At 55.8% G+C, this 118,350-nt stretch overlaps 1 protein-coding gene and 2 long non-coding RNA genes across 15 annotated transcripts; 2 read left to right on the plus strand and 1 right to left on the minus strand.

The window, feature by feature from the left end:
* Window positions 1-10,686: 10,686 nt before the first annotated feature.
* On the plus strand, window positions 10,687-14,666 carry LOC309640821. The gene is made up of 2 exons (XR_014252413.1): window positions 10,687-13,069; window positions 14,147-14,666. It is a non-coding gene; the product is annotated as an uncharacterized lncRNA (long non-coding RNA).
* A 4,762-nt stretch (window positions 14,667-19,428) lies between these two features.
* Window positions 19,429-75,900, plus strand: ELFN2 (extracellular leucine rich repeat and fibronectin type III domain containing 2). 11 transcript variants are annotated; one of them, XM_082420015.1, is made up of 4 exons: window positions 19,429-19,510; window positions 28,220-28,360; window positions 56,577-61,344; window positions 69,635-75,900. In XM_082420015.1, the coding sequence occupies exon 4, from the start codon at window positions 70,098-70,100 to the stop codon at window positions 72,555-72,557; it is 2,460 nt and encodes an 819-aa protein (XP_082276141.1). In that variant the 5' UTR covers window positions 19,429-19,510; window positions 28,220-28,360; window positions 56,577-61,344; window positions 69,635-70,097; the 3' UTR covers window positions 72,558-75,900. The 11 variants fall into 11 exon arrangements, with proteins under 11 accessions (XP_082276141.1, XP_082276140.1, XP_082276143.1 ...); XM_082420017.1 differs by lacking the exon at window positions 19,429-19,510 and adding an exon at window positions 19,870-19,941; XM_082420012.1 differs by lacking the exon at window positions 19,429-19,510 and adding an exon at window positions 26,435-26,503.
* LOC309640817 lies at window positions 52,895-68,549 on the minus strand. 3 transcript variants are annotated; one of them, XR_014252406.1, is made up of 4 exons: window positions 68,470-68,549; window positions 64,791-65,163; window positions 64,435-64,519; window positions 63,137-63,373 (listed from the first exon to the last, which is right to left on the minus strand). It is a non-coding gene; the product is annotated as an uncharacterized lncRNA (long non-coding RNA). The 3 variants fall into 3 exon arrangements; XR_014252405.1 differs by lacking the exon at window positions 63,137-63,373 and adding an exon at window positions 52,895-55,492 and having other exon boundaries at window positions 64,435-65,163; XR_014252407.1 differs by having other exon boundaries at window positions 64,435-65,163.
* Window positions 75,901-118,350: the final 42,450 nt, after the last annotated feature.

The following is a 118,350-nucleotide window of genomic DNA, read 5'->3' on the forward strand; positions in this document are numbered from 1 at the left end:
GCTGCTTGCCCAAGGTCACACAGCTACTGAATGGCTGAGCCTGGACTCGAACTCAAGGAGGCTGGCTCCAGAGGCCAAGCCACTAACCACTGCTCTAAACTGTTTCAAATTCCCAGTGCTGTGCATCCTGGCCTTTTCAGAAGCCCCCGGCTTTTGTCAGCTGCTCTAGGGGGTGGTGGCTCCAAAAGGCTGACCTCCTAGGGGCCCCTGGCTTGCAAGTTCCTTTCCCAGCTTCCCCCAGGGCCCGCTGACCACAAAGGGCACCTTCCTGCTTCCTCTTCCTGCTGGGAGCCCCCTCGGCTGAGGCTGAGGGAAGCGGGTGCTGAGAGCTGACCTCAGCTGCACAGTAAGCCAGACCCACAGCCACGGACCCACGGCTCCACATCTCAGAAATTGATTCGTGTCTCAATTCATTCCCTCAATCAATGTTTATAAAGGGATCCCGACCAGAGTGAAGTAGAGGCCAGCAGAAAGCCGGAGGCAGAGAGAAGGAAGAGGGGAAGAGGAAACCTGGCCGTTAATTTTTTTTTTTTTAATAGAAATATTAGTCCTTTGGTAAATGTTGTAAATATCTTCTTCCAGTTTACTGGGAGAGAACATCTTTTTTTTTTTTTTTTTTAAAGATTTATTTATTTATTGATTGATTGATTGCTATGTTGGATCTTCGTTTCTGTGCTAGGGCTTTCTCTAGTTGCATCAAGCGGGGGCCACTCTTCATCGCGGTGTGCGTCCCTCTCACTATCGTGACCTCTTTTGTTGCGGAGCACGGGCTCCAGACGCACAGGCTCAGTACTTGTGGCTCACGGGCCTAGTTGCTCCGCGGCATGTGGGATCTTCCCAGACCAGGGGTGGGATCTTCCCAGACCAGGGCTCGAACCCGTGTCCCCTGCATTAGCAGGCAGATTCTCAACCACTGCGCCACCAGGGAAGCCCCTTGCCTGTTAATTTTATGATTCTCCCTGCGAGTCCCCTCCTGCCACTAGGGATGGTGCAAAAGCCCAACCCTGGATGAGGGAAAGTGATCAAGGAACGGCCAAGGCTGAGATTTACCCTGGGCAGCGCTGGGGAGCGGGAGTGAGGGCACCAGCTGCAGGAGAGAGCAATTCATCACAGCTCCCTAGGAGAGCAGCGAGCCTCCACTGCCTGGACCCCCACTGGCCTGGCCCCCACTGGGCTGCCCAGCCTGCCCTGCTTCAGTGGGAGAGGACATATCTTTGGGGCTCCCAGTACCCCCCCATTTCTCTTCCCCAGTTCTCTTGGGTCTGTAACCTCTCTGAACCTTTGATTGGGGCGAGGGATGGGGAGGAAAGACTTCTGGATACAGCCCTGGGCAAGTGCCTTCTCTGAGCCTCAGTTTCCCTATCTGTAAAACCAGGGCCTCAGCCCAGCTGGCCAGCCTCACAGGGCGGTTGTGGAGGAGAAAGGCCATGGCCATGAGCTGCAAAGCTCTGTCCCACCCAAGACATGACAAGTGTGAGGTGGGAATGAGGAACCTGCCTCCTACTGCTATGTTCCTGGGCATGTGCTGGGCTCTTTGTGGGGAGATGTGTGCCGGGCACACGGGGCTGCTGCAGCCGAGGGTCTGTGTGTGCAGGTGTATCCACCTGTGCATATACACGGTGCGTCCAAAGCTGCAGCTGCACGTACGGAGCATGCGCGAGTATGCATGTGTGTGTGCGGACACACGTGTGTATGTGCGTGCAGCTCCACTGACAGCTGTGAGCTGAAGCTCTCACGTACTCCCTCCACCCCCGCCAGCTTGAGAGGACCCCTCTGGAAGGGTGGTGGGGGATGGCTGGGTGCTTATTCACAGGCCCCATCCAGCTGGTTATTTACTGATTAATTCTGCTGCCAGCTGCTAGAGGCCAAGCCTGTGCCAGACGCAGGCCCTGGGCTGATTTACATAATTAAAAACCATCAGTAACAAGAGCCAGGCCTCACCCGCCAACTGCTTCCTCTAGCATGACAGGCCGGGCCTCCCTCCTCCACCCGCACCCTGCACCCTCAAGGCTCCCTCTCCTCCCAGACCCCCTCACTCTCCTGGCCTGCTCTGTGTCAGCCTGCTGGCCTGGGCCCCTCCATGACATCAGCCACTGCCCAGTCTGTGATGGAGAGACTGTAGTGCTCTGGGATTCTCCAGTCACTGACTCCAAGATTCTATTAGTCGACGGTTCTAAGGTTCTTTGGTGGAGAGCCTCAGATTATAAGATTCGGCTGTGATCCTCTGAGTATGTGATTTTTCAAGAGTCTGTTACTCTATGTGACAAAGGGGAAAAATGTTTGCTCTCAGCAGTCCTGCCTGCGCTCGGGGAGGTGGGGCTGCTATCTGCAGGGCCTGGCTTTCCGTGGAGGCCGCCATGGTGGAGTGGGTGTGTCACCCCTGCTTTCCAGAAGGAGAAGTGTGTCACCGCAGAGGGCTGGGGGTAGGCTGGGGCTGGGCACTGCAGGAATCTGGCAGAAGGGAGGAGGACCCAGGGACACCTAGAGGGCTGGAGGGAGAAATCCTTGGTGGCGTCCCAGCCTCCAAGAGGGACTTTGGAGAATATCGGATCCCGTGGAATGTGTGATGTTAACCCCCTTGCTGGTGTCTCCTTCAGCATCTTCAGAGAAGGCTGAAGAGAGAGGCAGTTTGGGAGAGGCAGTTTGGGGTGAGGCAGTTTGGGGTGAGGAGTGTGGGCTATTCTACTTCCCAGCTGTGTGATCCTGAGAAAGCTACTCAGCGTCTCTGAGCTGCAGTTATCGCCTCACTTGTGAGATGGGGATTGTTGTGAGGATTAAATATTAACTTCTGTAAAGTGCTTAGAATGCAGCTGGCGCCTGGTGAACCCCTAATGACTGGTTGCTATTATTGTGTGGGTCCTTTGGGGAGATGAGTAGCAGGTTGGGCAGACACGGTGAAAGTACAGACACAACGGGGGGGCTGGGTTTTCCCTTCTCCATAGGTCAGCTCGCGGTGGGGCCGGTGCTCGGAGGATGTTGGTTGAATGAATGAGTGATTCTCTCTTCTCTCAGCTCTTCCCAAACACGATGCCAGCCCCAGGCAGCCCTCAGCCAGCTTAGGGTATTTGGGACACATGGCTTCTCTCAGGTGGATCCCCAGGACTTTCTCTCTCCTCCTCCATCTGTCCCATCTCTGCCTCTTCCTCTCCATTTGCACAGCCCAGCTGCGATGCGCAGCAGGAATTTCTGTCCCTCCCCCAACCACCTCAAAGATTGGTCAACATTTAAAAAGTCGAAATAAAGTCAGTTTAAAATTCATCATAGAATGCAAGATGGTGCAGCCGCTGTGGAAAACAGTTTGGCAGTTCTTCAAAAAGTTAAACAGAGAATTACCATATGATCCAGCGATTCCACTCCTAGGTATATACCCAAAGGAGTTGGAAAGTACATCCTCTGATAAAGCAGAAGCTCAAACAGCTTGTACCCCAGTGTTCATAGCGACATTATTCACAACAGCCAAAAGGTGGAAACAACCCAAATGCTCATCTGCAGATGAATGGATAAACAAAATACATAACATATACAAAGGTATAAAGATACAACACAAATACATACAATGGAATATTAGCCTTAACAAAGGAATAAAAGTCTGATTTACATGCCACCACATGGATGAACCTTGAAGACATTATGCTAAGTGAAGAAAACCAGACACAAAATGACAGATTTGACTTCCATATTTTTTCCAATCAAATTTCCAAATTTGATTCCAGTCAAATTCGATTTTCCATATTATACACTCATGGAAGTGTATGATTCCACTTACAAGAGGTCCCCAGAATAGTCAAATTCATAGACACAGAGGGAGAATAGAGGTTGTCAGGGGCTGGCGGACGGAGGAATGGGGAGTTAGTGTTTAACGGGTATAGAGTTTCAATTTGGGAAGATAAAGAAGTTCTGGAGATGGATGGTGGTGACGGTTGTACCACAGTATGAACGTCCTTAATGCCACGGAACTGTACATTTAAAAATGGTCAATTTTGTGATGTATATTTTAGCACAGTTAAAGGTTTCATTGAGAGAGATGATTTTGTTTGTAATCCTTCTATCTTTTTTATTTTTATTTTTTAACGTCCACCACTGATCCTCCAGGCCCCCATGTCCCCGGCATATAACAGGCCCTCACTCACCCCTTGCTGAGCGGATGAACGAGCCAGGCTTCCCATCTGGCCCCGCGAGGCGCCAGCTTGACCAGCGGCTCAGGCTTCCTGGCCAGGCAGCTGCTTCTCTTTCCCTCTCGATTTCACCAAACCCTACAACCCATGAATCAGCCACAGGTGGTCGGGGATGGGGACAAGTGCCTGGTCGCGATTAGGTGGTTCTGGGCTTTGAGGATTAGACACGGCCCCGAAGTAACGAAGAAGCAATTTCTCACGGAGGCCTCTCTTTAGCACTCATCAGAGGAGAAGGCACCACCCTCGAGAGCTGGAAAACGTGGGGACAAACAGCCAGGCCCAGGCTTTTGTTGCATTTCACACTGGAGAGGATTCCTTCTTGTTCAGCTGGAGCTCTTCGATGTGGCTTTTAATATGTTTGTTGCTGTGTAATCGATTTCTCCCCCTGAGCAAGTGGAGAAAATCATCAAGTGCTGGGACAGAGTCAGGCTCTTGGGGATCAAGAAATGTGCCCCACATTCAGTCTTACAAAACCCTGGTATCTTTTATCAAATGTGAACATTGTGATGTAGCCCCCAGGTGACAGAGACAGATTATTCAAGGTGCTGACTGTATAGCCAGGTCATGTTTTTTAAAATCAAAGGAACGGTTTTCATTGGCGTCATTGTTTTGTAGAGAAAGACTTTCAATCTTGTCTTTCATTTCAGAAAAACTTGATGTGCACCTTTGTTCAACAGCGAGCGTTGCTCAGGTTGCACAGATTTTTGCTCGGCCCATCTCTTCTGACAGCTGCTGAAAAGACATCCACTCAGTGACCTTGGTTTGATTGTACTTGCTATTTTCTCCATTTCTCTCGGTGCTGAATGAAGATCGGGAGGTACATTGTTGCCTGCCAGCTTCTCGGTGAACAAGCGCTGAGCGCTGGCATGCCTGAGCTAGTGCCTCCATCCACGGAGCTGTGCCCTTCCCTGACGCCCACAGGGTGGCCGAGAGTCAGCCCTGATCCCCGTGTCACTTTCCAGTCCACATCGTGGCTCACAGTGTTACCATCAACTTAACCAAAAAAATTCTCTCCTGCAGCATCAATGTTGAGTGATGAACAGGACCCAAAGAAATCATGGAGCACATTTCCCTCATAGATGTACAAATCAGGCTGCAGGTGATGGAAAAAATCCATCTCTAAGTACTTTAATAAATAAAGGCGCATTCCTGAGAATATCGGCCTGTCTGCTATAACAAAAGCCCAATAACAGTGATTTCAATAAGTCTGCGTTTCCTTCTCTCTTGTATAACAGTCTGAGCATAATGGGACCAGTGCAGATAGGCTACAGCTTTTTATTTTATTACCTGCCTTCCTCAACCCGCAGGTGGCGCCACCATCTGGTTTAAGATGGCTGCTCCAGCTCCTGCCACTGCACCTGCATTCCAGCCTATTGGAAGTGCAGAAAAATAAATGGAGGTATGCATCTTTCCTTTTGAGGGCATGAGTAGGAAACTGCACAACTCCTCTCTACTCTCATTTCACTGGCCAGAATCCAGTCATAGGATCACACTTACCTGCCTGGTAAACTGGGAAATATAGTCTTTATCTGGGCAGCTATGTACGTATTCAGCAAAACTTCTATTAGTACTGTGGAAGAAGGGGAGCGTGGATATTGGGGGATAACTAGCAGTCTCTTCATTAACTCAGTGACTAAATAGCATTGACCCCCTGAGGGGGTGAGGATAGAACAGTGAACAAGACAGCAAATGTTCTGTTTCTCCCAGAGCTCACAGTCAGGTGGGAGAAGAGCAAGAGGGGAGAGTTTCAAGGTGGAGTCGTCAGCCGTGTCTAAGGTGGCTGACCAGACAAGTCAGAGCTGAGGTGAGAGCCTGGTGACCTTGACAAGGAGTGGAGAGGAGGGACAAAGACTGACTGCAGGGGCCTCCTGGAGAGGAACTGAGGTGAGTGAGTGAATAGAGACAGCTCTTTGGGTATTTTTTCTTTCTGTAAAAAAAAAAAAACAAACAAAAAAAAAAACGGAGAGAAATGGGGGTGTGAAGTCAAGACAGTTTTCTAAAAAATTTAATTTATTTTTATACAGCACGTTCTTATTAGTTATCTATTTTATATGTGTTAGTGTATATATGTCAATCCCCATCTCCCAATTCATCCCACCATCACCAACCCCCTCCTGCCGCTTTCCCCCCTTCATGTCCATACGTTTGTTCTCTTTTTTTTTTTTTTTTAAGATGGAGAAATAAGTACGTGTGTGGTGATGGGAATGATCTTAGAGAGGGAAAAATGAAAATGAAGATGAAGGAGAAAGAGGGGGAAATCCTGGAAGAGCATCCTTGAGGAGATGAGGGGGGTTGGGTCTAGGGCACCATGGAGGCTTGGTCTTAGAAAGAGGGATGTGGGCATTGGTGGAGTCTTGTCTGATTACTTCTGCTTCCTCAGTGAAATAGGAAACAAGGTCATTGGTAGCATGGGTGAAGATGGGGAGGAGAGACTGGAGGACTGGGGACATAGGAGAAGTTATGCACCTGCTGCCAAGGGGCTGCTCTCCTCACGTGACAAGAAGCCTCCAGGAGGGACAAGATGGCTGCCACCACTGGCTCCAGCATTATGCCAGCATTCCAGGTGGGAGGAAGGTGGAAGGAAGGTGGGGCCCCACCAGTAATGTCTCACTTCAAAGAAAAGAAAAAGCTTTCTCAGAAACCCACCAGCTGCTTTCTGCTTAGATCTCATTGGTCAGAACTGAGTCACATGGCTACCCCTAGCTGCAAGGGAGGCTGGAAAATCAGGAACAGGATTCTCAAGATTGGCTGAGAGGAGGGCACACCGCCTCATCAAATGCAGCCAGCGTTCAGCTAAGAGGAGGAAGGGGGATTGTCTGCCACGCCCTCCATACAGGTGCCAAGGTCTGCTATGCTCTGCCTGCCACTGGTTTTGTGCATCTGTAAAGAAAGGGAAGTATCAGCCACTATGCATGTGTGATCATTACAAGTCTTCTACATCGTTGGCCATTAATTTCATGGACCACCACCCCCAACTCCAATAGCGGTATTTGGTAAAAGATAAAATAATTTTGCCAATAGCTTAACCTGTTTGCTCTGACTTAGTCACCGTGTGGCCGGCTTTCTAATGGTCCTGGTAATAGAATGGTTTGTACCTGGCTTTTCTATGAGGCCAGCCACCTTGATTAATGCCTCTGTGTTTTTGGTCTCTTCTCTGCCGTTAGTGATGGAAGTCATCAATTTTGTACTGGAAAGCTTTATTTTGTGCTTGTTCTAGAAACACTCCAGTCGTTTCCCAGAGTGATGCCTGGATTGTTTTCTGGGGAAACAGATGTGAAAACTTCAGAGGCTCCTACCCACCACCGGACAACCTGACATGAGAGACCCCACACTGGTCACAGGTATGACACAGATCTACTGGCAGGTACGTAGGGTTGTACTTTCAATTTTTACTGTTTGTCTTTGCTGGTGCAAAATCATACCTCTCCAAACCAGCGCATTCCACAGGCATATCAAAATCCTAGTCACTATTGATGGTTATGCCTTATTCTGAATTACAGAATTTTTGTTAATATTTTCATCACTACTTTCATGTTTCAACAAACCATTTTGCATCATCAATCCATTTTATTTAGGGCTGTAATACAACACAAACATGTTTGAGGGCTTACTATGTGCCAGGCACTATTCTAAGTGCTTTATATATATTGTGTCAATTTTAAAGCATGCTCCCAATTTTTTGGACAATCCTCCTGTGAAGAGCTGGAATCTCCATCCCTTCCCTTTGAATCTGGGCTGGACTTATTGATTCGCTTATCACCAATAGAAGGCAGTGAAAGTGATGCTTTCTGATTTCCAAGTTCAGGTGCAAAAACGCCATGTAGTTTCTACCAGGTTCTCCTGGGACTCTTGTTCTGGAGGAAGCCAGCCACCACCTCCCCTGATTCTGCCATGCTGGATGTAGGCACCAGCTCCAGCAGAGCTGCCAAACTACAGCAGGCACCAGATGCCAGCCGTGTGAGTGAGCGATCTTGGACATCCAGTGCAGCCCAGATGATGCATCAGCTGATGGCATCCGCAGCCGGCATCTGACTGTGCCTGCGTGAGAACCCCCAGCGAGAACTGCCCAGCTGAGCCCTTCCAGAATTCCTGACCCACAAAATTGTGAGCAGAATAAAATGGTTGTGTGTGGGATTTTTTTTTCACCACTAGAATTTTTAGCAGCAATAGTAACTAGAAGATATAGAACTCATTTCATCTCGATTTTTCGGATAAAGCAATTGAGCCCCAGAGAGATTAAACAACTTGCACACGTTTTCATGGCAGAGATAAGAGATGAGTGCAGGCAGTCTGATTCTAATATTCTGCCTCTTAACAATGGGGGAAAGCAAAGTTAACCAACAAGCAGAAACGCACAGAATGTAAAAAGTGTGCCAGCAAGGCTACAGCACCTGCAAAAAATCACAATTAATATTCCATTTCAAATTTGCAAAATGGAAGTGAATGAAATTCTTCCAACCTTTCCTCTTTCATCTAAAAACTTCCAACTGCCCAGGGAGGTCAGGGTTTTGAGACCACATGAGGGAAGCCCACACCTCTCGACCCATAGTATCTTAGGCACGGGAGCTCTGAAGCTTCCTGGCAGAAAATATTAGAGCCATAAAATTAGAGGACATCAAATTTAACTGTTGGAAACACCTTGGAGTTCATCTCATCCAACCTTCCACCCAGGGCAAGACAAGGAAAAACCACAGGAGAGCAAAGCAACTGCTTGATACAGTGGCCTGAGCGACATCGGTAGGCAGCTTGTGGTTAATGTTCAAGGAGCTGTAGAGGAAATATGGCAGGGTCAGAGCACAGGGTCAGGATGGTCACTGAGGGCGGGGGACTGGGTCGGCCTCATGGGCATGTAACCTGTGCAGTCACCCAGGGCCTCCTGCCTTAAGGGACCCCACATTTCATTTAATGCTCTGCATCGCTGTCTGGAAATTCTTAATAATTTTTGAACAAGGGGTCCCGCATTTTCATTTTTTACTGGGTCTCACAAATTATGGAGCTGGTCCAGGCTGGGGAGGTCTGAGAGCTGGCTCAGGAATGAGTATTTCAGCAGGGAGAGCAGGACAGGCAAAGCCTGGAGGCTAGAAAGCCCCAGATCAGCTTGGGAAATGGTTACTTGCCCAAGACCGTCTAGGCAGGAAGAGGTAGCACAAGGAATTGAACCCAGTCTTGTCAGACTCCAAGGCTCGTGGTCGTAAACACTTTGCTCTCCTGTCTCCTGGGACAGACCTCACACCTTGAGCCAGCCTCCTGACTGTTCCTACAATTGCAGCCTTCTCTTCTAGGGAGGCTTCCTGGATTGCTCTGGCCCGTCCTGCTTGCCATTCCCTCCTTCCTTCAACCTTCTTACCTGGCTGAGCCTGTGCCAGCCTGTCTATTTTCCCTGCCCCTCCTGGCTAGAGTCTACTGTGGCTTCCAGGCCCCCGGGCCAATCCTTCCAGGGCCTTGTCTCCCAAGAAGAAGGCTTGGGCTCAGTCTTCTAGCTGCAAACCTCACATAGATTCCATGGTGCAGCCTTTCTTACCTTCCCATTCCTAGAGCTGGGCTGCAACTCCAAAGAACTGACAATGGGAGTCAGGCGTGGTTCGCATTCCTCCCACCACTGACTAGCATGAGTAGCTTAGCCTCTCCAAGCCTCAGTTTCCCGATTTGTTAGGTGGGCCTAGACCCCACATTAATCACCGGTCCTGTACATCCTGACATGCAGCCATGTCAACGACACCACACCTCTGTGCTCTTCTTCCCCACCCATGTCCCAGAGCAATCATGAGAAAACTTCAGACACACCCGAATTGAGGACCATGCTCCAAAATACCTGATCGGTACCCTTTAAAACTGTCAAGGTCAAGAAAAGCAAGGAAAGAATGGGATGCTGTCACAGACCAGAGGAGACTAAGGAGAAACATGACTAAATGCAATGTGGGATCCTGGATAGGATCCTGGAACAGAAAAAGAACATTAGTGGAAAATGGGTGAAACGGAATGAAATCTGGAGTTTAGTTAATTGTAATATACCCGTGCTCATTTCTTAATTTTGACAAATGCATTGTGGTGATGTGAGATGTTAACATCAGGGGAAGCTGGGTGAAGGGTACACAGCTACTCTCTGGGCTCTACTTGCATCTTTTTTTAAATAAATCTAAAATTATTCCAAAATAAGATGTTTATTAAAAAAACAACAAACCTGCACCACTGCTATTGCTTTTGTCTGCCGTGTCCCTCTCCCATTCTGCTGACGGGCCCTTCTCTGGCTACAAGGGTGGGGGTACCTGACCCAGCCTGGGCCATTAATCTGCCCTCATCACCCTGGCCCTTGGTCCAAGGGGTAAGCATGTGACCTACACTGGGCCAATCAGAGTCCTTCCCTAGAACTGTTCAGCTTGGAATTGGATGAAAATCTCTTCCCATTCTCGCCATGAATCTGTAGGACTGTAGACCTGGGGTCTCCTGGTTGCACTGAGTGGGGACGGTGACCCAAAAGAACTAAGCTGCCGAGAGAGAGAGAGAAAGAGAGAGAGAGAGAGAGAATGATGATGGTCTTCAAGGTGGCCTCGTCCTCCTTCCCAGTCTTCCGCGGGTAGACCCTTCCTGCCCTGCCCTGTTATGAGAGCCAGTATATCCTCTTTTGAGTTTAAATCAGTTAAAACTGGGCTCGAGTTGGGCTTCTGTCACTTGCAACCAACGAGTCCTAACATAACTTCCTCTCCAGTTGTGTGAAGATTCAATGGCGTTTGTATATAACCTGGCACGCGGCAGTCACCCTGCAAATGGTAAGGGATATGTTTTCTTCTCCAAGGAGTCTGGGTGGGGCCTGCCATGAACTTCAGCTTGTTTGGTTATGGCCCTGACACCTGCCTTGCTCCCCTCTTGGCTCCCACGTACCCTGTTGGGCATCCTGCTTCAAATGAGCCCATCTGGCTTCACACGCCTTCCCCCATCCAGGCCCTGCTCCCGGCCTCCTCCTCTTGGTGTTGGGAGCTGAGTTTGCAGCTGAGATTGGGGTTTGCTCTGGGAAAGGTATCAGGGAGGAAGAAATGGAACTCAGCCTCTGGCAGAAAATTTCCTGCTCAGAAGTGGGGGGCAAAATCCCAACACTGGCCTGGCCAGACCCAGTCAAATCAAGGTGTAGCTGAGTGTTTGAATGCCAAGGTTTGTCTAGTGCTTGTTCTGGAAATGAAATGATGGGGCTGTGGAGACTGGAGTTCCATGGGCCCCAAGTGTGAGGTGGCGGGGGGAGCAGGAGATGTGAGGGGAGGTTAGAGAAACCACAGGCAGAGCAATCAGAAGGATTTGAGTGAGAAAGGGCAGAAGTCGCTCTTTTATCTCACGTCTGGGCTGTGGGCCAGGAAGGCAGAGACACCACCAGGGAAATCCAGGGAGAGTACTGAGGGCACGCAGCCACCTTGCCCTGGAGCTGGGCTGGGAAGGACCTTGCTCAGCCTGAGGAGGGACGAGGCAGGTCCTGGGGTTGCCTTCCTGAGCCTCAGTTGCCCCGTGCTGTCCTGGCCACTTCGTGCCTCTGTGCCATGTCCCTTCCACCTGTATGCCTGCATGTCCCTCCCCACCTGTCAGGCTGACAGGTAGCTGGAGCATCTCTCTCTCTTCTTTTCTTTTGCAGTGATTTAATTTTTAAAAAAATTTTATACAATTAAAAAAGTTTACTTTCCATTTACAGTTATTACAAAATATTGGCTGTATTCCCCGTGTTGTACAACACGTCCTGGAGCCTATCTTACACCCAAGAGTTTTTACCTCTCACTCCCACACCTCTATATTGCCCACCGCCCCGCCTCCCGTAACCAGTAGTTTGTTCTCTATATCTGTGAGTCCGCTTCTTTTTCGTTGTATTCACTAGTTTGTTGTATTTTTTAGATTGGAGCATCTCTTCTTGTGTGAAGCGTTCCTTTTGCCCACCACACCCCTCCCCTACCCCGTCTGCAGGGCAGAACTGAATTCACTTGCCTTTCTGTTCCCATACGTTTTCTTTCCTCATCTGCTTTACTCTTCTTTCCTTCCTTCGTTTGTCCACTCAGGCATGAACTTGATCATTTTATTCAACAAATATTTTTGGAGTGCTGGCTGCATGCCAGATCCCGAGCAAACCGAGGTGAATAGGATGGACCCCGCCCTTGCCTTTGTGGCAGCGAGAGGGAGAGAAGGGCCTGGGTTTAGGGTACATTTTGGAGGCAGAGCGGGTAGGAGTTGTTGATGGGTCAGATCTGCGGGGAGCCCAGGAGGCATCAAGGAGGCACCTGGGTTTTGGGCCTGAGAAAGAAGCAGCCGCGTACACCTGCCTTTCCCCACAGGGCCTGGGGAGCACACAGTTACCCTAACCCTAACGCTAACCCTAACCCTAACCCTCACACTTGAGTTCTAGACTCAGAGAACATTATGTATAAAGGCAAGGTGCTGGGAATGACGAGCCAGATGGGGGTTAACAATGGGGCTACCTGCCTAAAATACCCCAAGAATTCCCGTGGCCACAGCACGGTTCCATCAGCAGGAAAAACTGGGTGAATTGTAGCGTTGCCTCTTTCTCGCTGTGTGATCTTGGTCAAATCACTCAGCATCTCTGAGCCACATCAATAAAACGGGAATACTAACAATAAGTACCTAGTAAGATTGCTGTCATTATTCACTGAGAGTTTAATTCATGGGGAACACTTGGCATCCAGCCTGAAAGAGACGGTAAATGCCTCCATTTTAAGTGATTATTATGATTCTAAGTAGAATGTGGCCAGGTTGCAGAAAAATCCAGATGCTGGTGTAAGGAGTTGGCGTTTTACCCTGTGGAGTCAGAGCCTGAACATTTCTGAGCAGAGGAAGAGCACAAGGAAAGCAGGCAGTCAGCGACTCTCCAGTCCCTGCAGCATCCGGAGCCTTGGAGCCGGCTACAGGTCAGCAGTGACAAGCCCGGCCGCAGGGCCAGTGACTTCCAGCTCCCAGAGCCCTCCAGCTGCCCCACCTCCGGACCCAGGCAGTGGAAGCCAGTCTACCCCCACCCCCAGCATCCCTCTGGGCAGAGCCTGGCTCACTGAGCCAGCTGAGACTCAAGCCCCCCCCCCGCGCCCCCGACGCTGTGGCCACAGGGCCCAGGCCTGAGACTCCAGCAGGATCCCCGCCCGACAGAATTCTGGAGCCCCACGTAAGGGTGCTTAGACCCAAATGGCAGACACCGCCACAGTGCAGGGCTCAGTGGCCTCCGGCTAGTGGGCAGCAGAAGTCAGATAGACGCACAGATCCCCAAGCATCCCCCCATCCCCTCCAGCTCTCCCTGGCGGGCGTCTCAGAGGAGACCCCTGGCTCAGAAAGCTGGGGGCAGGTGATCTGTCATAGGTCTTTAGTGCCTGCAGACCCCGTCTGTGCTGGAGCCGGCTCTCCTTGGTTTGACTTTTGCACCATTGGGTGGGGCTGCTTTTGTGCCCGGCGAGGGGCTGGGCACCCAGGGCACAGACTGGGTCAGGCACGGTGGGGTCTGGGAGTTGCTCACATTCTAGTGGAGGCACCAGGTGTATCAACAGGGGGACTCACGGTCCTTCCCTGTCCCAGGGTACGCTCCGGGCCTGCTCTACCAAGACTGGCAGGGAGGCATGCTGGCCAACCTCAGCCCCCAGGAATCTCAGCTCCGAGCCAGGCAAGCATGATGCTGTCGGCACCCCTAATGAGGTTCCCTGGGGCCCCTCCCAAAACTGGATCTCTGGACCAAAGGGTATCCACCTGGACATTTCAAAATATCCCCCAGGGTGTGGTCTTAGCCTCTGGCCCTCACAGACACCCTCTCATGGGCGTCAGACACGCAGCTACCCTTTACTCTTGTCTGGCCTCATCAGGAATTTTATATTCATTCTTCAAGCTCCGTTGGCCTTGAGCTGCCCTTGATTCATGGAGGATGATAGACTCTCAGAATCAGAGAATCCTATGGCTCCTCCAGCTCGTGTATCCGCACGCCTAGTTCTGTTTTTAACCTTTGCTAGTCTGGATGCAGAACACGGAACTTCCTCAGTTTTTCCAAATATAATTGATTGACCTCAAGCCCACTGGCCCCCAAGACGGCTCCTGATGATACCTTTCTCCTGGAATTCACACCTGTGTCGTCCCCTCCCACAGTGAACAGGGCAGATCTGTGCAACCAATAGGAAATTGCCTAAATGATAGTGTGTACCTCCTGAGGAGAGGTCATATGAGAATTGTGGCTTCCTTCCTGTTCTCACTCTGGGAGAAGCAGCCGCCATGCTGTGAGGACACTCAAGCAGTCCTGGTGAGAGGTCCATGCGACAAGGAACTGAGGCCTCTTGCCGACAGCCGGCACCAACTTGCCAGCCAGTATGAATGAACCATCTGGGAAACAGGTCCTCCAGTGAAGCCTTCGGATGAGTACAACCCCAGCCAAACACCTGGACTGCAATCTTATGAGAGATCTCAAGCCAGAATCATCTGCTGCCAAATTCCTGACCCCAGGAACTGTGAAATAATAACTATCCTTTGCTGTTTGAAGCCACTGAGCTTTGAGGTAGTCTGTTACCCAGCAATAGATGATTTATATGATAAGCCTGTAGACTTTTCTGAAGAAAGTGGTGGGGAGAGGTGGTAGGGGAGGCTGAAGTTGGGGGAGGGCCTTATATTGCCCACCTTTCCTCAATCTCCAGCTCCAAATCCTCTCATCCTTAATATATCCAGCAATTACCTGCTCCCTAACCCCTAGTTTTAACCTGGCACACTCTGACCTTTCACAGTGCCCTGCAAACCAAACTGCCCTTAGCTAAGTGATCCCACTTTCCCAAGAAGGCAGCTCAAATCTATCTCTTTATATTCAATTTGGATGGTTCCATGGTGGGCAAGGGGCAGGGGTTTTAGTGGGGAATCTTCATTATTTGTCCTTCTGGGTTCCGTGTCTTATCACTGGTTCCCGCCCTCTGTGATCATAGCCCTTGGTTCCAGCATTGGAAGCACAGCAGAAAATCTGATTTTTGGTCTGGATCCAAAACAGGAATATGACACCTCATACACGGTCAATGTGTGTGTGTGTTTCTCTAAAAGAACCACTTAACCTAATTTCCTTAGCATCAACTCGAAATGCCATGTAGACCGAGTGAAAAAAAATTCACCTAAGTACAAAGGGTAGGTCTTGTTATTCACCTTAAACAGCCCATGAAGCTTTTCAGCAATTTATGGGTTCCTCACACTCTCACTCCTCTGTTTTCTAAGCCTGCAGAAGGGAAGATCTCCCTGAAACACGTCCTTGTGGCGATACGGCGCGGGCAGTGGGGTCATTTGGACGTGAACCACATCTGGTCAACTTAGGACAAAGGGTGCTTGTTGGTGGGCTGTGAGAAGCAGCTCCCAGGCACTGCCGGAAGATCCCAGGGTTTGGGATTCAGGACAGGGGTCCAGGCAGCTGGAAATGCCTGCCCATCTTCTGGCACTGAGGCTTTTGGGATGGTTCTGCTTCAGCTGTTTTTCATGTCCACGCGCCACTCCACTCATGACTCAGTTAGCCCAGCCGGGGGCTGGAGGAGGCACCTTGATTCAAATTCTACCAAGACTGTACATGGCAGTGGGGAGAGAGGAAATTGGGAGGCTGGTGGGAGGGAGGAGAGATGCTGGGTTCCCACAAAAACCCCCTCATGTTCGCTTTGTGACTTTTTAATGAGAATAATATATGTTAAGGGCCCTGCACGGTGCCTGGCTCTGAGTGAGCCCCATACAAGCTAGCTACTATGAGAGAGGTGACGGAGTGAGAAATAATTCGGGGGAGGACACATGTGAGAATGAACAATGCAATGTGATGTGTGCTGTCATTTAGGCCTGCACAGACTGTTTTGGGGGCCACTGGAAGAATAAGTAACTTGGCCAGCTCAGCTTAGGGGTGGTCAGGGAAGGCTTCATCGAGGAGGCAGCCTTTGAGCAGTATTTGATGATAGACTAGAAGTAGACAGGTAGGGAAGGAATATGAAAGGAGGAAAGTCTTCCAAGTTGAGGGAACAGCATGCTCAAAAGCACAAAGATGTGGAGGTTATGGGGTGAGAGATTCATGGTATGCTCTGGAAAGGACAGATACTGGTGTCTGGGACCCAGAACATGTGTGGGGTGATACAACATGATGCTAGAAGAGTAAGGGCTTGACTGCAGAGGGCCTTATTTGGGCAAGGTGAGGAGTTTGGGTTTTATTCCCTAGCAGAGAGGGCGTACCATTCATCTCTGCGCCTGCACCCAAGGCAGACATCACCAATCGATCACGACACTGTCTGCAAGGGGAGCACCCAGGTAGCTGCTGCCAATCACTTGGCATCGTCATGCAACATGAAACACACTGCATCCCTGCATGGGCTCTGGGGAGCTACTGGAGGGTTTAAATAGGCGGGTGATGAGGGAGGGTTGTTGCAGGTGTTCAGGTGAAAGACGGCAAGTCCTAACCTAGGACAATGACAATGGGGATGGACTGTTGCTGCCCACATTTTTCTCAACCTTACCTGTTCAGCTAGAGATTCCAAGCAGTCTCTTCATCTCCACCCCTCAGGCCTGGCCAGAGTGCTCAGGGTCCCGTGTGTGTGTGTGTGTGTGTGTGTGTGTGTGTGCGCGTGTGTGTGTGTGTGTGTGTGTTTGTATTAGCTCTGTCTGGGCTCCATTGTGGGGAGAAAGGTGTTGTATTTCTGGAAATGTGCTAACCCATGTGCTTGCCATTAGCCACATATGGACATTTAAGTCTAAATTAATAAAATCAAAATTAAAAATCCAGTTCCTCAGTCCCACTAGACACAGTTTCAAGCACTCAATAGCCACATGTGGTTAGTGGTTACTGTATTGGATGATGCAGATATATAACCTTTCCACCATCGCAGAAAGTTCCATTGGACGGCGCTGGTCCAGAGAAAGCCGAGTCGGGTGTCCAGATCATGACCCTCAGTTAGCCCAGGTCAACTCCATCTTCTATCTGGTGGTGGTGACTAAGAGTTTGAAAGCCTTGCCAATTTATGTCTGCCTACTAAGGACAAAGCCTCCGAAGGGAGAATCTTAGAACGTTTCAGAGCTTAAAGCCATCTCCGAGCTAATCCACCAGGCCTGGAGGTTCCAAGGGGAAGGGAGTGCCCTTGTGGTGACCCCCAGCATTGTGCTGGGGACAGGGCTGCTTCTGTTACTCGCATTTCACAAAGGAGGAAACTGAGGCTCAGAGAGGGGTGTGACTTGTCCTTTGGCAGATGATGGGAAAGTCACGCAAACTGAACCAGAACAGACTGTTTTGCTGCGCGCTGCCTGGTGTTCCTTGGAATCATTGCTCAGTTTCTTGGGCCAGAGCACAACTGGTGGGCCTCCTCCAGCGCCCATTTCTGCAAGCCTCTGCACGGGAGAGCCTCAGCCACAGTGGTAGATTGGGGAGCTTTCTGCAGTTGCTCCCTAGATCCGCCAGAGGGCGCAGAGGCCGTTGTGCTTCCGCCTGAGGTGGGCGGGGCGGTGAGCGAGTCCTTCCTTCCAGCAAGGACTTTGGGCTGGGACCCTGCTTCTCGCCTGGCCCTATGCAGCGGACGAATAATGCATTCCATGTGGCCCCTACCCTCTAGGAGAGCTCAGTTTAGAGGGCAGAGACAACATAATGGCTTGTTTGGGTCTGCAGCAAGGGGCCTTGAAGGGTGGATAGGAGTGTGCCAGGTAGCCTGGAGTCCAGTTGTGGAGGGCAGAGGTGGAACGCCCAAGTCTGTCTCCTACTCGGAGAAACCGTGACCTCGGTGGCCTGTGTCTCAGCGCTTGTCTACTCTCCTAGCCTCATCCTGGACCTGCTTTCCTGTTCTCAGTTGACAGGAGGGAGGAATTTCTGAACAGAGGTTCTGCTCTAGTAATACCTAACTCCCTGGAGTTCCTTGCACACACCAGGTGCTTTCATGCCTCTGTGCCTTTGCACATGCTGTTCCCGCAGCCTGGGACATACTTCTCCACCTTCTTCAGTTGACCAACTCCTACTCATCCGTCGAGATTCAGCTCAGGCAATGGCTTTTTCCAGGGAGTCTCTCTCATTCCTGGCCTGGATGAGATGCTCCTTCTGGGAGTTCCTGCAGCCCGTTCTGCTGTGCACTACTTGAGGACAGGCACTGGTGCACAAGGCCCCATAAAAGTAATTGAGACGCATAGGGCTTGTCCCAGGCAGGGCTTCAACGGGTAGGTTTGCAGGTCCCAGGAGCCGAGAAGGCGCCTGTTTCTTCCTGCACGTGACATGAGCCAAATCTCCTCACCAGATGCTTGTGTGCCCGTGTGTGTGTGTGTTGGGTGGGGGTGGGGTTGGAGGTATAGGCCCCGGATGTCAGAGCTTCTTTCTGCATCTCCCACCTCTGTGTGTTTACGTGGGGGGCGGTGGCCAGAGAGAGGCTAGGGCTCAAAGGTCTTAGGAAGCGTCTCTGGGCTGCAGCAGAGACCAATGTGCCCCTGGGCATACTCCGTGAGGGGTGGGGAAAGGTAGTGAGCGGCAGCCCAGAGCCCTAGCCCAAGGGTAGAGAGACCCGGAGTCTACTACTGTCTCTGCTATAAAGCACGCTGTGTGACCTTGGAGGAGTCACTGCGCTCACCGAGCCTCAGTTGTCTCGCCTGTAAAATGGGAACGCATCAGCCACACTTCTCCGGTTGTCAACGGTTGAGCACTGGAAAGGCGAGCCGGACGGCTGCCGAGGATGGGGTGGGGGGCGGGATCCACCCGTCGTGGGAAGACCAGGGGGCTCGGGCGTCTTCGGGCGGGCGCTGGGGGGCGCTGCGCACCTCCGGCGGCCCGCCCCGCCGCAAGTTTGCCTCCAGCTGTTGAACGAGACGGCGGCGGCGGCGGGACCCGGTCCCCGCGGGGTGAGCGGGGCTGGGGGCCGGGGCGTGCCGGGGGCTCAGCCGTCCGCGGGGCCGCGGGTGCAGCTGAGGAGCCAGGCGCGGCCCCCGCCCGGCGGGCGTGTATCTGCGAGCGTGCGTGTGTCCGTGGCGGCCTCGAGCCGGGAGAGGGGGCGGGAGGGGTCTCGCTGCGGAGAGGCCTGCGGAAGGCGCGGAGGGCGCGGAGGGCTCGGGCGGCGAGGGCGGCGGACAGACCGCGGCTGCGGCCCCTGACGCACGCTGCGCTCCGGCCCCCTCCCGGGCGCGGGCCCCGGCGAGGCAGACGCGCGGCGGCGGGCGGCGGGGTCTGCGCGCACACGGCGGCTCATAGACACACACCGGCCGCGCCACAGACACACGCCACGCACCGAGCCGCGGCCGGCGCGCCAAGCCCGCCGGGCACCGCGCGCATCGCCCAGCGCTCGCACTCGCCCTAGCGCGCAGGCCCCGCAGCCGCCGCGGCCGGAGGCGGCGCTCGGCCCGGAGCCCGGCTGGGGCTGGAGGTGAGTGAATTCCTCCGGATCCGAGCGCCCGCGGCCGGCGGAGACGGTGGGAGTGGGCGCTGGGACCGGAGGATACCCCCTCCGCCAGTGGGGGTGGGGCTTGGGAGGGGGACACAGCCGGGGGAGGATGAGACGGGGAAAGCCACCCCCGGCGCCTCCTGGGTCTGGGGATCCCCGTGAGACCCCCGGAGGACCACCCTGTGCGGGGGGGGGGGGGCGGTGGTGGTGGTGGGCGGAGGCAGGGGTGGGAGGACGAGGAGGACGGTCGGTGAGGTGAGCAGTTTCGAGGGGTGGTGCAGAGGCTTGATGGTGGACGGTCGTGCCAGCCAATGCCACAGCGCACCTCTCTGCCCCCATCTTTGCGAATCGAGGGCCCTCGCTCCCCTCTTTCACGGAGTGCTGCCGGGTCAAGGGATTCATCTTCGTAGCTGGTAAGGGGGGTTTGATTGGTGCGGGATGACAGCTCCAGCGGGAGGGGGCCAGGGTGGGGCTTTCCCCCCTTTCCCCGCAGGAGGGCGATGGGTTTGGTAAGAGGACCGGAATTGGGGAGTGGAGGCTCCCAGGGGGTGGGAACCCTTGCAAAGGCTTTGCCCCTTTCTCTGGTGGCGCTGGTGTGGGGCAAGCAGGGAGGCAGCCCAGGGAAGCAGCAGAAATCGGCAGACTGCAGCTCTGGCAGGGCCAGGGCCACTGCCGGGGTGTGTGTGTGTGTGTGTGTGTGTGTGTGTGTGTGTGTGTGTTTGCATGTGTGGGCTCCAACAACTGGCAGAAGAGGGGGGCAGGGGGGTGGGTGTGTTGGCTGGTGAGGCAGGGTGTGCACGTGAGGAAAGATGTGTGTGCAGGAGTGGACCCCGTGCTCTCTGTACACACACACACACACACACACACACACACACTCTCTGTTGGTGGCTCAGCAGGGTTTCCTCGGAGTGTTTGGAGGGGAGAGGGCTGGTGTGTTTGTGTGTGCGCTCGGGGAGCTCGTGTCCAGGACAGAGGCGGCCAGGCTGTGGTGTGTCAGGCGTGCCCAAGGAGGGAGACGACAGGGGATGGTGGCACTCACCCTCTCTGGGCTCAGCTTGGGAGAAATGGAGAAACGTGGTACTTGAGGGCACTTTCTGCAGCTCTGGGCTCCCTGCTGCGTCCCGTCCACCTGGACCCCTCCGACCCCAGGGGATGCCTCTGGAGGGCGCTTCGATCCCCTTGCTGAGACACAGGTGTTGGACCGGAGTGTGTGTGTGTGTGTGTGTGTGTGTGTGTGTGTGTCCGGGCTGCGGCTGTTGGAGGAGAGAAGCTGGGGGGAGGAGGGAGGTGCTGGCAGCACCTGGAGGAATGTGGTGGAAGCTGCAGGCCCCAGGCTGCCAGATTTAGTTACTGAGGGACATTTTCATCTGGGGAGCTGCCTCACCCGGGGAGTAATTTGCATGTGTATATGTGTGTGCCTGGCTCGCACACCTGTTCTCAGGGCCTGTGGGCACCTGTGGGACGTGTCATGTCTAGGCCATCAGCAGGGCATGGGGGCCTGCACATGTGTGTAAACGTGTGTCCTAGGAGAGGAATGTCTTCGCACTCGCTTGCGCACACGCACACACACACAGGCACCGTCCGTAAATGCCTGTCCTGAATGAGCTGTGTACATGGGTGGGGACCTCTGGGCCATCGGCCCCTGGGCAGGAAGAAAGAGGAGTAGTTGAAGAGGGTATCAGGGAGCAGTGTGTGTGCGTGTGTGTGGGTGTGTGTGTATGTGTTTATGTGTGTGACGTCAGTGAGAACCTCTGGGTGTGACATCAGCTCCAGGTTGCCGGTGACGTCACTGGGACAGCAGTGTGAGGGGTCACCCCCAAGGACCGGGTGATGTCAGTGGGAGGGTGAGGGAGGTGTCACGGTGAGGCTGTGTGGCTCAGTGGGGTCACATCCCCTGTGTTGTGAGGGGTGAGAAGGGGAGAGGGATGGAGCCTGGGGGTGAGCAGTTCCTCCCAAGAGGTCCCATTTCCTGAGTGGATGTGGGACCCCTTTCCGTAAGGCCTGCACTCCTAATAGCACATCTCTGCTGCCTACCCCCCGACCCATGGTGTCCCCCCTCCCCCTCCCCTGCCTGGAACCCGCGAGTTCCTGTTCTCCACCCCATCCCAACGGGGTCGCACAGACCCTTGGGCGACTGTGTTCTGGTGAGTGAATGTATGTGTAAGTGCAGGTGACAACAGAAAACGGCTACAGCGAGGGAGACAGAGACCTTAGGTTCTAATCCCACATTGCCTCTCTGTGTTTTGTGGTTTAGGCATTCCCGTCACCTCTCTGGGCCTCAGTTTCTTGTCTGTCACCTGGAAAGTGGTTAGGGAGGCGAGGGGGGATTACAGGAGATCGTGGGCTTCCGGGGGGCCAGATGCCCAGCACATGATAGAAGGTCAGTCCACGTGAGCCCCATCCCCTGGCCTCCTGTCCCCCAGCCCAGAGCAGCTGCTCCCCTGTTTTGCTTTAAGTCTGGCTTTGTAAACAACTTTCTTTTCTCTCCTTGGATCCTCACAGCAGTCCTGTGAGGCTGGTAGGCTGGCTATTATGTGGCCATTTGACAGATGAGCAAACTGAGGTCCAGAGTGTAAAGTAAGCTGTTGTTGTTTCATTCCTTAGTGAGAACTCCCCTGCTTGGTGGGTGCGGGGAGACCCATTTGATTGGCAGGGCACTCTCATTTAACGGAGGGACAGGGAGCTCTGTGCAGTGGGGGCGAGGAGTGGGAAGTGCCAGGGTGAGGGGCCCAAGGTGGAGAGGTCAGTGGCTGCAGTAGAGGCTGCCTCCTGACTCAGTCCAGTGTCTGCTTGTTCTGCCACCCCATGAGATTCCGAGATGGCCCGGCTGATAGAAGTGGCTGCATCCAGCTGCTAAGCCACCTCTAGTGAGGTCAGCCAGGGGTGCTTATCAGAGGCTCTGTGCCTGCTCCCCAGTATGGCTCCCTTGTCCCCTGATATCTGGTGGGGTGGCTGCTGTGGAAGTAGACCTCGTTCCAGTGACACCTCTGCTGTGTCCTGGCCGTGTGTGACGCGGGGATCAGCTCTCCTGTCTGTCTCCGAGGTGGTAGCTGCTTGCTTTGTGGGCTTGCTGCGCGCGCATGAGAGTGTGGCATCCCCGCGCAGGGTCGGGAGTGCACCCATCACAGCTACTCTCACCGCTTCAGCTCCGGTGCCCCTGAGCCAGGTCCTGTCTCCTGCCGCCTGCTCCCCACCAAATCTGCTACGACAGTGCGCTGTGCAGACACGACAGCCAGGAAGCAGACTGCCTTGAAGCCCAAGCCTCCTTAACAAGTCAGGCCTCTTTGGGGACAGCGTTAATAGTCCAGAAGGTTAACTCAATCCTCTGTCTCCTGCTGTCCCAGCCCAATCCCCTATTAAATTAACCTTCTTCTGGCTCAACTAGCACCTGGGGCAGAGGCGCTGCCATTAGTACTGGGGATGGTGTCGGGGGGTTGGAATAATAGAACCCCCTCCTCCTCCTCCCAGCTCTGCAGACGGTCCCCAGGGAGGCCCCAGAGAGCCCCTGAGGGCTGGCGAGCCACCTGGGCAAGCTTGCATTCAGGGTGCCGAAGGAAGGGCGCTGGCTGCATGATGCTGCTGACAGCAATAATTATAGTGATAATAATAATGATATTAGCTAATATTCATTGAGTGTGTACTGAGAGCCAGGCCTGGTGGGAAGCTCTTTATAGGGGCACTCATTTAATCCCACAGAGCCTTCTGCAGTAGAGCTATTATTATTCCTCATTTTCCAGATAAGAAACAGAGAGGTTACAGACCAGCTCAGAGCCACACAGCAGTGGAATGAGGACTGGAAGCCCCACGGGTGGACTCTTTGCATCATTAACTGTTAATTGATGAACCGCTTTGCTAGGGAACCCTGGGCATCTTGGGGTGCCCCTCTCTCTGAGGGACCTCTCAGGGCCTTGCTTTGCTTATCTGTAAATGGGGGCAGTGCAGGGAAGCAGTGGGTGTGGCTGCAGGGAGAGAGGAGCAGAAAGGCTCCTGGGTCTCAGTCCCCTCTCTGCATTCCTCCTGTGCCCCCTCCCTCCATAGTGACCTGTGACGTTCCCAAAGGTAGCTCCTTGCTCCCCGGTTCTCCCACAGTGCTGGGAGCACAGTGGGTGCTCGGTAGGGGCTCCCCTCGGAGATGGAGGGGATGCTACTCCAGGATCAGTATCTCCCCCAGGCCTGAGTCTGTCATGGCCTCAGCCGGGGGCCCCTGGCCACTCAGCCACACTCTCCCTGTCTCACTTGTGGAAGAGCAGGGGCTCAGGGTCCAAATTCTGCCTCTTTTCTTCCTTGATGTGTGTCCTGGGCAAGAGAATTCACTTCCAGAAGGTTCTGTTTCCTCAATGGAAAGTGAGGGTAGTGGTACTGAATTTCTAACTCTCCCGGGTTGGTTACATAAGAGAATGACAAGCGTGTAGCATTGTGTCTGGCACATAGTAGGTGTCAGTTAGATGATTTCCCTCCCCCTTCCCATCTGTCTCCTTTATTCATTCCTGGTTCCCTGGAGTGGGGCTTGGGCTGCGAGTGTGTGTGTGTGTATGTGTGTGTGTCCATCCTTCCCTCTCTTTTTAGCCTCCACTTTCATCCCCTGAAATGCATAGAAACTCTTTCTTGGAGCCAGGCTGGGGGGCCCAAGGAAGCATGAGAAGGGCCTGGGAGCTGCATACCCCACAGCTGGAGCATGTAGAGGGGCTGGGGGCGGCAGGGCATGTCTTTGTGGGTGTGTCTATGCGTGTGTGTGCACACTGGTCACCACCTCTCTCAGGGGCAAGCGGGGAGCCATTCCCAAGGGCCCAACCTTGTGTCTCAAGCCTGACTCAGTTTCCCTCCCTGGCCTATTTCTATCTTTTCTCTTCCCCTTGGATCTTGGGGAGACACAAGCTGTGAGGTCAGCCTGCCTGCCAGCCTCCCTTCCTTGCCCTTCTCATTACTTGCGGGGGTCTCCTGTCCGTCTCTCCCACCGCGTGTCAGCTCCAAATGGGTAGAGACAAGTGGGCCCTCAAAGAATACTTATTGAACAACTTTTTTTCATTTACGTGCTATGGAGGATGGGCTGATGTATTTTGTATTCAGTCCACATACACACACACACAAACACACACACGCACACACAATTATAAGTATGTCTCACCCAGGGATAACTGCTATGCCCAGGACTCAGGTGGAAACCCCCAGAGATGAGCTCCTGTCCTGAGGAGACACGAGACACCTGGACCATCTTCCAGGTGCCCGGCGTGGGGACTGCACGCAGTAGGGCTTGCTTGACAGGCGGTCCCTGTTAGGCTGTGGCCTGACTGACTGGGGGCTGGTGCTGAGCCAGCCTTGTAAGCAGGGCTGGAGAGGTTGGGACGACTTCTGCTCTGGGCACTGTAGAGCCCCCATGATTGCACACCTGCTACGTGCCAGGCACAGGGCGAAACACTCTCTATTATCTTGTTTAATTTTGGCTGGAGTATTGTGGAAGAGGTCCAGCCGGCCTCTGGGTAGGGGCATGCCAGGTGGAGACCATGTGAGCCGAGGTCTGGAGGTAGGAAAGCCCGGAGTGGATTTTGGGAAGATGAGTCTGGACATGTAGTTTAGGGATCAACCACACAACAACCTAAATAACCCTAAAATCTGGACTAAGAAATACAGCATTATCCTTTTTGCCAGGGAGTGCCAGAGTCTCTGGGTGTTTGTTAAAATGCAGATCCTCGGGCCCTGCCTGCTGAGATTTGGATTCAGTACGGTGGATGTGGAGCCCAGGAACCTGCATTTTTAGTGCATTTCCAGAAGATGAATTCGCCATGTTTGCTGGGTGGATGGCAGCTGAGGGGGCTGCTGCATGTTCCTGGGGATCTTCTGGACTCCTCCCACGCAGCCTGGGAGGCAGCAACCCGGTTTCCAGAGGAGCCTGAGCTCAAGGAAGTGAGGTGCCCTGCCTTGGGTGACACAGTAGCAAGACCGAGACCGATACTGACTAATACTAATAATCTTCGTGTTCACTGACTGATGTTCTAAGCTCAAGGAGTCCTTCAGTAAATCCTCAGAACGACCCTCTGCATCATCCCTGTTGCACAGAGGAGAAACGGAGGCAGAGTGTGCGGTCACAGTTCAAGGCCTCACTGCTGCGAAAGGCCTGAAGTGCGGTGGGGATGAAATGAGGCTGGAGAGGGCCTCCCTCAGCATCTTGGACGGAGCTATGCCCTGATGCCCTCCGTCTCCCTTCCTTTGGTGCGAGGGCGCGGGTGGAGCTGAGCCTGCGGCTGTGCGTGTGAGCAGAGGCCAGAGGCGGGGGTGGAGGGGGGAGCAGAGAAGCCTGGACGAAGGCGGAGAGCCAGGAAGGCGTCCTGGAGGAGGCGGCGACGCAGTCTCGTAACGGTGGCCCGAGGCTGTTATCCGGTGGGCGCTCTGGCCGCGGCAGGTCCGGGTCTGGCGGGCGGCGGGGTGCGTCAGTCCTCGGTGCGCGTCCCGGGCTGGCCCACGCGGTGCACGCGGGCGCAGCCCCCCGCTGGGCACGTGCGCGGCGGCGGGGTGGGCGGGAGCTCGCACACACCCTCCGCCCCGGGCTCTCCGCTCCCCGCCCGCGCGGCAGCGAGGCCCCGCGGGGTCCCAGACCCGCCGGCCGCCGTTCTGCTGCGCCCGCGCCCCGCGCGGCAGGCCCGGCTGGGTTTCCGCCTTACTTCCCTGTGCTTAGAATTTGCAGCCGCATCCCCTGGCGCTCGCAGCCAATTTCACGGCCTCTGGGCTTGGCGCGGTGCTCGGGATCATAAACCGGGCCACGCGCGGGGGAAGGGGACGGAGGGGGCGACGGAAACGAGGACCAGCCGAGTTGTTGGCCAGGGGGTGTGTGGGTCAGGTGGGTGTGGACGGCGGGGGGGCGGGGCGCCGCCGTGAACTGCCCTGGGAGAGTTGGGCGGGTGTGCAGGCGTGGCCATGTGTGTCCGAAGCCGGAGCCGTACCCGCTTTGGGAGCTAGCTTGGGACATGTATGTGTTGGCCTGTGAGTCTTTTCAGGGACCCCTGTGCCCGTGGGCGTGTTTGTCTGGGTGTGTATGGTGAAAACTGTGTGTGTGTGTGTGTGTGTGTGTGTGTGTGTGTTGGGGGACCGTCCCCAGTGAGTGGGCGCCGGTGTGTTTCTGTGGGTGTGTTGACATGTGTCTGTGCAGTGTCCCCAGGCATGTTGGCACATGTGCTGGTCTGCAAGTTGGGGCAGACACCCCTGTGTCTGGGTTCTGTGGGCAGCTGGGTACAGTGCATCTGAGTCTGTGTGCACATGTGTGTCGGAGGGAGTGTGAAATTCTGGTGTGTTGGTTGCTGTCTGGGTGTGCCCTGTGGCTGCTGGTGTGTGTGTGGGGGGGCATATAGTGTGCAGCCTGGGGTACGTCCCATCCCTGCTGCCACTGGGCTCAGGGTCAAGTGTGAGCCGGGTAGCTAGGGGGAGGGTGTCCCTCCGGACCTGGACCTGGAGCAAGCTGGCTGCTTCCTCCTCCTCTGCCTCTGCGTGTGGGTGGTGGATTTGAGGTATGGCGTGATGGGGGGCGGGTTGGGGGGGGGCCGAGAGTGTGTTTCTGTTTTGTCGCTGCCGCTGGCTGCCAGCACTCGGTGGGTATACATATGTTTGTGAATGGCAATGTCGAGGGGGCCGAGGTGTGAGCCCCTGCCTGCGGGGGAGGGCCAAGAGTACCATCTGGGCTGATGGGGTGCGGGGCCAGACAGAGAGAGGGGCCTCCGCGGGAAGGGAATGAGTGTGTGCGTGTGCACGTGTGCGCACAGATGGAGGGCAGATTCGGCCGAGGCATGTCAGCCTGGGAGTCTGTGTGTCTGTGCACGTGGAGGTCAGGCAGGTACGTTGCTCTAAGGGTGTGTGAGCACGTATGGCGGGCGGTGGGCCAGAGGTATTACACCTGGTGGCACACAGGCGGGGGGCCCCAGGGGTGGGTGACAGTCCTTGCAAAGTTCTGAATAAGAGATGTGCTGGGGTGGGAGAGGGGTGCTTGTTCCCTGCAGCAGAGGGGATGGGGCCCAGCTGTAGGAGGGAGTGGGCCGAGCGGGTGTTGGGGTGACCAAGAGGAGGGCGGTGTGGTTGGAGGGGTGTATGTGGGTGCCGGGCATCAGGTCAGCGTGAGGGTGTGTGTGGCCATCCCCACCTGGGTGTGTGTCTGTGACCGGGAGTGAGGTGTGGGGCTGGGACAGTCACTTAGGAGGACCATCCAGGCTGAGAGGCCCAGCAGGGGGTGAAGAACACGGGATGGGATGAGGTGGGTGGGAGTGGGGGCCCTTTAGCTCCCAGAAAATCTCTCCATCTGTTGCTTGCACCTCCTGCCCAGGGGCCGTGGAGGGATTGGAAGAAGCCCTGCGGCCCCTGGCTCCTCCCCTCTCCTCACCCGAGAACCCTGTGGGGTAGGGTGGGGAGTCCCCAACCCTCCATCTGGGTCTTGAGGCCCTTCCCTTCCCTCTTTCCTGCCCCATCATCTTTCTGTCTCCATCTCTCTGCTCTCATCTCCCTCCATTCCTCCCCTTCCTCTGCCTCCCTCCTCTCTCTCACACTGATATTCATTTGTGGTATATTCGGTTACCATGGGAAACCTAAGAAAGAAGTGAGTGTACCCTTCAAGACTTCAGCATTTTTCCCTCCTCCCTCCCTCCTGCTGTCCCCCTCCCTCTCCTCCTCTCCTCTCCCTCCCTCCCCTTTCTCCCCCTCGCCTCCTTCTCGCAGAAGGAGAGGACTTGGGTGAGGAGCTGCTGCCGCCCCGAGCTGGGCCAGGACCTGAGACTCCATTGCTGCCGCCGCTGCTGAGACCAGGCCAGGCACAGAGCTTCGCTGGCTGGAGGGGCTCCCTCTGCCCGCAGAGATCTGGTAAGGACAGGGTCCTTCTGGCGGTGTGCGAGTGTGTGGCTGTTGTGAGCACGGCTCACGTGACCTGGTCTTGAAAACCCGTGATGTAGCCCAGCCTCTGCCTCGTTTGTCCCTTCCTGCCCTGCCTCACCCCTGCCCCCAGCTGCCAGCACCCCAACTCTGCTCCCCCCCAGCTTCCCTTCCACAGGGCCTGTGAGGCAGCTGGCCGTGGTGGGCCTTTGGGGGGCTGGAACAGGTCCACTGGGGAGGGTGGGGAGGCAGCCCCTGTTGGCTCAGAGACCCCACTCCTGCCCCTTTGCCAGCAGCAGGCTGAGAGCCTGAGCCTGGCCTGCCTGCACCCCAGCAGGGCAGGGGGCATCTGTGCCCCAGCTGGGGGTGGCGGGACCAGCCTCCAGGGGATGGCCTGGGAGAACATGGCCTCTTCTGTCTCAAGTGGGGGCCTTTCCACGTAGAGAGGGACAGAGGGAGGGGCCGGGAGTGAGCTGGGAGCAGGGGAAGCGCCAGCAGAGTCAATACCAGGCCTGATCCAGTGTCATTGAATTTGGGAGGAGGCAGGGGAGCAGTGTGACACTAGGAGGCCGCAGGCAGGCTGCCGGCAGGAGCTGTCCCGGCTGGGGCTGGTGGCTGCCCTGGAGAGGAGAGGCCGAGGCTGTCACTGTCACCGTGGCTGTGTTGGTGGTGGCCACGTGGAGGGAGCTGTTGTCCAGGCGGGGCGCTGAGTGACGGTGGTTGCTGTGGCGAGGGAGCCGCCTCTGTGGCATTGTGGTCTCCATGGAGAGAGGAGGAGACAGAGGGAGGAGGCTGGCTGTCTGGGCTTGCTGTTGGTGGTTGCTAAGGAGAGGGAGATGCCGTTTCTAAGATGTGGCGGTCCCCGTGTGGAGGGGCCGTGGCTGCCAAGGTGTTGGGGCTCCCTGGGGACGGGCTGGTGATGGGTGCTCCATGGAGGATGGGGTGGGGGGTGCTGGGGGAGGGGCTGCTGCTGTGGGCTTGGTAGTGCTGGCACAGGCTGAAGCAGGGTTCTTTGGTGGGGGCACTGAGGCACACTGGGTGGGTCAGAGCTGTGCTCCCCACGTACGTTGCGCATCCTGCCCTGTCCAGGCCAGACTGGGGCCCCTGCTGCACCACTGGCATCCCTCCTCCCACTGTGGCCCGTCCTTCCCTCCCACTTCGTGGCCAAGCTCTCCTGCCTCTGTTCCTTGAGCCCTCTCCCTCCTCGGGCACTTGGAGCATACTAGTCCCCCATCTGGACGCATGTTCCCTCCTTGTCCCCAAATGACTTCGTCCCCATCCTTCGTGTTTGCTGAGCTCTGGGAAGCCTGGCATTGATGCCTGCCTTTGAGGTATCAGATAGGGGAAGTGACTTGCCCAAGGTCACACAGCATGCACGTGCTGGGCCTGGGATTTGACCCTGGGTGCCTGCCTCCCCAGATATTCAACTCACCAGGCCTAACTCCTCCCCCAGGATTCCGGCCCCCCCCACCCCGCCTCCCGCCATTCAGAGTTGTCTCTCTTCCCTCAGTCCCCAGGTATTCATTTCATTTTAGTAACAGTAGGAGGCAGCGTGGAAGAGCACAGAGTTCCGAGTTTGAATCCTGGCTCTGTCACTTACAGCTGTATGACTCTGTGCCTCAGTTTCCCCTTCTGTAAAATGGAGATGATGCACATGCCTCTCGAGGTTGCTGTCACTTGGGATAATATCTGGATGCTCTGGTTCCTGGCACCTAGTAGACTCTCAGTAAGCGGTAACCACCACCATCATCGTAATTTCTTTAAAAAATGATTTTCTGACATGTCTGGGGTGGACAAGGTGCCTTCTCACCAGAGATCTGCCTCATTTTGTCCTTTCCTGTGTTCACTGACCTGACATCAAGGAAGCAGGAGGCGGGGCTTGGAGAGGAGGAGGGTCATGCAGCACCTTGGTCGGGGAGCCAGGACGGAACCAGGTGTGGCTGGCTTCCTGTCCGGTGCTCCCTGCCTGCTTGCTCCAGGGGCCTGGGTGTGCACTTTAATCATGTGGGCCTTGTCCCCTGAGCTGTGCCTGAGCCCCCAGCCTCCTGGCTTCCTCCCAAGGGCCCAGTGTTCTGCCAGCTCAGCCAGCCCTGGCTGGTGGTACCCTGGGAGTATCAGGGGAAGTCTGTTCTGTCAACCTTGGCACCACCAGGGGACAAGCCAGGCAAGGGACTGAAAAGGATATCCAAAGAGGGACTTTTTAGGGGTTTGGGGAATGACAAGCAGGATGTCTTTTGAGTGACAGAGATCTGAGTTCAGATCCTGCCTCTGCCACTGTCTAGGTGGATGGCCCTAGGCATGTTTCTCTACCTTTCTGGACCTCAGTTTCTTTTTTTTCCTTTTTTTTAATAATTTAAAAAAAAAAAAAAAAATATATATATATATATATATATATATATATTTAATTATTTATTTTTTGGCTGCATTGGGTCTTAGCTGCGGCACCCAAGATTTTTCAGTGCAGCACGTGAGCTCTTCATTGTAGCGCACAGGCTTCTCTCTAGTTGTGGCGCGCAGGGTCATTAGTTGCGGTGTGAGGGCTCTCTAATTGTGGCACACAGGCTTAGTTGCCCCGCAGCATGTGGGATCTTAGTTCCCTGACCAGGGATCGAACCAGCGTCCCCTGCATTGCAAGATGGATTCTTAACCACTGGACCACCAAGGGAAGTCCCTGGACCTCAGTTTCTTCATCTGTATAATGGGTATGATAAGAATCCCTACCTCACCTTGCCAATGTGAGGCAGGGGAATGAAGTTAAAGCACTGGGCCTGGTGCCTGGGGAGGTGTTTCCTGCAGCAGCAGCTGCTCTCTCTAACCTGTCAGCCTTCTCACCTTTCTGGCTGACTTGGGTAAGAGGAGAGAGAGAGCGGTCCTGAGTGGTCCCAAATGGCAGAAGTGGGACCAACCAGGCACAGACCTCAGTTCATCACAAGAGACTTTCTAACAGAGCTGTCTTGGGATAGAGAGAAGGAGGTTCTGAGCACTCTAAATACAGTGAGACCACAGAAGGCTGGCAGGAGCACAGAGTTTGGTATTACAAGACCCAGGTTCACGTCCTAATGTTGCCCTTTATGGGCTGTGGGATCTTGGGAGCCTCAGTTTCCCCACCTGCAAAATGGGAGGAATAATAATGGAACAAGGGTTACTTTGTTTTATAAATTATATATATATATATATATATATATATATATATATATATATTTTAAGTTAGATTTTAATTTTATTTTTAAATTTAAAAAAATTAACTAATTAATTTATTTTTGGCTGCATTGGGTCTTCGTTGCTGTGCGCAGGCTTTCTCTAGTTGTGGTGAGCGGGCATACTCTTCGTTGTGGTGCGCGGGCTTCTCATTGCGGTGGCTTCTCTTGTTGCGGAGCATGGGCTCTAGGTGCGCGGGCTTCAGTAGTCATGGCTCGCGGGCTCTAGGGCGCAGGCTCAGTAGTTGTGGCTCATGGGCTTAGCTGCTCCGTGGCATGTGGGATCTTCCCGGACCAGGGCTCAAACCCGTGTCCCCTGCATTGGCAAGCGGATCCTTAACCACTGCGCCACCAGGGAAGTCCCAAGAGCAAGGGGTACTTTAAATGAATTCAGGTAAGTGGAAGAGGCCAGGTATTTTCCCACACGCTCCAGGTGTCATTGAATTCCCCAGCCTTTGCACTTGCTGTTCCTTCTACAGGAGTGGCCGTTCCTTCTGTGCCTGTTGCTGCTCCCCAGGCTTGTGGCGTACATGGCTGTCTCCTGTTCTGTCTCATTGTCACCTCCTCAGGGAGGCCCTCCCTGACCACACTGTTCATTGCTCTCGTTCTTCCCTCTCTCTTTGTTTCCTTCTAGCCCCTACCACAACCTATGCTATTTTGTTTATTTGCTTGTTCATTATCCACCCTCCTACCGTGAGAGCTTAGAGTATCAGCTCTGTGAAGGCAGGAGCTTTTTCTGTCTTGTTCCCTGCTCCATCCTAAGGGCCTTGAATGGGGTCTGGCACATAGTAAATGCTCAATAAATATGTGGTGAAGGCGTGGGCTAACCCCGCCAGCTACCCTGGGAAGTCATCTCATCATTTCCATTTTACACATGAGGAAAGTGGCTCTAGGGAAGCCTGGTAAACTGCCTGTGAACGTGCAGCTGGAAGTAGGTGGCATACCTGGCATTTGACCCCAGATTGGGCTGATTCCAGGTCAAGTGCTTTTCCTGCTGCGCTACACCGCCTTGCTGGGGAGCTTTGCATTTTAGGTTAGAGAGTTTAGACTTTACTCTGAACACAGAGGCAGAATCACAGAACGGCTATTAAGTAGGGAAGGGTCCTGCCTGAAGGAAAACCTTTTGTTAGCAGCCAGAATTGTCAAAAGAAATCAGTTCGGCTGCTCACTACCTGTGTGGCCTTAGGCAAATTACTTAACCATGCTGTGTCTCAGTTTACATGTCTATAAAATGGGGATACTATCTTGAATCAGTTCAGCTGCTCACCACCTGTGTGGCCTTAGGCAAATTACTTAACCGCTCTGTGTCTCAGTTTACATGTCTATAAAATGGGGATACTATCTTGGCTGATCTGGGCTGGCTTCTGGGAGGCAGTGGGCTTTGACCTTTGATTTGCAGCCTTGGCTTCAAGTCCCCCTCCCCAGGGTGGAAAGAACAGCGTCTGCTGAATCACCCTGGTCCCGGGGGCCTCACTGCTGGCCCTGAGGGATTTGAGATTTTGACTTCTGAACAGGGGATATTTTAAGTGCTTGGGACAGGCCATTTTCTGCCCTAGCAGCCTGGGCTCTCTTGTCCTACCCCACCCCCACCTCCCTTAAAGAAAGAGAGATCAGAGAGGAGAGAGAAGGTTTTAATTGAGCACCTACTATGCACCAGAGCCATTCCTATTTGTATCCCCTTTCACAGTCACAGCAGCCCCTGCAGAGTATAGTCGTTATGCCCATTTTACAAATGACCAGACTCAGGCTTGGGGAAATTCTCCATTGGGCACAGAGCAGGGATTTGGACCTAGGCTCGGAGGCTCCTGTCTGCTTTGTCTCAGAAGAGGGGAGAGAGTGTTGGAGGTGCCCGGGATGGGTCTGCTCTGGGGTTACCCAGGGAGTGAGCTATTGGTCTCAGCCCCGCCAGGATGGAGCTTAGAGTGGCCCCGATTTCAGAGGCTGGACCTTGAGGGGTTGCGGATGGGCAGACCGCTCCCACCAGCCTGGCTCCCCCCACCCCAACTGCTGGCAGCCTCACTAGCCCCGGGAATAGATCTGGCCTTGTGTGCGGTTATCCCAGTGTCTCACTCAAGACCCCATTTGTTTGGGGAGGAGAAAGGGGGGTCTGTGGTGCCCAACAGAGGTGGGATTCATGGACAGGGCCGGGGCGGGGGTAGCCTGCCTGGTACGGGCCAGGCCTGGAGGAGGGCCAGGAGGGAGTGGGAGGAGGGGGCTGGGGCGTGGCCTGGGGTCCTGCCTGGGGCAGAGTCTTGGGCCCGGAGCTGTGTGGATGGAGGTGTGGCAGGAGGGGTGTGGGAGTCCCACTCTCATGACTCCTGGTCTGAAGGAAGGAGAGCATGTCGCTCTGTCCTGAGGGAGCCCCAGGTGTTAGGGGAGGTGGGGAGAGACCGTACCATCAGGATCCTTGTTGGAGGGAGACACAGCCCTGACTCCAGGGAGTGCCCAGTCTGAGGGGAGATAGAGCCTCGACGCCCAGGAGCCCCAGTCTGAGGGCGGAGGCACTGTGGGTGTTCTGGGCTCCATCTGCTTTCTGAGTGCAGGAGGAGAGGATGATCCCACTGAGTGGAGTCTCCCCGAGTTCTGGGAAGCCTTCCTGGAAGAGGCAGTCCCTGAGGACTGGGAAGGGGTTGGATTCAAGGCAGCGCCTACAGGAGGGCCTGTTCTGTGGTTGGAAGCAAGGCCCCGTGGGTTAGATCCTGATTCTGAGTGGTCATGTGCACCTGAATCTCAGTTTGCTCATCTGTGAAATGGGGACACTGCTGGGCACCTGGAGGGGATGGGATGAGATAGGCTTGGAGGGAGGAGTACCTGTAGACAGTAGGCCCACAGGGCTATTGGGGGCTGCATGGTGAGTAAGGCCTGAGGAGTTCCAGAAGCTGATGAAAGCCCATTCCCCCACCCCCTGCCTCCACCTGGGGTCACAGCTCAACTAACCCAGCTTCAATCTTTACCGGCATAGGAGGGAGGGCAGACTCTGGACTGAGCTGTGAGGTGGAGACAAGGGCTCCTTCTTGCCTCCAACTTGGCTGTGTGACCCTGCCAAGTCCCTCACTCTCTCTGGCCCTCAAGGGCGGTGTTGGGGCCAGCCAAGGACCCCGAGCATCCTAGCAGGAGACAGACCACAGAGAGGGGTCAGCAAAGCAGAACAGGTACCCTAGACGATGGTGGCTCAGGGGCCCTGGAGCTAGGCAGAGCCTGGGGGAGCAAGGCCTTTCCTGCCTCTGCCAGACACTCTGGGGTGCTGGCTTGGGGGCAGCAGGTCAGAGCAGAGAAACTCCTGGGGCTATAAAAGGGGGTGACACAGTGGTCAAGCATGTGGGCCCAGGCCTAGGGTCAACTCCTGATTCTGCCCATAACAAGTACCTCAGTATCCTCATCTGTAGAATGGGAATAAAAATAGTACCGACCTCATAAGGTGGAAACTATAAAGTGCTTGGCACTGCACCTGGCATACAGTGAGTGCTCAATAAATGCTGACTCTGCTTCTGGTGGTGGGAGCAGGCAGGCAGGGCTTCACGGCCATTCCAGCCACCACCTTTTAGGCTGTTGAGGACAGGCTGTGGCTTACGGAATCCCAAAGCCTGGGGTGCTGGGCCAGGAAATGTGGGGGTGTCTGCCACCGTGGCTCTTCCCACTCTCCCCAGTGCCTGCTGAACAAGATGCTGTGGAAAGAGCCAATGAATTTCGGAGAAGGCAGCGTGGGTTCCATCCCAGCTCATTCATCCCCTTGCTGCCTGGCTCTGAGCAAATCATTTTCTGAACCTCAGTGTCTTCATCTATAAAATGGGATCAAGGGCCTTCATGAGGATTAAGTGAGAGGATACAGGAAGGCAGCATTCATCTGCTCCTTCTGTACAGATGCGTGTTGGTACCTACTGTCTCCTGTAACTGCCCTGCTCGTCCCCTCTCTGATTTGGTGCTGAGGTTGCTGGCAGGGAAGGGGCTTTGGAGACGGAGTTCCCAGCTTGGTTGAGATGGCAGCTGACCCAGAAGCTCTGTCCTGGATTCAGGAGGGAGCTTGGGGTGGGGGCTGTCCTCGGGGACCATCTGGGCTTCCAGGGAAGCTGCAGATGCTGAGGGACCCGGGGAGGGTTGGGAGTTGGGCTTTTTTAATTATTATTATTAATTAATTAATTTTATTTTATTTTTGGCTGCGTGGGGTCTTTGTTGCTGCGTGCGGGCTTTCTCTAGCTGCAGTGAGCTGGGGCGCCTCTTAGTTGCGGTGTGTGGGCTTCTCATTGCGGTGGCTTCTCTTGTTGCGGAGCACGGGCTCTAGGCATGTGGGCTCAGTAGTTGTGGTACGTGGGCTCAGTCGTTGTGGCACATGGGCTCAGTAGTCGTGGCTCGCGGGCTGTAGAGCACAGGCTCAGTGGTTGTGTGCTCTAGAGCGCAGGCTCAGTAGTTGTGGCGCACGGGCTTAGTTGCTCCGCGGCATGTGGGATCTTCCCAGACCAGGGATCGAACCCGTGTCCCCTGCGTTGGCAGGCAGATTCTTAACCACTGTGCCACCAGGGAAGTCCGGGAGCTGGGCTTTGATGGGGAATCAGGACCCCAGAGCACTGGAGAGTCCCAGCCAGCAGAGTCTGCACCCACTCCTGTGCTCACTGGCAGGCTGATGCCCAGAGAGGTCCTGGCCCAGGGTCATCCTGCCCTGACTGGCTGGGCTGAAAGTAGAATGTGTTCTGGTAGCTTCTAGCTTAGGCGCTCTCACTTTCCACGGCCCCTGGGCCAGGCTGAAGTGGCTCTGTCTGGACAGGCCTGGGCTGAGCTTTCTTAGCTCTGCCTCTGTCTCCCTCTCTGTCTCCTTCTGCCCACCCTCTGGCCTGTGCCAGTCGCGCAAACAGCCTGGCCCTGTCTGTTTGCCACCGGAGGGAGGGGGATGGACTAAAGCTGGGCGTGCATGGGTGTGAGCACACGTGCCCCGGGTGGTTTTGTGTGTTTGTTGTGTGTTGGAGGGTGTGCATCCCCCTTCTAACTAGGGGCCTGACACATGCTCTCTGTGTGTAAAATAGAGAGGGACAGGCTGCTGCCCTTCCCTGTCACTGGGGGCCCTTCCCCATGTTTCTGGGCACCGGCGGACACCTGTACGCCATGTTTTCTTCCCCATGGGATTTGCTTCACGGACTCTACCCAGGAGGCCCTGACTCCGCGCTCCAGGCACCTCCCCTCAGGGCACAACGGGGCCCATCCTCATCCACCTCGGCCTGGGGTCTCCTCGCACGGCTGTGTCTGTGCTGTGGATGGCTGGGTTGGTCACAGTTTTTCCACTTTCACCAGTAGTGCACGACTTCAAATCCTCACCCCACGCCTCTGACCCAGATGGGCCGCCCTGTGACAGGGGTGGGCTTGTTTGTGGGCGTCTGCTGCCGGGGCTGAGTGTGGACGTCTGGGCTGAGGGTTTTAGGCGGGACCCCCATTCTGGATGGGATTCCTGCCTATGGGACTCACTGGGACCTGGGGAGGGGTGGGGTGTGGGGGACCTGGGCCGGGAAGCCCCCGGCTGTCCCTGGAGCAGGATGCCGGGGACTGGGATGGCTGTAGCAGTGCTGGTGGGCCCTGCTGCCCCGTGCCATCCCCACTTTCTGGGTCCCAGGACCAGTGGGCCTTGGGCCATTGGTGCCAAGGGGAGCTGCTTCATCACCTGGCTGCCCAGGGCCCCTGAGTGGCACAAGAGTGCCCGATGCCTTCTGGAGCTGGGGGTGGGGGAGGGGGGGTGAGTGACAACCACAGAAGGAGGAGGTACAGGAGGCTGGGGCAGGGTCCGGAGGCCTGGCCCCCAGCCTGCACTCTCACTCCCTGGGGCCTGAGTCTGGTCAGTCCCAGGACTTCTTCGTTCTCTTGCTTGAGGTGGAGGCACCTCGGTGCTGTCGGGAGAGACCTGGGCTCAGGGTTTGAATGTCAGCTCTACCCCTAACCCTCTGCGGGACCCAGTTCTCAGGTGGCCTGTAGAATCAAAGGGAGTCATTTATTCCTTCTATTTAACAACATCTGTATAACACTTACCAGGTGCCAGGCACTGTTCTAAGAACTTTACAGAAATTAAATCCTCACAACAATCCAACAAAATATCATTATCCCCATTTTACAGGTGGGGAAACCAAGGCGCTGAGAGGTTAAGGATCCTGCCCACAGCCACACAGCGAGTCAGTGATGTGACCGGGATTTGAACCTGGGCCATCTGGCTCCGTGGGCTGTCCCAACCACCTTGCTGTGTTGCATGCCCGTGGTCGTCTGTGAAGGGTGGTGCTTGGGCCGGGCCTGGGCCAGCCTGGTCCCCTGGTCTGAGCCTTGACGGTGGTCCAGGAAGGTGGTCTTGGCACACAGTAGGTGTGGCAGCTTGGGATCAGGCCAGATTTGAGTCCCTAGCTTGTCACTTACTAAGTCACTTGACCTAGCTGAGCCTCAGTCTCCCCATGTGTAAAACAGGGTAACAGTACCTGCCCGGCAGGACTGTTGTAAGAATTTCGTGCAATGTGGTGTGCGGGGCACTCAGCATGTGGTGGGCAGCTGTGATGGCCCCGTGACAGTGTGAGAGGGAGGCAGCTTAAGGGGTGCCCCATGCCAGCAGAGGGCAGCGTGTGCCCCTGGGAGCCTGTGATTAGGAGAGGGTGACTCTGAAGGGATGTACTGCCAGCCCCTCTCATCACTGGGGACACCTGTCCATTTGGTGCGTCCGCTGTGCAGTCGGGCTCGGGGCTGGGACACACACAGACACACCCACAGTGGAGAAGCAACTGAGCAGCCTTGCGTGTGAGGGCTGGGATGAACCTTGGATACCATCTCACCCTGCTCCCTCGTTGTTGCAAATGGGACACTGAGGCCCAGAGTGGGGAAGGGATTTGTATTGGGACCCACAGTGAGTTCAGATTATCTGAAATTTCATTGGTGGGTGGGGCCTTTTCTAAGAAATGCAGCAACAACCTTGCCTACAGTGGCCCTGTCCTGGCCACACTGGCCCACATCCTGCAGGGTCCATGCCCTGCAGGGCATTTTTGCTGGTCTGTTGACCAGCTTACGTGCGACTTCCTGGCTCGTCCACCACAGTGGAAGCCGTGAGGACAGGGACCTTGTCTGTCCGTTCACAGCTGAACCTGTGTCCCCAGCACAGAGCCTGGTGTGTACACAGTAGGTGCTCAATAAGCATTGGTTGAGGAATAAGCGACCTTAGGAAACATCCCCTCCGACTCCATCATGGGAAAGTCTGAATTTCAGAGGGGTGGAGAGCTGCCCAGGGCCGAGCCGGGCACTGAAGCCAGGCCTCCTGGCTCCCAGCCCTGAGCCCTCTGTGCATTTGTGAACATATGCAACACACACAGACACACGTGCACACACACACAAATGCACACACTCTACGCCATGATCCAGAAGCTTCACGCTGATCATTGCTCAATTTTCTAGCTTAAAAGTGTCCATCTGTCCATCTCTCTGCCAAGGCCGTGGGCTGGACACCTACTGAGGCACCTGCTCTGGGGCATCCCCCACAGCCTGAGGGTGCCCCCAGGAAGGGGCAGGGGTCCTGGAAGGGGGACCTGGGAGGGTGCAACCTGCGCAAGTGAATCCCCCCCCCCCGCCCCAGGTGCATTCCCTGCTCTATGCCCAGTGGATTCTCTGTGTCCCCTTCTTCTGGCCACGCCCACCCAGTCCCACCTTGACAGCCCACCTGCCCAAGCCTGATCCCCGCCCCCATCACGGGGCTGTCTCAGGCTTTGGGGGAAGGGGTGTCATTCCTGGGGACCAGGCTCCCCTCCGCCTCCCCCAGGAAGTCTGCCATAATGCACGGGAGGATGGTAATTAGTATGAGGCAGGCTGATTAGCTCAGAAGTTAAGTCTTTGTTTTCCTCACTCCCCAGTTTCCCTAACTGAGCTGATGTAGAGTGGGGGAGGGGGAGAGGCTGCCGGGTTGGTCCCAGGGCTGGGTGGGGGCATGCGTGGTTGTGTGCTCGCTTCAGGGGGTGGCAGGGGTGGGGGGCACGCAGGTGGGGGGCGGCCTGGTGGAGGAATGCCAGGACAGGCGTGCCCGCGGGCAGGTCCCCAGGCTGCAGCCCTCTGGGGGGTGTGGTTGCATGGCTTGGGGAGGACATCACACCTGGGACGCCACTGTGAGCGCTCGTCTGCATTCGTTCATTCCTTCAGGCCTTCACATCCAGTCACTAGTCATAACTGCTGTCATTTATTGAGCACCTGCTACGTGCATTCCCTGGGCTGGATGCCGTTTGCGTATTGCCTTGCTCAGTCCTCAGACTATGGTGCAGGTATGGGACCCTCATTTCTTAGGGGAGGAATCTAAGGCTCAGAGAGGTGAGGTGACTAAGGTCGGAGTGGCTAGGGCAGGGTTCAGACCCCGGCGGTCTCCCGTGGCCCTGCCCTGGGCTGAGGGAGCCATTTGGGCTGGGGGAAAGGGGAACCTGTGACCAGATGGTGGCCAGGCCAGGTCCTGGACACTAGGGTTGTTGAGGCCTCGTCCTTCTCGTCGGTTACATGGGGATCAGTCCATCCACCTTCTCAGGTTGTTGGGAGGAGGAATAACAACAGCTATAATAATGGCAACAGTGATGATTTGTTTAGTGCTTGCTGTGTGCCAGGCAGGTGACAAATGCTCTACATGTTTTCATATTTCATGCTCACAGCAATCCCGGGAGCTGTGGGTAGACACCCTTATTACCCCATTTCACATTCACAGAAGCCAAGGATCTGGGAGGTAAGGAGCCTGCCCCAGTCCCGGTTAGTAAGTAGGAGACCCAGGATTTAGCTGGGAGCCATCTGACTCCAGGCCCTTCCTCCTTGACTGCCACTCCATGTGGTGTATAACCCCTGTGAGGTGCCTGGCACATGGCAGGTGCTCAGCAAAGGTTAGTGGCCTCCACCCTTCCTGCAAGGGCCGGTTCCTGGAGATCCTGTGTCTCTGGGGCTTAGCCGAGGGGTCCAGGGGCATGGCCCTCCTCATAATATCCTGTGGGGTAGGTATTACTTTTATTTCCATTTTACAGATGGGAAAGTTGACGCTCAGAGAGGTGAAATGACTTACCCAGGATCTCACAGCTGGTGAGGTGAAGGGGCCGGGATTTGAACCCAGGTGGTCTGGGTCCAAGTGCAGCCGTGCGGCAGGCTGCTGAGCACAAGCATCTGCTCCCAGCTATGTCCGTCCCTCAGGGGTGATCCTCCTGGCCTGATCCTCCACTTCCCTGGCTCCTCTTATCAGCCGTGTGCAGGGGATGCCTAAGTCTCCGTCCTCCACTGTGCCCTGCCTCTGGCTGTTGGGCATTGGGTGTGGCCACCTGATGACTGGACATGTCTTTTGGGGTGTCCCTCTGGCCCTGAAATCTCAACTTGTCCAGTGCAGGACTCTTCCTCTCTCCTCCTGCATATCAGCCCATTTGCTCCTTCTCTGAGGTTCCCTGTTCCAGGGTGGGCACTACCTTCATTCGGCCGCCCACCTGGACCTGGAAGTCATCCCTGAACTCCACCCCGGTCTCCCATCTTCATCTTGTAGGTCACCAAGTCCTGTTCTTGTCCCATCACCTGTCCACCCCGCTGCCCTCACCTGCATTGAGTCACCATCGAGAGCCTGGACCATTGCAGCAGCCGCCTCAAAGGCCGGCTCTCACCCCCTCCAATTCATTCTGCACCTTCTGTTGTCCTGGGCTCCCTAGCATGTCACTGCTCCCCGTTGTCCTGGGGCTGAAATCCAGGAGATTGGGTTATTTATGATACAGGTGATTCTGGCTTTTTAAGTGAGGAGGCCATAGAATTGCAGCGTTGTATAGTTATGGTACTTGATTGGTAATTGTACCAATCAGAATCAGCCTGGCTTCTGGGACCTGCTGGACTTGGCCCAGCCACGGGGCTCCTGCCTCTGGGCTCCCTCTCCCTGTCCCTCTCACATGCCATTATCCCGTCTCCTGGCCTCGTTCCAGTTTCTCAAAAGTGCTATCTTCTGGGTACTGCGTAGGCAGTTTGATCACCAGGATCACTCTCAGCAAAACGTTCCTTGACCCCAGGATAGATGAGACCCCTCAGGTGCCCCTGCACTGGGGACAGCCTTCTAATTCTCCTAAGAACCCTTTGAGGGGAGCAGTGTTGCTCATTTTGCAGATGGGGAAGCTGAGACTCAAAAAGCTAAGCTGGCATCTGAACCCAAGTCGCTCGCCATGGAGCCCGTGTTCTCCCCCATCTGTACGCGTGTGTGTGTGCACGTGTGCGCACACCGCAGGCTCTGCTGTCTGCTGTCTGAACCAGGCGGTGTTTGGGCTGGGATGAGCTGCTGCCTTCTTGGGAGAGGAGGTCCGAGATTGTCTCTGGAGGCCGGAGCCTGTCTCTTCCTGTAGGGGGTGGAGATGCTACATGTGAACGTTAGGGGGGGGTGTCAGTGCCTCGCTAGCCCCCGAGATCACAGCCTCCCCGGCTCCTCCAGCTTCTCTCCCCTTCCTTCAAAACAAGCACCCGCGAGCCCAAACCACCCATCCAGCCAAGGCACAGATGGAGCCAGATTTGGAATTAATTAATCCTGTTGCCTGGGCAACTGGGATCCAGTCTTCTCTGTCCAGCCCGCCCCCTGCCTGCCAGGCCCCGCCCCTGCCTTCCAGGCCCCGCCCCTGCCTCTCTTGGCCCCACCCCTCAAGGCTTTGGCCCCACCCTCTCCCCCACCAGCAGCTGGTGGTACCCTGGTGTCCTTGGAGACTCTTCCAAAGTCGAGGACGGAGAGGGTAGGGATATCTAAGAACTGGGTTCAAGAACCCACTCAGCCACTCTTGGCTTGGTGGGAGCATGGGCAAGGCCCTGAACCACTGGGAGCCATGCTATGACTCGACTTACCTGGGGAGGGGCACCACGGGGGGATTTGAGAGATGTGTGAGAGAGGAAGAATGAAAGTGGCCTGAACTGGCGATACCATTGAGACCAGCAGTGGGTGTGCAGGGCTGCAGGAGCAGGTGTCCAGTGACGGGAACCGTTACGGCTGCAGTTGACGGCAGTTTTGGGGTCGCCTCCCCTGGCCACAAGTTCTGACTCAGTTCCTCCTCCTCCATCTCGACCTTCCTCTCATCCTCTGAGCCTGCACCCCTCTGACTGGACACCAGCAACCAGGGTCGTGTTGTCCATCGTGGTCTGTTGGTCCGTCCACCAGTTCACCCGACTCTGTCTCTTCCTGGGTGACCCTGAGCAAGTTACTTAGCATCTCTGTGCTTCCAATTCCTTATCTGAAGAATGGGCATAAGAGCGCCCACCTAGGGAGCCGTGGAAAGCCCCCTGCATGGTGTTTAGTCTGTGCTAACCGCCCGGTTGCTTCTGTGCCACTGCTGGCCACAGGCCAGGGGGTGCCCTGTGAGAGGGGCTGTGGGGAGCACAGGGGACAGTAGTCCACCTTCCTCTCGGGGAAGTCGAGGCTCGCGACCATGGCCACATTGTTGGGTCATTGAGGCTCCCAGCCCTACCACTCTTCTCTCTAGGACCAGCTCACCATGTCAGGCTCAGCCGTATGGCATTGCAGATGGGGAAATCAAGGCCGGCGGGGGGTGGGGTGGTGGTGGCAGTTGTAGCTGGTGCTTCAGGGGCTGACCTTTCTAGCGTGGCCCTGTTTTCTGGACCTTGCTGGCTGGTGCTGGCTGGAGGGTAGCACAAACCAGGTCTTTGAAAGCCAGGGCTTGAGTCTCCCTCTGTTGTAACCGTAGGGAATGTGCTTCTCCTGCCTGGGCCTCAGTTTTCTCTTCTGTGAAATGGGAGATCATGGGGGCGTAGCTGGTGGTAACTCTGATTGAAGCAGGTTGGGGTCATGGCTTTTTAGGCTTTGTCCTAGCAGAAGGGGGCCAGTGTGGGCAGATGAGGTTCAGTGTCTGGCCAGGGCCATTCCTGGCAGTGCAGTCAAGGTGGAGGATATAGAGGGAACCTGAAAGGAAAATGCCAGTTCGCACCCCCAGCTCCCATCTTTTGGAGTCCCCTGTGCTGGGCTCTGCCGGGCTTGGCAAGCTCAACAGTGAGCTGGGACGAGGCCCAGGGCAGGCCCTGGCTCCTGCTCAGCCTCCCACCTGGTCCTAAGCCTGTGGAGGCTGAGTGCTGGGTCTCCCATCATCTGTCTAATGGGCCATTTGCTCCTCTGTGTGCCAGGCAGGTGTCTCTCAAGCTGGCATGGTGGGGCAGGGGCTCTGGAGAGAAAATGGCCAGGACTGGTGATGGAACTCTCCTTGGCTCCACAGCCCCTCCCTCAGGCACTGTGGGTAAGTTGCTGCCCCTCCTGAGCCTCAGTTTCCTCATCTGTGAGCTGGGCCTAATGATGCAATCAATGATAACACCCGTTGTAAAAGGTTTTTTTAAAAAAAATTAAAAAAAAAAATTTAATTAGTTAATTTATTTATTTATTTTGGCTGCGTTGGGTCTTTGTTGCTGCGCGCAGGCTTTAGTTGCGGAGAGCGGGGCTGCTCTTCGTTGCCGTGCACGTGCTTCTCACTGCGGTGGCTTCTCTTGTTGCGGAGCATGGGCTCTAGGTGCTCGGGCTTCAGTAGTTGTGGCATGGGATTAGTTGCTCCGCGGCATGTGGGATCTTCCCGGACCAGGGATCGAACCCATGTCCCCTGCATTGGCAGGTAGATTCTTTTTTTTTTTTTTCATACATCTTTATTGGAGTATAATTGCTTCACAATGTTGTGTTAGTTTCTGCCATACAGCAAAATGAATCAGCTATAAGCACATACATATCCCCATATCCCCTCTCTCTTGAGCCTCCCTCCCACCCTCCCACCCTCCCTATCCCACCCCTCTAAGTGGTCAGAAAGCACTGAGCTGATCTCCCTGTGCAGCAGCTTCCCACCAGCCATCCATTTTACCTTTGGTAGTGTATGTATGTCAGTGCTACTCTTTCACCATGCCTCAGCCTCCCCTTCCCCACTGTGTCCTCAAGTCTGTTTTCAAAGTCTCCATCTTTATTCGTGCCCTACCACTAGGTTCATCAGTACCATTTTTCTAGATTCCATATATATGCGTTAATATACGATATTTGTTTTTCTCTTTCTGACTTGCTTCACTCTGTATGACAGACTCTGGGTCCATCCACCTCACTACAAATAACTCAGTTTCGTTCCTTTTTATGGCTGAGTGATATTCCATTGTATATGTATGCCACATCTTCTTTATCCTTTCATCTGTTGATGGACATTTAGGTTGCTTCCATGTCCTGGCTATTGCAAATAGTGCTGCAATGAACATTGCTGCAATGCAATGTGGTAGATGTATCTTTTTGAATCATGGTTTTCTCAGGGTATATGCCCAGTAGTGGGATTGCTGGGTCATATGATAGTTCCAGTTTTAGTTTTTCAAGGACCCTCCATACTGTTCTCCATAGTGGCTGTATCAATTTACATTCCCACCAACAGTGCAAGAGGGTTCCCTTTTCTCCACACCTTCTCCAGCATTTATTGTTTGTAGATTTTTTGATGATGGCCATTCTGACCTGTGTGAGGTGATACCTCATTGTGGTTTTGATTTGCATTTCTCTAATGATTAGTGATGTTGCGCATCTTTTCATGTGTTTGTTGGCCATCTATAAGTCTTCTTTGGAGAAATGTCTATTTAGGTCTTCTGCCCATTTTTGGATTGGGTTGTTTGTTTTTTTGATACTGAGCTGCATGAGCTGCTTGTATATTTTGGAGATTAATCCTTTGTCAGTTGCTTCGTTTGCAAATATTTTCTCCCATTCTGAGGGCTGTCTTTTCATCTTGTTTATGGTTTCCTTTGCTGTGCAAAAGCTTTTAAGTTTCATTAGGTCCCATTTGTTTAGTTTTATTTTTATTTCCATTACTCTAGGAGGTGGGTCAAAAAGGATCTTGCTGTGATTTATGTCATAGAGTGTTCTGGCAGGCGGATTCTTAACCACTGCACCACCAGGGAAGTCCCTAAAAGCTTTTGAGAGGCATAAACTAGGGGTGGCAAACTCAGATGCCCTCAGGGCCAGGTCACGAAAAGTGTGCATCCAGGCAGAGGAAAGCAATAGGGTGAGGTGGGGCCGTGGTAAATGCCAGCGCTCAGGCTCTGCCTAATGGCATCAAACTCGGATTTGTATCAATACTGAGACTGCCAACAGAAGTGATCTGTGGGCTGCATTTGGAGCTGCCAGCTTGCCCCAGAAGGCAAACTCTACAAATGGATTAACTGGGAGGGGGATATTTAACTCTTCTTTACATAAGAACAAGGGCTAACATTTATTGAGGGCTTGCTCTGTGCCAGGAGCAAACTCAACACTTCACTCGGATTACGATGTTTGATCCTCACACCAACAGACCCGGAGGGCTGCAGAGCTCAAGTGCAATTCCTACTTTGTGGATGAGCCAGTTAAACCAGAGAGGTTAAGTCAGAGCCAAGGTCACACAGCTGTGGGGGAGGGAGCAAGGCCCGCCCTGGGACTTTGGATTCCTTATTGGGGGTTTTCCCCTCCGGCCTCATGGGGGCAGAGTGGCGGGGGCGGAGGGCAGACCCACTTGGCACTGAAGCACCCAAATCTGTGGCTTTTTGTTTCTCTCACAGGAGGCTGGGAGAGGGAGGAAAAACAGAATTAAACAAATGAAAGGTGTCGTGGAGCTGAGAAAGAATAACTTATTTTTTATGAGCTTGTTAACATTTGTGAAGTTAAGTAAGCAGAAATTTATGCCGTTCATTTGCATTCATTAAAGGCAGGGTTCCCTGGGCCCAGTGTTGTACCTGGAACCTCACCAGCCTCCCAGGGCAGCTGACCCTCAGCCCACAGGAAGCTGCTCCCGCGTAAGGAGGATTTGTTTTGGCTATTTTCTGTGATTTCTTCAGATCCAGCTGTTTCCTGATGGCCTACTGTGTGCCTGGCACTAGCCTTCTGCAGCTGTGGCTGTCCTTGCTGTGTTTGGGAGCAGCTGACCTGGATGCCATCAGAGCGGCTTGGCCCTTCGTTCAGAGGCTGAATGTTCTAGATACGGTTTCCAGCCTCTCCAGGGGCTGCAGAAAGTGCAGGAGGCCCAGAGACCACCAGCTTTGCTGCCCAAGAGCTGGGGGACCCAACTTTAGCTCTCTGGGCCTCAGTTTCCTCATCTGTGAAATGGGGACAGTAGTAGTACATGCTCGTCTGAGATGACATTGGCTTGTGGGGGTGGTCTGCCCCCTTTGCTAGTTGACATGGCTCTTTGGGTCCCTTTGTTTCCGGTGGAGATGGATGAACTGAGAGCTGGCTGATCCTTTCTCTAGGAGGCCTTCCCGGACAACCCTAGTGGGCCTTGACCACCTTTTCTTGAAGCCCCACGGCTCCCCCACTTTCTCCCCCAAATAACTGGTCTGCACTACTACCTTTGAGCTGTGAACTTCCTCAGGGCTGAGCCACCTGTGTCTTGGTCACTTCGAGGCCCTGCTCCTGCCCCAGGGCTTGAGAAATGGTACTAAATGAATGAGTGGGTGAAATACTTAACCTCAGCCTTGTTTTCACTGCTTTGGAATGAAAAGTCCCTTCCAGGTGTGTAGTGATTTGTGGTTTTAAAACACTTTCAGGCTGCTGCCTTCATTTGATCTCTACCTTTTGATCCCCATGTTTCCCCCTCCCGCCCCCCGCCCTGTGAAGAAGGCAAGGCAAGGACCCTGGTCTGTGATTACAGATGGGGAAACAGAGGCCCAGGCAGGAACGTCAGGATTTGAACCCAGCACTCATTCATTTGTTTTTTTCATGGAAACTTTTGAACTCCTTCTCTGTGCTGGGTATGGAGATTCTTAAAAGGAGTAAGACAGGGTCCTGCCCTCCAGGGGCTTAGAGGCTGCATTCAAAAGGCAGACACAGTGAGGGTCAAGGATCAGGAAGCTTCAAATCCTCATTCTTTCATTCACCCAAGAGGAGCAAGGTGGCCTTTGTGGGGCTGGAGCACGTGAGTGAGGAGAGAGGTGAAGACATGAAGTCAGGGAGGGCTGTGGATTTTATTCAGACATGATGGGAGTCAGCAGGCAGGTGAGCGTGTCAGCAGGGAGGAAGGTGATGGCCATTGCAGTAGTTCAAGTGTGCAGCTGGAGGCCAGTGGAGGTGGGGAGAAGCGGGTCGATTCACATTAGTCGTACTTGGCTAATGAACTTGTTCCCTCTGCTGCCAGGAGCTCTGGGAAGGCCCAGGAGGGAAGCAGCGTGTTTTTTTGGCAGACAGTTCTCAAGCATCTGGTGTGGGCCTCTGGTGTGGGCCGAGCATCGTGCAGGGCTCTAGGGGATTGGGGATGAATGAGAACAGTCCCCACCTTCAAGGATCCCACAGCCAAGGGGAAGGCAGAGTAGGCTGACTGATGCCTGGGTGGGCTGGAGGGCTTCCTGTAGGAGGCAGCTTTGAGTCTGAGGAGTAGCATTCAGGAGGTGGGGGTGGGGCATACCAGGTTGTGGGAATTTCAAGGGGAAAGGCTAGAGGTATTGGGTGAGAAAGGTGAGACGCTCCCACGCTAGGACCTGAGAGTGGGGAAGGAGGATGCAGGAGTCTGGGGAGGAGGGCAAGGCCTGTGAGCTCCCTGCAGGCCAGGGGAAGGAGTCCAGGCTGTGCGTCTTCCAGCAGCAGGGCTCACGCCGGGGCTTTAGAAACGGTTGCACATGATGCCGTCCAGGACCGAGGGAGTGGGAAGAGCTGAGGAACTGGGGAGGGGAGTTCTCGGAGGTTCTGTGTTCTGGGATCGGGTTGAGGGGTGGGAGGCTGGTGGTGGTAGAGGAGGGGTCGAGGGAGAGACACAAGTAAGGGAGGAGTCACAGGACAGGGTGGCCCAGGGCAGGGTGGTGGGAGGGGCATGTGTGTGCAGAGTGGGGCGCTGTTTGTTCTGACTGTACCCTCATTACAGGAGGCGTGTTGGAGGGCAGATTTGCAGAGACAGGGCCAAGCCCGATCTTGAATGCGGGATAAGGACTAGGGAGGCACCGGAGGCTTCCAAGCAGAGCCGTGCCCCACGAGCCCGTTTCGGGAAGTTTCCTCCGGCAGCTGTGCAGAGGCTGGGCAGAGGCAGGGTCGTCCGGGCGTCTCCTTAGGAGACTGCTGCACCCATCTGGTCCGGGGAGCTTTACCGGCTGGCATGGAGTGGCGGGAGTGTGGCAGAGCTCAGGGAAGGCTCAGTGGAAGAGGTGGCATTTGATCCGGGCTGGAGATGGCGAGAGGGCTCGGCTCTGTGGGGGTGGGAGGGAGGACACAGCAGGTGGCTGCAGTGGAGGTGGGAGAGGCCAGTCTATTCAGGATGCCTTTGAAGGATTAAATGGGAAGGTCTGAGCCCGAAAGAAAGGAATATCATTATTGAGGACCCCCACCCCCCGCCCCGGGGCGATCATTCTCTGCCCAGGGCTGCACTCCCAGCTCCACACGTACAGCTGCAAGGCTTCTGGTAGGTCCTTTGTGCCTTCATTTCGTTGTCTGTAAAATGGGGATATTGTTAGAACCTGACTCTTGTGGGGTCATTGCGAGGCTTAGGGGAGTTAATCCACCTGCTGCCCAGCCTGGGAGATGCTCTGTAGTTATTGGCTGTGGTCATTTCAGTCTCATTTAACATTCACAGCAGGCCCGCAGGGCAGCCTCCCATCCCCGGGCACAGATGAGGAATCGGCTCAGAGAAGCTCTTCAGCCTGCCTGAGGCCACACAGCTGGGAGGGGTACAGAGCAAGGGTCTGAATCCAGGTTGTTTGGGACCCTGGTCTTGATGCTCTGTCCTCAGTGCCTGTGGCCTCCTGGAATGCCTGTAACAGCCCTGGACACTGGGTGAAAAATCGCTCCCCTCCTTCGGCTTCGAAAGCTCCTGGACCAGGTGAAAGGAGAGTAGGCAGGAGTCAGGTTCTGATCCCTAACTCGGCTGCCACTGGCTGTGAGGCCCCAGATCAGCTGCTTGCCCTCGGAGCCCTCAGTCTCCTCATCTGTAAACAGAGGCCCCATGTGCCCAGATAAGAGCTTCTGGGCCTCCTTCAAGTTCAGCTACGTCAGCCCCCTGGCCCTGGTGAGGCTCCCAGTAGGGGCTCCATTCACATTCCCTCCCTTCCTGTGTTCCTCTGCCCCTGCCTGACCACACTGCCCTGAGCAGGCTGAGGTCAGGGTGGACATGGGAACCTCAGCACTGGTCAAGGCCCTAGTGGTCGTATTATTAATGATAAGGAGCTGGGAGGCCCTGTTGTCATCAGTAGTAGTAATGGGCCCACTCAGCGAATGGGGAGGTGGGCAGGTGGGTGGGGGCAGAGGCCAGCTGGGGATGACATGCCTGGGGGCCGTGTGGTTCTTGTGCTTTCTCAATTCCCTATGCCCCAGGCACCTCCTCTGTGCCAGGCCTCTTGTTGGTACTGGGGGCACAGAGGGACACGTGGTGCTGTCTTGGCCTTCAGGAGGGAAAATGGTGACTGTTCAGGGGGATACCACTTGGAGCTGGTGAGCCTGGGGGTGCTGTGGAATGATGAAGCCAGGCCTAGGGTTCAGGGCAGGCTTCCTGGAGGAGGTGATTCCTGAGCTGAAGCTGGTAGGGGTTCACAGTGCTGGTGGCAAGTGGCAGGGAGAAGGAAGGACGTATGTCAGTTGGGGTGGGTGGGCAGGGAACCTGAGGAGGGCCACGTGGCTGGGGTAGAAGGTGGGGAAGGTATGGACCCACTTCACAGAAGCTTTGCATGCCAGGAAGGAGCTTAGCTTCTGTCCTTGGGCTGCAGGGAACCCCCAGAAAGATTTTCAGCAGGAGAGGAGGCATCAGGGCTGCCCTGTGCAAGACTCCCTCTGGCCGCTCTGTGGAGGGGCTGGAGGAGACGGAGGCCATGACGGGCAACCGGGCGAGTGATGACGGTGGCCGGTCCTCGCGAGGTGGGGAGCAGAGGACAAACGGGAGATGTTTTGAGGACGAAGTGGTGGACTTGGTGGCTGGTCTCATCATCCTCTTCCTGCAGGAGCGGGAGGAGTTGAGGATGAAGGTGGGATCTGTGGTCTGGGCAAGCAGACAGGGTGGTGGTGACCTTGACCAAGAGGAGTTGTGGGCAGGAGTGGGCTTGGGTGAGAAGATGACCTGGGCCGGCTGAGCCTGGGGCCTCTGAGGGCCCCTGTGGAGGCATCCGGCAAGCAAAGACCCAGGATCTGGGCAACCAAGGGCATGCCTGAGGCCACCCTGGAAGAGGGGGCACACTTAGGTGGGTTGAGGACAGAGCCTGGAGGGGCAGCAGCATTTGGGGGGCCGGAGCAGGAAGCGGTGGCCTGGAAGGAGAAAGGATATGGTTGTGAGTCTTGGGCAAGACTCTTACCTCTCTGAACTCAGGTTCCTCACCTGTTACATGTCAGAGGCCCAGACGTGCTGAGGGGGCTGCCAGCTCAGACCTTCTCTCAAGTACCCCAGAGGGTCTGAAAGTAGATGAGGGAGGTGACCTGGGGGGGTCCCCCCACGCAGTAGCTTTTATACTGGGGTCCGGAAATTATGCACTAACAGTTTGCTTGGCCAGAATTACTGAGAACCTTCTGCGTGCAGGCCCCTAAGTTGGGGCCTGGGGCGGAGAGCGGACCCTGGCCGTGGTCCCAAAACCCTCAGCGCTCACACTGGGAGTGCAGTGAGGAAGCACCTGGAAATCCACGAGTGTTACCCCACTTTGAGCAACCCTAATCTGTGAAAATTCAGATTCTTCATAAGAGAAATTAGAGGCTGGTTCTGTGTTTTACAAACTAATTTGCAGGAGGGTTTCCTTAAATAGCAGAAATCCCCAGGGCATGGGTGCTGGGTCTCCCTTTGCCAGTGGGTCCCCTACTGGCCCGTGACTTCCTTGCCCATCTTTGTTTCTTCCACTGTGTGCCACCCTGGTCCAGACACACAGCAGGTGCTCGTTAGATGTGGAATGTCTAGTTGGCAGGGTGCAGCCGCTTCGGGGATCCCTGACCCCCTTGGGTGACAGCAGGCCCTCAGAGGTCCTGAGCCCTCCCGGTTAACCATCAGCTTCTCTTCTGGCCTCCTGTGGGCTTTGTGGTGCTCTTGGTGACAGCAGGCAGGCACTTGCACCCTGTTGCCCCTGAACCCTGAATGAGGCCCCTGCCCCTTCCCACCCGGGGTCCCCCACCCCCTGGTGATCCCCTGCGGGCCAGAGACTGGTTTTGCCAGCTCAGGGCCTGGTGCGTTGTAGGCCCTTAGGCGTGTGGATCATGTACCGCTGATGAAGGGACACCTGGGTTGTCTTGTCACCCTCTTCCAGATGAGGGATCCGGGGCTCGAAAGGGAAGGGCGTAGCTCGACTCCTTGCTGCCATGGAGCCGGGGCTGGTGAGGGAGCCACAATGGGCTTCTCACCCAGGACAGCTCTGGCAGCGGAGGCCTGGGGAGATTTGAGCAGAGCTGGAGGAACAGACTAGCTCCACGGCCACAACTTGGTGTGTCCCAGGCTCTTCCACTTCCTAGCTGTGTGCCCTTGGGTGAGTAGCTTCACTGCTCTGGGCCTCAGTTTCTTCATCTCTCAAATGGGTATATAATCATGCCCGTCTCCCAGGCCTGTGGAGAGGGTTGAATGAGTTAATGTAAAACCTCACTAAGGTCTGGCGTGTAGTTAATGTCTGGCGCTCAGGCCCAGGCAGCAGGGGTTGATCCTGGCCCCACCACTTACTAGTGGTGACCCAGGAGCCCACTTTGTCTTTCTGAACCTCGTTTTCTCACTTGAGAAATGGGTCTGATGACATTTACCTCGTCATCCTGTTGAGTGGGGGCTGTGTCTGCATGCAGACAAAAAAGAGTGGTGAGGCCTTCACCGGGTCTGCCGGGTTCCCTGTTGGCACTGATGCAGCCCTGTGGGTTTGCTGTCTTGACTTGAGAGGTGTTCATTCAGCCCACAGCATTGCCGGGCTCACTGTGCGGGGGGCTGGAGCTGCAGCGGAGAACACCCTGTGCTCACCGGCCAGGCGATGTGGGAGGGGCAGACGCCATCACAGGGTCAGACAAGAGACGGGAGAGTCACTGCGGCAGAGTGGAGAGCTGCCTTGGGAGGAACGCAGGAGGGAGGGTCTGGAGTGGGCGGCTGGGCCAGGCCTCATAGGGCCTTGACCTTTAGGAGGACTTTTGCCTTCAGCCTGGAGCCACGGAAGTTTCTGGAAGGCTTTAAGAGAGGGCCCTCAGTGGGTCCACAATAAACAGGCTATTTTGAGAGGCTCTCTGGCAGCTAAGCAGAGGGTAGGGGAGGAACCCAGGGGACACTTGGAGATGCTGGAAGGCAGTGTTACCATCCAGACGAGGGCTGTCAGTGGCTTGGGCACACAGGTGTGTGGCCCGGGCAGGTGTCAAGATGGATTGGAGATGAGGGATGAGGAAGAGGGTGGAGTCAGATGTGATTCAGATAATGAGACCGAGGCACAGAGAGGTTTGGTAATGGGCCCACAGTCTCACAGCCAGGGAGTGAAGCCTCAGGCCCAGCATTTGTACGAGGCAGCGGCCTGGCCTGCTGCCGTTGTGGCAAGCAGCCCCCTACAGAGACGCCCGTGGAGCAGAGGGGGAGGGCAGTGGAGCGGCATCCTCACGCTTCGTTCACGGCCTCTGCTCTGTGCCAGGCATGATGGAGATCGATCAGGGCATCTGCCAGGGAATGGGGGTCCATTCTGTGTTGCCTGCAGCCCATTAGGCAGGGATTGGCGTATAGAGGAACCAGTCAGGGAAGGATGGAGCCAGGGCAAGGTGGTGGCCGAGTGGCCCACCTCCAGCTGACCTGAGTGATGGTGAGGAGCTGGGGACCCCCGGTGAGATGGGGAGATGGCCTTGACCTCACTGGCCTTGGTTTTCCCATCTGTAAAGCGGAGGGGGTTCTAAGAAGGATGAGGCAGTACAGGACTTCGCCCAAGACCTGGGGCATGGTACGTGCTCCGGAAATGCTGGGCGCTATTATGATTATTGTTGTCGTTGTCATCATTATTGTTGTGTGGTAGCTGGAGTCCACCCTTGCTGGCCCCGAGGGTCAGTTAGCCTCTCTGATTTGGGACATGTGGTCTGTCGAGCCAGCTTAGCTCAGGGACAGATGATGCTGGCTACAGAGCCCAGGCCCAGGACCAGGTGTGAGTAGAGGCTGCTGGTGGGGGAGGATACAGAGAACTACAGAGAGGACTGGTTCCTGTTTTGTGGGGAACAGAGGGTCATGTGAGTCCAAGAAAGACGCATAAGTGCAGGGAAGGGTCGAAGGAGTCTGCAGAGGATGGGACGGGGCCGACTTTGACAAGCCCAGGCGGTGCTTAGAGACTGTCCTTTGTCTGATTTTATGCAGGAGGCCCAGAGAGGGTGAGGGCCTGGCTCAAGGTCACACAGCAGCTGGTGCAGACCTACCAGCTTGGGGGCCTGGGCATTGCCCCACTCTGTGAAGGAAGGATGTGATCATTTATCAGGGGAGTTTAATAATGAATGAAGTCGAAGTATCTTTAATGCAGGCAGCAGGCCCGAAGTAATAAGGGGCCTGTATTAATTCGGAAGTTAATGAATATGCAGGTGTGTCTGAATGATTAATGGGGCTCCCGAAGGCCTTGGAGAGGGGTGTGTGAGCTGCTGCTGCTGGAAATATGAATATTGCATACATCTGGGAAGTTGGTTAAACCAGGGAGCAGGTGGGCGTTAATGAACCAGAGGACTCTAGCGGCTACAAAGGGCTGAATAGGCGGCTACAAAGGGCTGAATATACAGATACTTGGGGGCAGATATACAGGGTCATGGCTAAGTGCTCTCATTTCTTGCTGTGTGGTCTTGAGCAAGTCACTTAACTTCTCTGAGCTTCCATGTCCTCATCTGCAGAATGGGCATAAAAATAGTACCTGATTCCTAGTATCCTGAGGATGAAATTCAGGACAGCTCCTTAGCACCAGAGGCAGGCGTAGTGTGGGCATCTGATAAAAACTGTCATAGCCTTGTTAGAAAGGATGGCAGAGGAGTGGTTGAGGAAGGACAAGGAAAGTATAACAGTAATAATTAAATTCCCTTGAATATGGCTAGCACTTTACAGTTTGTAGGGGGGTTGGTCTCTCATCTGCTCCTTGAAGCAGCTGTGTGGGGCAGAGGAGATGGGTCTTGGGGAAGCTGAGGCTCAGAGAGGGCTGGTCCCTGCTCAAGTCACCCAGTCGGCAGAGGCAGAGTCAGGCCTGGGCCCAGGTCTACACCCCTTGCCAGTGAATTTCAGAGGGGATGGAGGTGGAACTGCCGGCTGGCAGGAGGGTCCCGCCGATGCACTGACCAGGAAGGGCCTTCAGGGTATTTGTTGGGCCTGGGGTTGGGAGATCCCTCATGCCCTCTCAGAGCCTCAGTTTCTCTGTAGTGTGAGGGTCTGTCTGCCACTCAGAGCTGTTTTAAGGCTTTGGGGATAAAATGGGACACTGCACCCTCACCTGTGCTCAGCCTCTGGGGAGTCCCAGACTCTGCAAACATTATCGCTCTGATGCTTGGAGCAGCTGTACCGGGAGTTTGTGTGCACCAGCCCTGTCTTGTGTGCGGGGAGCTGTGGGTCCTCGGCCGCTCTTGTAGCTTTGGATCCTTGGGCACATCCCCTAGCCTCTCTCAGCCTCAGTCTCCCCATCCTTCAAGTGGGCAAGTTGTATATTAAGTGTGCGGGCTCCCTCCTGCTCCCCCACCTCCCCCTGCGCCCATGTCATGGCCCTGTGTATGGGCGTCCTTTCTTTGAATCTCCGTGGCGTTTTATTCATTCTTTCATCCTTTTGTGAACATTTATGTAGCGCTTCCTGGGTGCTGTGTTGGTCTCTGGGTTTACAGGGTGAGTGAGATCGCCTTCCCCATCCCTGTCCTTGACAAGGTCCTGGTCCAGGCACAAGGCGAGTGTGAAGCGAGTGTCTGGTGAGGCAAGCTCGGATGGGGCATGCGAGCCAGAGGACGACCTCTGGACCCAGACATGGATTGCGGGGAGAGGTGCTTGTTTATCTTGTTGTCTTCCCCGCTGGAGCTTCTACCTGAGGCTGTGTCTTTTGGCTGAGAGTCCTCTGCTCCCAGCAGGAGATGGTCAAAGAATGGCTGTTGGAATGAATGAGGAAGTGAATGAGGGAATGGCTGGTATCTAGGCCCCTTTCCCTGCCTCTCCTGGGCTCCAGGCCAGGGAGCAGAGGCCCAGCCAAGCCCTCCCTTGGTTGTCCCAGGTAGATCAGGGCAGCCTCTCTTACATCCTTTTTTGTTCCTTCCTGGGTCTCTAGCCTGGGCTCCAAGGCCCCCCTGCTGGCCTGGCTGGGTCACAGAACTGAAGGTTGTTGGGTAAAGAACCTGAGCCATCATGGTCGTGGCGTAGCCTGCTGTTGACAGACGGGGAAGCTGAGGCCCAAGGGGGAGGGGCCTGTGGGGCAGGGCTGGGGTTAGAGCCCCCGCTGGGCTGCTCCTCTGGGTTGGCCCTGCAGTGCCCAGCCTGGCTGTGTATTTATAGTCTCTGCTGATCTATATTAACACCAGGGCCTGCCCAGGCCTTTGCAGCCTCTGGATCTGAGGATGGCTTTGAACCAGCACAGCCCCGGGGCTCACGCTGGGCCCTGTGCCTGGAGTTTTTTCGCCACCCTGGGCCTGGGCTCTGGCCACCCTTTGGTGGGTTCAGTGTCTTTGGGGTTTGTTATTCCTCGCTTCCCTCCTCTGCAGGAAGACTGTGAGTACAGCATGGGCTCAAGCACTAGGGCTGTGTGACCTCAGGGAAGCCGCCCTGCTTTCTGAGCCTCAGTCTCCTCATCTGTAGAATGGGCCATAATTCCCACCCAACTTGGTGTTTCAGGCACTGAGCCCTCAATGTTGTGAGCTGGAGTCACTGTTTACCCTCCTCACGTCTCTTCTGGTCCTCATCACGAGCCGTCCTCAGAGCTCCTAGGGACTGGAGTGTCATCTCCATTGGACAGATGAGGCCACCGAGGCCTTAGGGGCGGTGTGACTTCCCAGGGCCACACTGCCTGTTGGGGCAGGATTTCGGACTCATCTAAGTCCGAATGTTCCAGCTTCCCAGACCCCTTATCCTTTCCAGAGCCCCTCAGGGTCCTTGGGGCAGGCCGCCTCCTCACCCCACCAGCTTGGTTCCCATCCCCGTCGCCACGGGAACGGCTCCACTAACTCTATGCTTCTCTTACAGAGCAGAGACGACTGGCCGCCCTGAGCGCAATTCAATTCAACAGACATTTACTGAGTGCCTACTATGCGCCAGGCCTTAGGCTAGGCACTGGGGTGGGGGCGCAGAGAGGAAGATGGAGTCCTGTCCTGAGGTAGCTCTGGTCTGGGGGGCGTGGAGAAGACAGGCAAGGGCTGAACAACGACAGCTCAGCTCCAGGAGAGAAGCTGCCTGTAGGGCTGGAAGCAGCAGAGGTACCTAGGTTCAAGTACATCCCTGGAGAGCTGCTGTCCCTCGCCTGTGCCTCAGTTTCCCCATCTGTAAAATGGGGGGAAGGGAGGTGGGGTGAGACAATCTCTAGGATCCTTCCAGGAGTCCCTGGGGATGGACTCAGGGCATGGGGGCAGAGTAGAGAGGCCCGCACTCTCCCTGTGGAAAGGAAATCTCTGAAGGCTTCTTGGAGGAGGCATGAGGTCTGGGCTGCAGGGGGTGGGGAAGGTGGAAATGGTACCCCAGGCTCAGGAAGAGCATGAGCAAAGGCCCAGGGGACATGCAGATGGGTGTCTCTGCAGCTCTGTAGGTTGTGAAGGGGTGTCGTGGGGTATGAGTTTAGAGAGGGAGGGAGGGGCCCAAGGGCTGCATGTCGGGGTGTGAGCTCTAGTCTGTGAGCTGTTGAGGATGGAGAGTGAGGAACAGTGGTCCTGCTTTGTGCCACCCCCTTCACCTCCCCTCTCTCCTGGGTACACTTGACCATCACGTTCCCGTAGAACATGTGGCCATGGTGGTGCCTGTACATTCCTAGACATGTTACACATTAGACCCCATGGCAACCCCGTAAAGTGGGCATTACTGGGCCCAGTTCACAGATGAAGACACTGAGGCTGAGAGGGAAGCTTTTGCCTGTTATGATCTGACTTCCAGCTCCCCCATGCTTCTTCCACTAGCTGTCACTGTTGCGGGGGTCTCTGTCCTGTGTTACACCTGCCATGCTAGGAACCCCCAAGCTCTGAGGAGTACCTGCCAAGGGGAACGCAGTTGGGTTTGGAGGTGAGGGTGGGCAAACCCTCAGATGTTGTTAGCAGGACCGGCTTTTTCCAAGGCCTGAGCTTCTGCCCCCGTGGCCACCCTCTGAGATGGGGGTGAGGCAGGGCTCCTTCCCACTTTACAGATGAGCAGACTGAGGCCCTGGGGGTCCAAGGTCAAGGCAGTGACAGCCTGGGCAGGGACCACCATTTTCTTATCATCCAGCTGAGGCTGGAGGGAGGTTCAAATCCTCTGAGATCTGTGCCGAAGCTGACCCACACAGCCCTCCCCAGGCAGTGGAAAAGACTGGCATGGAATCACAGACCTGGGTTCAAATCCTGGTTTTGTCTCGCACAAACAGTGTGATCTTGAGCAAGTCATTAATTACTCTGAGCCTCGGTTTCCTTGTCTATAAAGGGAGAGAGCAGGCCTCTTTCCTTCAGTCATTAACAGATGTTTATTCAGCACCTGCTGGGTGCCTGGTGCTGGGCTTTAATGGAGACTCAGACCCTTCCTTGGAGAACTCAGTTCAGGAGTAAAAGCAGCAGTTTTGGTTCGGTTGTGATGGAAGAAGCCCAGGGGGCTGTGGGAACCCACAGGAGGGACCCCAAGCAGACCATTTTAATTGGTGGGGGCAGGCAGGAGGGCAGGAGAGGAAAGCAGGAACCAGCTCCGCAGGACCCCAGGGGCTGGGCTTCAGATGTCTGTTGTTGGAAATTTCCCAGATCAGTAGGGAGCCAGTGAAGGCTTTTGAGCACGAGAATATTGGAGGCCGGGTGACCAGTGAGGATGCTGATTGAGAAACTCATTTGGGGTGAGGAAGGAGGCTGAAGCAGGGCAGGAGCAGTGGGAGGGCACAAAGACCTTCCAGATGTGGGCAGCTGGGGCTGCTTCTAGCTGGCTCAGGGACCGGGCAGAGAAGCAGGGCTGGGGAGCATGTGGGCAGTGGGAGGCGAGTCCAGTTGTGGGGTTCAGGTGCCAGGGAGGGGTCCAGAAGGCAGCTGGCAGTCAGTACCAAGCTGATAACAGAAACCCTGGGAGGGATGGAGATGCTGGGGGGTGGGAGTGGGGAAGCAGGTTTGGGCAGAGCAGAGGACCGGAACCAGGACTTCAGAGAAGGTCACTGCAAAGTAGCCTGAGGGGGAGCGGCCTGGCAGGTAGGAGGAATCCCGAGGTATAGGGACTTAGGTCTGCCAGGAGATGACAGAAGTCACCTGTGTCGGGCACTTTGCCCAGTGCCAGGCTCACAGAGGGGCCCAGGAGGGTCAGTTCTCACCTGGCTTTCACTGGAAAGCAGAACTGTAGTCTGTCCCCTGCCATCCCGAGGAGGAGGTGTTTGGGAAAGAGGGAAAGGGGAAAAAACATTTGCATGTGTAACAAGGCTGAAGCGAGGGAGAGAGAAAGAGGGAGCAGGGGATGAAAAGAAATTACCGTACGCCGGGATCTTGTCATTCAACCCAATTTTCAAAGGACCACAGCTGTCGCACTGAGATAATCTGTTAATTATAACAGCCATTGTGCTTTGCCAATGGGAGAGAAACCGAGGCTGGGGAACAGGCTGAAGGCAGGGGTGGGAGCAGGCCTTTGTGGGGAGGCAGGAACAGGCAGGAAGGCAGACACTGTCAGGGTCCAGGCCTCATCCCTTCCTTGCCACCACTGTTGCAGCAGTGGGTGGTGGGGACCCGCTGTGTGCCGGGCACTGTGCCACGCCTGTGAGCCAGGCCACCATAACCATTCTAGAGGCAGCTAACTTTACTGAGCACTTACTATGTGCCATACCCTGCTCTGAAGCTTTCATTCTCCCACCCTCTGAGGTAGTGCCCTTCTAGTCCCATTTTACAGAAGCGGAGACTGAGACTCAGAGGAAAGAAATAGCCTGCCAGGGCCATGCTCTTCGTTCAGTGGCAGAGCCGGGATTTGAGTTGAATATGGCTTGTCCTTCTAGGAGAACGCTAGGGAGGGCCGGTCCCCATGGGTTGGCCACGCGGGCTTGGTGGCCACATGTCCTGGGCTGTGGTCTCAGCGCAGCCGGCAGTCCATGGGGTAGCCCCCCACCCCCACCCCCGGGCATTTCCAGGGCTCCTTTTGCACGAACAGAGCTTCCTTGTTCTCTGATGCCACAGCTGCAGGCCCCTGCAAGCTCCCCCCCACTGCCATCCGCATCAGAGAAGTTAGTCTCAGGGCCAGAAGAGGGACCCCATACGACCACCTGGTTTGGGGCTGTGATGGGCTGCGACCCTGGGAGGGGTCTCAGCCTGGCCCTGGCTGGCTATGGGGCCCCGGGTGCTGGGGCCTGGGAGAGGCAGTGGGGAGGGTGGGCAGGAGTCCCAGGTGAGCAGAGTGAGGGGATCCTGAGGTCTGTGGGGAGGGGCAAAGAGCAAGGGGCCATTCCAGAAGGCCAGGGAGCCCTTTGCCGCAGGCCCTCCTCCGGGGTGTGGCTTCAGCAGCCAAGGCCTTAGGCCTCCTGGTGTTCACAGCAGCCTTGGCTGGAACCTCAGCGCAGCCTGGCTGGCAGCATTTTACGGAGTGGGAATCCTGTTTGGGAGCAGGTAACCCTCAAACCCCAACAGGAGCCCCAAACTTGACCCGGCAACCCAAGCAGCATGGTTGGAGAGCCAGGGACCCCACAGGTTGACAGGCAGGTCTCGGGGGCTGTATGGGCGCTCTCCTGGTTTGGGGTCCCCACTCCAGTGGGCCTGCTTGGAGGCAAGCAGGGGTTGTGGATGGGCCAGGGCAGCTAAAAGTCCTGTAGAATTGGTGCCACAGAGGCCAAGACTCAGTAGACTTTTAGGATCAAGGGATTGTAGATACACTGTAGAACTCTTGCATCCCAGATTGGTAATTAGAGACCTCCCCCTGCCAAAAGAAAATGACCCACGCCATTAGAGTGTCCCAGAGCCACAGAACCGGGGAGGCAGGTACTGTAGCACCCTCGGGTCCCAACCGGGAGGCTCATGGGATTCCCCCCACAGGTCCGGATTCTAATTGTCCCCACTCTGGGGTTCCCTCTGTTGCCCAGGGGTCAGTGGCAACCCCAGCCAGAGAGGCGGGGAGGAGGATGGGTCCACCTAGATCTGTGTCACCTGCTCTGTCTCTGCAGGGATGCAGAACCTGGGCAGCCAGTTCTTCCAGGTTTTTCAGTGGATTCCAGAAATGAGGATTTTAAAAATAAAATCTCCCGAGTTATCAACATTGGCAACTAATTAAAAAAATTTTTTTAAAAACCAGTGTCCAGATGAAACAGGATCCCACAGCATCTCTTGACCCAGAGCCTGGTGCCATGGAGGGTCAAAACCACTATGTAGTAGTTGTGAAACCTCAGTTTCCTCCTCTGTAAAGTGGGAATAACAACAGCATCGACTCACGAGGTTGTACAGAGGATTCAGTGAGTTAACATGAGAAGTGCTTAGGCCTAGCCCGTGTCAGCCCATGACTCTGTCTTCATCTTGCCCCACGCTGCCCATCCCTCCCCTGCCAGGCTGCCTCCGAGTGGGCTGCGCGCTTTGCCACCGGGAGCCCCCGCGTCTCCCCGTGGGCTCCAGACACACCACTCTGCCTTGGGACAGCCCTGAGGGTGTTGGAAGGCAGGGAAATGTTCACCCCTTGGGGCCCTGGAGAGGGAGCAGAGCTGGGAGGGAGGGCCTAGCCGGCGCCTGGTACATAGTAGGTGCTCCATAAATGTTTATTGAATGAATGAATGGAGGCCATGCAGGCAGAGGCAGCCGCGCGTGCGCAGGCACTGGTGAAAGAGCGGGTCCAGTGGAGACTGGTGAGTAGTGCCCGGGGCTGCAGCTGAGTGGGGCCTGGGGTTTGCCGGAGGCAAGGCCAAGGGACCAGCAGGGGTCAGGTGGGGGAGGCAAGGCCAGGTGGGGGAGGGCAGGGGTCGTGTTGGGGGGAGAGGGGCAAGGTGGGGATGCAAAGGTCAGGTGGGAGAAGTCAGGGGTCACATGGAGGAGGCAGTCCCTTGAATAGCCTGGAGGATTCTGGGAAAGCCAGAGATAACTCCTGTAGTGGGACCCGGACATGGACTTTTAATACAGATCATTCTTGGCCATGAGCAGGAGGGTCACATGCTCTACACAGCGCCGGGGGTGGGTGGGGTGGATGCTGGGCTGCTTAGGGCTGGGGAGTGGGTACCAGGGAGTGGGCCGTGTGAGGGGGCCATCTGTGAAGAGCTGCCCACGGAACCAGTGTCGGGGCTTCTCCTGCTAGGCTGCTGGGTGGTTTCCCAAGACCAAGACCTTCTCCTAAAAACCCTTCCATCCTCCTCCCTACCTCCTTCCACTGAGGCCTGGACACAGCGCAGGTGCTAATGACAGATCCAACGCCCCTGGGAGCAGGGGAGGGCCAGACATCAGTTGAGTTCCTGGGAGATGACCCAGTGAGCAGTTACAGAGGGCTTGGGGCTGGCCCCAGCAAACCAGAGAGACACAGGTGCTCAGCTGTTCTTCTCCTAAATAGATGAGGAAACTGAGGCCCAGAGGCGGCAAGGCGCTGACCTGCCCAAGGTCACCCAGTGAGCCAGCCCTCTGTGTGTCATAACAGCTCGTGGCACAGCAGACTAGCCCAGCCCCCTTCTCTGGCCAAGGTTACTTGGCTTGGAGACGGACGCCCACTACATCGAGGCCTTGCCAACCCAATTAACCCCCAATAACTGTCAGCTGTTGCTGTCGATGTGGCCATGTTCTTAGTAAGCTCTTTTGGGTAAGTCAGAAACTCAGTGAAGACAGGGTGCATCTGTCTGCAAGAGTGCACATCATAGGCACACAGTAGGTGTGCAGTAAATATCTGCGGATGTGTAAGGAGCGCGGGTGAGCGTGTGGCTGGTTGGACAGCGTGCCTGACCTGCCTCGGTGAGCTGCAGGCCTGCTCCCCTTCTCCCCGTGACAGGGATGCAGCCGTGGCCTGCTCACCCGGCGCAGGATGGCACGGAGCTGAGAGCGGGTGCCATAGTATCAGGGGGCAGGAGCCAGCTCCCCTGAGATGTGGAGCAGCTGGAACGGAGGGCTGAGACTAACAAGACATGATGGAATGGGAGTGGATGGAAACCTAGCACCTCGGGTGAAACCCAAACAGATACTTCCCAGAGCTGCCTGAGGACGTTCTGAGGGCATCGGGGCTGCCTGGCAGGATGTGAAGGGGCCCGGGGCTTTGGTTGACATCTAGGTCAAGGTGAGGACACACTGCTCTGCATATCCACGCTGCTCTAACAGAAGTGTGGCGCCCGAACAAGGGAAGCAGAGGGCCCCCGGTGCCGGTCACTGCTCGGACCATGTTGGTGCTGAGGCTCAGCTCCAGGTGACACCTTTTAGGAGGGACCTTGACAGCAAGCATGACCCGGGGCAGCTGGACCCAAGGGTGTGGGACTTGACACCGTGACTTTGGAAGAGCAATAGGGGACGTGAGGCTGTTCATCCTGGATACGCGGATTGCAGGCGCATGAGATAACTGATGAACAAATATCAGAAGGACCTTTGAGGAGAACTCTTGGCTGCAGTGGCTCCAGACAGGCCGTGTCTGGCCAATGGCAGGCTGGGACCAGTGTATGAACACAGGTACAGGAGCTAGGTTTGGCTTTGTAATATAAAGACATCTCTAATAATCAGAGCTGTTCAAGAAGGGAATAAGCCTCAGATGGGTGCTGAGATCCCTGTCACTGGAGGTATGCAAGTTGGGGGAAGTCACATCTGCAGGGATCTTGGAAAGTCTGGTAGTTCTAAGAGCTCAGGCCAGTTCAAGTTCCTGGCTGTGTGGTCTTGGGCAGATCACAGCCCCTCTCTGAGCCTCAGTTTCCTCATCTGAAAAATGGGAAGCGTATGGGCTTCCCTGGTGGCGCAGTGGTTGAGAATCTGCCTGCCAATGCGGGGGACGCGGGTTCGAGCCCTGGTCTGGGAAGATCCCACATGCCGCGGAGCGGCTCGGCCTGTGAGCCACAATTGCTGAGCCTGTGCGTCTGGAGCCTGTGCTCCGCAACAAGAGAGGCCGCGATAGTGAGAGGCCCGCGCACCGCGATGACGAGTGGCCCCCGCACCGCGATGAAGAGTGGCCCCCACTTGCCACAACTAGAGAAAGCCCTCGCACAGAAACGAAGACCCAACACAGCCATACATACATACATACATACATAAAAAAAAAAAAAAGAATGTAAGCAGACAAGAATAGCATTAAAAAAAAAAAAATGGGAAGCGTAAGTGGGGTCATGGGGATAAAAAGAAGGCTCAGCACATTTCTTGCACACCGTGAGCACCTCATCAGTAGTGGGGGCCCTCCCTCTGATAGTTATATAAAGTCCTGATTCGGTGGAGTCACGGACCCCAGGATCTCCCTCTGTCCCCCATCCCCATCCCTAGCCCTGAGCTCTCATTCCACACATCATGTTCTGGGCACCTGCTAAATGTCTGACCCTGTTCCAGGTATGGAGGTTGCAGTTTAGCGCAAGATGAAGCCTACTTTGACTTTATTATGGGGGCAGGGAGGGGCTTATAAGGAACTAAATGATGTCTAGTATTGTTGAGGGCTCAGAAGGGACCAAAGCCAGGGTTGAGTGACCAGTGAGTCATCTCAGATTTGGTGTCAGGGAAGGTGGGGTTGTGGGGAGCAGTTGAGCAGAGATCTGAATGAAGTGAGGTAGTGGGTTGTGCAGATATTGGGGGAAGAGCATTCCAAGAGGCGACAATAGCATGTGCAAAGGCCCTGAGGTAGGAGTGTGCCTGGGGATATTTGAGGAGCATAGCTGACCTGGACTAAGTACTTCCTGACTGATGGAAGAATTGAATTCTCTCTCGGTTTATGGATGGTCCACTCTTGTACACTTTCCTGATAGGGAGGGAGGTGCCTACCCAAGGGGCAGGAAACTCACAAGATGGCCTGTGCATGTCCAGTCCCTGCAGTGGACCCAGCTCTTTGGAGGAGGCTGGGGAACTAGGGGACCTCAGTTTTCTCATCTGTAAAATGAAGCCAACAGCACTAACCATGCAGGGCTGATATAAGATTCAAGGAATGTAAAATGTCAGACACAAATGAGCCATTGAGTAAAGGGTAGCGGCGACTATCTTATGGACAAGGAGACTGAAGTCCCGAAAGGTTAATTAATGTGCTCTATGTCACACAGCTCAGCATTCAATACCAGGACCCTTTGCCTCCAACATCCATGCTTTTTCCTCTCTGTCCTGCAGCTGGGGCTCTTTGCACCAGAAATCCAAATGGTTCACTTACCATACAGTAGCTCAGTGGTGAAGGTATAATTATCCCATTTTACAGATGAGGAACCGAGGCCCAGAGCAGTCTGCCCGAGGAGCCCTGGTGAGGTGGAGGCAGCTACAAGACCCGGCATCCAGTTCCCAGGGGGTGGCAGGCTTTGTCCCGGAGGGTGGAGTGGTGGCGGCCCATCTCTGGGACCCCTGGCCTGGTGCTGTGCTTCCAGCAGAGGTGATGTGGCTGCCCGCCTATCGAGTTCTGGCTGGGCCCCAGGAGTCTTCGGTCCTCGTAATCCTGGGTAATGGCATTGACACGGACAGTGTCAATGGCACCTTAGAGAGCCTTGGCCAGCCTGGACCAGGGAGGAGCCCATGCCAGGGCTGATCAGCTGCTGCAAATGAGATTTCCCTGGCTAAGCCTCATGTCCCACTCCTGGGAGGTCGGAACACGGACCGCACCTCCCCCATCCACTCCCTGGACCCCACCAGCATCCTGTGGGAGTATGACCTTATGAGCAGGGGCCGTGCATTTGCCGGGCCTCCTGCCCTACACAGAGCGTGTTTGTCTCCACTACGTTCTGGGATTTCGTGGGAGCCCCGGGTGATGGGAGGCACTCACCTTGTCACACAGGTGGAGAAACTGAGGTTTGGAGGGGGCCTGCAACTCACCCAAGGTCTCAGAGCCGGCCGGCCCCGCATCTTCCCTGCTGACCTCTGCCTCCCCACTCCCTACCCCATCTGCCCTCAGCTGGGGGACACACAGGCAGACCTCACCCTGTCCATCTTCTCGCCCAGCCCAGGCAGGGGGAGCAGCCCCATGACCCCCTGGCCCTCATAGCCCCACAGCCTGGGGCGGAGAGGTCAAGGCTCCCCTCTGACTGGGGAGCTTGGGGGTCAGCCTGCAGTGGAGGGGGTCTGTGGCCCAGGGGGTTAGGGAGCCTGAGTCCCGGGGAACCCTAATCTTAGGTGATGAGGGTTGTGAGGAAATAATGAGAAAAACCTCATGAACAACGGTAGCTGACATTTTCTGTGTAGCCTGCTAGACGGGGATCCCTCCACCCCAAGATCCCTCGACGGCACGCTGCCCCCCAGCTTCACCACATTCCTTCTCTCTGTGGTGGCAGGAGAGAGGGACCCTTGGAAAGGTGCTGGTTGGGCACTTTGGGCCTGGCCCCCCTCTGGCCAGAGTTCACTCATTACCTGACACCTGGGGGAGTGGGAGCGGGGTGGGGTGTTGGGGGAGGGGTCCGTTGAGGCCAGGTCCCCTGGGAGCGCTACTCTTTGCCCCCTCAGGCCCTGTGCCCTGGCCACTGGCCCACAGCCTGCTTCCGGGGTGGCCACACCCTCCCAGGTTTAGCACCGTTTGGGTCCTAGGCAGAAAAGGCCTCTGCTTCCAACACCTGCTTCCTGCCTCTCCCCACCCCCTTCCTGGGCTGGTCACAGGCTGCACTTCGGTGGCTCAGCCAGGCCCGGTGCTCATCTGGCCCCTGGATGGGTGGGTGGAGTGGGTGGCAGGCACTGTGTCCCCTCCCTCGCACCCCCCATATTTGTCATCTCGCTGTGCTTTTCTGCCGATCGATTCCTTTGTCTCCGACGCGCCATCTCCGTTTATCTCTATTCCTCTGCCTCTGCCTGCTCAGCTGTCTCCAGATTTTGGCTTTTCCCTCCTCCTCAGCCCTCGCCTCCTGTCTGCAGCTCCCTCACTTCCTTTCTCTCTCTCACCAGCCCCCAGGTGTGCTGGGGTGGGTAGGGCCCTGTTCCTCCCACTGGTGTCTGGGCTGGGGCATCACTCCCGTGGGAGCAGGGGAAGGCCTGACCCCCAGGACCCTCAGCCCCAGGTCTGATAGCTCAGCGGCCGGCACGCCCCTCCCCACACCTGGAGTGGGTGTGCAGCCGGGCGGGGGGCCAAGTGCTGCTGTCAGCGTCTTCGCGGCCTTGCTGTCCCCCGTCCCTGGATGCGTCAGGCCTCGACAGGTGGTGGGCAGGCAGCCCAGGGACAGGGACAGGCGGCTGACGCACACGGGACGGGGTGAGGGGGAGCCTCCTCCCCACTCTGAGTCATGGGGGAGGGTGGGGGGCGGGGAGTGGGGGGAGCCGGAGACTAGGAGCAGCAGCAGAGAGGGTGGGGTCACCTTGAGGGCCCAGTTGGGCAGCGCTCAGAGGGGCTGGGTTAGGGGCATGGGGGCCACCGTACCCCCTGAACTGTTCGGGAAGGGAAGAGGCAGGACTGGACTAGTGCAGCCTCTCCAAGTCTGGGCGCCTTCTCCTACTCCCCTCCCTTCCCCTTCGCCTCTTCTTACACCCTCAGCATGGTCTGGGATTTCCAAGAGTCTGGCCAGCTCAGCTTTGCCTGACAGCTGCTGGGTCTGGCTGAGCGGGTGATGGTTTGAGCAACTCAGATCTGAGGATGGGGGGGCTCGATGCGGCTAAAGTTGCTCATGTGCATATACATACATACGCACTCATGTGGGCCACACATGCACTGAACATGTCGACATACAGGCAAGTGCGGGCCTGTGTTCCCCGGAGACGCTCCACATGCATCTCTTCCCACCCCTCCACACACAGGCACGCCCTCATTCACTCCTACGTTCACTCCTGTAGCTGGCCAGGCAGGCACACATCCTGGGCACACGGGCATATGTGTGCACACCCGCCAGCCTGCACACCCGTCTACTTGTACACGTCAGCACACACCTGCCCCAGTGCTCTGAGCCAGCGCACACCTGCGTGTCACCTGCATACAAATGCGGTCCCCAGACATTCCCAGCCAGAGGAGGTGCAGACAGAGGGTTCTCTGATAGGGCAAACTTGGCAACTCAGCCTCCTCCATTGCAGCCTTGCTGCCTGAGGGGGAGGGGAACTGAAGCCACCAGAGGGGTAGGGCTGGCCTGAGGCCCCCTAGGAGCCAGCAGCCGCATCGGATGGGAGCCCCGGTATCCCGACTCCATCCCTGAGAATTTTCATGGCACAGCCAAGGACAGAAATGCTCTCTGTTGCCTGTCCTTGTCCCCTTCTTGGCCGACAGCCTCGTGGTTATCCCCTTCCCTGCCCCTGTCCGGCCTCAGCCTAAGTCGGCCCTGCAGGGGACGGGGAGGTGTGAGGCGGACTCCCCTGGAGATCTTGATCATCACAGCCTCTGACGCTGCATCAGCCTTTCACCCGAGGGGTCACCTGGACACCCTGTTCACTTGCCACCTCAACAAAAACTGCCTGCCTGGGCTTCTTTGGGGACTTTTCTCCCTCTCCACTTCCCTTTCCTCTGTTCCAGCCCTCCGGGGCTCAGGGCTGTAAATTGGTTTTGCTTTAACAGCAAAGGTTTCACATTTGTTTCTTAAAGTGCTCTTTTTCCTGGAGTTTCCCGGGAGGAGGAGCAGGAGGCAGAGGTGGCCCTTGTGAACAGTCTTCTGCTTTCTTTATCCAAACATGGATTTCTCTGGCCTAATCTTCACATCCCTGGCCAGTGCCCAGGGCAGAGGGAGGGAGGACCGAGTTCTTCTCGCGGTCAGGAGAGCACTGGGTATGAGTTAGAAACTGATCTGGATGAGGGGCCGTGTCTGGCTTGCTGGGTGACCGGGGCAAGTCCACCCCAGACTGAGATTCAGTTTCCCCACTTGGAAAATGAGGGTCTGTGGGCTGGGAGCCCTGCACTACCTCCCCTGACCCTCTTCATCTTGAGCACGGGCAGCGTGGCTTACCTTACTTCTCCCGCCATCAGATGGCCAGGCAGGGGCTTGGTCCCCACTTTATAGTTGTGGAAACAGACTCAGAGGTGGTGTGCTCCATCTGGCTAATCAGGCAGGGTGGGTGGGGCTCCAGGCCTCCTGATTCCTGCTGGCTCTGGAGCCTACATCCTGGCCCAGGCTGTGGTGTGTGTCTCTGGGCAAGTCACTGCTCCTCTCTGGGCCTCTGACTCTCCCAGCCACTGAGGGGATGCCGGGCTTTGGTCACAGGATTCCGGAGGACTCTGGCTTCTTCTGCCTGAGGCATCCCCTGCAGGATCCGGGCCCCCTACCGGAAAGCACTTTGAGGAGGGGCTATGGAGGGTGTGTCTGGATTCCTAGACTCTCACCCTCTCTTTCCCTTGGCTCTGCTCTTGCCTGCAGGATGAGCTCATCTTGTGCCCTCCCACTGTGGGAGACCCCAGCCTCTATGCCTCCCCCTGCCTGGGGGGCCCACAGCCATGCTGCTCTGCTCCCCCTCCTCCTTGGAAGCCGAGACAAGGGAATTATTTTTGGAACAGGAGCAGTTACACAACAAATGAATTATTTATCTTTGGGCATGGAGGAGAGGAGGCATTTTGCTGGGCTTCTTAATTCTGTTCTGGATTGGAGGGTGGCTGCTTGGGTATGTGGCCATGTGTGTACGGGCCTGTTGTTGTACACAAGACTGTAGGTGTGCGTGTGTGTATACACCTGTCGATGTGAGCATGCCATGGAGTTCTGGCTCACGTGGGGGCCTGTGGGTCTTTGTGCAGGCAGGTGGATGCGTGTGGACACTAGTGTGCTGGGGCGCGCGCGCGCGCGCGTGTGTGTGTGTGTGTGTGTGTGTGTGTGTGTGTGTGTGTGTACATGAACCTGGCCTGTTAACTCTCCTGTCTCCCTTCTTTGCCCACTGGCTCCAGACTCTATCCCCTCCTCCCTCCACCTCCCTTGTTTCTTTGGTCTCCCTCCTTCCATGTCCTCCGGCCCCCTCCTCCCCCGACCACCCCCCTTCTTTTATGTAACAGGGACCCAGCGTGCTGCTGGCACAGGAACCCCCGGGAGGGGGTGGAAAAGGGACTGGGGGCCTGCACTGGAGCTTAGTGGGGTTGCTCTGAGCCTTCACACTGATCTGTCACCCCCTCTCGGTGCTGCCTTTCAGGAACCAGGTGACAGATGGGTCTCTTCCTTCCTGTACCCGTCTCTCGCGCTCCCCCCTCAGAGCTCCGGTCTCCAGCCTCCCGTGGGAATCGTCTGAAGTTCTGAGCCCAGAACCCCAGGGGGAAGAGGAGGAGGAGGAGGGAGAGGAAGTCAAGCCTTGAGAGCCCGGACACCCTCCCAGCAGGAGAGGAGCACCTCGGGGAAGCAGACTGTGGGGCTTGTAGCCCCCGTGGCCCTGGCCTGGCCGTGGCGCCCGACACCTGTGGGTAGCACCCCAGCAGCCCCCCGACAGTTGGCACTGGCTCTGCCTGCCTCGCTTGGGGCCCCCAAGCTGGGGGTCGCCCCCAAGATGGTGGCGGCCCCAGGGAGGACTGTGTTGCTGGCCCCAGCCTCTGGCCGCTAGGCCACCTGCGCCCCGGCCCCCGACCCCGAGCCCGGCCTGTGAGGAGGCCGCGGCTGGAGCCATGCTGCGCCTGGGGCTGTGTGCGGCCGCGCTGCTGTGCGTGTGCCGGCCGGGCGCCGTGCGCGCCGACTGCTGGCTCATCGAGGGCGACAAGGGCTACGTGTGGCTGGCCATCTGCAGCCAGAACCAGCCGCCCTACGAGACCATCCCGCAGCACATCAACAGCACCGTGCACGACCTGCGGCTCAACGAGAACAAGCTCAAGGCCGTGCTCTACTCCTCGCTCAACCGCTTCGGGAACCTCACCGACCTCAACCTCACCAAGAACGAGATCTCCTACATCGAGGACGGTGCCTTCCTGGGCCAGTCGAGTCTGCAGGTGCTGCAGCTGGGCTACAACAAGCTTAGCAACCTGACCGAGGGCATGCTGCGCGGCATGGGCCGCCTGCAGTTCCTCTTCGTGCAGCACAACCTCATCGAGGTGGTGACGCCCGCCGCCTTCTCCGAGTGCCCGAGCCTGATCAGCATCGACCTGTCCTCCAACCGCCTCAGCCGCCTCGACGGCGCCACCTTCGCCAGCCTGGCCAGCCTCATGGTGTGCGAGCTGGCCGGCAACCCCTTCAACTGCGAGTGCGACCTCTTCGGCTTCCTGGCCTGGCTCGTGGTCTTCAACAACGTCACCAAGAACTACGACCGCCTGCAGTGCGAGTCTCCGCGCGAGTTCGCTGGCTACCCGCTGCTGGTGCCCCGGCCCTACCACAGCCTCAACGCTATCACCGTGCTGCAGGCCAAGTGCCGCAACGGCTCCCTGCCCGCCCGGCCCGCGAGCCACCCCACGCCCTACTCCACCGACGCCCAGAGGGAGCCCGACGAGAACTCGGGCTTCAACCCCGACGAGATCCTTTCGGTGGAGCCACCGGCCTCGTCCACCACGGACGCCTCGGCGGGGCCAGCCATCAAGCTGCACCACGTCACCTTCACCTCGGCCACCCTGGTGGTCATCATTCCGCACCCCTACAGCAAGATGTACGTCCTGGTCCAGTACAACAACAGCTACTTCTCCGACGTCATGACGCTCAAGAACAAAAAGGAGATCGTGACGCTGGACAAGCTGCGGGCGCACACCGAGTACACCTTCTGTGTGACCTCGCTGCGCAACAGCCGCCGCTTCAACCACACCTGCCTGACCTTCACCACCAGGGACCCGGTCCCGGGCGACCTGGCGCCCAGCACCTCCACCACCACTCATTACATCATGACCATCCTGGGCTGCCTCTTCGGCATGGTCATCGTGCTGGGAGCCGTCTACTACTGCCTGCGCAAGCGGCGCATGCAGGAGGAGAAGCAGAAGTCGGTCAAGGTCAAGAAAACCATCCTGGAGATGCGCTACGGGGCCGACGTGGATGCCGGCTCCGTCGTCCACGCCACCCAGAAGCTGGGCGAGCCCCCTGTGCTGCCCGTGTCCCGGATGTCCTCCATCCCCTCCATGATCGGGGAGAAGCCCACCACCTCCAAGGGGCTGGAAGCTGGGCTGGACACGCCCAAGGTGGCCACCAAGGGCAACTACATCGAGGTGCGCACGGGCACGGGCGGCGACGGCCTGGCCCGGCCCGAGGATGACCTCCCGGAGCTGGAGAATGGCCAGGGCTCGGCCGCTGAGATCTCCACCATCGCCAAGGAGGTGGACAAGGTCAACCAGATCATTAACAATTGCATCGATGCCCTCAAGTTGGACTCGGCCTCTTTCCTGGGGAGTGGCAGCGGTGGCGGGGACCCTGAGATGGCCTTCGAATGCCAGTCCCTCCCTGCGGCCTCTACCACCTCCTCGACTGCCACCCCTGGGGGGCTGGAGCGGCCTAGCTTCCTCTCACCTCCCTACAAGGAGAGTTCCCATCACCCGCTGCAGCGCCAGCTGAGCGCCGATGCCGCCGTGGCCCGCAAGACCTGCAGCGTCTCCTCCAGCGGCTCCATCAAGAGCGCCAAGGTCTTCAGCCTGGACGTGCCGGATCACCCGGCCGCCACGGGGCTGGCCAAGGGCGACTCCAAGTACATCGAGAAGGGCAGCCCCCTAAACAGCCCGCTGGACCGGCTCCCGCTGGTGCCGGCAAGCAGCAGCGGGAGCAGCGGCGGCGGAGGCGTCCACCACCTGGAGGTGAAGCCCGCCTACCACTGCAGCGAGCACCGGCACAGCTTCCCGGCCCTGTACTACGAGGAGGGCACCGACAGCCTGAGCCAGCGTGTGTCCTTCCTCAAGCCGCTGACCCGCACCAAGCGGGACTCCACCTACTCGCAGCTCTCCCCCAGACACTACTACTCAGGTTATTCCTCCAGCCCTGAGTACTCATCCGAGAGCACGCACAAGATCTGGGAGCGCTTCCGGCCCTACAAGAAGCACCACCGGGAGGAGGTGTACATGGCCGCCGGCCACGCCCTGCGCAAGAAGGTCCAGTTCGCCAAGGACGAGGACCTGCACGACATCCTCGATTACTGGAAGGGGGTCTCGGCCCAGCAGAAGCTGTGACCCTCTCCTCCCTGGTGAGGTTGGAGGGGGAGGGCCAGAGGCACGCGGGGAAGGGCCCGGGCGGCCGGGCGGGGCGCGCTGGGGGCCAAGGCCAAGGAGTGGACGTACACGCACACCCGCACGCACGCACCCACGCACACACCTGACCACCACCTGACTGTGAACCACCACCACCCGACAATACCGGACAGGAAAACAAAGACATGTTCTCCTTAAAGTTTACACACTGATACTGAAACCAGTCGTCTCTACTGTGCTGCCCAGGGACTCTGCCGGGGTGTGCGTGCTGGGTGGGGCCGGCGGGCAGGCGAGGAAGCCAAACGAGGGTGTGGGGTCTGGGGCTCTGGGACTAGGGACAGGTTTGGGGGCAAAGGAGCCCGGGGCGGGGATGGACCGAAACCCCCCTGGGGCAGGGCGAGGGTCCCCCAGCTGGGGACAGGTCACTTGGAGATTTAGTAGCAGGTGGACATTGGGCATCGTTTCCTTCCTTTATGGATGGGGAAACTGAGGCCCAGAGAAAGGAATTGCTAACCCCAGGGTCACATGGCAGGTGAGAGTCAGTCTCCCAACTTCCCGGCCCAGTGCAATCCCCCAGCCCCAGGAGCTCCCCCGGCGCCCCCACCCTCTGTTCACCCACTACCCGTTCTAGAGCTGTGGTCTCCTGGGGCTGTGGGACGTGAGAATCAGGAGGGTGCTTTTCCTTTCTAGAAAGCCCCATGGCCATGTTCCCCCCTAGCGTGGAGCTGTGATTCATCACGTACAGGGGCCTCTGCGCCATACACCGCCCCCCCCCCCACCGCCAGCACCCAGGAGAGGTGGGAGGTCCTGTGGACAGGGGAGGAGCAGATACGGGGACGGTCCACCAGCCCCCTTCAAGTGTCTTCCAAGTAGCCTGAGAGCTGCCGATGGGGTCTGAGGAGAGCAGCTGAGCCAGCAGCCACTGCGTCTCAGGTGCAGGCCCCGCGCCCTGGCCCCCCAGCCTCTCTGGGCCTCCAGGAGCCCTGCTCGTCCCAGAAGGGCAGCAGTAAACTGTGATGCCTGGGGGCAGTGGGGAGGTGGGATCTAACGGGGGCCTTCCTGCCTCTGCCCCCGCATCCTGGCCTCCCACAGGCCCGACCCCCGCCACGGGCCCTTGGGGCAGCATCTCAGCCTGCCCAGAGGAAGGAGGGCTTTCCGGAGCTTTTCCACTCACCCCCTCTTGGCTGCCCATCCCTGCCCCACCCCCCTGGCCTGAGGGGCTCCCATGTTTCTGTGGAAATGGCCACTCCTCCTCCCTTGCTGACCCCCATCCAACATCGAACAAAGCACAAACGGTGAGCACTCCCACCTCACCCCTGCTGGGAAGGAGCAGGCTGGATTCCCGGGGCCCCTCCCCGTCCCTGGCCAGCCTCTGTCGCCATGGCAACCCGGAGCCTGGCAGTTGGGACCGTTGGGCTCTTGGGGGTTCTCTCTCTCAGTGTGGGTGGTAGAGGGCGGTGAGAGAGGGTAGGGCCAGAGGGGGTGGCTGCCTTTCTCCAGAGCTAGGGGCTTCCTGGGGCGAGCTGCAAGGGGGTGGGTCTGGGTTCCTGAGACCGTGGGGTCTTGAACACTGTCGGGGTGCTGAGGGGCTGGAGTCGGATGTCCCTTCACCTGTGGATGGGAGGTGGGCCAGTGGGGGGCGGAGAGACTATAGCTTTGCCCACCTGCCCGTGTGCCCCTTGGTGCCTCACCCACCTCAGGCGGGGAAGGAGCCCACTTGGCTCTCCCCACCCTCCTGCCTTTGGCCTGTCACCCAGTTGGGTTTCTTGAGATTTGGGGAGTGTGACCGTGGGGTGAGGGTGGTTGCTGGGAGGGGACCGAGACCTGCACTGTGGGGGGGATTCTGACAGGGAAGCTAGTGCTGTTCCTGTAGGACCTGGGGGAGGACCGTGGAGGGCGAGGGGACCTTAGGGCTCAACCCAGCCCCTCTCTCACAACTACTTGGGGCACGGACCAAGCCCGGGGCTCACTTTGGGGGTGACGTTTGCAAAGAAAGGACTGTTCTCCTGGGGAGAGGAGGGGAGGGGGCCAGCATGGCCGTGCAGAGCAGACCTCCCCCGGCTCCCCAAAACCTGCCCCCCAACCCCTCCTCAGACCGGAGTGGCAAAACAGAAAAGCAAGCAGGCCGAGAAGCCAGTGATGTGAGGAAGCAGATTCCCTGTTATATTTGCATGACGATTTTACTGTATTTTTCTGAGCAAACATCTGTCGTGTATGTGCCAGTTTGTCCAGACTCCCTTGCCCCCCTCCCCGCCGCCCCGCCCCCGTTCCCACAGTCCCTCTGTTGTGATCTGACAAGCAGCTCTTGAAACGCGGGGAGGGGCCAGCTCTGCAAAAGACCCAAAACAGGTGCCACCAAAACACAGCCCCCCGCCCCACACCCACCTCCTGTCTTTCTGGACGTTGGGCCCACAAGTGCCGCCTCCTCTCCTCCCATGTGCCCTGGCCCCGTGCCCTCTTCCTTGCTCGGGAAGGACAGCCCCGGGGAAGGGAGCGTGGGGGGACCTCTCCTCTGTCCCACTTCCTCCCATTTTGCAGATGAAGAAGTCGGGACCCCCGAAGAGGGAGGGGGTCTGGTGATTTGGCTGCCGGGTGGGGAGGGTCAGGCACACTGCTGAGTACAGGAGGCCAAGAGCCTGGAGCTTCATGGGTGGCCCTACGGGGAGGTTTGGGGCCCTGAGGGAGGAACCTATAGGCGGAGGGGTCCCCCCCTGACGTTGGCCTGGCCTCGCTGGAGACAGAGCTGCCCTCGGGGCGGAATACTGGCAGCAGGAGCCAGAGCCGTCTTCATTCCCCCATCATTCCTGGTTGAAGATGACCTATAAAAACCTCAGACAGGCCAGCTTCAGGGCGCTCCAAAGGATAGATCCCCGTCTTAACCGCAAGGGTCTTCCACTCCCAGGAGGTGAACCGACATTCACAGCCCAGGTCGTACAGATCTTTGAGGCAGAAGAGGGTCCCCCAGCTGCCCAGGCCAGGCCGTAGCTCTGGGGAGGGGGCCACTGCACTGTAGCTCACCCTGGAGGCCTTCCTGCATCTGTGTCCTGTGTCCTGTTCAGGATAATTTTTCCTCGAGGGGGTAGGGCGAAATAGTCACGAAAGTCAAATGAACATTTATGTCAAGGAGTCTGGCTGGCCCGGGTCCTGTGTTTGTAATGGAGGTGAGCACGGTGGACCTGGGCCATGGCCTGGGTGGGCCAGGAGGGCAGGCAACCAGGAGAGAAGGGAAGGTACCGGGGAGGAGGGACGAGGGACCTGGTGGAGTGGAGGGGGCGAGCCAGCTGGAGGAGATGTGGATGCCGCATCCTGGATCTCCTGGGACCTGCCTTGGTGTTGGAGCTAATGGCCTTCCAGAAGTGAAAAGCGGAGGTCTGGCAGGAAGAAAGCTTAGTCTGGGGCGGCCACCTCCTTGGGGGTCCCAGGCTTGTTTCTCCCCTCTGCAGGAGGGGCCTGTATTGGCCGCCCGAAGGCCCCTCGCCTCTGACCCTTCCTAGGGGACAGAGCAGGAAGACAGTGGTGGCCTGTGTCCAGGCCAGGAAAGGACTGTGTGCGGGTCAGTGGGAGTGGAAAGACCCACTTGGGAAGAGTAGGTCTGGAGAGCCCTAGAGAGGCAGGGTGAAGAGGCTGGGCCTGGCCGAGGGGCTCCGATGGTTCCCAGCAGGAAGTTGCTCACCTGCCCCCCTCCACGTCCTGGGCATTTAGCAGAGGGGGAAACAGAGGCACAGGAAGGGGAAGGAAGGAAAGCTTCTAAGGTCTTGAAACCAGTTAAAGACAGACTGAGGCCAGGAAAGGGGCCCGGGCATGGGGGACAAGAGTGACAGGTCCTGGCTTATAAGGGGCTTACATGCAGTGAAGGGACAACCTCAAACTGTTCCCCAGTGATGGACACTGCACAGAGAATTAAAGTAGGGTGACGGAGGGCGAGGGCCTTGGGGAGCCCTCAGGGCAGGGGTGACCGGCAGCCAATCTCTGAACGACAGAGTCAGAGGATTAGACTGCTGGCCATGGGAGGATGAGAGGGAGCGGGAGGGAGGGAGTAGGGTTAGGAGGAGCTGGATGTCCCCAAGTACCTCCTCGGGTGCCACCACTACCCTGGCCCTGCCCTGCGAGGACCCCACGGTTTAGCAGCATCGCACCCCACTCCTGAGGGAGCCCTGGGGTGTCTGGCCCCCACGGGACTTAAGGGGCAGGGCTGAAGCTTGCCCGCCAGGCCAGTGTGAAGTTCGGGGCTCGCCTGACCACGATGCTGATCTCCTCTCTGCCAAGACTTCTGCTCCACGGCCACCTCAGTCCCAGGAGCTGCCCCGCTCCTCGTCCATCCTCCCACCTTTCAGACAGAACCAGTATTTAGACTCCTTGCTCTCACGCCTGCTTCAGAGTCCCCCCCGTTAAAGGTCCATCTCTGCTGCCCAGCAGTAGGGAGAGGAAGGGGGGTCGAATGGGGTGGCGTGAGAGGGTCTGGGCGGCCCCTCCTTCCCCTGCCTCTCGCCAAACAAGCACAGGGCTGGGGAGGGCCGAGGGGGTCTGCGCTTGCTCCCTCCCTCCCCAAGGAGCCGCCAGCCCCTCGGCCCTGCCCTGCCGCCTGGCACCTGGTTTGGGTCTGCAGAGTTGGGCTCCTGGCCCCGGGCTACGAACCTGTGAACCCTAGCTGTGTGTGGACCTTTCCTCCCTCGGTGGGGCCTGAACTCTCCTTTTCTTCTTTTTGGGGTCGGGCGGGGGGGAACTTCATTTATTTTCTCTTCCCTATATCTGCCTCCCCCTCCTCCCGATTTCCTGTTTTAAACTGAATGGCACGAAATTGTTTTCCTCAACTCGGAGATTCCTGTATGGAGAGAATCAATTTCTATATTTGCAATAAATTTCTTATTTAAAACAAGAGGGCCAAGGTCTTTGTTGAATGCCGACCCCTCCCTCTGCAAGCTGGAGTCCCAGCGCCTCCCCTTTCTGGTGCCTGGTTCCCCTCTCCCTTTCTCACCAGAGCCTCACACTCAGGGTTAAGGAATGGGGCCCATCAAATGGGCAATGCCCGCCCCTGGTCAAGGAAAAAAGAAGTGTGTCCGCCAGACAGGGTGGGCCAGCAGGGAACTGAAGGGTCAGTGTGCCTCTCACCCCCAAGCCTAGCCGGCTGGGGGGGCCTCGTGGCCTCTCCCCCCTGGAAACCTGGAAGCCCGTATGCCATGTGCCCCCACTCCCCTTCCTGGTGTCCTGGCCTCCATCACTGGATCCAGACCTTAGGGGTGGAGGGGCATTGGGGCATCACTTAAGTCTCAGCTGATTCCTGGGATTATGCCCCCTAGTCAGTGTCCAAGGGCCCCAGTTTCTCATAGGCCTGCCTCTAACTGCTCTCCGTCCTCAGAGGGTTGGGGTGATGCGGGAGGACCCTAAGCAGGTCCCCTGGCCTTGCCGAGGACAACTTCCAGACTGCCTGCCTCTTCCAACCCGTCTGCTGTCCTTTTCTCGCTGGGCCCCTGACCTGGGCCCCCTTACCTGCCTTGTCCCCCGCCCTCCCCCCGCCACCAGTCTGCTGCCCTTTTCTTCACAGCTGTCAAAAATCCGTGCTCCTTCTCAGGGATCAAGAGATGCAACTTGTCTCTCTGGTCAGGCACGGAGCTCGGGCCCTTACCTGGTGACCTCAGGCTGAACTGCCAAACGTTTGCTCGGGCGGGGGGAGCCCGGAGCCCACCTCCAAGCCCCAGCCTCCGTGTCTTCCCAGGAGGCAGAGCCCCTCCCCCTCTCTTCCCAGACCCCTGCTCTCCAACTGCTGCCAGCCCTCCTCTGGGCAGCCCCTGGGTTCAGCCCGGATTGCTCTAGGGGAACTTCGACTGGCCTCCCTGGCACTGAGCTCTTCCCCCATGAGTGATGCCACACGGAGGCGTTCAGCAAGCCCCTCCCCGGGGTCAGCAGGCCCTGTGGCCCTGGTGGCTCTTGGCCCATGGACCTTTCCTGATAACCTTTTGCCTCCCTGGGAGTTGGTGTGGACTGGGGGGAGGGGCTCCTTGGAAGGGCCCAGGCTGGAGCCGCAGCTGGCCTCCTGTCCCCTCCAAGCTGCCCTCAAGCACCCTCAGTGCGACTGTCCCAAGGTGGCTGCAGCCTGGGCCGTGGTCTCCCTCTGCTAACTGGTTCTTCCCGAGCAGCTCGTGTCCTGCTTCCTGAGGGAAGGTTCACTGTGAACTTGTACCGTGGCAGGAGGAGGAGAGGGGGCAGGTTTGTGGGGGAGGGTTCAGAGGAGCAGGTATTGGAATCTCACAAGTTCTGTCATCTCAGGCCTGCAGTTGGAACTGGCCTAGGGTCCCCCAGCCTGGCTCAGGCTCAGGGTCACCCAGCCCAGCCGCCTTCCCCTTGCCATCCATGAGGCCTCCCCATGCCATTGTTGTGAGGATGGGGGTTTGCTCCCCCTTCTTCCAGGATAGCCCTCAAGTTCTGCTCCCTGACAGTAGAGTACTTAAGGTGATTTCACAGCAGCTGAGGTATTTTCCTCAATGTCTTCCAGACTGTGGGGTTGGAGAATCCAGTTCTGAGTCTGAACTCTCTCTTGGCCCCAACTCACCCCGCTTCCCTGGGTTACAGGTCCCAATCTGCAGCTTCTCAGCCTCTGCATTTGCAGTCTCCTACAGGGTTAAGGAGTCAGCCCCCAGGAGCCACCTTCTCAGGGCTCTTTACCTGCAAGAAAGGAGACCTTGTGCCTGATGCAAATCAGAGGCGAAGGTTCTGTGCACATTCATTGTTCTTCCATCGCCCTCCTGTGGCTCACCTGGTCCCCATTCCTAGCCCTGCTTTCGGCCCTGCTCTTAGGGGAACTCAGCTACTGTCTCCTTCCTCGGGCCCTTAGCTCTCGGAGTGTCCTCCCCTTCACCCTTGTCTTTGGTCCCAAGACATCCTGATGTGTGAGCCTGGATGGCAGGGTCTCTGGTTAACTCAGGGCTCACCTGCGTCCCCTCACACTGGTGCCTGGAGGGATTTGTGACTGGATCTCCACGGTCCATCCTCCACGTGAGGTCCAGGGCTGCCTCTCTGCCTGGCCTGGGTCCCCTTTCTCTTCCGCTAGGCCTGGAACCCCAGCTGGTCTGTCCTCTCTCCTCAGTGCCAAGTCTGCCACACCCATTCCTGCCTAGCTCCCCTCGGAACCGGGAGCCCCACCCCAAATCTCCTTTCTTGGGCTGAAACAGCCCTCCCCCAAGTCCCTGACAGCTTGTCTTGGGTCCTCATGGTTCTTGCCAAACTAAGCAAGATCATGTGTGAGGGAGTCACAGTGACAGGGGTGGAGACATGGGAAGTTGTAGCCTCTGAAAGTCCTTGTCCTCAAGATTCTTGCCTTCCCTTTTCCTGACCTCCTCCGACAACTGCCCCTCCCTGTCGTTTGGAGAGCTACCAGAACCTGTAAGAAGCCCGCCCATCCACCCCTTCCTCCAGTCGCTCTTGCAAACAATATTTCTGGCCCCCCTCTATTAGCGAGGCACAATAGCTGTGAACTGACCAACTTTGCCCTGGGCTCTGTTGCAGACGACGGAATTCTCTATAGCTAACTGAGCTGGGGAAGGATTAAAGAGAGGGCACCAAGAGTTGTACAGAATTATCGGGAGGGCTGAAGACCCAGACTCGAGCTTGTGCTTTGTGGACTAACTTTCTAAGCAACAGCGCAGACCTGGGCCACCTAGCAGGCTGCTGCCCCCTTGGTCCATTAGCAGGACCCGGGCTGCTGGCGCCAGGACCACAGGAGCCCAGTGGACGCCCGTGGAAGCTGGTGATGGGCTGAGAGTCCCTCTGCTAAGGCAGGGGATGGTCACAGAAGCATACCCTCGGCCTCATTGCCTCCTTCCACATCTCTCCAAAGAGTAACCTATCTGCAGACCCGAAACTGCCTGTGACACTCAGCTTCAAGAGGGTCTTGCTTGGTGGTCCATTTTTAGCTTTCTGGTGTCCACAGTGCCAGGAGGACCTCTGCAGGGTGATGGGCCAATCCCACCTATCCATCGCACAGACCAAGTTGCATCTAATTCCCACAGCAACCCTGTGAAGTAGGTGCTTTATTTAGCTCTGTTTTACATTTGAGGAACAGGATCAGCAACAGGAATTTCCCTGAAGTGGCATTGCTCATCAGGGGCAGCCTGGGAGGGAATCCCACCCCATTTGACTCCCATGCTTTACTTGTTCCTCTAGATAGTTTCTTCCAGACATCCCCTCAGGCCAACGTCCAAAGGCCTGAGGCCCAGTTAGGACATGGCAGGATGTCCCAACCTGTAGGCCAGCAGAGGACAGAAGGAAGGCCAGCTTTGAAAGAGGCCCAGAGCCTGTGACTGTCCTGAGCCTCGGACTTAGGTAAAGATGTTCCAAGGTTTGTCAGACCCTGCGTTCCAATTCTTGCTGTTAAAATCCTGGCTACTTCTAAGCTACCTGTTACAAATTCCTTATTTCAAGATGAGACAAATGAAGTCCAGAAAACAGGGGATGGGGAGAGCCTTTCCGGTCATAGCGTGGCATGACCTGGGAGGACAGAGGTCGGGCCTTACAATATTTCGATTAGGCCCCAGACATGGGAAGGAAAGGAGGCAGAGGGGACCAGGGTCAAGAGGGGCCCTGCCCTGGGCTGTGCACATCAGAGGGCCTACTTTGACCCACTTCTGCCCCGCCCCCCGTTTCTCCCTGCAGGGCGATGACTCTGCAAGGCCGATACGTGCATGCCCAGGGTCTCCTCACTTCTAGACGCTGCTCAAAATACCTGGGATCCCGGGACTGTCTGCCCAGTTGGCCTTAGGTCTGCTTCCAGGATCTGTCTTTCCAAGGGCGGACAGGGCCACCCATGTGGGCACAAGAGATGGCCAAGGGGTAGCCGTGTGTGGGAAGTGCGGGCAGAGCCTAGATGTGTGGGCTGGGGGGCTACGTGCATGCACGTGAGACCCCTTAAGTTGTGGGACAGCGCTGGAGTGAGAAGAGAAGGGGTGTGCGGTGGGCCAGAAAACAGGGGCTTGCTTTCCCTGGGCTGCCGCATTCAAGGAGTCCAAGAATTTGAATTCAAATCTGTTGTAGGTCATTATGAAGGCATATTTGTCAAAGCAGGAGGATGTGCTAATGATTTCTTAGCTTGATTTATCCCTTAAATATTTAGACCTACAGTATTTGAGCTTCCCTTTGTACTCTTGCCCAGGTCTTGCAAGCACGGGGCAGGCGGGGGTTGGGGGGCGGTGGCTGGGCTTCAGGATTAAGGGAGCCCTCGGGGAAGGGTTGGGGGAGGGACCCACTGTTTGGAGGAAAAGACTCAATAAATGGTTTTGGATGAGGAAATGGTTTTGCTTTTTTGTATCTGGGCTAGAGCAGGGTGGGCTTGAAGGCCAGTCACAGAGGAGGAGATGACACTGCAAAGAGGGGAGGAGATGGGAGCAGAGATGGCACAGCTCGGGCCCGGGAGTTGGGGGGTGCTGGACTTTGGCCTCCTGGAGGAGAGAGGGGGTGAAGGAACTGGCTTCTGGGGGAGGAGTGATGGCAGGGATAAGGGGAGGTCAGAAAGGCCATTTGAATTTGCGGTGTGTCCTCCCTTTGCCTTTATCAGCTGAGTAAAACACCTATTTTTTCTTCCCTCTTCTGCTGCTCTGCAGAATCCCCAGCCCAGGTGGTTTTCCTAGTTTCTTACTCTGAGGGTCAACCCACGAGCCTTGCTCTATGTGCCATCTGGGGCCCTGGCCCTGGCTGGCATCTGCAGTGGAGAAACCTAAAGGAGACATGGCCTCTGGCTGCTGGGAGGAGCACACTGGCCAGGGCCAGGCATGGGAGCTGCCGGATGTGATTATCCCTTAACTATTTATAAAGTTCCTTTCACATTCTTCAGGTGAGGAGTGAATGCTGGGAATGTAACCCTAGTAGATAATGGGGCCTCATGTGGCTCAGTCTCTGAAGCGAGTACCATTCCAAATAGCACAGCCCCACCATCAAATAGCAATGAAAGAGGAATGCCACTCTTTGCTCTCTTGAAGGACATCTAGATTGCATTTAGGATTCACAGCAATCCTTCTCATAAGCCCCTTCTTTATTCTGCTCATTTGTCTCATGCGCAGAAGCTGTTCCAGCTCCCCCATCCCTCCACTTCTCTGGTGTTGCTGCTGTCTGCTCTGATCCCAGAACCCCCATTTTTGGTCCATGGGTCCCCCTTGCCCAGCCCCTTCTGGCCTAAGGACTGTTCTGGCTTTAAGACCTGAGGGTAAAAGTCTCCCCACCAATGTCCCCCTGACAGTTGCCAACTGATTCCTCATAGTCAGTCCCTGAGCTGTCACTGGGCTAGGACTGCCGTGGGCTGCTTTAGGGGGTGGGGAGGAGAGTGGCCCGTGGTTCCTGCCCTGGAGGACCTCACTTAGGGACAAAGCACCCACTGTGTGTCGGCATTGTGCCTGCACAAAGTGCTAGACATTTAAACGTCACAATAGCACCATGACGTAGGCATTAGGTCATTAAATCTTTGCAGTATGACAGTGAGATAAACGTGGTTCTTCTTATCCCCAGTGTACAGACCAGGAGACCGAGGCTCAACAAATGTTGATTAACACAGGCAAGGTCAGACTCCCACAGATCATGGCCCCGCCCCAATACCCCCCAATACCCATCAATAAATGATATGTCCCAGGCCAGGGTAGAGCCGAGGGCTGGACTGACCACCAGGGGGGACCCTGATAAGAGAAGGAGTATGGTGGCCAGGTGACGAGCCTTGGCGTGCCTCCCCGAAATCCAGAGCCTCAGTTTCCACCTTTGTAAAATATACCTACCTCACCAAGCTGTAGGGAGGTGCTGAAGACCTGAGAGCCGAGAAGCACTCCTACCAAGGCCTGGTCCAGGGAGGCTGCCAAGAATGTTAGTGGAATGAAGGAGGGTGTGACAGAGTGGGTGACACAGCCGTGGACGCACATGCTTTGTCCAAAAGAAACAGACCCCAGAGAGGGTGCTTGGGGGCTGCTATAAACCAGAAGAAGGAGAGGCAGAGAATCTCAGAGTGGGATGAAAGGAAAGGTGGAGGGGCAGGGCGTGGGGAGTGGGCAGCTTGAGGCTGCCTGGCCAGGCAGGCTCTCAGGAAGGCCCAGGCCCCAGGCAAGGCAGAGCCTGCAGGGCTGACGGTTACTGTTGCACCTCACACCCCCCAGTCCTCTCCGAGGCCCAAACCTGGGAATTACCTCGATTTCTTCCTCTCCTTGCCCACCTGCATCTGCTTAAGTCGAGAGGTCCTACAAATGGTATCTTCAAGGCTTCTGAAGTTGATCCTCTCCAGTGTGGCCTTAATCCTGGCCTCTGTCTCTCTCTCGGATTCCTACACTGGCTAGAGAAAGGCATGGGTTCACAAAAACATCTACTCGTTGATTCCTACTGAATGCACTCTCTGAAGTCCCAGGGCTTCAAATACCATCCATATGTTGATGACTCTCAGCTACATATCCGGCCTAGACACCCCCATTAGCCTTCCCAAACCTCCTGCTTCCTATGTAAATGGCACCACTCAGCTGCTCAAGCCAATGCAGTAGGTCACCTTTACTGAGCTCTCCCCCTCGTTCCCCAGGTCTGATGCTGTAGTGGGTCCTACTGACTTGACCTTGAAAACCCATCTCAAATGTGACACCATGTATGCCATTCCCGCTGTGGTCTAAGCCACATCACCCTTCACCTGGGCGACTGCAGTGGCCTCCTAACCGGCCTCCCTGCCGCTCTTGTGAGCCCCAGTCCCTCTCTTTGCAGCAGCCAAAGGGACCTTGGTGGGCATGCATGTGGCTGTGCTCCTCATGTGTTTAAATAATCTCATCGCCTCCTTCAGCCAAGCTGAGAAAGCCCTTCACCCAATCATGCCTCTGGGCCTTTGCACCTGCTGTTCTCTCTGCTGGGGGTTTCCCTCCGAACCTCCATGTCTCCCCTTTACCTTCCCTAAAAGAACCCTCATTAGGTTCAGAAGAGCTTTCCCCACATACACACAGCACTGGACATGGCCCTGCCCCCAGCTCCAGGCCAATCTGGATTGGGCTGAGCCAATCATGGTGGCCCTACCCCCCTTGCCAGTGATTGGTTTAGGAATGGCCATGTGACCCACTTCCTACCAAGGGAAGGAAACCTATAAGGGGGCTTTGGGGGGAAGGGTCTCCTTCCTCAGGATGCCCTTGTTGTATCTAACTGGGATGCGGATACGGGAACCACTGCAGCCTTGTGGCCATGAGGGCCTTCTCTGTGAGCAAAGTTGACACACTAGGAAGGCCAAATGGAAAGAGAACAAAGCCCATATTTGAAGAAACGGTGGAGCTGAGGATCGCACTGGGCCTGGACCTGCCTGCCTCTGCCTTCTCGTGTGAGATGATGTCTCTTTAGCTTGAACTTGCTTGAGTAGGGATTTTGTGTTACGTGCCGCCCTATGCAGATATACACCATCAACATGTAGCTCCTACTCCCGGAGGTTGTGGTAGATTTGGGCTCAGTGTCAGTTCACAGAGTGACAGAGCTGCTTCTAGGGCTGATGCAGCCATGGGCCACATTAGTAGAAACATAGGGTCCAGGCTGGGGGAGGCGAGGGTTCTCTGCTCTTCTGTACTGCCCAGAACCCACCTGGAGAGGCTGTGGTCAATTCCAGGACCCAGTGGGGTCCATCTCCTGAGAACCATACCATTTGGAAATCCTGTCAGACAAGGGACACGTGAGAAAACTGGGGTTTTAGCCTGGCAAAGAGAAGGCTCAGGGGAGGCCTCATTACTCTGTTCAAGATGTGTGCGGGGCTGCTGAATGGAGGAGAGACCAGCCATGTTTGTGCTGCTCCAGACAATGAAGAGGAAGTGAATGACAGCAGAAAGAGGTTTGCTAACAATTTAGGGCAAACTCAAACTTTGGTGGGTATCATTCTCACCTGGGGAACTTGGTAAAACCACAAGGCCCAGTCCCTGTCTTCTTTCAGTGGGTCCCGGCCTCTGCGTTCTTAGCACTCCAGGGGCTTGTGATACACGCCAACATGGATGACCCCTGACTTAGGGGAAGGAAGCCATTTGTGCGGTGCCTAAGATGAGTCAGGTGCTGAGCTAGGCCCATCACTGTGTCTCCCATTTGATTCTGACACAAATCCTTAGAGCCAAGCATTGTTGTTACAGTAGTGAGTTCCCCACAAGAAGCATCACTAAAAATAACAACCAATGCAATAGAAAAAGAAGAGTATGAAAAGATAATTCTCAGGTGAAGAAATAAAAATGGCCAAGAAACCCATGCAAAAATACTCCTCCAGTGTGGCAGAGATCACAGGCTGTTCTCCAGTCTACCTTCCCTTCTTCCATAGGAGCAGAACTTTTGGTTTTTGGCTGGGCCCATGATATCTAGAATAAAGATATTCCCCTGTCTCCCATCTAGGTGAGGCCATGTGCCCAAGTTCTGGCCAATGAGAAGTAGCAGATTCTAGGAACCTTCCTGAAAAGACAGCTGGTAGGTGCTTTTTGTCTCTTTTTTCTTTATCCCTTCTTTCTTCCTGTGGCTGGAAGACAGGACATGATGGTTGGGGCTCCAGCAGCCACATTGGACTGTGAAGAGATCTTGGGAACAGAGATCACACACAGCAGAGTAACAAGAGAAGGAACCTGAGTGATTGACACCGTGGAGTAGAGCTGCCATGCCAGCTCTAGACTACCAACTGCAAGATTTTACTTGAGCAATACATTTCTGGCTTAGGTCTCTGTTATTTGTACCCATGGCTAATCCTAACTGATAAAATGACAATAGAGAAATGCAAAATAAGACAATGAACTGTCACTTTTCACTTATGAGATGGGTAAGAATTAAACGATTATTATGTCACTGGAGACAGTGTAGCCCTGTGGTTAATATCCCACCTGGGTTGGGCTCCTGCTTGGACTTACCAGCTATGGAAACCTGGATGAAGTATGTAACCTCTGTGCCTCATGACTTTTTCAGGTGTTTCCTTACCTGAAAAAAATGATTGTCAAAAAACAGTACTAGTCTGTAGAGTCATTGCGAGAAATAAATTCTTAGAAAAATGCCTGATGCAGAGCACGCACTAATGTGTCTGCCCTTAGTATTGATACTTAGCTATCACATTTGCTGTTAACTTGGGTGGAGGAAGTGTAAAATGTAGACAGCCATTCCAAAGAGCTCTTGGTTGTATCTATTAAAACTTTACAAGTACATGCAAGACTCTTTCTAAGCGTCCCCTCTAATGGAGCAATTCTACTTCTAGGAACCTGAAATCCTTGGGGCCAGATTTGTTCCAGATTTTAGGAAGGTAATTTAGTGCATATGCCACATTCTCTGTCACTCTCCCACAGGGTCTGGGGGTGTCCCGTGCTGGGGTCTTCAGCCCACTTTTGATTTCAGCCTCATGCAGACAAGGTCCCACCTCAGGTGCAGCTGGGAAGTTCTGGGGAGTGAATGCTCCTTGGGGCAACCCTCAGCTAGGGCCCAGGGGCAGGTGGGTAAGTGCCCAGCAGCCTTCATCCTTCAGGCGAGCATGAGGTCCAGGCTTCTCATGAGGTCCCAGAGGACTTGACCTCCCCTCTGCAGTGACCTTGACAATGACCCTTGTTTTGGTTTCTGGTTTATTTGGAAGGTGATGCCAGGAAGCAGGTGGTGAGGACTGGGGAGAGTGAGCTAGGGACCTGCTTCCTGGCATCACCTTCCAAATAAACCACCAGCACCCAAGTCCTGTCTCTGGCTCTGCTTTTGGGGAGCCCAGCCCAGGATAACACCCTAATGAAACACATTAATATTTCTTCAGCAAGCTGCATACATATTCATAGTAAGTGGGATAAACAAAGACTCTAAATAGCCTCACATCAATTTGGTTCAGGTTTGCTGCCATATAGGTAAAGAGAAGGTTTTCTGAGCACTGGGATTTTACGGCTGCGGATAAGGGACCGGCCTGTACTTGCCTGGTACACAGAGGTGCGCCCTCTCATGCTCGGTTCAGTCAGTGTGAGTGGAGAACCTTCAGGGACCATGGACTGCTCTCAGGAGGCCCCAAGGACACAGCAGCGACCAGCACGTTGAGGACCTGCCCTCAAGGAGCTGACATCCAAGCAGGAGGAAATAGTCGATAAATACAGGTAGGTAAACAAGGTGATTTGACCTCTGGGAACACTGGGGAAGGAGATCCCAGAGTGGTTACAGACTATGGGGTGCTCCGGGGAGGCCCATCTCTGGAGACGTCTGAGCAGAGAGCTGACAAGGAGAAGGAGCCCAGGACGCATGGTCCAGGCATGGGGGAAGAGCAGATTCAAAGGCCCTGAGGCTGCGTGGCGTTTGACCTGTTTGAGGAGGGGCCACAGGGGTAGAAGGCACAAGAGCTGGCTGGCAGGGAGATGGGAGCAGGCCCTGGTGAAGGGTTTCTAGCTTCTAAGAGCAGAGGGATGGACTGAGGGACTTCAAGCAGGGAGCACCATGATCTGCTTTGAAAGAGCCCTCTGCATGTCGCTCGGGGAGCGGATGGGAGTATTAGTGGCAGCAAGGCAAACTCAGAATCAGCAGAGTGGTGTCTGCTGCCCACCAGCACCCATGCCCCCTTTTTCCTAGCGGTAACCATGCCCATTCTGGCCCCTCCCACCTCCAACAGGTGCTTCAGGAAACACCACCACCACCACCGGTGCTCTTGATTGGTCTAAGGGGGACCACACCCTCTGCCGGTGATAGGTCAGGAGTGGGCATGTGACCAACCCTACCCAATGAAACATCAGGGAAGGCGGCGCGGACTCTGCTGCGGAGTCCATAGACACAGCCAGCTTGGGGGTGACATCTGCAACGCCAATGAGATGGGGGTGAGCAAAATGAGGGAAGAGGCTGCTTCCTGCGTCCCGGAACCCAAAGCTCACTCCAGGCTTCCTGCTGCGCAGAAATAGGGATGTACTTGTGGTCACAGCAAGATCGAGCAGGGGTTTCTGTTGCTTGCAGCAAGAAACCTCAGATGGACAAGCAAAATGTCTATCAGAAGGGAAGGCTTAACAAATCAGGGCACTTCCGTGCTATGGAACACAGTAGAGCCATTGTAAAGAAGAAGGGGATCCTCACGTCCAGAAAGGGAACCAGCCACAGGAGATACTTTTGGTTCTCAACCAGGGATGATTTTGTCCCCAGGTAGGTTGCCAGATTAAGTAAGTAAAAATGCAGGATGCCCAGTTAAATATGAATCTCAGGTAAACAACGGATAATTTTTTTAAGTAAAAAAAGTCCCAGGTAGTGCATATTAACTGGATGTACTGTATTTTATCTGGCAACCCTACCCTTGGGACTTTGGCAGTGTCTGGAGACATTTCTGGTTATCACGACTGGCGGGAGGGCACTAGTGGGTAGAGGCCAAGGATGCTGCCAAACATCCCACAAGGCACAGGACAGCCCAGAAGGATCCAGCCTGAGGTGTCAATAGTGCCAAGACTGAGGACCCCCGTAATAAAATGAAAAACAATAACCCAGTTAGATACAGCGGAATCCCATATGCATTAAAATTCCAACTAAACAATTTATGGAGGTCACACTCCAAAGTCATGTGGGGTAGGGAGTGAATATACTCCTCACTCTAAATCCTTCTGCAGAGTTATTTAAAGTTAATATATTTGAAGTTAACCGTAATTAAAGTTAACATATATATGTACACACACACAAAGTACATAGACGAAAATGATGGATTTTTCACCAAGTGAACACACCCATGACACAGACACCCCAGATGAAGACAAAGAAAATGACCAGCATTCCACAAGGCCCCTCGTGTCCCCTTCCAGTCTCTCGCTGCCCTGGAAGGATAACGCCTCTCCTGGACGCTAACCTGTTTTGAACTTCATATAAACGGAATCACACAGTATGTATGTATGTATATATGCATTCATTCATTCACGTCTGCCTTCTTTCCCTTAGCGGTGTGTCTGTGAGATTCATTCATGTTGTTGAGTGTCACAATAGTTTGTTCCCCTTGCTGTGCAATATATTATAATTTCTTTACTCATTCTCCTGTTGACGGACATTTGGGTGGTTTCCAGTCTGGCACTGTGATGAATGAAGCTGGTATGAACATTCTTTCACACGTCTTTCGATGGCATCTGTACTCCCTCCTGGTGGGTGTGTACCTGGGACTAGATCATTCTGCCATAGGGTGTGTGTGTATGCTCAGTTTTACTAGATATGACCAAAGAGCTGCCGAAGTACTTGCACCAATTTACAGGTCCCCCAACTGTATGTGAAAGTCCTTACCAACCCTTGATGCGGTCTAGTGGTTTCATTTTAGCCCCTCTGGTGGGTGTATGAATTGGTAATCACTGCGAATTTAATTTGCATTTCCCTGAGTAAATAAAGTTGAGCACTTTTTTATATCTTTATTGACCCTTTGGATATCCTCTGTTGTGAAGTGCCTACTCAAGTCATTTGTCCATTTTTCTGTTAGGTTATCTCCTTTTCTCTCATTGATTTGTAATGAAGTCTTACTTGCAAATATATTTTTCCACTGTGTGGCTTTCCCTTCATTCACAGTGCTGCATCCTTTTCTGGATATCATCCAGGCTCAGGCCATAGAAGGGAGACTTTTGTAAAGCGGCTCAAGGCTGAGACGGTAACAACCACTCTTAGCATTATATTATATAATAAGGTACGGGGGCTTCCCTGGTGGCGCAGTGGTTGAGAATCTGCCTGCCAGTGCAGGGGACACGGGTTCGAGCCCTGGTCTGGGAAGATCCCACATGCCGCGGAGCTACTAGGCCCGTGAGCCACAACTACTGAGCCTGCGCGTCTGGAGCCTGTGCTCCGCAACAAGAGAGGCCGCGATAGTGAGAGGCCCGCGCACCGCGGTGAAGAGTGGACCCCGCTTGCCGCAACTAGAGAAAGCCCTTGCACGGAAACGAAGACCCAACACAGCCAAAAATTGATTAATTAATTAATTAATTAATTTTAAAAAAAGGTACGGGATAAAGAACACCCTTAGCCGGAGGTTAATCTCTGCAGTGTGAAAGGTCTGGTTGTTTTTTCATAAGTGCCACTATTGGACTAGACCCCATGAGGGCTCTGCTCCTCCCCTCCCCTTGAGGACCTTAGTGCCCGCCCCCCCCGTTCCCCACCAGAGCAGTCGCAGAAACTGGATAAAACTGAGAAGGACAGGGCAGCACGTGCTGGAGACAGGAGGTAAGAGGAGGCAGGACTTCGGTGGAGAATTAGAAAGAACCAAGGTGTGGAGTGAAGGGCAAAGGAATGTGAAGGGGGGGAGGAGAGGGTCCTAGGAAAGCACTTCCTGCTCTCAAGGATGGAACAAGTTCAATGGACCTCACCCCATGGACCGGCCTCTGTTCGCCAGACCCACTTCTCTCCGCGCTGCCACCGTGCCCGTGCCATCAGCATCTCTTGCCTGCGTTCCTGCAACATCCCTTTAACTGGCCCCCCAGCTTCTATTCATGCCACCCCACCCTCAACAACCCCTCCGTGCCAGCAGCCAGAGCATGGAGATGGCTTAAAATGAACAATAGAACACGTTTTCCTCATGCTTAAAAGCTCCACTGGGTGTTTGTTGCACTTAGGGTGCATCGCCAGCAACTTCCAGGGTCCACCAGGCAAGATACGACCCAGCTGGGCCAGTATCTCCGACCCCTTCTGTTCCAGCCATGCTGGCTGCCATCCTCAGATAACCACACGTTCCAGACTCAGGGCATCTGTACTTGAGGTCCCTCCATCCAGAATGATACGCCCCCAACCCTGTCATATTGGCGTCTTGTCATTCCGGCCCCATCTCAGTGTCACCTCCCCCGAGGTGTCTCCCCAGAGCCCTCGGAATCTGGCCCCGCCCTGAATCATTACCCCCTCCCTCTGTTCTGTGTTTTTCGTAATGCTGGTCACTCTGAACTGATCTACCTTTGTATTTCCTTGTCTGTAGACTGTGAGACAAGAGGACTTGTCTGTCTGTCAGGTTCCTTGCTGTGTCCCCAGAGTCCCAGCATGTACCTGGCACGCAGTAGGTTCTTGATAACGATTCTTCCCTGAAGGTTGCTGGAGTCTGGACTGACGGGAGGGCCCCTGGGATCCTGTGTATCCTCTACCAGCTGAGGGAGGAAGCGAAGAGTCTACTTGTTGGGGTTTCTTATTACCTGGGTAATTAAAAACTCGTTACAAAAGTAATAGTAATTACAAAAGAAAACTATTGATCTGGGTGAACCATCAGCATCCTCAACCCTTGCCAACTTCTGACACCTACAAGGTCTGAGGAACTGAAACTGAGCTGGACCCTTGAGACTGGGGTTGGCTTTGGATGGGAGCAGGTGGGGGGCCAGGGAGAGGCACCCTCTTGGGCTGCCTGGGAGGAGGTGGAGGTGGAGCTTGGGTTACCTAAGCGCCCACTGGCCCTGGGTGACTGCCAGCTCGGAGTCGGGGAGCCCAGGGGCCCCAGGAGGAGCAGGGACACTGTCTGTTCAGGGGCCAGGCAGGAGCAAAGATGAGTGAGGCGGCCCCAGCGACAGAGGGAGTGAGAGCGTCTGTGAGGAACTGGAACTCTATGCCCGACCCCAAACCATTCATAATAAAAACAAAAACAGAACAAAAAAATGAGGCCAGCCACCAGAGCAGGTGCGGAGCGCGCTGCTTCAGAGGAAAAACTGAAAGGTCTGTAGGTCCACACAGCCTGAGCCGGAAGGGCTCCGAGGTGGAACCTCATTTTACAGATGGGCAAACCGAGGCCCAGAGAGGGAGATTGGCCAGGACGTGGTCTCTGGACTATCAGCCGTGTGCTCTTTCCTCCCAGCTGTGAACTGTGCTGACAGTCAGAGCTCAGGGGAGGGAAAGGTCGAGCGAGGGGAGTGAGTGGCTTGCTTCCATTTGGGGAAGTGAGAGGAGCCTGCAGGCCTGGGATGAGGGGGGCAGCGGGGGGAGTGGGCTCATCCCCAGGCCAAGCCCCGCCAGGGAGAGGTAAGCGGGGAGGAGGAGGGCAGGGCTGGGGTCATTAGGATTCCAGACAGCTCCCGACACCCAATTTTCCAGCTGGGTGCTCTGGTCTGCTCTCAGAGCATCCTGCCAGAGCCAGTCTAATTGACAGGGAGACAGGAGGCTGCTGAGGGGTGGGGGTGGGGGAGGAGGAGAGAACCGGGAGAGGAGAGGGACAGAGTGGGGGGAGAGGGAGGGGAGGTGGGAGAGAAGCGGGGGACGGAGACAAGTGCGGGCAGGAGCTGGGGTGGGGGGGGCGGGAGAGGTGGGAAGAGGGGTGGGAAGGAGGGGGCAGAGGAAGAGCCGACCCTTTGGGGCAGGCAGGTGGACACTGACGCTGGTGGCTGCCGGGGAGGAGGGTTTGCAGGATGATGCAGCTGGAAGGGAGTCGAGAAATGCCACCCGCTCGTTTAAGAGAGGAGGAAACAGGCCCAGAGAGGAGAAGTTACTTACCTGGGGTCACACAGCCAACAACTGGGAGGCAGAGGCAGGATAAGAAGCGCCCTGGTTTCCTGCCTCTCTGGCCACAGGAGGAGAGAGAATCCTGAGAGGGGAGGGGAGGGGGCTTCTGGGGCGATTGGAGGCGAAGGGAGACTGTCTGGGGGGTCGTGTGGCCCCGACTCATGGGAAAGTGCTTGAGCACCGGCCGCCTGCCCTCTGCGTCCCCACAGACCCTGTGCACTGATGGCAGGAGTGGTGTGGAGCAGGGATAACTGGCGTTTCTGACCCTGGGTAGATGGCTGGGGTGGGCGCCAGAGCCGCCGCCCTCTGTCGTCCCCCACGGTGCTGATTGGAGTAATTAGCGCTAATGACAAGATTGGGGGTTCTGTTCCCACACACACACACACACACACACGCACGTGGGCCCTCTGGGGCGCCATCTGAGGGAGGGTGGGAGGTAGGTGGCAGATGGGCCTTGGGAGAGGACTGAGGTGGGGAGCGGGGAGGGCAGCAGGGAGGGGAAGGGCGGCACAGCCCCCCAGGGGGACCTGGGCCGGCTTCAAAGTGCTCCCCAGCACCGTGGGGTTAGTCACGGGTGTTTACTCAGCCGCTGGGCCCAGAGTGTCCACGCTCCCTCCCCTCCCCCACCAGATGCGGCCACTATGTCCCCTGCAGCTGCCAGGTGCCACTGTCTGCTCCCTGAGCAGCACACTGCATGGTGGCAGGGAAATTCCTCAGGCCACAAATTCAGGTGGAGTTTACTGGAACTAAGCTTCATCTTTTCCTGTCCCCCACCCCGACCTCCTGCTTTTTATGTTTCGGCTGCTTAGCCCCTTATAGACAATCTCAGCCTAAATGGGGATTTCATCATGTGAGCTGACAGGCATCCCCCTGGCAGGGTCAGGATGTGATGGGCTTCGCGCTGCCAGGCCCTGTAGGAGGAGGCAGCCCTCCCTGTCCCATGGCCTGGGCAATGCCCGCACCAGGAGCACCAGAGGCTGCAGGGCGCTGCCCCCTGTGGGCAGAGCTGGGGGCTCCCTCTCAGCCCCTCGGATCCCAGAACCCACAGGGGCTTCTTCCCACAGAGGGAGGAGGGTCCGCGAAGGGGGTTCCTCGTGCCAGGGCTTACGCTATGTCAAACTGGGAGTCAAGGGTGTGGGTCTAGGATGGAGTTGAGGCTGGAGGTGAGGGCTGGCTGAGGCCCCGGGGGGGCTTCTCAGGAACCTCCAAGCATCCTTGAGCGGAAGTAGGCCGGTCCATCAAACTGGGACAGGTGCAGGGAATCTGGGCCGGCGGCCTGGCTGGTCCCTAGGGCTATGCCTGGTGCGCTGGCGCCTCTCCACTCCCTGCCCCTGCTCGGCGGGTACAGGGCAGGGCCGCCTGCCCACCCACTGGTCAGTCCCTGCCCTTCACAAGCTCACAGCTCTTTGTAACCCCTGGCTCAGTCATGAGGCCCAAAGAGGCAAAGCAGCCCATCTCCGACCCCACAAGAGCTGAGTGGCGGGGCTGGGGGTCTGTAGGTAGGCCTCCTTGATGTTAGGGCTTGGCCTTTTCCAGACCATCACACTGCTGTCGGGGAGCCAGAGACGCAGGACTGCCTGTTGGAGTCACCAGCCCGGCCCCGGCCAGTGCCTGGCACTTAGCAGGTGCTCCACAGACATCTGGGGACTGCCTGGTGGTGTAAAGCACTCAGCATGTAGTAAATGCTCAACAAATGGGAAGTAAGCTAGTGGGTAAGTATGTAAGAGGTGTAGACACGATGGCTCCCAGGAGGCCCCTGTTGGGCAGATCACCCTTGCCCATCTCGGCTCCCTTCATATCCCACCAAGCAGCTGGGATCTTCCCCAAGCCCCAGTCCTGCAGAGTCTGACTCTGCATCCTCTCCCACTCTCCCGCCCAGGCCCCCTTGGTGGGGGAGGGCTGTACATTCCTCAGACAGCAGGCAGATGGGTGGGCCTGGGAGCTGCAGGCAGAGGGAGGGCCTGCGGGAGGCCCATGAGTGTCCTCTCTGGGGCAGCCTGTCCTTAAGGAGAGAGGCCCAGACCATGGACTCCCCAGGAAGGCTGCCCGCTCCTCAGTCAGGGCCGTTGTGCTCATCCCAGCCCTGCCTCTTCTTTCATGAAGCCCTTCATCCCTTCCCCGCTCAAAACAGGGCCCCATGTCCATCACCCCCCCACACTCACCCTCTCTGCACAGTGCCCCTAGGGGTTCCCACCCCAAGAGGATAGCCCCTGCTTCCTACGTGTGTGTGTGTGTGCGTGTGCATGCATGTGTGGCCTGGGGAAGTTTTCTGTCCATAGGCCTGGCAGGGGAGGGCCACCTCTGCAGGTCCTCTGAGGCTGACAGCAGCCAGAAGAGGAGACAGTTTGGAGCCCCAGGGAAAAAACCCAAGATCCAAGGTGGGAGAAGCCCTGAGGGCCAGAGTTCAGCTCAGCATAAGTGGGGAGGGCCTCAACCTTCACAGGAGATGGTAGAGAGCAGGTAGTAGTGAGCTCCCCAGTCCTGGAGGTGTGCAAGTACAGGACCAACTGGCCTAGGCAAGGATATTGTAAAGGGAGCTGAATATCAGAGGGGTTGGGCTAGATGGAATTTAGAGTCTCTTCTGGCCCCAGATTTAAGGAATTTGGGGGTTCCTGGCCTTAGAGTATCAGACATTATGACTTTCCCAGGCATAATGCATCTTTAGAGAGAAACCTTCGAAATCTTCCAGGTGCAAAAGAATAGGATGATAATGGTAGGTTGGAAGCCCAGTGACTAGCGCGTGCACGCACGTGCGTGTGTGCGTGCGTGTGTGTGTGTATTGCCACCTATCAGCTGTGCAACCTTGGGTGAATCCTTCAACCTCTCTGAGCTCAGTGTGTTCATCTACAACATGGAGGCCACAGCCCCAAGCACAGGAACAGCCCTGTCTGGCAGGGGCTGCTGGGAGAGATGTGATATCGAGAGCAGATGTGCTCCAGTGGCAGAAGGTGAGGGTTATTACACCCATGGATTTGGTTGTGACCTTTGTCCAGCCAGGTAATAGGGAGCCCATGAATGTTAATGAATGAGGCGGTGATGTCTGATTATGCATACCTGCAGCTTCAGATCTGGAATGGACTTCTGGAACAGGCAAGAAATTATGAAGGTGAGGTTGGTCCCAGAGCAGGGTGCACTGGGGCGTTGGGGGGTGGAGGTCATCCAACCATGCCCCCTCCCTGCCCAGCTGAGGGGGTTGCAGGGAGGTGGCTTGGGGTCCCTGAGGGGTGGGTACAGGCTGTTCCCCGAGTGTGGGCTGCGTGTATGTGTGCATATGCACGTGTGCTCATGTGTTGTGTGTGTGACAGTGTGTGTGGTTTGTGTGTGTGCGCTGATGTGCATGTGTGCATGTCAGGTCCCCGTGCCCTCCTGTGCACACATGTTTTCTGCTGTCAAAGAGAGAGATGCACACCGACCCTGCAGTCTCCGGCCAAGAGCAGAGGAATTCTTTATTTCCACGGCCTTCCACGGTGATTAAGTCTTGAACTTCTCCTTAACCATCATTTCTTCAAAATGAAAAACCCAATTGCATCTCCAAGCAGCTTGGAAATCGATTTCTTTCAAAATGAACTTTTGGAGAAGTGATTCCAAATAGAAATAAGAGGAGGAAGGTGGAGGGGGGCACAGGGTGGGGTCAGAGCAGCTGCCGGGGCCTCCAAGGGCAGGGGGTTGGTGAGGAGGGGCTGGGAATTCTGGACCCCTTGCTGGATTGCTTGTTCCTCCCCAGCATCTCCTGGGACAATCTTAGCTCCCCCAGCCCCTCAGTTCCAACCCTTCACAAGTGGCCTGGTGTGGAAGGCTTCAGGAAGTGTCTCCCGCATGCACAGGCCTGAGGTCTTCTGGGGTGGAAATGGGTCTTAACAAGAAACCCAGGAGGACTTCCCTGGTGGTCCAGTGATTAAGACTCCCTGCTTCCAATGCAGGGGGCACAAGTTCAATCCCTGGTTGGGGAAGTTCTGCATGCCACACAGCCAAAAAAGAAAAAAAAGACAAAAAGAAACCCAGGAATAACCGTAGCCACCATGTTTTCATTTAATCCTTATAACACTTCCGGTTCTGTATTATCATTCCATTTTAATGACAAAGAAACTGTGGCTCAGAGAGGCTAGGGAGTTTTTTTTGAGGGGGTAGTGGATTCAGGTGAGAACAGATGAGAAGTGCTTAGCACTGTACCTAGGATCAGTATGGGGGTCAACAGGCTTGGGGGGGGGCCCTGCACCATGGAGAGTTACAGCCAAGTCCAGGGATGGCCCTTCATGGTGGGAAGAGGTGTATGCCTCAGGATTTGTTGTGCACCTACTGTGTGCCATTGGCATTTATGAATCCGTTTTACACATAAGGAACTCAGGCTCGGAGAGGAGGAGCAACTTGCCTGAAGTCTCACAGACAGGGAGAGAACCCAGGTCATCCTGGTCCAAAGCCTGTACACCACCCAGGATCACCACAGAGAGCATATGGGGAGGGCTTCCTGGAGGAGGTGGCTTCTGAGCAGCGGTCCCAACCTTTTTGGCACCAGGCACCGGTTTTGTGGAAGATAATTTTTCCACGGACGGGTCGGGGTGGGGACGGTTCAGGTGATAATGCAAGCGATGGGGAGCGGCAGATGAAGCTTCACTCACTTGCCCACCACTCACCTCCTGCTGTGCGGCCCGCTTCCTAACAGGCCAAGGACCAGTACCAGTCCCCGGCCCGGGGGGTTGGTGGGACCCCTGATTATGAGGATGATGGGGAGGGAATAGCAGAGAGGGTGTTCCTGGCAGAGGAAACTTCACAGTGACAGGCAGCAGAGGGTGGGAAAGGTGGGGATGGCAAAGAGGAGGTGCACGGTGTGGAGGGGGCACAGGCAGGGAACACACCCATTCAACCCCCGTGATGGGAGGGGAAGGGAGTGCTGAGGTGGAGGGAGGCCCAGAGCCCTGGGGTGATGCCCCTGGGCCAGCTCCTGATGGGAGAGTGGTACTCAACAGGCAGAGAAGAGGAACGGGGAGGGCGCCTGGCAGAGCTCACAGAGGTGGGGGGGGGGCGGTGGTGAGGGTGGCTCACTGACTGAGTGCTTACTAGGTGCTAGGTGCCATTCTAAGGGTCTCGTATTAACTAATCTGATAACCTGATGAGGTGGGTACCATGACTATCCCACTTTACAGGTGAGGAAACTGAGGTTCAGTGAAGTTAAGCCAGAGCTAAGAAGTGGCTAAGCTGGGAATCGCACACAGGCTTGCCCGGCACTGCCGGCTGCAGGGTAAGAGCAGGGGGTGTGGAGGTGGGAGGGCAGGGTGCCTGCTGGCTGGGGGGATGGCTGTGGGCAGGGGGAGGAGAAAGGGGGTGGAGGAGGCCGGCATGTGAGGAGCCTTGAAGGCCGTGCTAAGGAGCTCAGGCTCCCCCTGGAGGCTGGGGGTGTGGGAGCCTTCAGGGAAAGGGTGGGGGGCGATAAGGTGACCAGGGCCACCATCACATTAGTCCCTCCCCTGTCACCAGCAGAGGCAGCAGGGTGAGGGCCAGGAGAGGAAGGCAGCCTGTTAGGGGGCCGCAGAGGTGGGCTCTGAGGCGGGACTTCCTAGGGTGTGACCAGCTCTTGTCTGCACCCAGTGCTGTGTCCACCTGGCCCCTGAGAATGCGGAGCACCAGGGGCTTCTGTGGGGGGGGAGGGTTAGAGCTCCTGCGTGTGTGTGTAGGTGTGTGTGAGTTTGAGGTGTCTGTGGGGTAGTGTGTGTGCGTGTGTGCGCGCGCGCGTGTGTGGACAGGGCTGCATGTGTGTGTCTGTGGACGTTTATGCCTGTGTGCCTGTGTGTGTGTGTGCTGGTGGTGGTAGGTGTGGACGCGATACAGCCAGCCCAGGGTGGGAGGGTCTCTGTCACACAGAGTCTGCAGAGGGTGGTGAGCCCTGGGGGCCGGGCAGTGGGCGGGCTGACTCTCGGAGCTGCTGGTTCCCTTGGTCTGGTAGACAGGTGGGCAGGTGGGCGAGCAGTGCTCAGCCCCTCCGCCCTTTCTCCCCCATCCCCACTGCTCTGCCCCGACCCCCCCATTTGGGGGAGCCTAAGGGATCCAGAGGCCTGAGGCAGGGGGGCTAGAGGAGACTGGGAATGGCTAGGGGGCAGGAGGGTTGGGGACATCAGGAGGGGTCTGGACAGGGCTGAGGGGCTGGAAGGGTCTGGGGATGGGGGACTAGAAAGGGTGGGGGGCTGGGGAGCTGTGGGGGGCTGGAGGAGACTGGAGACTGGACGGAGTTGGGGGCCTGCAGGGATCTGGGGGCTTGGAAGGGGGCTGGTGAGGGGCGGAAGAGGGTGGGGCGCTGGAGGTGGAGGTGGGAGTTTGAGTAGGTGGGGACCACAGAGGTTTCTGAGCCACAGTGAAAAGTGCCAGCGAGGCTGCTCTCTGCCGCGCTCCCTCCCTCCCTCCCTGGTTGGCAGCTGGGGTTTTGATCATCTTCACAGCACGGAGCGAGGAGGGAGCACGGGGAGGGGGCAAGGCGGGTTAGCGGCCGGAGGGAAGCCCGCCAAGGTGGAGGTGGAGAAGGCAGGAAACACACACAGCGGAGCCATGGGGGCTGACGGAGAGACAGACAGAGACCTCAGACTGGAGGCGGCCTGGCGGGGGGAGGGAGAGGCGGGCACCTCTCTGTGCCAGGTCCTCACCGCAGGCCAAGAATTCGGCTGGGGTGGTGCCCAGTTTCCCTAGGGAAACTGAGGCTCAGGGAAGGCGGCTAGTCCAGCAACCCTCCAGTCAGAGCTGGGATCCCAGGGCCCACAGGGCTCCTTCCTCATGGCAGGAGGGAGAGTGCAGGGAGAGGGTGTGGGTGTGTGTGGTCTAGACTTTGGGCTGGAGACGCCAGGGCCTCCCCACTGGGGATTCCTGGATGGAGGAAGGAGGCTGGCCCGAGGGCAGGAGCCCTTAGTTCTGCTCTCCGCCCTGCCGGGGCCTCACTGTGTGTCCTTGGCAGGTCCCTGCCCCTCAGTGGAGCTCAGTTTCCCTGTCTGAAATGGAGGAGGCCTTGGACCAGACCATCTGCCATATTTCTTTCAGCTTTTGTGACTTGAACCCCACAAGACTCACCTTGCCAGCATGAATGGGGTGCTGAGTGGGCCCAGCTAAGCTCCCTAGCCAGGACTGTCCCTTAGCTGCTGTGGGACCTTGGGCAACTCTCTCAAGCTTTCTGTGCTTCAGTTTCCCCTTGCTTCAATGGGGGACTTGAAAGGGATCTGTCTGCCCAGCTAGGCACAGAGTAATGGGATGAATGCGGCTCCCTTCGCCTCCCCTCCCCACTCCTCACTCCCCATCTCCTAAAGCCTCTGCAGGGGTTGATTCTGATGAAAGGTTCATTTTCCTTTCATTGAGCAGGTGACAAATTCTGCCGCCAATAATCACTTGTGAAAAATCAACAGTGAAGCCCAGCGGCTCCCAGGCCCCTGGAGAGATGTGAATGGATTTCCAGAGGAAAAGGGTGGAAAAAACCCAGGGGTGGCACTGGGATTTGGGAGAGGGGGGGGGCCGGGGTGGGGCAGCCACACTCAACAGTGTGCCCAGGTCCCCCCTCCCACGCCCCAACCCTTCTTATCACCACCGGGAGCCTTTGCACAGGCTGGTCCCTTCCATCGGCAATGGCCCAAATAAACCAGGGTGGTATGGTGGGCGTGCTCCGAGGATGGGGGTAGGCAGGCCTGGCTGGAGGGGAGGTTAGAGCCAGGGGAGTGATGGTGGGAGAGAAAGCCAGAAGGGAGGTGGCGTCCTGTTCTGAAGGCCCTGAAAACCCATAGAAGACGGACTCATTTGGAGGACAAGGAGGAGCCACAGAAAGTTTTGGAGCAGGAGAGACACAGGTGTGTAAAGGAATCTCTGTTTGCCTGTCTCCTCTGCACCCTTTCAGGAGGGGGCCTTCCTGGGAAGACTCAGCCTCCAAGGACCTAAGCCCGCATCCTGGGGAGGGGGATGGGGAGTGGGTGGGGCAATGGATCAGGGGGAGGGAGGCTGGGGGACAGGCAGCCGCCTAACACGGAGGGGACCAGGTTATCTCAGGGATCCCCACAGGGTGACGCAGGTGCTAAGTGGCTGAGTCTGACTTTGAGCCGAAGTCTATCTGAAAATACGGCCCCAGCAGAAAGAGGATCCCGGTTGTGCTCTGTCTGGGGGGGAGATTCCCCTAAATGGTCTCGTTTGTGCTTCTTCCTCATTCTGAGGGAGAGGCTCTGCCCTCACTGGCCTATTTTACAGATGAGGAAACCAAGGTTCAGAATTGTTAAGTGTTAGAGGTCACCAAAGAAACCAGTATTTCAGTATTTCCGGTCTTTCTGGACCAGTGCTTGGCACACAGTAGGTGCTTAATGAAAGGACAAGAGTCAGGATCTGGACCCCCTCTCCGGACTCCAGAATCACTGCTCTCCTGATAACACCAAAGAGCTTTCTCTGAGCTGGCGCTGTTGTCAGCACGAAAGCCCCACAAATAGAACCATCTGAGAAATGTTCAACCATCTTGGAAACATGGCCCAGAGAGGGAAAGTGACGGCCCAAGGCTGTACGGTAGCAGAGCAGGAACCAAGACCCAGGTCCTCAGACTTTCCCCCCGACTCTGGGCCCAGGTGCTGAGCACACTGGACTCAGCCCTGAGCTGGGCAGGAAAGGCTGCCCAGCTGTGATGACTGCTCCCTGGCTCTGAAGCTGGGCAGGAGGGCCCTGGATGGGCAGGGAGGAAGGGCAAGTGCCATGGAAACCAGCCACAGTGATGGGCAGCAGGTTACAAACTGGACAGCAGTGTGGGAGGAGGCGCTGAGCCCCCTTCAGCTCCTGGGCCCCCCAAGCTAGAGCCCTCAGACGCAGGCCTGGCCAACTCAAGTCCTCCACCTCCACTCAGCACCTAATTTCCATTTATATGGCCGCCCCCATGGCTGTCCGTGAGGACAGTGGATTTCTCTCCTCAAGATCCTTCTTGCTTGATCTTTCTATCTCTCCATTTCTCTCTATCCCTCCCTTCCTCCCTCCCTCTCTCCATTTCTCTTCATCTCTTTCCCTCTCCCCCTCTCTCCCTCGCCCTCTCCATCTGCCCTTGTCTCTCAGACTTCAGCTTCAGACAGATGTGGATACCAAGTCCCAGCCCGAGCATTTTTCAGCTGTGTGACCTTCGTGGAGCCATGCCCATCTGACCACTGCCTTGCCCGGGCCTCACTTTTCTCATCTATACAATGGGGTTAATACCCATGGTGCCAGCCTCTCCAGGCTCACCATGTCTACAGAGGCCCCTGAGCATTCAGCAGGTGCTCGCTCTGTGGTAGCTGCCAGACGGTGATGGGGATTTGTGATAAAATTCACTGGACTCTGAGCGCCTCACCGCCTACCCACCACCTGACACCCGCCTTCCACCTCTCCACCACAGCGTGGGAGGGTGGGCAAGCTCCCCACTCCTGCTATTTCTCCTCTGGAGCCTCCCAGGAGGTTAAAAGCAGCTTCTCACTGGGATGTTTGGCTTTTTTTCGGAGTGTCCTCTGCCTCTTTCTTTGCTGTGAAGATATTCCCAGGGTGGCTGCGGTGGAAGGGAAGGAGGGGAGACTCGAGGCATTTACCGACTAAGAGGGGCACTTAGGGATGGGAGGGGGTCTGGTCTGGGCAGGACGTGGACCAGGCAGTGCCTGTTTCCAGAATAGCTCCCAGATGCTGGGCTGGGTTTAAATGTAGCAGAAGAGGCTCTGGAGTTGGGTCGAAGGTTCCATTGACCCTAGCCCAGGTTGTTGGACTGTGGAGGGGTCTCTGAGTCTGTTGGGGCCTCAGTCTCCCCTCCTGGAAAATGGGCCTGATGACCCATGCCCTGCCCCCAGGGAAAGCACAGAGTTTTGCGAGTTGCAGACAGAGGTGCAGACGACGTGCTGCGGTGACAGGGTTGGCTGGCAGAGCACCGAGGAGCTCCCTGGCTTATCACTGGGTCCTTGGGCTCCTCCTCTCCACCGGCCCTGAGCTCAAGGCCGGCCCCAGGCCCGAGGAGGAAGGCAGAGCTCCGAGCAGCCCTTCTGCTGCCCCCGGCTCAACACAGCCCCTCAGAGCTCGTGTTTCCACACCCTTCCCTGGCGGGGGCCCAGCCAGCCCTGCTTGGTAAGGGCTGACCACTTTCTCTGTTTTGCATTTTAAAAAAAATGTGGTAAAATATGTGTAACAAAAAACTTACCAGCTCAACCATGCTAAAGTGTACAGTTCTGTGGCAAGTTCTGTGGCACTAAGTGCATTCATGATGCTACACAGCAATCACCATCATCCATCCCCAGAACTTTTTCACTTTCCAAACAGAAACTCTACCCATTAGACAACACCTCCCCATTGTCCCTCCCTCCCCCAGCCCCTGGTAACCACCCTCTACTTTCTGTCTGTATGAATTCACCTATTTGAGGCACCTCGCATAACTGGAATTAGACAATATTTATCCTTTGGGGTCTGGCTTATTTCACTTAGTGAAATCGGATGGTCTCTTTTAATGAATGAGTAAACTGAGGCACAGGGAGACCATGGGGCTTCCCGAGCTGTGCCCTATCCCATATCCCTTCCGCCGTTTCTTTTCTGTTCCCCCATAGTCCTGTCACTGGCCCAGTTCGCCCGGCATGCCCCCATTTCACAGAGAAAGAGAAACTATGAGCTCCGAGGCCCCAAGGGGCTAAGAACTCCTGGGTTCCAAGTACAGTGCTCAGACAGTCAGGGGAGCCACCCAGCTCTGCCCAGGAGGGGCCAGGGGCTGGTTCAGTCCCAGTGTTTGATGGGGAACATGCCAGGGACTGCCATGTCTCTTTGCAGGTCCCAGCGTCTTTTGTACCCCCCTCCCCGAGATTGACCCGGTAACCAGACCCTTCGGGTTGCCTTGGGCTGTGCTGACATCACCCCTCCCTGGGGCTCTCAGGGTAAGGGAGGGGACAGGCTAGCAGAGCAACATGGCCTGAGGGACCGCCCTAGGCAGGGAAGAGCCTGATCGGGGCTTAGGCCTCCCGGTGACCCCCACGGCCTGACACAGTCCCCTGTGCCTCCTTCTCCAGCCACCCAAGCTCAGTACATGTGTGCTTGGAAAGGGCCATGGTGGCTGGGAAGCTTTTAAGAATTGGGAAACACATTTACTGTGCTCTCAGTGTGAGCTTGGGGACATAAGCAAGTCAGGCATCTGATGAAGAAAGAGAAGATGGAAAGATGTTCCCCAGGTCCCACTCACCTTCTTAGTCTAACACTTAAGGCCTTTTGTGATCTGGTCCAGCCCATGTGTCCATCTGCGAATCCTGCTATGCACTGACCCTTTCATATATTCATTCATTCATTCAGCAAGTATTGACTGAGGATGGCTATGTCCAGGTGCAGTATCAGACACTGGGGCCGCGGCCACAGCTGTGCAGAAGACAAACATGCCCTTCTCGCCTGGAGTTCCTGAGCATGTGGTCCAGTGGCAAAACCCGACATTTAGCAAACAATCAGATGATGTGTAACCACAGGCAGCATCCAGGGCTTTGAGGCAGAAGGCAGGGCCTCATGAGGGACTAAGAAGCAAGCTGGATTAAGATTGGGAGATGGAGGGGCCTTCTTTAAGCGGTTGCTGAGCAGAGGGATGGACAGACCAGCCAGGCAAAGAGCTTCAGGAAGAGTGTCCTAGGCAGAGGGAACAGCATATGAAAGGGCCCAGAGGCACCTGGTGAGAGACTGGGGAACCTACCCGAGGTGAGGGAACAGCAGCTATAGAGAGTGAGAGTGGGGGGCAACGGGGCTGAGGTCTGGACACATAAGACTCACCACAGGGGGCTGCTTACACAGGGTGACTAGAAGAGTCAGAAGGGGACAAGGAGAAGAGATTCCCCTAGGCTAGGGGGACAAAGGAGGGGTAGAATTACTGGAGTTTAAGGGCCTTGGAACCAGGCCGAGCATTTCCAGCAGGAGCTGAAGCCTTGGAGGAGACACAGTCATGCCCAAGGCAGACAGAGAGGGAGAAACACCCCGACTTCTCCCTTCTTCCCATCCTCCAGGCTCCCAGCCATTGACCAAATCCAACTGGAAGCCAGCTGATATGGGACCCCAGGAAACACGGCCTGTGTGGCCTTGAACGAGTCATTTAATCTCTCTTTTTTGGCCTTGCCGCATGGCTTGTGGGGTCTCAGTTCCCCAACCAGGGATTGAACCCTGGCCACGGCAGTGAAAACCCGGAATCCTAACCACTAGGCCACCAGGGAACTCCTTCTCTTAATCTGTCTGAGCCTCAGTTTCTTCATCTGTGAAAGGGGCCCCTTAACACCTGCATTGTGGGTGTCGGCCTGGAGGGAGTGAGGCTGGAGACAGAGAGACTAGTGAGGGGGTTCTTTCTAGGGGATCCCCAGCCCGTCCCACACTGCCTTCCTGGGGCTGCTAGGTGATCCCTTCTCCCCTGCCCTGGAGCCCTGACAGATGCTGCTGCCTGGATTCTGGAAAGGTTCCCAGTTCCTGGACCAGCCCCACCCTGCTGTGGGTTGAGGCCACACTGCCACACCTCAGACTGGGCCCAGGTACTGATTACTTGTTGCCATTTCTGGGTACAATCTTGCCCGTACGGGAAGAGGAGAGGTGGAGGAGGCTGGGGAGGGGAGGGGAGGGGAGGGGGAGCCTGGCCATGAGAAGAGGGACAGCGAGTGGGCCAGGGGCTCTGCAGTGTGCAGCATGATGGGGTCCCCATGATGCTGTGAGAGGCTGGTGGGAGGCGCATCTGTCCCCTTCCCTTCCCCTGGCTCCACTGTCACACATCCCTGCTGCCCTCCACCCTCCAAGGAGATAGGCTACGGCGGGAGTGGGTGGGGTGGGCGGCAAGGTGCTTCTTCGGGGAGGAGAAGAGGAGGAGGGGAGGGAGACGAGAAGAGGCAGGGAGGAGGTGGGGGAGAAAAGGAGAACAGAAACTGAGAGCAGGCAAGAGCTCTAGCGAGCCGGCAGTGACAATCAAAATAGGGACGGTTCACTGAAACATCCCTGTGTCTGTCTGCTTCACACACACACATCTCACAACACATTCAGGTACCAGTATTATTTCTAAAGTTCAATTTTGTAAATGTTTGCGTTTCATTTAATCTATTCATTGGAATTGCTAATGCATTTATATCTAAGTATTTAAAAGGTAAGTGTGTGTTAGCCGGGTCTCTGTCTTTCCGTCCCTTCCCTCGGAGGACCAGGCTTCTCTTCCTGGAGGCAGCCGGCTATGCCTGCGACTTTGCTTCCCTTCCAGGGTGTCTGCGCGGAGACAAGCAAACACGCAGAGGAAAGCAAATATATACACACACATTTCCCCTTTTCTTAACCCATTAAATGTTGGCATTCCATCACCGGTGTCTTCTAATTTTTTTTCCACTTAAATCTATACCGGAGGCCACTACTAAAGCTCAGAGAGGTTAAGACACTTATCTAAGGTCACACAGCAGGGACACAGAAGTGGGCCGAGACTGCGGTAAACTAGCCGGGTGGGGTTGGGGGCGGGGGAGAGGACCAGTTTCCGGAAAGAGACTGGGGAGGAGGAGGGGAGCTCTCTGTTAGCTGGGAGGCTGGCGGAGGCGCGCGAAGGGGGAGGGGTGGACAGCCGAGCGCGGAGGCGCTAGCTGGGGAGGGAGCGGCGGCGCTGGGGCAGGCGAGGCTCAGTCTCCCGCCGCCTCCGCTCTGGCGGGTGCTGGGGGCGCCTTCCTGGATGTCCTCCTACACCCGCTTCCAAACCCTCTTCTAAGTGCCGGTCGGGTCATTGCTTCCTCCCCTCATCCCTAGTCTCTCGATGAGGTCTGGCAACTGGGTGGAGAGCAACTTGGTTCTAGTCTTGCTGCCGCCCTAGGACGAACCACCTGTAAAATGGGTGTGTGGCATGAGTGGGGGGACGCAGTAATGGGATGACGGAAAGTGGACGTTCTGGGGCTAGTCTCTGTGTTGGCACCGCACCCCGATTTGGTGTCCCCCCCATCCTCCTCCCCCAGTGCACTCGCGCCCTTCCCCCCGCCACCGCCGCCTGGCTTGGAGGAGGGGCGGTCCCCGAGTGTAGGGCACTCTGCCGCCCCGCCTCCTACCCCGCGCCCCCTTCCCAGCTGTTCTCCCGCCAACGCTGTGGGTCTGTGCCGGGAGCGCCTGGGCGGGGTCGCCGTCGGCAGCTTCCGCGTCGCTGAGCTTTAATGAAGGCCCCCGGGGCGCCCCGCTAACTAGCTTGGGGCCCGGGGTACGCGCCGCCCGGCTCCGTCTTCCGTGCACCGCCGGGTCCTAGAGCGCTGCCTCCACTGACTGAAACTGGGTTCGAATTTGGCCAGAGCCGATTCTCCCAGCTTGATCTGCTGTGAAAGATCCCTCCCTGAGCCTCACTTTGCTACTCTCTAAGGGTTGGCGGGGGCAGGGGGAGGGTGGAGAAAAAGAGAACACCTCTTAGGTGGTTGAAAGGATAGACAAATCCATGCCGATCGCTTAGTTCAGTACCTGGACTTAGTAAATGCTCAATAAATGTCTGCCGGGGGGGGGGGGTGGGGGGAGGAGGAGGAGGAGGAGGAGGATGATTCCAGCTGGCCTGACTGCAGGACTCTGGAGCCAGAATGGACTTTGGAGAGACATCATGCGAATCCCCAGCCCCCTCTACATTCAGCGATGGAGGAGTGACTTGCTCAGGATCACAAACAACACTGGGGAGGGAAAGTGGTTCCAAGCGGAAATCTGAGTGTTCTCAGTTCTGGACCCCTTGGCAACACTTCCTCTCCCTGGAAGTGGGTGCTGCACCTGAGCCCCATTCACTCTGTCTTTGTCACCTTCTTTGAAGTGTTTAAACTGGAAGGGCTGTTAGGTCATCTGGCCTAACCCTCTGGTTTGCTGTGTGACCCTGAGCTAGACACTCACCCTCTCTGGGCCCACATTCACACCTGTCAACTGAGGGGGCTGGACTAGCCTGGCAGTTTCCAAATGCCCCAGCAGCATATTAGAGTCTTTTGGAGAACTTAAAAAAAAAAAAAGTCAGCTCCTGGACCCCTTTTAAGACCTGGTGAGCCAACATCTCCAGGATTTGAGCTAGTGAATGTGCAGCCAGCTGAATCCTGGTCCCTGATCTGTTCCTGGGAGGCACAGACCGAAGAGCCTTGTAGCTTTTGACTCTGTCCCTCCCCTGTCTCTTCTTGAGACAGATGAGGACCCTGAGACCCAGAGAGGGGAGGTTGGCTGCCCTCCTCCCAGTCTCTTCTCTCACTGGGCCCACTGTCCAGCCTTCTGCCCATTCTCTTGGGCTGAGCTGAAGCATCTAAGGACCAGACTGGCCTGGTGGGAGTGGCGGGAGCATCTGCGACCCTGCCTGTGGCTGACCCTCCTTGTGCCCCTGTCATCTGGTTATTTCCTCAGCGCTGGGAGCCCTGCCTCACTTTTCTGAACCCCCAATTGTAGGAATCTCTTGGGTGGTACCTGGAAAGGACAGATGTGGTGCTGGTGGGGGAGGGGGAGGACAGGCATGTAGGAAGTAGGTTCATCTGTCTGTGGCCTTGAGGAGCTTGTGTTCTGGTCCTGGCTCCTCTTAGGAGGGATGGTTTGGGAGAGGAGCTGATTGAAATGTACTTTTCGTTTCGGGAAATTAAAGTCCTCAATTTGAGAGCATGGTGGCAATTAGCGTTTAATCATGGGACGGTAGAGCATAGGGCAACGTTCCCAGCGCATGGATGGGTGGGCTGATTATCAGCCATGCTTCCTCCTGGGGGGGCTGAGGCTCATCCCTCCCCTTACCCAGGACAGATTAAAGGTGTAATTTGATGAATCAATTTGTTTTCCGGAGGAGGGAAGAGGGAAGCAGAAATATGATAATAACTCGAATCAAGTTGCTCCATCCTGCCCTACAGGAGTCATTAGGAAGGGGGGCAGGGAAAAGAGGCCGATCCAAAGGACGGGGCCCTGGGGTCTTCCTAGGTATTTGCACTGATGTGTCGGCCTTTGAAGTCTCACAGACCTGATTTCAAATCCTGTTTCTGGCCTATATCAGCTGTGTGACCTTGAGAAATCCACTTCACCTCTGTGTGCCTCCATTTCCTCATCTCCAAGAGAGGGACAGCTCAGCAGGGTGGCTGGACTAACATTTGTAAATGTGCCTCATGCAGTCTCTGGCACATAGTAGGTGCTCAGGAAAGGTGACGAGAGAGATCACTGGGTTTGGAGTCCAGCTGGCAGGAAGGAGAAGGAAGCTGGAATCAGGCTGGGTGGGGCTGAGACAACTGGTGCCTACAGCTGGGCCTGCAGTGCTGGGCCAGATGGCCCTCTCTGCAGCACATTTTGGGTTCCAGCAGACAGAGCACAGTGATGGGGGACTTCTAGGCAGAGGGCAAAAAATCCAAACAGTGGGTAGCAGGAGCAGCTTGTGTGATGCTGCTCCCAGCCTGAGGAGTGAAAATAACCTCTTCCTTCCTCCCAGAAGTCTCCCCATCACACTAAACCAGGTTTGGTCCCCCAGCGCATCTCAGCATCCCCTTGACTTCCCTTCTGTAGCTCTGTGAGTTTTGGTGGGCGCCTAGTGAGCTTGGCACACAGCAGGTCCTCAATCAGTGTTGAACACTGGGAAGAGCTGGGCAGCAGTGGCACAGGGTGATGGGCTCTGGCTGCAGGTGGACTGCCCAGGAGAGGCTGGGCTGCAGCAGAGAGGGCTCAGGTCTTAATCGGACAGACCTGGGTTCGAATCTTGCCTCTTCCTTGTTGCGTCGGGGGCGGGGCAAGTTGCTTCTCTTTTCTAAATATCATCTGTAACTTACATTTTTCTGGGTTGGTTATTAATAACGGTAGCATTTGCCTCCTGTCTCCTCCTAGAGAGGGTACCCTAGAGGAGCCTTAGCTCAGCTCCAAGGGGCCCTCTCTCCACTTACTGAGTACAAGCCACATACCAGGCTCTGTCCTAAGGTCTATACACCCTTTGTTTGACTCCACCACTCCCCTGTAAGACAGGAATAATTATTCCCACTTTCCCAACAGAGAAACTGAGGCTCAGAGAGGTTACCTAGCTTGCTCAGGCTCACCAGCAAGGAGCCAGTTGTCAAACGTGGGGCTCACTCTGACTCAGAGTCTGGGCTCTGTCCAACCTGGCTGGCACTGTGTGGAAGATGGGAGATCGGGCTGGAGGCTGTAGCCGGGTGTGGGTGGGCAGCCCGTAGATCTCGGCTAATGGTCCCTGATGGGCCTGGTGCTAATGGCTACTGCAAGTGTCAGGCATAGATTTAGTGGGAAGGTAGGTGCTGGCTGTAGTGGGGTCAAGAGCTCCTCTGCTTCCCCCTTTCCTGCTCCCACTCTTCTGGCCAGGAAGGACAGGGTTGAAGGTAGGGTCTCAGGGAGGGAATATATGCCCAGTTTCGCCACCAACTCTCCAGCTGGGCCTCGGCTTCCCCTTCTGCCCAGGGGCCTAATGATCCCCACCCCTCAGGCCTGTTCTGAACACTGAGGGCAGTAACATATGGGAATGAAGCTTGGGGAAACCAGGTCAGAAGGAGTGGTCGCTCTGTCCCCCCACTTCCCCCCCCCCGAAAATGCTCTCTCTTTTGGGATCCCTGCGTCTTGAGGATGCAGGCAGGTGCCCGCAGATTATGCCAGGGCCCCCTTGTCTCCCCCAGAGTAGTCCTAGGTGAGGGACCTGCACAGCCTGGCCTGAGTGGGTGGGTGGGTGGCTCTGGCTCAACCGTGAAGTGCCTGCTTCTGATTGGAGGGCTGGTTGCTATGGTGACCGATTGATTGCCTGAGCTGCAGAGACTCAAGGGGAATGAGCAATGGGCCTTTCTCCCAAGCTGGATAGCTCAGGCTTGGGCCGAGAGGCCAAGGCAGCGGAGACACCCACGACTCCTCTCAGGACTGAGGGATCCACTGGGAACAGAAGGGCACCTCAGCTCAGCCCAGGAGCCACTATTGGGCACATGCTGTGTGTGTGTGTGTGTGTGTGTGTGTGTGTGTGTGTGTCTGTGTGTGTCCTGAGCTACCAATGTGATGGAAGGAGGGGGAGGGACAGCATTTATGAAGCACCTACTGTGTAAAAATGAAGCTGCTGGACAAATGTCATATGATATCACTTATATGTGGAATCTAAAAAGAATGATACAAATGAACTTATTTACAAAACAGGAACAGACTTCGAAAACAAACTTATGGGTACCAAAGGGGAAACGTGGTGGGGGGAGGGATTAATCAGGAGTTTGGAGTTAACATATACACACTACTGTATATAAAGTAGATAATCAACAAGGACCTACTATATAGCACAGGGAACTCTACTCAATATTCTGTAATAACCTATATGGGAAAAGAATCTGAAAAAGAATGGATATATGTATATGCATAACTGAATCACTTTGCTGTGCACCTGAAACTAACACAACATTGTAAATCAACTACGCTCCAATATAAAATAAAAAATTCAAATTAAAAAATGAAGTTGCTGGGACTTGAGCCTGGCCCAGCAGAATCTCAAGCTGTTTGTGAGGACTAAGCACATTTATGGGGGCCCAGCATGTACCTTTGGTCCATCAGAATGTAATCCCAGTAGCATCAAACTGTAAGGGTGAGGAAGAGACAGTCATTGCTGAGGGAGGTCAGGGCTGGAGTGTCTGAGGGCCGGAAGAGTCAGGGCACACGGACTGGGGATGAGTTGAAGTGTTTGGAGTGGGGGAAATAAAGGCGTCCCTTACAGGGGGTGGGGGCACTGACTTAAGCAAAGGCAGGGAGGTGGGATGAGCAGGGCACGTGGCAGGAATCGGTCCCGCCATCTGTGATGCCGACTTGCATACGCTGAGAGGGATGGCATTGGTCTCTCTGGTTTGTTAGCCCCAGAAGTCTGTGCTGGTCCTACCCTGCCCCCTATCTTAGCCCCTCCCACTCCCCTCCTTCCAGCCTCCTCTCTGGATCTGGAGATAAGCTGGTCTCCACTGTGCTTCCCCTTTGCCAGGGCCCCGGTGAGTCCTTGGCCCTCTCTGGCTGCACTGGTCCCACCTGCCAAGGGAGGAGATTGGCACAGGTGAGACTGTCCCCAGGACTCAAGTGTCAGTGGCTTCCTCCTCTCCTCTCCCTGCTCTCACTCTCCTCTTAGATTCCTTTCCTCTCCACCTCTTTCTCAAACTGCTTCCTTCTCTCCCCTGACCTGGGAGGACCCCTAACTCTCTCACAGTCTCTGTTTCTGCCCCCCTGGTGGTGGCATGATTTTGTCCTGATCCCTGTACCAGCCCCATCTCCCCAGTGAACCCAAACCCTGCTCCAGCCCTTATGGTTCCTGCCCCAGCTCTGCCTCATCCCAGCCCCATTCTGCGCTTCTGCCAGCCCCTGCCCTGCCCTGCCCTGCTCTGCCCTCTCCTATGCAGCCTCTGCCCCATCTTCATCCAGAACTCCTACCCCACCCGCTGCCCCTCTCCTACTCCTGCCTCAGTCCTGCCTCTCTCTGCCTCGTCTTCATTCTGAGGCCCTTCTCCAGCCTCGGGTTCCCGGATAGGCTTGCTTAGGTCTTGGCCTCATTGTCATTCTGTCCACCGCAGCATCAGTTGCTGGCTGCAGGCGCTGTCGGGGGTGAGGGAGAGAGGGGAAGAGAGAGGTTGGGGCTGCAGGCTGCGGGGACCTCTAGGTCTGCTCCCTGAGCCCTTTCTCTGGGCAAAAAGGCTCTGACCAGGACTGGAAGAGCTGCTGTTTATTGAACACCTACTGTGTGCCAGAATCTTTAGACCACAGCATCTCTAACCTCTCAGCAGCCCTATGAGGCAAGTGTTATTCTCCATTTTACTCCAAGAGGTGAAGTGATGTCCCCATAGTAGATGGCAGGATTCACCCTGGACCCAGGTCCTCGTGGTCAGAGCCCCTGCTCACTGGCTTTTGCTGTGGGATCTGGGGAATGTGACAGTAGTTGGCTTCCCTACATCAGGTGCCCCTGAGTCCCTGAAGCCCTGTGAGGTCTCCAAGGTTGGCCTGGGCTCCCATAGGCACAAATGGGGGTGAGTGAAGAAGACGTACAGGGAGGGGGAAATGCATGGGCAAATGCTTGGAGGTTAGGGCTGTTTAGGAAAGACAGGCCTGGAGGACCCAGTTCTGTTCCTGCCCGCCCCCCACCCCAGGGGCGTATATGATCAGAGTCACTTCATATAAGGCTTGAAGACCAGGCTGGGTGCCTGGCCTTTATATGGGAGAACTGGGGAGCCACTGAAAGTTGTTGAGCAAGGGAGGGACGAGATCCCATATGTATTAATCCCTTCCTTCCTTCATTGATGCATTTATTAAAAATTTTACTAAGAGTCTTCTCTGGGCCATGCCTTTGCTGGGATTGATGATACAGAAATACCAGTCACAATCTTGGTCCTCAAGGGGCTCAAGGGCTCACGAGGGGCATGCATATTCATGCTTTCACATTCATGCATATTCATAACGGCACTGAAATCCCACTGGTGCCAGGATAGCTTTGTATACTGGGGGCAGTGGAGGTGTGTGAGAGATCTGGAAAGTTTTCAGGAGGAGTTGGGGCCTGAACTGAGTCTTGGGGAGGGGTCGAGTAGGAGATGCCGGGCACATTGGATTGGAGGTAAGGAAGAAGATTCCATGCAAGAGGGAATAGCAGGAGCAACCGCCTGGAGGCTAGATCCAACCTTTTGCGTTCTGGGATGCGCTAGCGGTTCGGATATTTGGTAGGACTGAATAAGGGCGGTAGGTCAGCTCTTTGTGTGCTGCACTGGGGAGCATGGCCTGAACAGAGACAGCAGTGAAGAGCCACGGGGGAGGTGTGACACAGGCCGGTCTCCCTGTCTGTAGGGTCAGAGATGGAATGGAGAGAGCTCGACGGGGTCAGGGAGACTTGGCAGGAAATGACGGAGGTCAGAGCAGAGAGAATGGAGAAAAGAGAAAGACTGCAAAGTATCCACTCATCCATTTATCTAGACCGTGTTTGCTGAGCACCTACTGTGTGCCAAGGACTGTGCTGGGCACTGATGGGGAGCCAGCCAGCCTTGGTCACTGATTGGATAGGGGGCTGGGGGCTCAGTTGATAAGGATGGAATGAGGACAAGCAGGATTAGGCAGTGGGAGGTGGATACTTTGAGTTCAAGGTGCATTCATCCAGGTGGCTGTGCTTGGGGATGGGAGAGGGAGCAAGTGGCAGGGGCTAGGAGAAAACGAAAGGTATTTCCAAGGTTGGGGGGGGGGAGAAAGGAGCTAACTTCCTGGTGCTTTGCTGGTCTTTTCATTTAATCCTCATTTCATGTTAGTCCTGTTTGTTCAGATGAGGAAACAGGCTCAGAGACTGCATCGCTTGTCCCGTTAGTGCAAGGGTGGGCAAACTTTTTCTGGAAAGGATTTAGGTTGTAAATGTCTTTAGCTTTGAGGCCCATGTCTCTCCGTCAAGACTTTTCAACTGGGCCGTTGTAGTGGAAAGCAGCGATTTCAGTAACCAATATTAAAAGGGTATAGCTGTGTTCTAATAAAACTATACGTATGAACATTGAAATTTGGATTTCGTATAATTTTCACATGTCAGGAAATCTTATTCTTCTTTTGATTTTTTTAAATATTAAAAAATGTAAAAACCACGCTTAGTTCCTGGCAGCTTGGTGGACAGGATTTGGCCGGTGGGCTGCAGTTTGCTTACCCCTGCTTGGCAGGTGGTAGAGCTGGGGTTCGAACTCGGTTCTGCAAGCCCGGTGGACTTCCAGACCAGATCAGCTCCAGGTGCCGTGCACAGCCTCGGCGTCCCTCCTGCGGGCTCTGCTCACTCTGTCTCCAAGGTCAGCTCATCTTGGGATGCACGCGCGCAGCCGTGCTCTTGGGAGGAGGCCGCGAGCTCTGGATCTGCCAGTCGGGAAGGGGGTCTCTGCTCAGCCCTCATCAGCTGGGAAGACCCGAAACCTCTCCGGGCCCCCTTCTGTTAAGTGGGGCTTAGCAGAGAACCCACTCTCAGGGGCGCTGTGAGAACCTGCCTGGAGACGTGCCTCTGCCCTTATCTGCCTCAGTTTCCCTCCTCTGCTCCTGTCTCTGAGGCTGGTCTATAATCGAGCCTCGGCCTCCCCCGGCCTCCCCGCCCCCCCCCCCCCCCCGCCAACCCCCTTAATGGCGAGAGCGACGTCCCGGGTGTCTCGCAGCTGCCTCCCGAGCCCACGGTATCTCGAAAGCTTTTAAGAATGAGGCTCCCTCCGGGGTGGCGGGGTTGGTCGGGAGAGGGGCGCCCGTCCTCCGGAGCATCCTTGGCGGGCGGCGGCGGCCGCTCCCGGTCTTTTCGGAAGATCTGCGGCTGATTATTATGGAAATCAGGCCCCAGCGGCGCGCCTGGTGGCGGTGACGCGGGAGCGGGGAGGCGCGCGTGGCTCGTCTGCAGGCCGCTCGGCGCGGACTCAGCTGCCCTGGGGAGGTGGGGAGGGGCGCAGCCCCTTCCGCCCTCCCGGCACTACTCTGGCCTCTCCGAGCCCCGGCGCCCGGGCGATGCAGTTCCCGGGCGGGGCTGATGGGCTGAGCTGTCCCTGGAGGGTCTGGGGTCGCGCTCGGAAGCCTGAACGGGCAAGGGCTCTTTGAGGCGTCGAGATTCACTTCTGCGGAGACCTGGGGACTTGGGACCCGCGGTGCTGGGTATTTTCAGTCCAAACAGAGGAAAAGGCTGTGGGACTCATGCCCCCGCCCTGGGAACAGAATTGGGCATAACGACAAGACCCATTTATTGAGTGCTTACTTTGCACCCAGCAGTGTGCTAAGCACACTGTGGCTGGTGATCTATTTAAAATTTTCCATTCATGCGGGCATTATCACTCCCATTTTGTAGATGAGAAAATAGAGTCTCAGGCAAATTCACAGGGCAAACACTTGAGAGATCTGAACCCGAGGCTGTCTAAGGTCTATGGCCAGTTCTTACACCCTTGGTCATCCTGTCCCCTTGCATTTCCAGTGGCCCCATCCAACCCTGAACTGCCCAGTGCCTCTCTGGAGGGGGTCTCTGCAGATGGGGAGACAGACAACATGGCTGTGTCTGGGGCAGAGCTGAGGGTGTGGCGTGGTGGGTAGTGCTAAGAGGCCCTGGGTTTCTGCATGTACCCAATACTCTGAGAGAGGGTTTGAGGTGAGCCAGGAGGGCACCCTCTCCCCACTCCCCAACCCCACCCCCAACTGTCAGGGCGCACCAAATCCCATCATTTGAAATCCAGTTCCTTTATATTTTTTTCACATTCTGTGGAAGGGAGACAATCTCAGCTTAAAAGTGATAGAGGGAATAAAAATGGAAAAGTCAGATGGATTTGGCCACTCTGTAATATGACCAGAAAAACGAACTCAGTAGAAAGGCAGGCAGCAACCCTGGAAAATTTTTGTAACAAACAAGACCAGCCATGGGGTCTGTCTGTTATCTTTGCTCTCTAACGAGCTCGGGTAGACCACGAGGAAAGACAGGGAAACCTGTGGGCAAAGGACAGGAGCTGACGATTCATATTTAAAAGGAAATACAAATGCTTCATCACCGCATGGAAAAAAAAATCATTCCCACTCAGAGACATAAAAGGCACGAAAACTTTAATAAATGCAATTCTATTCAAATTAACAAATATCTTAAAACATGAAGTTATTTAATCTACCGCTGAATAACTGTAACTATCTTTAACTGAGCTCTTATGACACGCTTTTAAGAGCTCTCCAAATGTTAGCTGCGCTCATCCTCACAATGGCTCCAATTCACAGATGAGGCAACTGAGGCTGAGAGAGATCAGTTACGCAGTTTGCCCAAGGTTACACGGCTGGTAAGTAGTTGAGCAGAATCACCTGTCAAATTACAAAGCAGGGGCATTAACCCACTAGGCCAGTGGTTCTCAAAGTGTGGTCCCAGACCAGCATCATCTATCACCTGGGAACTTGTTAGAAACACAAATTCTTGGGCCCACCTCAGGACTACCGAATCAGAAACTCTGGGGGTGGGGCCCAGCAGTCTGTTTCAACAAGCCCTCCAGGGGATTCTGCTGCTAAGATTGGAGAATGATTGCTCAGGGCTCCGGGTGAGTGTTCAGGAGTGGACCTTGCTTCTGCTGTAGAAGGCAGGTTGTGTTGTTCCAAACTCTTTTGAAATACAAAGGGATGGCGGGTCTTCTGAGACTGAAAAATGGCCAGTAATTGCACTTCTGAGAAGCTATATGGACAAGGTTTTATTCATGAAGCTATTAAGATAGTGGATTTATAAACGTGTAAAACTGGAAACAATCTAAGTCTCCAACAATAGGGGATTAGGGAGGAAAACCATGACTCATCTGCTAGATGGACTGTTGTGCAGTCACTGAGAAATGAGTTTGTGAAGAATATATAACATGGTACAGGGTGGGTGAACAACTCATCCTGGTTTGCCCTGGACTTTCTCAGTTATGGCTCTGAGAGTGCATTCCAGGAAAGCCCTTGGTCCTGACAAGTGAGGACAATTGGTCATCCTAATTACAATGGGCATTAGTGCTGCAGTCCAAGTATTTCTATTCTCCCTTCTTGATAAGCAGGTGGTAGAAGGGTAACTCTCTGGCTCCTTGACTTGCTTTGGCCAATGAAATGTGAGCAGAAGTGATAACATGTCCAGACAGTACCCCCAGTGGCCTGTGTCAGGATGGCACCTCCCCAGCCTGGGTCCCTGAGTGACTGTGATAAACAGAGGCCCCTGTCCAACACCCCACTGAACATACAGTGTGAGCAAGGCGTAAACTCTTATGTGTGAAGCTGCTGAGATCTGGGGGTTATTTGTTACCACAGCATAAACTAGCCTGTGCAGACTGGTACACATGGGGAAATATCGATTCCATGGAGTTAAGGACTTGTTACAAACTTGTCTGTGCAGTAGAAGCGTTGCAGAGATGTAACATATAGAGTGTATAGGTGTGCTGGAAATAATCTGAAATGTTTATGATATCAGGTAGAAGAACTCTTGATCTAAGTTTTTTTTTTTTCTTCTTGATCATTGCATTTTCCAATTTTCTCCAATGAACATGTTTTATTCTTTTTTAATAGAGGATATTTTATTCAAAAAATAATTTCTTTGGGTCAAAGCTGGGTCCTTTCTGGGCTCTTTCATTTTACTGAATGAAAATCTTTTGGAGGAAACAGGAAGAGAAGAGAGTTAAGCTTTAGTTTCAAGAGATCAAGGGGATTGTAAAGGTCATGGATTAATCCTCCACTTCTGCTGGAAACTCCCTGCAGGTTCCTGGCTCCTCCTGGCCTCAACAGCTCAACAAAAACAAGTTGATCAGATGCTGCTTCCTGGCCATGTAACTCTGGGCAAGTCACAAACTCACTGAGCCTCCACATCCTCATCTGTTAAATGGGAATAATCCTGTCTCCCTCGTGGGCTACTGGGAGAATAGATGAGATGAAGGATGCTCAATAAATGTTGGTACCTTCTGCCTCTGTCTTCCTCGCGGAGCCTCCGTGGTGGCTGACCCCTTAGCACATGTCCTTTGAGCTCTGTGAGCCTCAGTTTCCTCATGAAGAAGGGGAAGGATGATTTTACAGGCCAAGGAATTCCTGGATGGAGCTGGAG

The sequence above is a fragment of the Balaenoptera physalus genome (genome assembly GCF_965194825.1).
Source record: "Balaenoptera physalus genome assembly, chromosome: 13".
NCBI lineage: Eukaryota > Metazoa > Chordata > Mammalia > Artiodactyla > Balaenopteridae > Balaenoptera > Balaenoptera physalus.

Excerpts from the sequence above, each read along its gene's own strand:
- ELFN2 (XM_082420015.1), top strand. The coding sequence starts at position 70,098 with ATGCTGCGCCTGGGGCTGTGTGCGGCCGCGCTGCTGTGCGTGTGCCGG.